Source organism: Mobula birostris, chromosome 19 (assembly GCF_030028105.1).
Source record: "Mobula birostris isolate sMobBir1 chromosome 19, sMobBir1.hap1, whole genome shotgun sequence".
NCBI classification, from domain to species: Eukaryota; Metazoa; Chordata; class Chondrichthyes; order Myliobatiformes; family Myliobatidae; genus Mobula; species Mobula birostris.
The window spans coordinates 52,605,942-52,727,837 of NC_092388.1; the positions used below are offsets into that span (position 1 = coordinate 52,605,942).

The window sequence follows — 121,896 nt, forward strand, 5'->3', positions numbered from 1 at the left end:
AGTTTAAGGAGCACCAGGTCATTGTCTCCCACATCATCACCAACCTTATCAGCTCTGGGGATCTCCCATCCATTGCCACCAACCTCATAGTTCCCACACCCCGCATTTCCCGTTTCTACCTCCTACCTAAGATCCACAAACCTGCCTGTCCAGGTAGACCCATTGTCTCAGCTTGCTCCTGCTCCACCAAACTCATTTCTGCATATCTCGACACTGTTTTATCCCCCCTTGTTCAATCCCTTCCCACCTATGTTCATGACACTTCTCATGCTCTAAATTTTTTCGATGATTTTAAGTTCCCTGGCCCCCACCGCCTTACTTTCACCATGGATGTCCAGTCCCTATATACCTCCATACCCCACCAGGAAGGTCTCAAAGCTCTCCGATCCTTTTTGGATTCCAGACCTAACCAGTTCCCCTCTACCACCACTCTGCTCCATCTAGCGGAATTAGTCCTTACTCTTAATAATTTCTCCTTTGGCTCCTCCCACTTCCTCCAAACTAAAGGTGTAGCCATGGGCACCCATATGGGTTCCAGCTATGCCTGCCTTTTTGTTGGGTTTGTGGAGCAGTCCATGTTCCAAGCCTATACTGGTATCTGTCCCCCACTTTTCCTTCGCTACATTGACGACTGCATTGGCAGTGCTTCCTGCATGCATGCTGAGCTCGTTGACTTCATTAACTTTGCCTTCAACTTTCACCCTGCCCTCAAATTTACCTGGTCCATTTCTGACACCTCCCTCCCCTTTCTAGATCTTTCTGTCTCTATCTCTGGAGACAGCTTATCTATGGATGTCTACTATAAGCCTAGGGACTCTCACAGCTACCTGGACTATTCCTCTTCCCACGCTGTCTCTTGTAAAAATGACATCTCCTTCTCACAATTCCTCCATCTCCACCGCATCTGCTCTCAAGATGAAGCTTTTCATTCCAGGATGAAGGAGATGTCTTCCTTTTTAAAGAAAGGGGCTTCCCTTCCTCCACCATCAACTCTGCTCTCAAACGCATCTCTCCCATTTCACGCACATCTGCTCTCACCCCATCCTCCCGCCACCCCACTAGGGATAGGGTTCCCCTGCTCCTCACCCACCACCCCACCAGCCTCCAGGTCCAACATATTATTCTCCGTAACTTCCGCCACCTCCAACGGGATCCCATCACCAAGCACATCTTTCCCTCCCACCCCCTTTCTGCTTTCCGCAGGGATCGCTCCCTACGCGACTTCCTTGTCAATTTGTCCCCCCCATCCCTTCCGACTGATCTCCCTCCTGGCACTTATCCTTGTAAGCGGAACAAGTGCTACACCTGCCCTTACACTTCCTCCCTCACCACCATTCAGGGCCCCAGACAGTCCTTCCAGGTGAGGCGACACTTCACCTGTGAGTTGGCTGGGGTGATATACTGCGTCCAGTGCTCCCGATGTGGCCTTCTATATATTGGCAAGACCCGACGCAGACTGGGAGACCGTTTTGTTGAACACCTACGCTGTGTCCGCCAGAGAAAGCAGGATCTCCCAGTGCGTTTTAATTCCACATCCCATTCCCATTCCGACATGTCTATCCACAGCCTCCTCTACTGTAATGATGAAGCCACACTCAGGTTGGAGCGACAACACCTTATATTCCATCTGGGTAGCCTTCAACCTGATGGCATGAACATTGATGTCGCTAACTTCTGTTAATACCCCTCCTCCCCTTCACACACCATCCCTTATTTATTTATTATCCCCCCTTTTTTCTCTCTTTTTTTTTCTCTTTTTTTTCTCTCTCTGTTCCTCTCACAATAACTCCTTGCCTGCTCTCCATCATCCTCTGAGCTCCCCTCCCCTTTTCTTTCTCACTAGGCCTCCCGTCCCATGATCCTTTCCCTTCTCCAGCTCTGTATCCCTTTCGCCAATCAACTTTCCAGCTCTTAGCTTCATCCCTCCCCCTCCTGTCTTCTCCTATCATTTTGAATCTCCCCCTCCCTCTCCCACTTTCAAATCTCTTACTATCTCTTCTTTCAGTTAGTCCTGACGAAGGGTCTCGGCCCGAAATGTCGACTGTACCTCTTCCTAGAGATGCTGCCTGGCCTGCTGCGTTCACCAGCATTTTGTGTGTGTTGCTTGAATTTCCAGCATCTGCAGATTTCCTCGTGTTTGCAGAGCTTAGTTATCCATTTAATTACTAATGTGTTTGATTCAGCAAAACACTGTGGGCCAAAGGTCCTGTTCCTGAGCTGTACTGTTCTGTGTTCTACATTCTACACAAAGAGTTGTACAGAACTATCTAAAGTACACTGAGGGCACCATTGGAGTCGAGAAGCAGGGATCTTAAAGGTTTGTCTGGTCTAGAGGACTTTCCAAATTCACACAAGGCAGATCCTTTCAATCACCAATCCGTACGGCATTCCTTCTGATCTCCTTATCATGCAGTCAGACTTTTCTTACTCTGAGAGGTACAGAGAAAGAGGTGGTGAAAGAAGAAAGGGAGAAGGAGGAGGAGAAGGAAGTGGAGTCAAAGAATGAAGGGAGTGTTATTTTTTTATTTATTCATTTACAGGATGTGGGCTTCGCCTGCTAAGCCAGCATTTATTGCTTGTCCCTAGTTGCCCTTGAGAAGATGGTGATGAGCTGCCTTCTTGAACCGCTGCAGCCCCTGAGGTGCAGGTACACCCACAATGCTGTTAGGGAGGGAATTCCATGATTTTGACTCAGCAACAATGAGGGAAAGGAGATATGTTTCCAACTCAGGATGGTAAGTGACTTGGTGGGGGATTTCCAAGTGGTGGTGTTCCCAGGTATCTGCCGTTCTCGTCCTTCTAGATGGTAGTGGTCATGGATCTGGAAGGTGCTGCTTTAGGAACTTTGGTGTGTTTTTGCAGTGCATCTTGGTGATAGTACACACTGCTGCAAATGTTCATTGAAGGTGGAGGGATTGGATGCTTGTGGAAGGGGAACCAATCAAGTGGGCTGCCTTGTACTGGATGGTGTCAAGCTTCTTGAGTGTTGATGGAGCTGCACTCATCCAGGCGAGTGGTGAGTATTCCATTACACTCCTGACCTGAGCCTTGTGGATGGTGGACAGGCTTTGGGGAGTCAGGAGGTGAGGTACACACCACAGGGTTCCTAGCCTTTGACCTGCTCTGGTAGCCATGGTGTTTATATGTCTAGACCAGTTCAGTTTCCTGTCAGTGGTAAACCCCAGGATGTTGATAGTAGGGGATTCAGTGATGGTGAAGCCACTGAATGTCAAGGGACGATGGATAGAGCCTCTCTTGTTGGAGCTGGTCATTGCCTGGCACTTGTCTGGCTCGAATGTTACTTGCCACTTGTCAGCCCCAGCCTGGATATTGTCCAGGTCCTGCTGCATTTGGGTATGAATGTTTCACTACCTGAGGAGTCACGAATGGTGCAAAACATTTTGCAGTCATCTGCGAACATCCCCACTTCTGACATTTTGACAGAAAGATGGTCATCGATGAAGCAGCTGAAGATGGTTAGTCCAAGGACACTTTCCTGAGGAACTTCTGCAGTGATGTCCTGAGGATGAGATGATTGACCTCCAACCACCACAACCATCTTCCTTTGTGTCAGGTATGGTTCCAACCAGCAGAGGGTTTTCCCCCTAATTCCCATTGACTCCATTTTCGCTAGGGCACCTTGATGCCATACTCTGTCAAATGCTGCCCTGATGTTGAGGGCTAACACTCTCACCTCACCTCTGGTATTTAGCTCTTTGGTCCATGTTTGAACCAAGGAGGTGATGAGGTCAGGAACTGAGTGGCTTTGACGGACCCAAACTGGGCATCCGTAAGCAGGTTATTGCTGAGTAGGTGCTGCATGATAGCACTGTTGCTGACCCCTTCCATTGCTTTGCTGATGATTGAGAGTAGGCTGATAGGGCAGTAATTGGCTGGGTGGGACTTGTTCTGTTTCTTGTGTACAGGACATACCTGGGCAATTTTCCACATTGCTGGGTAGATGCCAAGGTTGTAGCTGTACTGGAACAGCTTGGCTAATGACGTGGCAAGTTCTGGAGCACAAGTCTTCAGGACTATTGCCGGGATTTTGTCTGGGCCCATAGCCTTCACAGTATCCAGTGTTTCTAGCCGTCTTCACATGGGGTGAATCGGATTGTCTACATGCTGACATGTGGGATGCTGGGGACTTCTGGAGGAGGCCGAGCCGGATCATCTACTCGGCACCTCTGACTGAATATTGTTGCAAATGCCTCAGCCTTACCTTTTTCACAGGTGTGCTGGGCTCCTCTATCATTGAGAATGGGGATAGTTGTGCAGCCTCCTCCTCCAGTGAGCTGTTTGATTGTCCACCACCATTCACAGCTCGATGTGGCAGGACGACGGAGCTTAGATCTGATCTGTTGGCTGTGGGATCACTTGGCTCTGTCTGTTACTTGCTGCTTATGGTGTTTGGCATGAGAGTAGTCCTGTATTGTAACTTCACCAGGGAGCCACTTCAACACCAGGCATACCTCAATATGTTCTCGGCATACCCTCCAGCACTCTCCATTGAACCAGGGTTGATCCCCTGGCCTGCTGGTAATGTTAGAGTGAGGGATATGCCAGGCCATGAGGTTACAGATTGTCGTTGAGTACAATTCTGCTGCTGATGGTCCACGGCGCCTCATAGATGCCCAGTCTTGGGCTGCTAGATCTGTTCAAAGTCTGTCCCATTTAACACGGTGGCAGTGCCACACAATGTGGCGGAAGGTTTCTTCAATGTGAAGACGGGATTTAGTCTCCACAAATACTGTGCGGTGGTCACTTCTAACAGTGCTGTCATGGACAGATGCTTCCGCGGCAGGCAGGCTGGTGAGAATGAGGTCAAGTGTGTCTGTTCTTCTCTTTGGTTCTCTCACCACCTGCTGTAGTCCCAGTCTAGTAGCTCTGTCCAGTAGGACCCGACCAGCTCAGTCTGTGGTGGTACTACCGAGCCACTCCTGGTGATGAACATTGAAGTCCCCACCCAGAGTACATTCTGTGTCCTTGCCACCCTCAATGCCTCCTCCAAGTGCCTCTCAACGTGAAGGAGTACTGACTCATCAGCTGAGGGAGGACAGCAAGTGGTAATCAGCAAGAAGTGGTAATCAGCATGGGGTCTAGAGTCAACATTGGGAGTAGCCAGGGCAACTCCCTCTCTACTGGATACCACTGTGCCCACCTCTGCTAGGTCTGTTCTTCCAGTGAGACGGTACATACCCAGGAATGGTGATGATGGAGTCCAGAATGTTAACCGTAAGGTTTGATCAGTCAGTACAACCATGTCAGGCTGTGAGACAGCTCTCCCAACATTGGCACAAGTCCCCTGATGTTAGCAAGGAGGACTTTACAGGGTCGACAGGGCTAGTTTTGTTGTTGTCGTTTCTAGTGCCTAAGTTGATGCTGGGTTATCTGTCCAGGTTCATTCCTTATTATTTTCTTTTTAGTGGTTGGATACAACTGAATGGATTGCTAGGCCATTTCAGAAGGCATTTAAGAGTCAACCACATTGCTGTGGGTCTGGAGTCTCACTTAGGCCAGACCAGTTTAGGACGACAGGGTTCTTTCCCTAAAGGACATTAGTGAACCAGATGGGTTTTTTGACAATCAACATGGTTTCATCGTCATCAGATATTTTTATTAAATTCAAATTCACCATCTGCCATGGTGGGAGTTGAACTCATGTCCCCAGTGTATAACTGTGTCTCTGGATTACTGATCCAGTGGTAATTACCGCTATTCCAAATCTCCTCATGTATTTATGTATTTAATATTTCAGTAGTATTTGAGTAATATTGTAAATATATTGTTTGATTAAGCATTCTTTGTTGCTTTTATAATTCTTTATGGTTTTATGTAAAAGTATGTGAATTACATACATTATCATGCCACCACATGATACATGCATGCCTCACTTAAAGTAAAACATAGTTAGACTCACATTTTGGACTCCCGTGTCTTCCTTTGAATTAGTTTAATGTTTTGAAGTTTCAAAACATAACAGTGATGAAGAGGTATTTTTAAAACAAACCCCATACAACTACCAATCTGTTAAAGTGCAGCGAGGATCAGTGAGTAAAAAAAAAGTGCAGCACATGCAGAGACAGTAGAGTTACAACAGTGCTGTGTAGTATGTGTTCTTCAGAAGGGGACATATGATCGGGTTTTTTAAAGAAGTCATAAAATGAAAGAATTTGAGAGTTCATTAACTGTGAGTAGTAATCATAAAAAAATCAGAAATAGCTGGCTACATCAGAAAGATTGACAAGTTTCGTTACACAACAGGTAACTGGCTCATGTATACTGTGCTAATTGAACAGCATTTTGAAGTATATGAAATCACAAATGAGAAATGAGTACCAATTTAGCTGAGTGCATTGGGTTTAAATGCACACAGTATGCTTCAAACAAAACCAGTAGAAATGAGTTTTGCTGATGTTATGAAAGTAATGCAGGAACATATAGAACCAAGGCCATTGTTGATTGCAAAATGCTTCAGGTTCATAAATGGAATCGAAAGGAAGGGGAGTGCATTTCAGCCTACGTAGCTGAATTGAAGAGATTGTCTGAACATTTTCAGTTCAGCAATGGGTTTAATGATGCGCTAAAATTTCATTAGGTTTGTGGAATCTTACAAGAAAGCATTCAAGAATGCCTCCTACCTGAAGCACAACTCACATTTAAAAGAGCAATTGAAATTGCTGTATCAATGGAAACACAGCAGACAGAGACACAATTGAGTTGCAATCAGGAAGGAAATTGAGTGAGAACATAATTGCAACTTTTAAACAGAAACTGGCCTGGTGTTACCGTTGTGGCAGGGGCTCACACACACCGGACCAATGCAGAAAATGCAACAAAGTAAGTTACACACAAAGAGCATGTCAGGCAGACAGAATAAATGGACTGTGCAGAGGAGAGAAAAATATAAAAAATCAAGCTGCAGTTTCAAAAAGAGCGCTCATCTGCACACTGTTGATGAGAAATCTGATAAATGATGAGAATGTCACAGGACTGTGTAGCCTTGAGATTTACAGTGTGAGAACTAACAATAGACAAGTAATATGGCTTACACCAGAAGTGAATGGCGAATTAATTAAAATATAATTGGACACTGGCTCAGCTGTTTCAGTCATTCCACAAAATGAGTTTAGGTGGCACTTCAAAGATACTGAAGCCTGCAGATACCCAACTAAGAACTTATACTGGAGAAAAGATAACTCCTGTGGGAATTACATTTGTAATTGTGAAATACAACAACCAACAAGCCACATTGGGCTTGTATGTGGTAAAAACAGGAGGGCCAGCAATGTGGGATCATGAGTAGCTGAGCCAACTAGAACTTGTTTGGAGATCCATCCACCATTTGCATGCCACATCCCCTATGACAGAGTCAATTGAAAGTGAATTAAGAATGATACTGGATGATGCCACAACTATTTCCATGCTGTACACCATGAACCATTGTCCAACAGAGGGATAACAGACATTGGTGCCAATCTCTGTGCCTCTGGATGGAAAGCATATTGGACCAGGAAAGGACCATACTGCTCAGAGGAATTGTGAAAGTGATGAAAGCAGTGGTCTGACTGCAACAGTTTTCATAGGCAACATATCTGAATAGCTTCTGATATGTTACTCAGACAGCTACTTATGAAATGTAGCTTGGTTTTAATCTGGAAGAGAGTTCAAGGAACTTCAGGAAAGTTGCAAGCATTCAACTTTTGTGAATATAACGAACAAGACTGAACTCTGCGTGCATTAAGGTTATTGCATGAACTTCAAGCAGGAAACAAAAAGTTGCTTGTAAAAGTAGATGCAAAGGCCAAAACCCAGCTGGATGAATGGAAGGCCAAAAAGAAAGGAGTCAATGGAGATACGAACACAGGTGATTTATCAGATGATGTTGTGGTTGAGGAAAATGAAGAGGAGAGATTAAATCATAAAGGGAATAAGAGAATATTCTAGTGAAAACTAAATGGGCTTTTCGAAGATCAAGATGCACAAGTTAGAAGAAGAAAAAGGAAGGAGAAGAAAGTGGCTACCACTTCAGAACCACTCCTGCAGTCTCAGAGACTTCTCCCACAACCACCACAGAGAAGGCCCCAGAATCTGAGGCTTGTGGCTGTTTCACCCGCCAAGCACAGTGATCCTCTTTGTCAGGAAAGACGTTATCTGACAAGAGTAAGAAATCCTCCACAGCGATTAAATCTTTAGGCCTGTATGGGACAATTTAAAATTTATATGCTATGGATGTCTATATAGTAGTTGTATTATATAGTATACTGTGTGTGTAGTTGCGATACATTCTCTATTGAGTTGGAGTTTACAGCTAAGCAAGGAGGAGTGCTTTGCATTTAATATTTAAGTATCATTTGAATAATATTGTAAATATATTGGTGACTGAGCATTCTTGTTTGTTTAAATAATTAATTACAGGTTATGCGTAAAAATATGTGAATTGCATATGTTATCATGCTACCTTGTGATATGCACACACCTTGCTTAAAGTAAACACAAAGTTAGCCTTACTGTTTGGACTCGCATGTCTTTGAATTAGTTTAATGCTTTGAAGTTACAAAACACAACAGGGAGGAGGTGACAATGAGAGGTCCATTCTGGTCAGACCCCTTTGTTTTTGGTTGGGAATATCAGCATGATCAACAGCTCAGAGTACGAGGCAGTCAGAGTCTGGAAGCAGCAAGAATCAGGGAATACCCATGCTTGGACTGGGAAGTGGTAAGCAAGATTTGAGTTTATGCTGATTTCGAATGTACTGAGCCAAAAGCCATAACCCTGTCCCCCCCCATTACCCCCACCACAGGCCCCAGTTCACAGAACAATGGGAGTACCATCACATCAAGTACCACAGTGGACCAGAAAAGCTGGTTCTTTGCCGTATTCTCAAGGGGGATGTTGGGGATAATCATGAAATGCTGATCAGATTTGTCAAATACACATAAACATCAGCTAATCACTCTCCTGTATATCCTTAGTGACCATCTACCTGAGCCCTTAACTGTCTTACTGTTTGTTTGCACGCCTCCCAAGTGGCTTAAGCAGAGTTAAAGGATGACTGTTTACAAGCGTGCAGTGGAGGAGGCTGCGAATGGCCTCAGTAGGGTGGTTCACTTGCAGAGTGCAGTGTGCAATGGTATTTCTGACAAAGAAATTCTGGCGTGAAGGGTTAACTGTTTCTCTTTCCACTGACTGACAAGGTTATAACTGGATCTAGATTGATTAGTAAAGTGGGAAAAATAATGGCAATTGTGAAAGTGACACATTTTAGGACTCTAGACCAGGGCAGGACATACAGTACACAGTGGATGGCAGTCCCCTTTGGAGTGCTGTAGAACAGAGGGACAGAGGGCTTCTAGTACATAGTTCTCTGAACACAGCTAGGCTGGATGGTGAAGAAGGCATATGGCAAGCTTGTTTTCATTGGTCAAGTCACAGAATACAAAAATTGGAATGTCATGTTACAGCTGTACAAGATGTCGACTGCTCTTGGAGTACTCTGGTTGCTGTGTTATAGGAAAGTTGTGATTAGGCTGGAATTGGATTGACTTTATTACTTACATCATATACACGAGGAGTAAAAATCTTTACATTACGTCTCTGTCTAAATGTGAAATTTGTAATAAATAGTATGTACAACAGGACAGTTGATATAACATAGAAATACAGTTGTATCAGCATGAATTAATCAGTCTGTTGGCCTGGTGGAAGAAGCTGTCCTGGAGCCTCTTGGACCAGGCTTTTATGCTGCAGTACCATTTCCCAGATGGTAGCAGCTGGAACAGCTTGTGGTTGGGATGACTCAGATCTCTAATGATCCTTCAGCCCCTTTTTACACACCTGTATTTGTAAATGTTCTGAATAGTGGGAAGTTAACATCTACAGATGCACTGGATATACCAGGACTGGCTTGAGTTATGAGGAGAAACAAGATAGGTTGGAACTATTTACTCAGGACTTGATGGAGGTTTATAAAGTCATTAGGGCTTACTGTGTAGTTACTAATAAATATTATTAGTTAAAACAATACTGGACTCCAAAGTGTTTTCTATTTCTGCTGGTTCTTTATTCCCGTCACGGGGTACATGACAATAGGTGAGAGAGTGACCTGGGAGGAATTGGGAATGGGAGAAACATAAGTTGCAGGGGAAGTTTCGGGGAGGATGTGCTTGCTCAATGAAGTGGCAGAGAGAACTCCTTCTATGACATGAGGAAGAATGCAAAATGGAATACAGAACCAGAGGGAGCTGGCGGCTGACGACTGATGGGGTTTGATCTTTTTATTTCCTCAGCAGGCTGGAGCTCTTGGCTATCTGAAGCAGGGACAGCACAAAGTTATAGTGATGGTGAAAGGAAGCCTAGTGTAAGCGGTGCATGCTCATACCATCTGCAGCTTGTAAAGCAGAAGTGAAGATGGGTGTGGCAGAAGTAGCAATTAAGAAGACAGATCAAATATGAACATACCAATGTCATCAACAATGTCTGTCACAACTGGAAGGGATTCTATAGAGGCTGCTTCATTACTGGTTTGCACTCTTACTCGCTTTCTCCTCTGCCTCACACCTGGTGGACATGGAAATAAATGCTGCCACTGGCAGTAATTATGCTCCACCTACTTCTGCTGAGAGAGATAGGAGTGTCTTGGGGTGTGTGCGTGATGTGACAGCTACAGTTGAAAAGCTGGGTTGCTAATTATGGGTGTGTGCTGGATTAGCAGAAAGTATAAATGTGGTGGACACATCAGTATTAGGCAGGAGTTATAGTTGCTGAGAGCTCGGTGCAAAGTGTAAGGTACTGTATATGGTGCCATGGTTTGTAAGTTTTACCACCCAGGTGATCCCACATACCTTTTCTAACACTGTATCTGTATCCTACGTACTTTACTTCTGGAGCTGACCTCAATGACAATCTGCTTCCATTTGACGGATCTAGATGGATACTTGGGTTCCATGATGAAAAAGGAAATCTCTCCTTCTCTCCACTTTCTGACCGAGGTTTCCAGAAGCTAGTCTGGAGCATGGAATGTCCACTTGCTATATTGCACCATGGCTTTTAGAAAGGCTCCAGATATTTGGAACAACCTACATCAGTACCTCCTTTTTAATTTGTGCAGTCAATGTTTCAACTAGCTCCGGTTAGCTCCAGCTACTCATCAGACTGCTTCCTATGCAGAGCAGTTGTTGATGGCTAGAAGCTACAATCGTAATAAAAAGTGAGCATGAACTTCATGTGAATCCTGTACTGGTTCGTACTAGCACTGGTTAACTCTGTTTCGAAAATCTATGCATGTTTTCCAGTTCTCTCCAGCTTTGATTCAAAAAGGTGGGGTTTCTTTGTGGGATTTTTGGGACTTTTAGTAATCATTCTTGATCATACAGTCACTTCTTATTGTGCACTTTCAGGCTAGCACCTGCTAACTTTTTATCCAGTGAAAAATGGGAAGGATTGAAAGATAGTGCTACCATGTAGCTATGCTCATCTTGAAACAGATACAATAAATGACCACAGAAATACTATACCCAAGCTATGCTAAAACAAAAAAAATTATATATTGCTGCTTATAAAACTCCACCAAAGGGATCCAGATGCAGTAAAAGAGTCACTTGATGTCTCTACCTATAACTGCTCTCTGATGTTGCCCCTGGGCAACATCATCAGAAAACACAGAATCAGTCTGATGTAGGGTTTCAACCCAGTACATTAATAATTCTTACCCCTTCTCCACTGGTGCTGATAGACGCCTTGATTTTCCCCAGCAGACTGTTTGCTGGCACAACAGTAACTTTCATATGTTTGCTGATGACCCAAATCTATCCCTCTGCTTTCATCAAACTATTGGGTGATTTGGATGAGCTGAAATTACTATCAACAGATATCAGAATGACCTGAAGCATCATCTGTTACCAACTTCATCCCTCAGTCGCTGTTGTTATCCTCTTTGACAACTATTTTACATTGATCTGGAGTGTTTACAAACTTGATGTCAGACTTGACTTGGTATAGAGGTTTGGAACACTAGTTATTTCTACCAATTATTTCTTTAAGTACATACCACACAATCCATGCCTTATGTACTGCTGCGATCTTCATCCGTGGCTTTGTTGACCCTAGATTTTTTTATTTATGATATACCTCCAATATCCTGTCCTTGTTCTTAATACCTCACAAGGGGGGCATCCATTCCATATCTTGATAACCTCCTTCAGCACTGTAAAACTCCAAAGTACAGATAGGCAAAAGAAAACCATCAAAATACTGTACAAAGGTGGATATCTTGCATAAATGTTGCCTGTATTAACTATGGAGTCATCTAACCGAGTTGTTTAAAGCAATAAATTAATTTCAGAGAAACTACCTCCTGTGCTGGGGAGAAGTAAGACTCGAGATGGGGCAGGAATTAATTTTAACATTAGAACTGGAACACGTGGAGTGAAATTAGGAATAAATGTTACCACAAGTTGTAATAAGAATCTGAAGCTCCTGAACAGGCTCTGAATTTTGCACATCAAGACCCTCACTAAGCACCTAGATACTGTTATTGAATATAAATGGTCAGAGTTCTATTTCCTTTAGCAAAGTGAATTTATCACCTTTTCATATGTATAAGTTGTGTATCTTCCTGCCACAGCTAGTTACTGTCCATTATTGGTTAAACAGTGATTCAGAGCTCAGCTGAAAGGTTTCGCTGGTCTTTAATGCATGCTGGAGAAGTTCAACTACTCCTTATTATTAATGGAGGAGAAACCAGATAACTTCAGGGCAGCCAGCCGTTAAATATTTACTGTTGTCCTTGTTAAAGACAGTGACTGAGTATTTCGATAAGCACCAGGTGACAAAAAGAATCAGCTTGGATTTAGGAAGGTAAGTCCATGTGCAATTGAGAAGACTAAGTTCATCCTGTATATACCGCATACATACTCTGATAATAAATGTACTTTTGAATTTGAATTTGTATTTGCTTTGGTGCTATGTTGCCACCAGGCCAACAGTGAGTTTTTGACTATCTGACAGAAGGAAGGTACAAGGATAGAGTTATTTTGCTGACTGCAGCTGAAGTCCGAAGTGCCCCTTTCTACCATCTGCTGCTTGTAAATGAGAGGCAGAGGAATAAAAGGCAAATGGGGTGTGAGAAAGATGACTAAATATAAGAAAATATTTACCTGTAGTAGCCTCGATTTCAATGACTGCCAAGGACTCTGCCATCAATGTTGCAACGGTCGGCAGCACACTGTTCATCCGGTATTGAGGTGATGGGCCTGAGCTGACAGCCATTATGGGCTGTCTTAATTGGCAGTCTGTGTAACTAGTTAGAATTGAAAATGAATGGCGACGGGAGCTGATGGTCAGATGTGTGGTTAGGCGTGTGGCTGGATTTGGGAAGGTGGTCAGGTATGCGGTTAGCTCTGTGAACAGAAGATGGGCCAGTCATTTGGCTAAAACTGGGAACATAAAGGACCAAAATTGCACTCATATTTGAGAGCTGGAAAATGAGGGGTCAGTGGGTGAGGGGTCCAGAGATTATATCAATGTATGTACATTAATACTCTGCAGCAGAACCTGGTTTCCTGTTGTCTTTATCCCTCTTGCCACCAGCTCAGGGAAGCCCATGTGCAATGACTAATCATGATAGGGCATCATCTATTCCACCATATGAAGTTCAGGACCTGGAACACCAGGACACTAATGGACAATTCTATTAGTGACACACCGGAATGCATCTCCACTGTCATCCTCATCAAGCAGCTCAGAACGCACAAACCTGGTAATACTGAAGTCAATAGCCAAAAGTAAATTACACCAATGTTGGAGTCATTTTTTGCACACAGGCAAATGGTTGGGGTTGTCAGAGGTCAACAGTTTGCCCCAGGACATTAGGGCTAAACTCAACCACCTTCACCTGCTTCATCAATGAACTTCCTTCCATTGTAAGCTCAGAAGATGGAACTGCTGTTGATGATTGTGCTCCTCAGTAAAGTCCATCTTTACAGGCCACAAGACCTAGATGATATTCAGGCACAGGCAAATAGTTGGGAAATGTCAATGAAGCATTTCAAGAAATGGTCATCTCTGACAAAATAAAGTCCCCACCATCAATATCCTGAGGGTCACTGCTTATTTAAGAACTCAGCTGGACCAGCCGCATAACTACAGTAGCTACAAAAGGAGATCACAGACTGGATATCCTGTGGTGAGTCACTCATCTCCTCAGATACCAAAGCCTTTCCAACATCTAGAAGGCACAAGTCAGAAGTGTGCTGGAACTCTTGCTGGTTGAATGCAACTCCAACAACTTTAAGGAATCTCAATGGCATCCTGGACTAGGTAGTTCCCTTGAATGCATCACATGAGCCACCCTAAATATTCATTCCCTCTGTTAAAAATGGTACACAGTGACTGCAGTATGCATCACCCTTAAAATATACTTTAGTTCCTTGCCTGGGTTATTCCAACAGCATTTCCCAAAATCATAACTTCTTGTACCATGAAGGACAAAGGCAGCCAGCAAATGGGGACACAACTACCTACAAGAGCCCTCCAATGCACACCCCATTCCGTATTAAAATGTTTTGTAGTCCTTCATTATTACTATACAGCCCAGTCCATCATGGGTAAAGCCCTCCTTGCCAATGAGCTTGTTTACACAGAGTGCTGTCGCAGGAAAGCAGCATCTATCATCAAGGACCCCTACCATCTAGCTCATGCACGGTCGTCACTGTGTCCATCGGGAAGAAGGTACAGGAGCTTCAGGACCCACACCACCTGGTTCAGGAACAGTTATTGTCCCTCAACCATCAGGCTCCTGAACTAGAGAACTTCACTCATCTTCACTTGTCCATCACTGAACTGTTCCCACCGAACTAGACTCAGATTCAAGGACTGTTCAACTCATGGTCTTGATATTTGTTGCTTATTTATTTATTACTATTATTGTTTTTCTCTTTCTTTTTGTATTTGCACACAGTTTGTTGTTTTTTTTTTGCACTTTAGTTGTCTATTCTGTTTCATTAATTCTATTGTATTTCTTGTATTTACTGTGATTATCCACAAGAAAATGAATTTCAGAGTTGAATATGGTGACATACAGAATAGGCACTTTGATAATAAACTTACTTTGAACTTTGCTGGTTTAAATCTTGGAAACCTGCCCCTCCCCATACATAAGTCGTGTGAAAATATCTTCAACGCAAGGACTGCAGTATTTCAAAAATGCAACTGACCACCACCTTCTCGGGAGTGGTTATAGATGGGCAAGAAATGTTCATCTTGCCAGGGGCATCCAGATCCTGAGAAATAAATTTAAAATAATGGCTTCCTGTCTGATTCTCAGTGGAAGAGTCCTTGAAATTGAGTCTAGTTCGGTGGGAACAGTTCAGTGATGGACAAGTGAAGTTGAGTGAAGTTATCCGCTCTAGTTCAGGAGCCCTTGTAAAATATTTGTTCAAAAGTTAAATCCTACCTTTCTTGGGCAACCTTTATGTTTAAGCCTGACTATTTAGTCCGCTCTGCCTGGTCAAACAAAACTCTCCATGGTTTGACTTTTCATCCATGAATATGATCTCAACATAGAATATAGAACAATACGGCAAAGAAACAAACTCCAAAGTTTGAAGTAATTTTATTATCAAAGTACATATATGTCACCAAGTCATATCCTGAGACTGATTTTCTTCCAGGCATTCACAGTAGAACAAAGAAATACAATAGAATCAATAAAAAATAACACACAAAGACTGACAAGCGACTAATGTGCAAAAGAAGATAAACTGCAAACATGATCAATCAATAATTATTGGGAACATGAGTTATAGAGTCCTTCAAAGAGAGTCCATGGGTTGTGGAATCAGCTTAGTATTGAGGTGAGTAAACTTCTCCACGTTGCCTGGTGGTTGAAGGGTAGTAACTATTCCTGAACCTGGTGGTGTGGGATCTAAGGCTCCTGTACCTCCTTCCTGATGGCAGCCATGAGAAAAGACCTTAGCCTGGATGTTGGGGCTCTTTAATTATGGGTCCTATTTCCTCGTGGATGTGCTTAATGGTGGGGACAACTTTTCCTGTATTGGACTGAGCTGTATCCACCACTTTTTGTAGATTTTTATGTTCTTGGGCATTGGTCTTTCTACACCAGGGCATGAAGTAACCAGTCAGAATACTCTCTAAGGTCCATCTTCAGAAGTTTTTCAAAGTTTTGGATGACATGCCCAATCTGTGCAAACTTCTAAGAAAATAGATGTACTGTTTGCCTTTCGTGTTAGTCCCAGGATAGATCTTCTTGAATGATAACACCAAGGAATTTGAAGTTACTGACCCGCTCACCTCCAGACCCCTAATGACGATCCCAGTTTCCTCCACCTGTAGTCAATAGCCACTTCTTTGTTTTTACTGATGTTGAGAGAGAGGTCTGGGCCATCTGGCTCATGGTGAATGTGCTGACACGATAGCACGTGGTCTATATCTCTCTAATCCCTGCCTGCTCACGTGCCTTTAAAATACTGCTAAATATTGCTTCCACCACCTTCCCTGGCAGTGGGTGTCAAGCACCTACCACACTCCATATAAAAAAAAAAATCCTGCCTTGTAAAATTCCCTCTCTCACATTAAACCTCTAGTAGTTGATATTTCCATCCTTGGAAAAAAAAACTATCTATTCTGTCTATGCCTCTCATAATTTTATATACTTATATCAGGTCACATTTTGGGCTCTGAACCTCAAAAGAAAAGGTTGCCCAATCTCTCTTATGGTTAATACACCCCAATCCAGGCAACACTGCAGTGAATAGCTAAGGCCTCCAGATGCTTCCTGTAATGCAGCAACCAGAAATGCAAATGTGGCCTAACCAAAGTTTTACACAGATGGTATATGACTTCCTGGCTTTTATACTTACTACCCCAACTGAAGAAGGCAAATATATCTTGCACTTTCTATACCATTCTATCTTCTTGGTTGCTATGCACTTGCATCCTACCTCCCTCTGTGAATGCGTCTAAGGGTCCTACCATTTTTGGTACATTTTCCTTTTACAGTTGATGTCCAAAGTACAGCACTGCATACTTCTCAGGATTAAACCCCACCTGTCATTTCAATGCCTATATTTCTATTCAATCTATACCTGGTGTATCTTTTGATAACCTTCCTCGCTAGCTACAACTTATCAATTTCCATGTCATTTGCCAATTTAATAATCAGTCCACCTACATTTTCATCTAAATCCGTATCAATGCTTCCCCCTCCCCCAGTATCCTACATTTTCGATGGTCAAATTTATTTTGAATCCAATCTACCAAGTCACCATAAATCCCATGTGCCTTAATCCTTAATCTTTTGGATCAAACTACTATGTGCGGCTTTTTCATATGCTTTACTTAAGTATATACGTGTGTGTGTGTGTGTGTGTGTGTGTGTCTATATATATATATATATATATATATATATATATAGACACACACACATACATACACAACACCCACTGCTTAACCCTCATCAGTCATCTTTATCACCTCCCCTAAAACCTGTGTGATGATGCAGAAAAAGCAGTTATTGATCATGTTGAGCACAACATTTTCTACCTTTAAAAACACAAGTTGATTTCACTATTTTTATGTCAAATCTAAATATTCAGATTACATTATGTTCTTAATTCCTGCTTTTCCAATGGAAATATTTAACACCAGCATTTTCCCAGGCTTAGGACATTGTTCATTAAGCCATTTCTAATTCTTTAACATATTAATTGAGATGCTCTGTGCAGATGACACCAATATGCAATAGTTTAATACTCTAGGGAATTCAGTAAAAATGTTTTTAATGATGATATGGATGATGAAAAGAATTTCCTTCAACAAGGTGACTGTTGCAAGATCTCTTCCCAAGCAGTCATCATTGTTCAAGGGCAACATTTTAAATGGCAGGTTGAACAGTTCAGATCTTCCAGCGTGGATGCTTTTCAGAACACCCTGGGTTAGTGTGGCACTCGAAGAGTTTACCAACATTGTGTGGCTACTGCTAGAATGTTAACAGCAGAGTCAAGCCTCATATTATCATATTATGAAATCATGAAATCATATTATTTAACATTTTACTATACAAAAATGCACAATTCCCTTACTGTCTACTTTCATGTAGGCATTAACTAATTTCAAGGATGCCTTTACAAAGCTGGGCTCATGCTCATCAATGGAATTTTCCATTTGAAACAATAAGCTCAAGTAGTTGTAATGTGCCCAATTTGATTTTAGATCATAATCGAGAGGAACTTTAATGAACAACATTCGTTTACAAAATGAACTATCCACAAGAGATTGTACAATGAAGTAAAATTTCATCAGATTGCCAATCTATGCAAAATCTTAGAATCATTTTGACGCCCTCCATTTGCTGGGGTCGACCATGAATGCTGCATCCTAGCTGTCTACGTTTGGTCGATATGCAAGCAGGGACAGTAAGATATGGAGAGCAAGCTGTTGCCCATGCAGCAGACTCCCCCTCTCCACGCAGCTGATGAACAGCAGCGGCTGATACAGTTTGGCACCAAGAAGAGTTGCTAGTCAGCGTTGAACTCAATGTGGGGCTGACGCAAGGATTCCATTTCCCGGGTTTTCTTCGGAGTTTACTTCCACAGCCTTCCTCACAAGGCAGCGGAGCTTTGAGATGGGAGGTTGCCCTGTTCTAGATGAGCTGCCACCCACACTGGATAAGCTCCATCATCTACAAACAATTCAGTACATAACTATTTAGGGACAGTGTTCCTTAACAGAGGGCAACTGAGAGCACTCCACATTACAAACAGAAGAAAATCCACAGATGCTGGAAATCCGAGCACACACACAAAATGCTGGAACTCAGCAGACCAGGCAGCATCTCTGGGGGAAAAGTACAGTTGACATCTCATCGACTGAACTTTTTTTTCTATAGATACTGCCTGGCCTGCTGAGTTCGTCAAGCATTTTGTGTGTGTACTCCACATTAAGCTGGATAGCTGTTGTGTTCCAGAGATCTGGGTACAAGAGGGATTATTACAACAATAATTTTCCTCTTTTCTAATATTAAAAAGAAACAATATATATACACACACATACAGTGCAGATATTAGTGCAAATTGTTTTGAAAATACTCCTTAAAGCTTTTAGAACTGCCCACAACTTTCAAAACATCTTTTTTTCAATACCCAAAAATCTTAACAATTCAAAATATACATTTTTATTTTTAATACAATGACTTTTGCCTAGATTTGGGTTTACTACTGCCTCTTGAGCAGGCTTACTTGGGATTGCACTTTCTCTGGCATCAAAAATGTCTTGAAACAGAGGCCAAATCCTTCCTTACACTTTAGCTTTGGTCATGGCAGCCGAGTAGTTAAGAACCCATGAAACCAAGAGGCGAAATATAATATGGGATTCTTTTCCTTGCAACTTCAACATAACTGAACTCTTTTGCTTTAAGGGTAATCAGTGAAACGAATAAAACAAAGAACTGATGAAAACATATTTGTCCATTGATATTGAGACATGAAAATCTGGTGTAAAATTGAGTGAGTGCTGCATTGTCAAACATGGTAGCTATAGGAGACTCAACTAAGGTCCAGTTTGCCCTGTTGGATATGTGTGTGAGATACTATGATAATACTCTGTTAAAGATATCCTGGTCTGTACTTAGTTTTCTTTGTTTTTTTTTGTGTTGTATTGCTGTGTGGATTGTGAAATAGGAAATGTGACAGCCAATGATGGCTGTATTTAAGGAATAAAGACATTTCACTATCTGTAGGGCTATACAAATACAAGTTGGCTGCTTCTTTGTTGAATTTATAGGTTCAGTTATCAAGGTGTTCAGAGGATTTTGTCCCTTGCCCATACATTGAACTTGGGCTTATGATTTTAGTAGCTTGCTTCTATTTCTGGAATTACTAAATACTAGCTTGATGGTAATTTTAACTGGGTAATCAGGTAAAACTAATGCAGTTATCCATTAACCCCCCCCATTAACTTCCACAGAACCCAGTAGAAATGAAAGATTTAAAATAGCAATTGAATCAAAGCCAGTATTAACCCCTTCACAATTCTCTTGTCTTCCAGAGGTCAGTTTTCACTTTCTACCTCATCCACACAATGATCAAACGAATTGAATATTCAAAACAACAACTGATATAAAAGTTACCAGTAAAACAAATAGAATGTCATTCAACTTTTAATTTTTTTTTTATTTTGAACATATTTAGTAGAGGAGAATATTGATATATTATAAAGCAGTTTACACCGTTACAGAAACATGATAGTAATAGTGTTACGAAGATTAAGATTTGAAGAATACTATAGTTTAGCAACATGAAAAAAGGTCTTCAAAATCCTTGCCTTTTTTCCCCCTTGTATGAAAATCTTAGATTATTTCCCCCCCCTCAAGTATATATATAAAAAAAAATCAAAATTTAGAAAAATGATCCATTTGCAGCACATGTAAGAATAGAAATATTTAAGTCAGCAAAGCAACTGAGAATTAGAAACAGGCAACAGAGGCAGTTAAAACTATCCACAAAGCTAAGTAACAGTTTGAAATACTTCAAAAAGTTAAATGTTTCTATTATCAGAGGTCTGTATGTGTGCAGCTAATAACATTAGAAAGAAACACTTCAGAGTAAATATTAATTTAATATCCTAAAATTGACAACTGTCAAGATAAAACCACCGAATAGTGCGTCATAGAAATATTTTAAATAAACTGGAGTCAACATTTTGAAGGTTGATATAGTTTAACAATATAAACTAATACCTATTTAATAATTTATCTGCAATGAGCTGAATACATACATAGTTTCGCACTTATTTTCCCTTCTATAGTGCGCAGGATTGTAAAAACATTTACAATAAATAATTTTAAAATAGGTTTATAATAATTTTCTAAGGCACAGTTTCAACCAATGACTTCAAATCCACAATTTTCTTTCCTTTTTTTCAATCAATGACCACGGACAGATGCAATAAAATAGAAGGAAGAGACTGTCATTGTCAGGAGCTGATCCAATTTCAGAATCCGATGTGCTGACAGCAGCGGTTAAAGTTTCCCGAGAAGTGTAACAGGACGGGAGAGATTAAAATGTGACAGGTCATCAAACACGCACCAGTGATGTGTATTTCCAGAACTGTCTGCCTTATTGATTGTCCGCACAGCTGCTCTGTGCATTAAATCCAGATCACCTGCTCAGAGTTCCATTCATGCATATCAGGGAACAATGAATAAAAAGAAATAAATAACTTCGGTGCCCGTCGATCACGCCACATGGTCATACACTTTGATTGTTCGATGCCCGAGAGAGACTTCAGATATCCCAAATACGTTGCATAGGTCAGAGTTTTTTTTTAAAAAAGTGAATGACATTCAGTGCTTTAAAATTCAAACTGTAGTCATTACCATAGTGAAGAATTGTCTCTGTATCTCACTAACCCCCTGATGTGCACATTTCATGTTTTTAAATTATTATTATTGCATGTCGCAGTGTTATTGCATGCAGCTCCTGCAATTGGTACAGGCTGAAGTATTGCAGCGATTTCCCTGATGAAGAAACAGTATTCTCAAAGCAATTATACTATGTTATGTCCCATTGTTAATGCATGTTAAGTTGCAGACTGGTTGAAAGCTTTGGACTTGATTCTTAAAAGATTCTCTTGATCGTAAACACAAAAAACATTTTTTTTTTCTGCTGTTCCATCTTCTCTAATATGACAATATATAGCACAATTGTTCACAGTAATCAAAAGCTGGAAAAATATTTTTCTCTTATCAGAAAGTAGAATACTTTGTTAACCCCCATCCCCATGTCCATCATCTCTGTTGCTGTAATTGTAACTGGCTGGGGAGTTATGGAATATATGGTGGCTCTCCAGATTCTAGAAGTAGTGCGCACTTTTAGGTTTTGTTTTTAAAAGTGTCCCATTGTTATTGCATGCGGTCTGTCTGCAGCTGCTGGGGCTGGTACTGGCTGAAGGCTGCAGCGGCAGCAGCCGCCCCGGGAGCCGCACTGGGCATGGGCTGCTGCACCGCGTAGCTGTACCCGGCGGCAGTGACGTAACCGGCGGCCGCCGCTGCAGCAGCGGGGGAGGCGGCGTACGGATACTGCTCATATGCAGCAGCTGCAGCCGCGGCAGCTGTGGCTGCAGAATACTGCGCGTACGCAGTCCCCGTGTAGTCGATGTAAGGAGACGCAGCAGCCGCAGGTTGGACATGTGGGATGACGACTCCAGGTTGCATAAAGGCCTGTGGGTAGACATAGTGAGCAGGAATCCTGTGGGATAAGGAAGAAAAACACCAGTAAGGAAACAGCCAGCACCTCTTACAGCTCAATTTGTCCACACTGCTTTTTTTTTTAAAAAAAGGATTCTAAATGTTATTGTGCATATAGGGTTGCCATAATAAGAGAAGGCATAATTATCCCCTGCTAACCTTTGAATGGTGCAAGAGGTTATGGAAATGTTTGGCCCACTGTTTACAATACAATATGACCAGAAAATTGAAACACTTGCATAAGTGACTAATATTGGTATTTTGTATTTTACTAACAAATGAAATGGGTAATTATAAAGAGAGCGGGAACTAATTCCAGCAGCACAAACGAAGAACAGAAGTTACCACCCTGGAAATTATTAACATTCTGCAGCTTGCATATTCCAACAGGTTTTGGAACAATTTCTGAAAATTCAAAATTCTTTCAAATAATTTCTTTGACAATAGTTCACTGGAACATTAATAAACTTCTCTTGGCATTTTTGGCTTATTAGTTATAAAAATATCATGGCAACCCTATGTGATGCTATGCAGGTCTCAGCACTCATTAATATCATATCATATCACAGATCCACAGCCCCATCACCCTAATTAAAAAAAAACCACAGGCAAAAAGTAAAACAAACAAAAATTAAGAAAAGGTACAAAACAAAAGGCCACAAGGTGATAAACAAATGGTCACACGGCAAGATCACTCTACACAAGAAACCTACTGAGGCTCTCACTTTTTACCAATGAGGCTCCAATAGGGGAGCAACAGACACTACTGGGGGAAAAAAAACACACAGCACTGAACCCCAGTACATGTGCATTACATTCTAGGAAAAGGTCACAGGAAGTCCTTGGGCAAAGCGAAAACTTTTAAGGACATGGACCGCATCAGATGGCTGCAACGATTCACCTAATAACACGCAAAAGAAAAAAAAGACACGAAAAGACAAGAGATTGGGGGATGAGAAGAAAACATGTCATGGTGAGAGAGAGAGAAAGAAAACTTGACTGCAGAGACGACAGGATGATTATACAATTGTTTTCAGAAAGATGATGCCGGCCATCTATCCCTGCAAGTATACTGTATGTGCATCTTCACGTCGCTCTAATCCATGAGGTACTCAGAAAGGAGTTCAACAAATGGCTCTATGAACTCCATACTCCAACACAGTGCAATATGTATATCTTAAGGTCCAGTGCAGAAGGTGATCATAATAGTTCAGCAGTAACCAATCTCTATCATTTAGTTGTGAGTATGAACGACTGAACTTTGAAGTTCACTGATTTGGTCAGCAAACACCTGGATGGCCATGGTTACAAGCTTATTTTACATTAGGTGATATGTTACAAACCCCACGGCAACTTCTTTCAATCGCATTGGCTTACAGCCCTGTTTTATTCATGAGTGGCAAATATATTTTAGTTCTAAATGTGACTATAAAGATCATTAGCAATTGGCTGGCAAGTCCATTTTAGCACAAGTGTTGTCAGAGGCACAAAGGCATTTACTTTTTCACTTTAAAAGGACAATGAAAATTTCTCTTCTGGATATAAATCTTTGTATTATTCCATGTGTAATAAAATTCTGTAAGTTACCTATATGAAAGGAACACAAATACTCAGATGCTTTGTGAATAGAAGATGCTGAGGAGCTACTAGCGGCCAATCATATCAATCACCTTTAGCCTAGAAGTCTAAGGCACTTTCTAATCCTTGACAAATTAAACCATAAGCAGCAAGGAGTTATTATTGAATACCTATTTGTTTTTATTTTTTCCAAAAACACCTTTCCTAACAATGCACAGTGACAGCCAAAAAGCACAATAGCATTCTCATCTTAACATAGGTGGCTATAGTACCTTTGATCGTAGCTTCACTGAAGTGTATTGGTAACTAACACTTAACCACTAAGCCTCTGGAAACTGCATGCCTGTTAACTGCCAAAAATACTGAATGAGACTGGGAAAAAAAAAAATATTTTCCTTAAATTTTCCTTTTTCATCTGATCCACAATTATGATTGAACTGTGTCATGAAGACTTGTATGGAACACTAGAACCCAAATTAGAATCAAAGTCTGATGAACACACTTGAGAGACAGAGAGAGTGAGATCAGAATCATCCTCTTCATACAGTGTACCTAAACTGATGTTACTTTAAAGTTATGTCTTTTGATTCATTTCATGCAAAAAAAAACATTTTGAATAACAATAACAGAGTACAATTTCTTTTAAGTTACCACAAAATAAAAAAGTTCAAGGGTTCATCAGAATCTACTGGATGTAAACAGTTGTTTAAAAAGAAACGCTCTTTGCTGATCACTGCTGCCTTTCCTACCATCCTTGATCCAATAACAGGAAGAGCACTCTAGCCTGACTATATCATAGGCCAATCAAAAAGAGGCTCTGCAACCCAAGACAGCTTTTATCTTCCTCCTTCTTCCATCTTCCAAACAGAATAGTCCAGTAATATGCAATATGCTACTGACACCTCCAAGAGGACCACAACCTTGCCACAGGGTTTGGAGGCTTGCGTGCCTCAAGGACCCAGAGAGCTTTGTTATCCGGAGCCTGGGCCTTGTGCTTTGGCTGTTGGTAGGGTCATCCTTGCCAAACAGGTCAAAAGGTAGAGGCCAGACCAAAAGTGGTCCACCAGGTTTGGGGGTTCAGCTCAGAGCTAACAACCCCTGACTGGTAAAAGAAAATTGTTATGGAACCGACAATGAAGAATCCTTGTAACACACATAAAAGTTGCTGGTGAACGCAGCAGGCCAGGCAGCATCTCTAGGAAGAGGTGCAGTCGACGTTTCAGGCCGAGACTCTTCGTCAGGACCCTTCTACGTTTGAATCCTTCTACGTTTGAGTGCAATGGTATTGTCGAGTCTCTATCTGGAGCTTGCATAACCGACATGGGCTTACTGACAGTGAAGCATGACAACGGGCTCTGAACACTATCAGAGATACAGGACTTCATCGCTGCCCTAAATGCCAGTAGCGTAATGGGCAGTAGAGAGATTGAATGACAGTAGCTGTATTCAAATGATGTCAAGGTTGGAATCAAACTGTCGCTTAAAATCCTTTATAAACACCAATGTCAGATATTACTATGATTATAAAGTTATTATAAAGATTTACTGTCATACATTTAGTGTTTGACTAGAATACAGCTTCAACAACTTACTCTTTCAACCTGGTTCAATAATCTCCCAACAACTATAGATGATGGCAGTTCAACACATGGACAAACTGGAATTCTGCTGGCTCATTAAAGCAATTCTTCACCAACTAACTAAAGCCTGTCAACTACTTTAAGCAACAGCAAGCTCATTACAAGTAAACAAACTGAGGCAGAATGGTTTTCAAAATAAAAGGCATTGTAGATTTCAAAACTTCTCATGTACAAGTTGAAAAGACTCAGAATAGCTAATGTTGTCTTTTAAGGTATCCTGGCCCTACAAAGAGATAACAGGTTCACATTGCAGGTACTATAAGGTGAAAGGGGAAACTGATATCCTATGGAAGAACTTAAACTTGAAGTTCTTAGCTTGGACCAAATAGAGATAAAATTGTCTTCAGCAGAACCCTGATTCTTAATCACCTATGGTGGCTCCTTCCTTTTTAAAAAAAATTACAAGCATACCAACACCTCCAACCTTCTCAAAGTCACATCAGAATTTAATGAATGGTGATATACAGAGCCTTGATTTCCATTGCTTCAACTTTGGTACCTTCAATTCCATAGGCCACAGAGCTTTGCAGATCTCTCCTTAATACCGTCTCCTTCACTATACGTAGTGACAAGTTATAAAAAATACAAAAGAGTTTCATGTTTTAAGTTTAAGTTTATTGCCAACTGACTGTATAACACATACAAAAAATGGTGTACCCACAAAACACATCACACAAACCAAAATATTACTAAAGTTAATAAAATACAATTCAAAATGCAAGTAGTGTGCAGCACAAACAAACGGTAAACAGCTCGCTGTCCTAGTGACGAGACCTCGGTGGTGGCATCAGTCGCACAGTCTGAGGAAAGAGGCTGTTACCCAGTCTGGCAGTTCTAATGCTGATGCTCCTGGACCTCCTTCCTGGTGGTAGTGTGTCAAAGAGATTGTGGGATAGGAGGTAGGGATCAGCAACGATGCTGTAAGCCCTTTGTCTACAATGGTCCAGGTTTTCACCATCCTCTTTAGGGTCTTGCAGCTTCCTCACGACACAATGAGACATGTATACACTCTGATGGTGCTCCTGTAGAAAGTTGTTAGAATGGGGACGGGGTGCCTTGCACCCTCAATCTTCTCATAAAGTGTATAAGCTGCTGTGCCTTCTTAACTAGTGAGGAGGTTTTGTTCTTCCAGGTTAGATTGCCCATTATGTGCACACCAAGGAGCTTTGTGCTGTTCACCCTCTCCACGGCAGAGTGATTGACGTGCAATGGAGAGTGGTCAACCTGTGCATTCCTGAAGTTCACAATCATCTCTTTTGTCTTGTCCACGTTGGGTCTCAGATTGCCGTTCTTGCACCATTTGACAAGCCTCCCTACCTCCTCTCTGTCTGCTGACTCATCCCTGTTGCTGATGTAGTATCATGCAGTTTGAGCTGAACCTGGCAGTGCAGTCGCGAGTCAGCAGCGGGCTAAGCACAGACCTGGGAGGGCACCAGTGCTCAGTGTGATGGAGCTTGAGATGTTGCTGCTGACTTGGATGGGCTGGGGTCTTTTTGTCAAGATTCAGTTATAGAAAGGGGTATTGAGTTCCAATGAGGACAGTTTAGCCACCAGCCTCTGAGGGATAATCTTGTTAAATGCTGAGCTGAGGTGGATGAACAACATTCTGGCATATGAGGCATCATTTTCTTGGTGGGACAGGATGGAGTGAGGGCAGAGGCTATGACATCAGCAGTGGAGCAGTTTGAGCATTAGGTGAACTGGCAAGGGTCCAATGTAGCTGAAAGGTGGGACTTTATACAATGCATTACCAGCCTCTCAAGCACTTCATAGCAAACGTCTACTTTAGCAAACATGACACCTCAAAGAACTGGTAGACATATTAAATGTCTTACTTCAGATACTGTAAAAACACAATTATCGCCACATTAACAATGTACCTTGTTCACATTCCTCTCATCAATGTACTTTATTCACAACAAGCAGTACATCTGGCAATCTCTGAGCACAGGAGGGAGCCCTTTGAGTTGTTCTCTTCAAGTCACAGCAATAGTGGACACCCTCGCTAGAAATTCCAAGGTGAACTTTGAAGTATCTATGGGCAAATGCATTTCGTCATGCAGTCATAGAACAAAAAAGGCATCCACTGCATAAACCTTTTGTCAGTGCTAACATGATTTCTTTCTCCTTATCAGTTTGACTCACTTTCCTTTTAATACCTCTTAAGCTATTCAATTAATCACTTCTTATGGTAGCAAAATCCACATTCTACATGCTGGATAAATCGCTCTGCTTTGAATTCTCCTTCAGATTTATTAGATAATTCATAACTCTCTTCAGATCTAGCCCACAAGTAGAACATAGAATCTATTTAAACCTCTCCTACTTCTAAAGCAAGGTTAACCCTCAAGTCTTCTGGAGAAAACTTTCATCGAAACATTTCTACAGGGTCACCCCCTCATTCTCCCTTATTACATGGAATAAAGGCTTAGCCTAACCAACCTCTCCCTACAACTCTAATCCTAGCAACATCCTTGTAAATATTTTCTGCACCCTTTTCAATTTAATCACATCTTTCCTCTAACAAATGACCAAAACTATACACAGCACTTCAAGTACAGCATCACCGGCAACTTATACAGCTATACTGGTGTTAAATTGCCTTTCCTTTCTGCATTTATTGGTCCTTTCCAATATCCTGTCACCATTCTGCTCTGCATCAACAGCACAAAATCAGCTCCCAAGTTCACATTGTTTATATACGCAGCCAAGAATCGGGGTGTCAGGGCCAACCCTTGTGGATGGCTGTTCTCTACCATTTGTTGGACTCTGCCCAATACGTTATGGGCACATCCCTCCCCACCACCAGTAGTACCTACATGAGACTGCCTCTGGAACATGACATCTAAGTGAAGAACCCCACCACCCGGGCCATGCCATAGTCTTGCTGCTACCATAAGGCAGAAGCTACAGAAGCCCGAAGTCCCACACCACCAAGTTCCTATTCTTCCCTTCAACCACTGGGTTCCCGAAGCAGCCTGCACAACCTTCAATTACTCCAGTTTCGCAATACTATGATATGAGGTAATCAAAGTGAACTTGAACTTTTTTAAAATTCTAATTAAGTTTTTTTTAAATTGCTAAATGGTATATAATTTCTCAAAAATGTTTCTTGTATAACGTGGTACGCATGTGGTACTGCTGCAAGCAAAACTTTCACTGCACTTGTGCATATGACATTAACTTTGAGTAACTAATTAAACCTGTATGCTCCATTTCAGAAAGAGGATGCCGGCCTTCTGTTACTTGCTTCCCAACTCCACTTGGCCTAGCTTCAGTGAAGCAGGTACTATTGAGGCTTAGGTGGAGTTCAACAGTGGCTAGGCTAACTGCCTCTGTTACATGATGCCCTCTTATTGAGGTTTCCTAACTTTAATACAATCTGATTGCTGATCTACGAAATCATCCAACACTGCCAAAGTTAACTGAAAGAGGAGGCTTCCATGAGTTAAAAGAATACCAATCATGAGGTTGAGAATTAAATAACACTACCCCAGATCGTCCCCACACAACAGAAAAGACTTAGTCACCCATCTAATATGCCATCTTGCTAGAGCAGCAAAATATACCATTCATGGAGCACAACAGAAACAAGAGTCAGTGAGTACTTAAGTAAATAAATACTTATTGCAAAAAAAAAGGTAACTTGTTATGAGATGTAGATAAAATGCTGTTCGCATTCCCTAGTGCAAACTGACATTTTAAACATTTTCTGTAGTAATTATAAATGCCCTGTACATCAGCTCAGTCATTACTGCCAGGTTTATATTGTTGTTCTTCTCTGTGCCTTGTGACACATCAAGCTACAACCTTGCCATTTCTTTAGCATTTGCCGGTTTTTTCTTTTAGATGTAAAACAAAAATGAGGCCTAATTGCTAGCTCGAGGCTGAACGGAAAGCATGCAAAGAGCTGACCGGATTCAAAGCTGGGGTCATTTGCCTCAAAGTCCAGAGCAGATGACACTATGCGACCAGCTGGGACAGGGTTTATACTTTTTGGCATTTAATACTCCATGACAGATGAAAATTATAAACTCCCATTTCAGAACTTATGAGAATTTTTTTGGGTTACATTAACCAAGTGGTAATCAAGGCACACTAATAAGAACCCATGATATTTGAGCATAAACATTAAATTTAGACTACAAGCAGATTACTTGGCTCTATTATCCTCCATGCCACTCTCTTTCTAGTCCAAAATCAACATATCCCTATATTCCTGCTTTTTTTTCCCCCCATACTTTTATCTAGATTACCACAAGATTTACCAGTGCCTCATACATTGCAATTGGTGCCAAATTTCAGATTCCCACCATTGAGGGAAATAGTCTCCCTTTAACATCTTATGAACTCATCTGCAACTCTTTATAATAATGGCCCTTAGATTTATACTCTCTACAACAATCTAATGTAAAAAGTAACCATTTAATCTTTATTTGAAAGGAAAATTAAAACCCCCACCACTATCCATTTCTCCTGATACTAACGGTGTCTTATTTCTGGTTTCATCACACTAAACCTGTTTTTTGTTTATTTGTATTCACTATGAACGCCGACAAGAAAATGATTCTCATATGGTGGCATTTATGTACTTGATAATAAATTTACTGTGAACTTTAAATGATACCTACCCCCACCTCTCCCAATTGGATTCACTGTTAGTTTATACTATGTACAAACTAACACTGGACAGAATTTTTGGTACTCATTGCTGTTGTGTTAGATGCATAAATGTCAGCCCTTCATCAGACACTGGTAGGGCAGGGGTGAAAGTTATAGGACTTTTGCTTGAAACCCACTGAAAAGTGAACAGGTGCTGGAATGTGAAACCTGAGCTGCTGAGGGTCATTCTTTTTTAAACTCAAGGGAACTCTTAGCACACTCCCCAGCCTGTGCCATTTCACACTTGCTGACTGACAAGGCAGGCTGCAGTATGACTCCCGACTCTATTTTTAATTTTCTGCTTAAGGGATCTATCAAAACAGGAGGAATATCTGTATAAGGTAAAATGGGAAAACATTCCCCACAAAGTTCACGATCAAAAACTGTCCAATTCGCAAGTCATAGCGAACGTGCAGAATTAACATTTTTAAGCAGACCAACTGCAATACGATGTCAATAATAATAGTCCAATTAGATCTGGTCTCACCAAATTCTGCACAGTTATCATTTGGAAGGGAGGAAAGATTTTGAAGTGAGCTGAATAAATGGACATTGAGTACATTAATCAAATAACTGTTGTAAACTAGATGTATTTGGACAGGTGGACTGATGTAAAAGAGCTTGAGTGTTAAATTGGAGCTCTACTTATAAAAATTAGATGAGACCTTCAGATTACACCATATAATGAAATAACCACACCACCTTTTAAAAGTTAAAGCCACTTGGTATTTTCCACCTGCATCATTGCTTTAGTCATTCATTATTTACTGAACCTATTGTTATACAGCATCATTTATTCATGGGGAGAAAAGCAGATTAGCAGACTCGGGCTGTGTGCGCACTTTTCTTAAGTACACACTTTAGGAATAACTTTTTTAACTATATGGTTTGCAATTATTCATTTCTTATTTTCGGCCATCCCTAAAAACATTTTAGATAAAGTATGGCAGTTAACCAAAAAAAAAAATCACCAGGAAAAAGAAAATATTTCCTCTTGCACAGATTCCATACTCTAAATGTAGTCATTCAAGAGAATATGCAGGGAATGCTTCTACATACTGTTTCAAATACAAATGTAAAGATTTTGGCATTAAAATAATTTATCTTATAACTTTTAAAATAATCAAATACAGTTGGGTAAACTCAGAAGGGCTATGTCCTGCTGAAGGGTCTTGGCCTGAAACATTGACTGTACTCTTTCCCAGAGATGCTGCCGGGCCTGCTGAGTTCCTTCAGCATTTTGTGTGTAGTGCTATGTATGGAGTCACTTATTTTTACTATGATGGGATACGGTACCTGGCCTAGAATTAGATGGACCCAACATACAAAATGTCCTGAGGAAATGTAGCACTTGGAAATCATGCTTAATTATGATGTTGCGAATAATTATCAATTGCTGTGTCCAAGAACATACAATGAAAGCACTTGTGTTAACAAAATAAAACAAAAACAATCAAACCAAGATAAATTAAAAAAAACATTGCAACATGCACGGAAAGAGTGGATTTGGTAATCAAAAAATAAAGTCACACAAGATTTAGCACTCACTACAACCCAGAAACTGAATTGTTAACTGGAAATCAGGCTACAGCAACAAAGCAAAATAAAGTGGGACCTCTTGCTCACAATGGCAAAACAAATCAACACTCTTGAACAAAGAAAACTCCAGAAAAGTCCTCACTACAGCTCTCTTCATTAAAAAAAGCACGCAATTTACTCGTTTAGCTCTAAACACCACTTCATTAAAAGTAAAACAAAGCACACGCAGCTCTATTACACTTTAAGAAATAACATACATGCAACAGTTAATCACCATTTTTAGCTTGTTTGAGTCTACTGGTTACAGTTTAAGATCTGCTCATTCGGTAACTATTCCACCTCATATCATCAAATCCTTCTCTCATCATCATGTTATCTTAATTGTAAACGATCCCTGTCAGATCAGAAAGAAATACATAGAATTGAGTCAAGCCAAAAGGGGGTAAAGTCGACCTGTTAAAAATAAGTACATAAAACCGTTGCACAGCACCAACAAGCTATTGTGTCTCAGTAACTGGCTGGATGAACGGAATCGCTTTCCGAACTTGACTCGTTGAGAGATTGCATAGCACAATAGATCCACAAATTTCACGACATAATCCCAGGGATATTAAACCTGATTCTCGTCCTTTACTCGCTAGAAGTTTAGGCTAGTCATTGGTAAAGGATGTTTAACTATAATCGATCCTATAGTAGCTAGCTAAACAATCACTTTCTAACTGGCTTTCACTTTAAGTACAGAGTTGAGGTGTAGCGTTTAATTAACCACAGTCTGTGGAGCCGAAAGACATTTAAAAAGTGTAAATAAATCTGCATTTAAGTGGAACGGAAAACCGGTTATTAACAGCAGCGGGAGAGGAACGGCACTTACCCATAAGGCCTGGGTACAAAAGCGGGGTGAATCTGTTGTACTCCGAAAGCGAAACCTGTCAAAGCAACCAGATTCAATCGTTACAAATGGAAACAGTGCGAGCACGAAGTTGACATGAAAACACCCCATCATCCATGACAATGCCAAGATTAATTTCCCAACGTGAATTAAAAATGGGGGGGGCGGAATTCCACGTTTGCTAGATGTTTACTTAATTTGATTTAAACTATTCATTTTTGGCGGAGTTTCGAGCTCCTGATTCCAGTCCACTCACCTGGCTGCATGATCCGAGGTTTCGCCCCCAGGTACGCCAGGTTGACATTGGCCTTCCTGCCGTCGATGATGGGATTGGGATCTTTACATGCACGCTCCGCCGCCGCCCGGTCAGCCATGGTCACCTGAATGCAAGGTAAAGGAACCGGGGATACAACCCAGCATCAGTGAAACAAAAAAGCACAACACCCGAGGAATCCTCCGCGACAATAAGACAATGCAGCATCATGTGGACTCTCGCAAGCAAGGCTCGCTTGCTGCCTTATCGTTCATTAACTGTTGCAGTTTAACCTTCAAACCCTTCTCCTGAATTGGGGTACTTACAAAACCGTAGCCGCGAGATTTGCCGGTTTGCCGGTCCGTGATCACCACCGCTTCCTCGATGTCACCGAAGACCTCGAAGTACTTGCGGAGCGACGCGTCGGTGGTGTGGTAGGGCAGCCCGCCGACGAAGATCTTGGTGAAAGTGGTGTCCTTCTGAGTGGTGTGCATCTCGCCCCGGTGCAGGCTGCAAAAATTCAGCGGCTGGCGCGTTTCAAGGCTGCAACAAGCACAGGAGCCGGCAGAGGAAACAAAATGATTTAAATGCACCTCCCCCGTCGGCCTTATATCAGAACTCCTCCCTTCCCCCAATAAATAAATAAACAAGTTTCCAGCGCCCTGTGTGAGGTAGATGAAATACAAAATGCACTTTTGCGGGTGTGCTTATCCCGCTTGTAATCTGCTCTTCCCGCTGCCCGGGCTCTTTAAGTGCCCCGCGGCTGGCCGGCCTTCTCCTGTCACTCACTTGCAATTGGCCACGCCCCCGACCCCTCGGTCTTCGGCGGTCAGCGAGGCCACGCCCACCATCCCCAGGCGCGCAGAACTGTCAATCATCCGGCCGAGGCATGACGAGCGCAATCCAGATCGGATCGCTTGCAGACTGGCTGCAGGGGGATTTGGGTTGTTAGGGGTGGACCTACTTAGTATAATTTAGAGACACCATCACCCAGTATGTTCAGCAAGGAAGTGCTTGAAACAGTGTGATACGATATGCTATTGCGCAAGAATGCAGTTTGGAAATTGTGACGCGAAACGGGGTTTGGAAGTCAAAACGAAACGCAAAATGAGTCAGGTTTCTCCTCGCGTTAATTTAATGAAGTTAGCGGATGAGTCACCACAATGAGCAGTCAATTATTGAAGGCAACCTCGGCTTTATTCCTGGAGTAGGGTTGAGAACCATGTGAATTTTTTTTAAAAAAGCGATATGATGCGTGAGGGAAGAGAGATCAAAAATAATCTAACACTGTCTTCCCCATTATTAAACAAATATGGATTTTCAACAAAAGGTGGCACCATGAAGGAAGGTGATCTTAAGGAGGCCAATCAGCAGGATGGATCCATGTTGGTCCTTGGGTAGTCATCTCATCAGTCTCATTCAACTCTCCCTATTTTGCCTCATCCCTACAATTCATTCTCATACATGCCCATCAACCCTCTCATTCTTTCTGTCAAGAGCCTACAGTAGCAGCTAACAGTACACAGCCATAGGAATCTCCACAAATCCTTGGCACTATGAGACAGCAGCACCAACTGTTGTGCTGCCAGTCTGCACTTTGACCCAGATTAAAGTCATGAGATAGAGACAATTCAGGGCACTTTGTGGATCTGGTGAGTTAGAGATAGCATCACTGAGCAGAAAGAGAACCCAATGATTCGTAAAGGAAAGGGAGAAAATTGGGCAAATTGAAAACAACAGGTCAGCTTGTCTAGACTTGCATAAGTCTACAATGAAAAGCTTTATAATTTGTTGTTTTGACATTATCTTTAAAGAAGGAAATTAACAGTACCGAAACGGAATTGGAATCAGGGTTATTTGAGGGATTGACCGCGTGCATAGCCAGAGGCTTTTTCCCAGGGCTGAAATGGCTAACACGAGAGGGCAGCGGAAGTAGGTACAAGGGGGATGCCAGAGGTAAGTGTTTTTTTTTTACAGAGTGCTGGGTGTGTGGAATGCCAGTGACAGTGGTGGAGGGAATATAATAGGGTCTTTTAAGAGACTTAGATAGGGACATGGAACAAGGGCTACGAAGTAGTGAAATTCTAGGCAGTTTCCAGAGTAGGTTGCATGGTCGGCACGACACTGTGGGCCAAAGGGCCTGTAATGTGTTGTAGATTTCTATGTTCTATTATCACTGACACTTGTCATGAAGTTTGTTGTTTTGCAGCAGCAGCAGCAGTACAGTGCGATACGTAAAATATACAAGTTACAGTAATAAATATGTAAAAATGAATAACTGCTAAACACGAGGTAGTGTTTATGGACCGTTCAGAAGAATGATGGTGGAGGGGAAGAAGCTGTTCCCAAATGCTTTCATACTCCTGTACCTCGTCCTTCTTGGTAGTAATGAGAAGGGGGTATATCTTGGGTGGATGAGGTCCTTAATGATGGATGCCACCTTTGTAAGCTGCCTTGTGAAGGTGTCCTTGAATCTGGGGAGGCCAGTGCCCATGATGGAGCTGGCTGAGTTTACAACTCCCTTCAGGCTTTTCCTGTTCTGTGTTTTGGGGCCTCCACACCAGACGGTGATGCAACCAGTCACAATGCTCTCCGTGGTACGTCTGTAGAAATATGCTACAGTCTTTGGTGATGTACCGAATCTCTTCAAGCTCCTAATGAAATATAGCTGCTGGTGTGCCTTCTTCATAATTGTATCAATGTGTTGGGCCCAACACAGATGTTGACATCTGCTCGCCCTTTCCACTACTGATGCCTCGACGAGGACAGGTATGTGTTCTCCCGACTTCCCTTTCCTGAAGTTCAGAATCAATTCCTTGGACTCAGTGATACTGAGTGCAAGATTGTTGTTGCGACATCACTCAATCAGCTGATTCAAATCACTCCTGTACACTTCCTTGACACCATCTGAGATTCTGCTGACAGCAGTTGGTCATCAGTGCATTTGCAGATGGTGTTTGAGCTATGCCGAGCCAGCGACATGGGTGTAGAGAGTGGGCGAAGCCTGCATCCTTGAGGTGCACCTGCATTGATTGTAGCTAGGAGGAGACTTCATTTCTGATCCACACTGATTGTGGTCACCCGATGAGGAAGTCAAGGATCCGGTTGTGGAGGGAGGTACAGAAGCCCAGGTTTTGATACTTGTTGACTAGAACTGAGAGAATGATGGTATTGAATGCTGAAGGGTAACTAATGAACAGCAGCATGATGTAGGTATTGCTATTGTCTTGACAGTCCAAAGCCAAGTGGAGAGCCGGTGAGATTGCATCCACTGTAGGTCTATTGTGGCGGTAGGCAAAATGCAGTGGGTCCAGGTCCTTGCTTAGACAGAAGTTAATTCTAGTGATGACCAGCCTTTCAAAGCACTTCATCATAGTAAATGCTCACTCTGCTTTTCTTGGGAACTTGTATGACTGATGCCCTTTTGAAGCAGGCAGAATCCTCTGGCTGCAGCAGTGAGAGACGGCAGATGTCCTTGTAAATTCCAGCCAGTTGATTGGCATAGGTTTTCTGTGTCCTAACAGGTACTCCCTGTGTGGCGGGGTGGAGATCCATCTCTACCGAAGGAGGTGTAAGGTGCGCCTTCCCTCTGCTAACCTGCAGGTAACCCTTGGGCAAGGTGTAGCACCAGCTTAGCCCACTGGTCAGTGTCACGTGAAGTCATGGGAGCAGTGGTGGATAGTCGTATGAGCAGCTAGTGCATATCACAAGTCTTGGTTAACCAGGCAGACAATCTCTGAAGAGTAATAATAATGGCTGGGGTCACCTGTCCTGTAAGGATACTGCCCAGAATGAGGCAAAGGCAAACCACTTCTGTAGAAAAATTTGCCAAGAACAATCATGGTTATGACCACGATCGCGCACGTTATATGACACCACACAAATGGTGATGACCAGGTACACCACTGTGGCCTGATGCAGAGTGACAATGAAACTATTGTAATATTGCCCTAAAATTCAAAAAGTTAGCAACAATTAGAAAAGTACAGCCATGCCTAATGTCTAGGTCTATTAAGTCTATTATTAATGAAATGTTTCAAATTATTGATGAAGTCACTTAAGTCATTAAGTATTGAGTACTTACATTAGTAAAATGCAATTAAATTTTGGTCAACCTTGTTTCTTTTGTGTAGCAATCTCATCCACTTCACACCACACACTTGTATCCCTGTTTCATAGTTATTGGTTCTTTCTCAGTCAACAAGTTGGAGGTACAAGTTCTTTTGGACATCAAGTATCAAGAGCTCCTCAAAAATGGCATTGTTGTTGACTAAATGTACCATTAAATGCAATTAGAGCAAGAATAAATATGTCATTTACAAGTGACAAAAAATGGCTGGAGTTTTCAGTTTCTGATTTGCTTCTTCACCAGCCAATTACAGCAGAAATTGGGAATTGGATTCAAGAGTGTGTGTCCTCAGTCTAGAAGAACATCAGTATGTGGTCAGAGTTGAGGGAAATAAGAAATTATCTCACCCAGACATAGTCAGAAGACTCGACAGGCTGGATACAGGGAGGATGCTAAAAGTGTCTAAAAGGTTCGTCTCAAAGTAAGGGATAGGCCATTTTGGACCAAGATAGGAGAAACTGCCACACTCAGACTGTGGTGACTCAGTCATTGAGTTCATTCAAAACACACATTGATCAATTTCTGGATATTAGAATAATGAAAGGATTTAGACACAGGACAGGTAAATGGTGTTGAAGGAGTAGATCAACCATGATCTTACTGAATGGGAGAGTAGGCTTGAGGGACCAAATGGCCTTTTCCTCCCATTTCTTATATTACCACCTTTTCTTTCAGTAAGTAAATGCCAACCAAATGATCTCTGTTCAAGTTGGGTACAGAAGGGACAACTGCATAGTGAAGGACCTACAAAAGTAGTTTATGTGATCTGCATTTGATCTTATTTATCACTGAAAAGTATGTTTTCCAACTTGAGTATTTAGTGAGAAGGCTTGCCAGGTGTGTGGCTGACTCCTCCATCAAGGGACTTCAGTAGATTATCTGCATAACCTCCACAAGGTTTCTTTCCCATTATGGTACAAGTCTAACTTGCAACTTGGCCTTTAATCTGCACACTGTGTTAAATAAAAGAAAGATTTAACCTGTAAGTACAACAAAATATCATCAGGATAAACAGAACATTTGCAATTCCACGCAATTCCATGCATAATTGACAAAAAACACTTCCATCATCTCACTGTCCTAATGAAATGGAGTATTAAACAAAAATAGAATTTTGGGGAACCCTCAACAAAATAAGCTATTGAGCTCCCAGTTATCAATGTTTTGATTGACAAAAAGCAATAGTGAGAAATGCTGCAGAGTGTTCTAAGCTCAACCATCTTCCACTGTTTCATCAGGTTAGAAATGGTAAAGCTTGCACAGTGTTAAGTTCCATTCACAAACTCTCAGCAAATGAAACATTCTAAATGTGCATGAGGAACAACCTACCCAACATTCAAAATTGAGCTGTTCATGACAAACGATGTTATTCCGCACAGGCACCAATTAATGATCACTGTTAACAAAAAGGTATCACCATTGGCTTGACCTTAAGCAGATCAGTCCAAAAATACAACGGCTATAAAGTGGGATGTTTTTGATGGGTGACTTAATTTCTGGTTATCCAAAGAACACTGTTCACCATTGACAGGGCACAGGAATCTTGCCAGACTTGATTAATAAAATCAAAACTGCACCTAACAAAGCTGCTCACTTCATTGCCAAGCTATACATACATCTGTTTGCAGCTAATCTAGTTGCTTGCTTCATTTTTGGTAATGTGGATAAATGTTGGATTTGAATATTATACATCTTCTTATTTTTTTTATTAAAAAGATCTGAATGGCTGTAAGAACTCAGCAGACAAGCAGTATCTGTGGAGGCAAAGGGCTGATAAAATTTTTGGCAGTTTTTTCTGCTCTAGATTTCATCATTTGCAGTGCCTCCTAACTAATCTATACAGTTGTGTAAGGCAATTGTTACAGCAACACATTTGTTCACTGATGTATCTGATAAAGAGAACCACCTGCATATGTGAGAAAAGAAACTACTGCATTAGCTGCAAACAGAATACAGTGTCTTACCTACAAGGCTAAAAGCCAAGTTTCACAATAAAGAAATAGAGGTGGCATTATAGCCTTTGACAAATTATTATTCCTTGTTTTGAATACTGGTATCCTTTCAAATTGAATCAACTTTAAAACACAAAAATTTCTGCCATGTCCTTTGATATTGTTTATTAGAACTAAAAATTATACCCAAAATGTTTACACACTTTCATGTTTATAACAGGCCAACCAGATTACAGAACAAAATTTATATTTGGAAATGTATTTCTTAATCTTTATAAGACTGTAGAGGGAAGTTATTTTCTATTGTTACCTTCTATTGTTTCTTCTTTTCAAAATAATTTATAATTCAAGTTTAATTATAATTCAGTCATACATGAATATAGCCAAACAAAACAGTTCCTCTGGGGCCAAGTTGCAAATTACATTACCAACAGCACATAGCACATATGGTTATGACTTCAGAAAAACATACAACCACAAGGTAGAAAAATAGTGTAGCCTAAGTCCCTGTGTAGCAAACTGCAGAATTGATCGTAAGTTGTTCTGGTCCAACTTTTTCTTCCACCGAGCGAGCACTGGAGGGGCCAACCATAACCCAAGTATGGATTCCAGCATGCCGCACAGAGCTATCACCTACGTATATCGTTTTGGCGTCTCCTCTCCTGGTTGGCAGCAACAGGCAACCCCGTGGGATGGGCCATGGCCCACCAAGTAGAACCAAGCTTTTGGTCATTTTCTTCTGTTCCTCCTTGTGTGGCTTGGTGTCACATTAAGTTTGTCAATACTCCTGTGAACTCTTGGATATTAAAGATACTATATAAATGCAGATTGTTGTTATCCACCATTCTTTCCTCCCATTAGTTAAATTCCAGAAGTCAGAAGTATGTTTTCTTGTAAAGTTTAAAAATTCAAAATAAGTACAGTATTAGTAATAATATATTTAAAACTATTGGTAGAATTATATTTTGTTTCTTTTTATGCCTTATTAATGTTTCTATCTGTAAATCTAATCTTTTCCTTAAAGGCTGGGGTTTTGTCAGTAGATGAATTATGATCTTGTAAATCCTTTATTTGCTGACTACAAATTCAATTGACAAGTTAATGATTGAATAGTGCATGGCGGACTGAAGTGAAGGAAAAAAAGTGAGAGACAGACAGAGTGAGTTTTATAATGTAATTTATAAAAAAGGTGCATTTTAAGCCAAGTGGTTATCTTTCCAGTGATTTGTTGACAGAGAAGGTCAAAATTTCATTTAGATTCTAAAACTAGTGAGGGGCAAAAAGTGTGAGACAGTTGAGCAATCAGAAATAGTGAAAAATATTATTCTAAATTCCATTTTTAAAAGTTCCTTTTATTAGCAATCAAAAATTTACTGGGGAGAGTGTCAGTGGGAGGGATTTGATGAAATTGAGATTTCAACTTCTAAACAGATTAAATGTCATTGTGGGATTGCACAGAACTGCAATACAAAAGGTAAGAGGTGGCCTGAAATGGGAACAACAATGCCTTTGAATGGAAAAGTCTACAAAAAGTAGTGGATACAGCTCAGTCCATCACAGGTAAAGCCTCCCCCACCAGTGAGCATATTTACAAGGAGTATAGTTGCAGGAAAGCAGCATCCACTATCAGGGACCCCAACCATCCATGCTCTTTTCTCGCTGCTGCCATCAGGAAGGAGGTACAGGTGCCTTAGGTCCCACACTACCTGGTTCAGGAGGAGGTACAGGTGCCTCAGGTCCCATACTACCTGGTTCAGGAGGAGGTACAGGTGCCTTAGGTCCCACACTACCTGGTTCAGGAGGAGGTACAGGTGCCTTAGGTCCCATACTACCTGGTTCAGGAGGAGGTACAGGTGCCTTAGGTCCCACACTACCTGGTTCAGGAGGAGGTACAGGTGCCTTAGGTCCCACACTACCTGGTTCAGGAGGAGGTACAGGTGCCTTAGGTCCCACACTACCTGGTTCAGGAGGAGGTACAGGTGCCTTAGGTCCCACACTACCTGGTTCAGGAGGAGGTACAGGTGCCTTAGGTCCCACACTACCTGGTTCAGGAGGAGGTACAGGTGCCTTAGGTCCCACACTACCTGGTTCAGGAGGAGGTACAGGTGCCTTAGGTCCCACACTACCTGGTTCAGGAGGAGGTACAGGTGCCTTAGGTCCCATACTACCTGGTTCAGGAGGAGGTACAGGTGCCTTAGGTCCCACACTACCTGGTTCAGGAGGAGGTACAGGTGCCTTAGGTCCCACACTACCTGGTTCAGGAGGAGGTACAGGTGCCTTAGGTCCCACACTACCTGGTTCAGGAGGAGGTACAGGTGCCTTAGGTCCCATACTACCTGGTTCAGGAGGAGGTACAGGTGCCTTAGGTCCCATACTACCTGGTTCAGGAGGAGGTACAGGTGCCTTAGGTCCCACACTACCTGGTTCAGGAGGAGGTACAGGTGCCTTAGGTCCCACACTACCTGGTTCAGGAGGAGGTACAGGTGCCTTAGGTCCCACACTACCTGGTTCAGGAGGAGGTACAGGTGCCTTAGGTCCCACACTACCTGGTTCAGGAACAGTTACTACACTTCAACCATCAGGCTTCTAAATCAGAGTGGATAACTTCTCTCACCCCAATGCTGAACTGATTCCACACTAATAGACTCACTTTTAAGGACTCCTCATCTTATGTTTGCCATAATTTATTTATTCTTACGTTTTTTTCTCTTTTTTTGTATTTGCGCAGTCTGCTATTTTTTGCACATTGGTCATTTTTCATTGATTCTATTCTGTTTCTTTGTACTTACTATGAATGTCCACAAGAAAATGAATCTCAGGGTACTATATGGTGACATACATGTATTTTGATAATAATTTACTTTGAACTTTGACTGTGTTTAGAATAAGATGAGTGACAGGAAGCGAGGAGGGAATAAAACGGTTGTGTGGAAAATGCTAGCGAAATAATGTTTTGTATCAAGGGGTGATAGGATGAAAAACAGGTAGAGAGTTGAAAAGAAGGGGATAGGTTTAAAACAATGTGGGGGGGGAGGGAATGAATGATTGTGCAAGGGTGCAAAGAAGTCTCCAAATTTCAGATTTTCTAACAAGTTATCCCAAATGTCAACAACAGGAATTCTGAAGATGCTGGAAATTCAAGCAACACACATCAAAGTTGCTGGTGAACGCAGCAGGCCAGGCAGCATCTCTAGGAAGAGGTGCAGTCGACGTTTCAGGCCGAGAGCCTTCGTCAGGACTAAAACAGGAATTCTGCAGATGCTGGAAACTCAAGCAACACACATAAAAGTTGCTGGTGAACGCAGCAGGCCAGGCAGCACCTCTAGGAAGAGGTGCACCTCTTTGGCCTGCTGCATTCACCAGCAACTTTTATGTTTATCCCAAATGTCATCTCTGCATGATGTATATGCACAAGTACGGTGTAGTCAGAGAACAGAATAAACAAGATGCACGTGTTGTAGCAACTCTTGATATCTTAATGATTCCTGTAATCCTGGCAATATATAGTTAGATTAAGAAATGATATGTACATCTAGGATGACAACTAGGATTTAACAGGCCTCACAAAAAGGGTAAAAATAAATTCACATCATGCTCATATTTATTGACTATAACATCACCTTCAATGCTGTAATTCTATACAAATTCATCTCCAAACTGCTAGATCACAGAACTCAGCAGACAACGTGCAACTGGATCCTTGACTTCCCGACCAACAGACTGCAATCGGTAAGGATAGGCAACAGCAACTCCACCATGATTATCCTCAACCTTACTGACCCACAAGGCTTCATCCTCAGTGCTTTACTACACTGTCTGCACACACTGCTGTGTGGCCATATTCTACTCTAATTCCATTGACACCATTGTGGACTGATCTCAAATGATGAGATGGCATGCAGGAAGAAGACAGAGAACCTGGTAGCATGGTGTCAAGCCAACAAGACATTGCAGAGTTGTGAATGCACCCTGTCAACCACGCAAACCAGCCTACCTCCATTGTCTCTGTCTACACTTTCCACAGCCTCGGAAAAGCAGTCATAATGAAAAACCCTTCCTACCCTGGTCATTATCTCTCCTTCCCCCTCCCATTGGGTAGAAGATGCTAAAGTTTGTACCTTTAGGCTCAAGAACAAGTTTCTATCTCACTATCACCAAATTGTTGAATGGACTTCTTACACGGTGAAGGTGAACTCTTTTTCCTCAAACCTACCTCAAGTTACTTGACCTCAGTTTTTCTGTAACTGCAGCACAATATTCTGTATTCGAATTTTCCTTTTTATCTCACTGTACTTACATATGGAATGATCTGTCTGGACAGCACACAAACTAAAGCTTTTTACTGTATCTCGGTGCACGTGACAGTAATAATTTTTAAAAGTTTCAAAATTAGGGTTTATGGCCACAGCAGCAAAGTGAGACATTCGTAAAGTGGCAGGTACCCCATCTAGAAACAGTCAATGTGACCACAGCGTAGACAGAAGAGTACGGCATCAGAAACTCTAAGACAAGTTCTTCTGATTAGGGCCCTCATAATCCTTACAGAGGAGAGTGATATGATGTGGCTAGAGAAACACCATGACACCCTTCTCTAAAGTGCGCATACGCTGGGATAGAAGCATGCCTCGCAAGGTCAACAGTATGAGGATCATGTCAAAGTGCTGCAGTCAAGTTAATCAGTTAGACTAACATTTATTGGGATGCAGAAGTGGCAGGTTATTTCTGTTGTTAGGTTACAAAATCATGAGTTTGGTTGGAACAATGTCAAAGTAAGTATTCAAAATGTCTGCTCAAACTGCAGCCATTTTTCTTGGGGCAAGGCAAGATATAATCAGGTGTGCGAACCTATCAATTTATGCAGGGAACACACACAAAATGCTGGTGGAACGCAGCAGGCCAGGAAGCACCTATAGGAGTTCAACTTGGAAAAGTGTGAGGTCCTGCTTTCTCCCAATGGCTACACATTTTAATTCCACGTCCCATTCCCATTCTGATTCCCATGGCCTCCTCTATTGTCAAGATGAAGCCACACTCAGGTTGGAGGAACAACACCTTATATTTCGTCTGTGTAGCCTCCAACCTGATGGCATAAACATTGATTTCTCTAACTTCCGTTAATGCCCCTCCTCCTCTTCTAATCCCATCCTTTATTTATTTATTTGTTTATTATTTTTTCCCCCTTTTGTTCCTCTTTTTTCCTCTCTCTGTCCCTCTCACAATAACTCCTTGCCTGCTCTCCATCTTCCTCTGGTGCTCTCCTCTCCCTTTCTTTCCCCCTAGGCCTCCCATCCCATGATCCTCTCCCTTCTCCAGCCTTGTATCCCTTTTGCCAATCAACTTTCCAGCTCTTAGCTTTATCCCTCCCCCTCCTGTCTTCTCCTATCATTTCAGATCTCCCCCTCCCCCTTCCCACTTTCAAATCTCTTACTTTCTCTTCTTTCAGTTAGTCCTGACGAAGGGTCTCGGCCCGAAACATCGACTGTACCTCTTCCTATAGATGCTGCCTGGCCTGCTGCGTTCCACCAGCATTTTGTGTGTGTTGCTTGAATTTTCAGCATCTGCAGATTTCCTCGTGTTTGCGAATTTATGCAGGGAAGTGTTTAAACAGGAAATAACAGTATAAACTGATACTGGTAGTGAGAATATGTCTGCACAATTAATGGTTTATGGGCGTATAGGAGCACAAAAAACTATTGTTACAACAATCGGAGCTGGTGCCTCAACGCACCAGTGACCAGATTTCAGTGTTGATGTCTGATGCTGTCTGTGTGGAACTTGCTGATTCTTCTCACCCGTGTTTCCTCTCAAACCCAAAGATGTGTAGTTGGTAGGTTAACTGGCTCCTGCAAATCGTCTGTAATGTACAGTTCAGTGGTAGAATATGGAGTGAGTTGATGGGAATGCGGGAAGAATAAAATGGGATTAGTGTAAATGTGTTGGGGCAGACTTGGTGGTGGTCCAAAAACCTGAAAATAGAGCAAGCCACTTTTGTAACTGAAATGGGGTTTTCAGTGTACAACACCTTAGGAAAATCAAAAACAGAAAACAAAAGATGCATTGTTTATCAAAATAATGCACAAGTTTCAGGGCTATTGCAATCTGGAGACCTCAAAAATTGAAGAGAGCTACAAATTTAGAACTCAGCATTAGTGACTACATTAGGCCTGACGGATTGAATTGGCTGGAGGTCAGATGGGGGCTCCACTGCACTCTTGTTCTAGACTCAACCGTAGGTCCTGGAGACATTCTGCAAGGTCTGAGGTGAAGGGCCGGATACATTTTGTATACCACCCCTCATTAGCACAGCAGCCAGAAGAAGCACATCTAGCATGGCTCCAAACACATTACAACACATTAGAAAAGGTGCGAAGTTTGTTTCATTTTATACTTTTATTAAGATTAATGTTTTGTTATTTTTCACATAGAATTGTATAAGTTTTACATGTTTTCCTGTTATGACAGTGTTCAGTTCTTATGAACTGTGTGTAACCCGGACCGTTCTGTTAGAAGTACGGTTGCAAACTAAGTTCCCTTGCGACAAAAGATGCCTAAAGCCCCGAACAGCTGGCAAATGCATCCTACTGGTCTCCCAAAGGTTGGTCATCAGTCAGGCATCCGTAACTGGGGAAGACCCCAGGCTATTGAAAATAAGTTCATTGAATATGTCAAAATTAATTCATTGAAAACGAGAGCAGGAGCACACCATTCATCCCTTCAGTACTACTAACTTCCAATGCTATCATGGCTTATCGGCAGTTCCAAACCTTTGCTTGCTCTCCCTCTACCTGCTGATGCCGTTTTGTAACTAGGAACCTATCTATCCCCTCCTAAAATCCATGACCTCTGTAGCAGCATATGTCATGGTTTAACCACCCTTTTGGTGTAGAAATGTCTTCTTTTTATTTGCTCCTAATTCACTTGCCCTATAATTTAAGATACTGACTACTTGTTCTAGTTCTCAGCCAGTGGAAACATTCTGCCCACACTTGGTCTGTCCATCCATAGAGTCATACATAACAAATAAAGGCCCTTTGACCCAGTGATGGCTCCCATCTAACTGGACCCACTTGCCCACATTTGGCCCAAATCCCTTCAACCCTTTCCTTTCCATGTACTTGTCCAAACGTCTTTTAAATGTTGTTAACTTACCCGCTTCAACCACTTCCTCCAACTGCTCATTCAGTATACAGACCACTCAATGGGTGAAAAAGTTGCCCCTGAGGTTCCAGTTAAATCCCTGCCCTCTCATCCCAATCAAACATCATCTAGTTCTTGATTCACCAGCTGTTGATTCCTTCATTCAGAATCAGAAATATATCCTAATTAGCTGAGGCTCAAGCATTGAACTGTTGCCATACTGAAAAAGGCCAGTTTATTCCAGCTCTGCTTTCTGTCTTTCTGAATATCTTTGATGGTCATAAGGTTGTCCATGGACATGGGCTTGTGATTTAGACTCTGCTCACAGATGGTTTCACCTTGCAAAGCAGCCACTTTAGTGCATCTGACTAATGGCAGGCATTTAGATGCAAAGGTTAAGTGCACTGATGAACATCCAGCAGAAGGCAGATGTAAATTGTGGGTCCTGATCGCCACGGTTTGACCCACTGTCTCATTAAAGGAGCAGCTTCAACACCATACTTTGGCCCTTTTTTCGACCATGCACTCCTTAACATGTTTGTGGCTTAACTGATAAAAAAATGTTCAGCTGAAGTATTTTTTAAAAACTCACTATTTTACTTTTTACTTTGCCTGCAAAATTGTTACACTAATAGAATTGGCATCAGGGAATGCCAGACAATTCATCCTGGTGTGAGGCACAAATACTACTGCTCTTTACTGAATAGAGGTAGTGATGACCGCAGCTCATGGTTAATACTGGCGTAGATAGCTGCCCAGATGTAATGGAAGCCATTCACTGCACATACACCAATTCAAAACAAGTTCTTCTTTCAGAAAATAGGACATATATTTGTAGTTTGATAGATCGGGGTGATTGTGGGTGAGCGGTAGTAGAATCAGATGGGAGCTAATGGGCATTTGAAAGAGAAGGGAAATGGGTGGGGGAATGAGGTAATGAGATAGCTCAGAATCAGAAGGGACTTAATGTTCTGAATGAATTCTAGCTGTGTTGTGAGGAAATATATGGGCGTATCTTCACTGTGCAAGTCAATAACCAAATAACCTACAGTAGAATGATTTATCTACAAAAAAGAAAATCACATGGGCAAAATCCACTGCAAGAACTGCACGGTACTGAAGAATGAACAACAGAGAAGTGGACCTACAGTCACAGAATTAGGCAGCATGGTAACAGGCCACTTGGCCCAACATTCATGCCGACCAGGGGGTCTACCTGAGCTAGTCCAATTCGCCTGCAATTGGCTCAAATCCCTCTAAACCAGGGGTTCCTAACCTGGGGTTCATGGACCCCTCAGTTAATGGTAAGGCTCATTGGCATTAAAAAAAAAGGTTGGGAACCCCTGCTTTAAACTCTTCCAATCATATCTTTTAAACATTGTCATTGTCCCCACCTCTACAGCTTTCCCTGGCAGTTTGTTCCTTAGGCACCAAGCAGCAATGAAGGGAAGCAGGACAATTTCAAAATATGGTTGCATGGTCAGTGCAAGCCATTCTATTATTTAAGATGAATACATGAACTCAATAGATCTGTACATTGGTGAATCATTTCCCTCAAACAAAAGGGGAAAATTGTGTGGTGAATATATTACATATGTGCACATGCATGGTGCAGTTAAGTGGAGTTAAGCAGATAAGATGCTTGTGTATGAGCAGTTTCCCATGTTTCTTAATAATTCATTACATTTAGCTAAAATGAGAATGTCAGGAAATGTAGCAGAGGCTTGACCCAAACACAGAGCAGCTGTGTACATTTAGCAGTGAGAAATAACTTTAATAATAAACCGCAAAATAACAAGCCAGAAGGGACCACAAAATAAGAGAGAAAACATAACACAACAAGGTAACTGAAGGCTAGGAGCAACTGGTTGAGGCTGGCTGATTTGTATGAACAAAGATTGTGGATGAGAGCTGGGTTTAAATAAGCTGCAGGTGATGTGTTCAAAATGAGTGGCAGGTGACTCCTATTAGCTGGATAGAGAATGGGAGAAGTCTGTATGTACTGGTCTGACAGAGAATCCACACAAACATTGGTCTCTGGCAAGTAAATCACAAATAGGGAACTAGTTTTAAGGTTCATTTCACAAACGGAACGGATCTTGGAATATGAAAGCAAAATAAAACCTTGCATCCCATCAGTTTACGCTAGACTTAAAGCCAGGCCTCAAAGGTGAAGGATCTATGACTAAAGGTGAAAGATTCAATGTGCTATTGAATCACAAACTGATGAATGCTTGTTCTGTTACGTAATGTAAACAAATGGGGAGAGTCATGACAATTGAAAAAGTCCTTGTCAAGTGTGTGACTCATTACTATTTTGGACTAGATTGTGTTGAAGGATAGCCAGTGGCTTCACAGAGAAGTGACAGTGAGTCCGTGATGCATTCTAGAATCCTGCACCTACATCTGACCTCTCACTTTGTCCCTGAATTCGGTGACATGCAATGTACCTTGCACTCCATTAGATCAGGATGTTCTGTAATGACCGGGGATTGATAAGCTTTTAAATGGACCTTCAGCTCTATGTTAAAGACTGCCCTCTGATACAAACTCATTCATCTGAGTGGGGTTCTGATATTCATTAATGAAAGTGAGTGGCTCAACAACAAAATCTGTTGCAAGAACTTGGCAAGTTGAGCAGCGTCTGTGGGACGAACGGAATTACGTGATTCAAACATCTGCAGTCTCTTGAATATCCAAGGTGAGTGGTTTGCCTTATTTTCAAACTATTACATTTTAATTAACTCACATCAGTCATTGTGTTGGTGAGTGAATTTATTAGTTTTAATAGTTTGCCAATGTTTTCAAAATCCTATGCACTTTCCCAAATCTTTCTAAGCCACTGGTTGTTGGAGGTATTTGGAAACGCTGAGACAATCTTCACAAGCTGTGGGCAAGGCCTCAGTTTGCACTGCCTGATGCCAGGCTGATGCTCTGCTTTGCGGAGGGCTTAAGGCCTTTGGGAGCAATGCAGCCACAAAAAGATTAACAAAGATATAGAGTGGAAATTACCTTGGGGAAAGGCTGCAAACCACAGGCCAGGTCCAAAGGGAAACTGTTCTCTCCTAGTATTATTAAAACAGTGATGTGCCTAACAATGCTGCCATTTGTTACCCATCTCAAATTGGCCTGAGGGCAGTTAGAACACAACTACTTTGGAGGGTTTGAGGACACCTACAATATAGGATCCAGGTAAAGAGAGCAGGGACTTTAATGGGATTTTACAACCATCCTGATACAGGGTTTCAAACTGAAACATCAACAGTTCCTTTCCCTCCCACAGATACTGCTTGATCCATTGAGATCTTCCAGCAAATCTTCTGTTCCTGAATTTTTACAACTATGTACATTGTGGGGGGGGGGGGGGAGATCGGTAAAGTCAGCTTCTTTGAACAGTTCTAGATGTATTGGATCACTTAAATTTAATTCCCCAGCTGCTATGGTGGGATTTCAAACTTGGAGCAAGTGGTCTTGCAGGTTACCTTAACATTAATATTAATCTGGGGATGCTGAAAATCCAAGCCACACCAACACACACACACACACACACACACACACACACACACACAGTGCTGGATGACCTCTGCAGGCCAGGCAGAAAAGAATAAACGGTCAACATTTCAGGCTGAGGCCCTTCATCTGTCTGAAAAGAAAGATGAGAAGTCAGAGTAAGAAGGAGGGAGGAGTGGAGGAAGAAGTACAAGGTGGTTGGTGATAGGTGAAATGGGCAGAGGGGTAGGGGTGGTGAAGAGCTGGGAAGTCCATTGGTGGAAAAGATAAAGGGCTGGAGACGGGGATTCTGATAGGAGGGGGCAGAAGGCCATGGAAGAAAGGGAAGGGGAGGTGCACCAAACATTTATGCTTACAACCAATGTTTTAGAACTTATGAGCATAAATCAGATGTCAGTACAATGTCATTATACTTGCAGATTACTAGCAACGTTTCTTGGGTGCAGTGATATTGGAGACTGATGAAATATTACATATTACAGCCCTATTAAACAATCCTGACTTGTATCATTCAGAAAATAGTTTAATTTTAGCCAATGCTTTTATAAAATTAAAAGCTTAGTGGATATTTAATTACAGATTTGTTACAAAGGCCGATTCTCCTCATTAGTAAGCGCCATTACCTTTAACTGAGGTCCTGGCGCAGTTTAAGAGTTGTGTCAAGGTCTTCTGTGAGTGATCTGGGTCATTCAGCGTCCTTGAGACCGATGCTATCAGCCCAGATGTACTTGCGCTGCGGTGCAGCTGGGATATCGTAGGACAGCGTTAGGACCGAGCCTTGCAGCAGCGCACTGCTCCTGGTATCCCAGCGGCAGATATCCGTATCATTCAGCGGCCGCGAACCGCTGTGTGTCAGGAACGGTTTCGGGCCGGCCTGGCGCGATGTTGGGGAGCCGGCAATTTGCCGCCCGCGGACAAACGAGAGGTCGCCCGCGGGATCATCGGCCGCTCTCTGACCCGTTCCCGGGCAATCGTCTCACAAGCAGCGCCAGAAATTAGTAGCAGCGCTGTTGAAGATGACAGTTCCTTAATCGTGTATCCAGGAGCACGCCACTCTCTGGTACTTTTGGCTCTTTAAGGAAAAATATTCCAAAGACTTGTGATGCACTGAGAGTAAACATCTCCCCTCATTTCCATCCTAAATGGGCAACTCCTAGTTCTTTTAAACAGCGACCCCGGTTCTAAATTCGAGGATCTATCAGAAGTGGAAGTGATCGATGCGGTTACAATAACATTAAAAAAAATACTTGGATGAGTGTGGATAGAAAAGGTTTAAGGCGATAAGGGACAAACACAGGCAAATGGGACTAGCTCAGATGGTCAGCCATGGTGGCCAAGACGTCTATGGACCACATGGGCTGACAGACCTGTGGTCTGTTTCCTATGCTATATGACTCTATTTCTCTAACTACAGTAACCTGGAGCAAAACCCACAAAATGTGAGAAACTGACCAGAGACCAAAAATTTGCAGAGAGTATTGGGGTAAAGGCAATTTAAAACATGTTGTGCATAGGAATATGTAATGAGCTCTTCGGACTTGTGCAGGGATCAAGAGAGCATCGGGCTCCGAGGTTTTTAAAGAGTACCTGAATTGGTTAATTGTTTACCGAGAGTCATTAATCATTTAGAATTCATTGTGTTTTCTCTCGAGTGACTCGCTCTGTGTAACACTGTCTCCTGGTGCTTTCTGCTTAATCTTGTTATTTTGATCGGCTCGGAAATTCTGTGTTACTTGCCTTATTTAAGCGGGTTCCTGATTAACACTAATCACAAGGTCCTAGTTTTGTGAATGTTAGGTCTCGTGCTGTCGCTCGGCTGGGCCACCGATGTTCCATTGTGTCATGATCTGGTCCGTGAAGTCCGCATTCCGGTTCACGGTCTGGTCCAACGATCCGTATTCCAGGTTTTCCAGTTTTCCCTTGTCCGGTTGTGTGCCTTATTTGAGGCACATGATTCTGATCTTGGGCTGGCTACATAATCAGCTCTTGGGTTCAGCTTCAGTTGCTGGACTGTTCCCTTTCCTTCCCTTCACCTTCCTCCTGGAGCCCTGCCTGAAGCCTTGCCTCGCCTGTAACCCTTGCCTACACCACTGTCAAGTTCAACCGCCAGAGCAAGATAAGGAAGTATCTATCGTTGTTTTGAATTATCTCTGTGTCCACGCCTTCGCTAGGTAGGTCTGGCTGTTTGCCGCTACCTAGTGTTGGGATCTGTCTCTGTGTCCACTCCTTCATTAGGTAGGTCCGGCCGTTTGCCACTACCTTGAGAGAAGATCTGTCTCTCAGTGTTCTGTGTATGAGTCCTGGCCCTATGTCCTGTTTCCAAGGAGGGGTCCCGGTTCTGTGTTCCATGTTCCTGTCTCTCCCTTGACCAAGGCTCTGAGTTCCTGCCTCTCCCTCGACCAAATCAAGGCTTCGTGTTCTCACCCAGCCCAGGAGTACCTCGTCCAGCCCGGTGCTGGAGTTCCCTCATCCTGTGCCGGAGTCTCTCGTCCTATCCAAGCCACATCCAAGAACCTCGTCCTGTCCAAGCCAAGGCTTTGTACTCTCGTTCTGTCCATGTGCCTCGTCCTGTGCAGGAGTTCCACATCCTGTTCTGTGGCCATGTCCTGTTCTGTAGCCATGTCTTGTCCTTGCCTAGTTCCAGAGTCTGAGCCCGAGTCAAGACCCAAGTTCTGGGTCCTTGTCCAGTCTCTGGCTCGGAGTCTGAACCCAAGCCTTGTCATGTCCTGGCCTCGAGGAACCCAAGCCTCGTCATGTCCTCACCTCGAGGAACCTAAGCCTCGTCATGTCCTCGCCTAGATCCGGGGTCCAAGCCCGACTCAAGACCCAGGTTTCAGGTCCTTGTCCAATCCCTGGCTTGGAGTCCTTGTCCAGGTTCCAAGTTCCAAGTTCCTAGTTCCCCGTCCAGGTCCCGCTTTCCTAGTCAAGTCCTAGCCCAAGTCTGTGTTCTTGTCCCAGCTCCTAGCCTGCATCCAGTCACGTCCCTAACCCAGCTCTCTAGTCAAGTCCTGTTCCTAGTACTTCAGTGTCTATGTCTTGCATTTGGGTCTGCCACCAATGCCCCCTTTATGACACATTGGAATTCTTATGAATAAACCTTGATTGCCGTCTCTACATTGGAGTCTGTCTTTCCTCCGCACCTGGGTTCCGACATTGCCAGTGCACATCATGACAGGAATGCATTGGTTCATGAATCCATGAACACTACCTCACTACTCCTCTTTACCACTATTTTTTATTGTAATTTATGGTAAATTTTTATGACTGCACCGTACTGCTGCCACAAAACAATGAATTTTAGGACTAATGTCAGTGGCAATAAACCTGATTCTGAATTTCTTCTGGCAAAGGATGATGGGGCTGTGGAAAATCTTGTCTGTTATCTCCCAGCCTCTGTTGTCATTTCCACTCTTCCCAGCTCCAACTGCTTTTCACCCCTCCTCACTTGGACCGCTCTTGTCCTTCCCCTTTCCCTCACCTCTTAAGTTGGTCTTTCAGTCCTGATGAAGGGTCTCAAGCCAAAATCTTAGACTGATTAGGAGAATAGCCAAAGAAGAGACAGATGAAATATAGTATAATATGATAGAAGAAATAAAGGTGTAGACTATTTTCTAAATGGGAGAAAATTCAGAAATCAGAGGTGCAATCAAACTTGGGAGTCCTCATGCAGGATTCTCCAAATTTAACTTGCAGGTTGAGAAGATGATAAGGAAATGCATGGATTTGTGAAAGGAAAATCATGTCTGACGAATCTCATAGAATTTTTTGAGGATGCAACTAGTAGAGTGGATAGGGGAGAACCAGTGGATGTGGTATATTTGGATTTTCAGAAGGCTTTTGACAAGGTCCCACACAGGAGATTAGTGTGCAAACTTAAAGCACACGGTATTGCGGGTAAGGTATTGGTGTGGGTGGAGAGTTGGTTAGCAGACAGGAAGCAAAGAGTGGGAATAAACGGGACCTTTTCAGAATGGCAGGCAGTGACTAGTGGGGTACCGCAAGGCTCAGTGCTGGGACCCCAGTTGTTTACAATATATATTAATGACTTGGATGAGGGAATTAAATGCAGCGTCTCCAAGTTTGCGGATGACACGAAGCTGGGTGGCAGTGTTAGCTGTGAGGAGGATGCTAAGAGGATGCAGGGTGACTTGGATAGGTTGGGTGAGTGGGCAAATTCATGGCAGATGCAATTTAATGTGGATAAATGTGAAGTTATCCACTTTGGTGGCAAAAATAGGAAAACAGATTATTATCTGAATGGTGGCCGATTAGGAAAAGAGGAGGTGCAATGAGACCTGGGTGTCATTATACACCAGTCATTGAAAGTGGGCATGCAGGTACAGCAGGCGGTGAAAAAGGCGAATGGTATGCTGGCATTTATAGCGAGAGGATTCGAGTACAGGAGCAGGGAGGTACTACTGCAGTTGTACAAGGCCTTGGTGAGACCACACCTGGAGTATTGTGTGCAGTTTTTTTCCCCTAATCTGAGGAAAGACATCCTTGCCATAGAGGGAGTACAAAGAAGGTTCACCAGATTGATTCCTGGGATGGCAGGACTTTCATATGAAGAAAGACTGGATGAACTGGGCTTGTACTCGTTGGAATTTAGAAGATTGAGGGGGGATCTGATTGAAACGTATAAGATCCTAAAGGGATTGGACAGGCTAGATGCAGGAAGATTGTTCCCGATGTTGGGGAAGTCCAGAACGAGGGGCCACAGTTTGAGGATAGAGGGGAAGCCTTTTAGGACCGAGATTAGGAAAAACTTCTTCACACAGAGAGTGGTGAATCTGTGGAATTCTCTGCCACAGGAAACAGTTGAGGCCAGTTCATTGGCTATATTTAAGAGGGAGTTAGATATGGCCCTTGTGGCTACGGGAGTCAGGGGGTATGGAGGGAAGGCTGGGGCGGGGTTCTGAGTTGGATGATCAGCCATGATCATAATAAATGGCGGTGCAGGCTCAAAGGGCCGAATGGCCTACTCCTGCACCTATTTTCTATGTATGTTTCTATGAAAGCAAATTCAATGTTGGTATTCATTTCGACACAACTAGAATATAAAAGCAAAGGTCTAATGCTGAGGCATTGGTGAGATCTCACTTGGGGTATTGTGGACCCCTTTGTCCAAGAATGGATGTGCTGGCGTTGGAGAGGGTCTAGAGTAGATTTATGAGAAATTATTCCAGGAATGAAAGGGTTAGCTTATGAAGAGCAGTTGATGGGTCTGGACCTGTGCTCACTGGAGTTCAGAAAAATTAGGGGGCTTCTCATTGAATATTGAAAGGCCTAGATAGAATGGATGTGGAGAAGATGTTTCCCATAGTGTGGGGAGTAAGTCCAGAGAGTGCAGCTGCAGAATAGAAGGATGACTCTTTAGAACAGGGATGAGGAGGAATTTCTTCAGCCAGAGGGACAGTCTGCTGTGGTGGCCAAGTCATTGGGTATATTTAAAGAGGAGACTGAGAGGTTCTTGATTAGTCATGGAGTGAAATGTAATGGGGAGAAGGCAGGAGAATGGGGTTGAGAATGATAATAAATCAGCCATGATGGAAAGGTGGAGAAGATTCAATGAGTTGAATGCCCTAATTCTGCTCTCATGTCCTTACACATCCGGAGAAGGATGCTTATGTGAGAATGTTGTTCTTGGACTACAGTTCAGCATTCAACACTTTAGTTGCATCCAGGCTCAACAAGAAGTTCAGAGACCTCGGCCTTGACTCTGCCTTGTGCAGCTGGATCCGAGACTTCCTGTTAGATCGGCAGCACGTGGTAAGAGTGGGTTCCCTCACCTCACACCCTCTGACCCTCAATACACTCAGGGCTGTGTACTGAGGCCCCTCCTTTATTCCCTGTATACCCCATGACTGTATCACCACCCACAGTTCCAATCTGCTAATTAAATTGGCCAATGACACTACATTGATTGACCTTATCTCAAACAATAACGAGGTGGCCTACAGGGAAGAAGTAATCTCTCTGATACAGTGGTGTCAAGAAAACAACCTCTCCCTCAATGTCGCAGAAAGAAAGGAGCTGGTTGTGGATTACAGGAGGAATGGAGACAGGCTAACCCCTACTGACATCAATGGATCTGGGGTTGAGAGGGTAAACAGCTTTAAGTTCCTCAGCATCCACATCACTGAGGATCTCACGTGGTCTGTGCGCACCAGCTGTCTGGTGAAAAAGGCACAACAGCACCCCTTTCACCTCAGACAGTAGAGGAAGTTTGGTATGGGCCCCCAAATCCTAAAAAGTTTTTACAGAGGCACAATTGAGAGCATCCTGACTAGCTGCATCACTGTCTGGTATGGGAACTGTACCTCCCTTAATCGCAGGACTCTGCAGAGAGCGGTGCAGACAGCCCAGCGCATCTGGAGTTGTGAACTTCCCATGATTCAGGACATTTACAAAGACAGGCGTGTAAAAAGGGCCCGAAGGATCATTGGGGACCCGAGTCACCCCAACCATAATCTATTCCAGCTTCTACCATCTGGGAAACAGTACTGCAGCATAAAAGCCAGGACCAACAGGCTCCGGGACAGCTTCTTGCACCAGGCCATCAGACTGATGAACTCACACTGATTTGAGTGTACTCTATGTTACATTGACTGTTCTTTTTATGATAAATTATTATAAGTTACAATGGTTGCACATTGCACATTTAGATGGAGACGTAACATCTAGATTTTTACTCGTGTATGTGAAGGATGTAAGAAATAAAGTCAATTCAATTCAATTCAATATGACTTGTGTCTCAAAATATCGATATCCAATTGCCCACCCCCCCCCCCCCCCATGGATGCTCCCTGAACCACTGAGTTTCTCAAGTTTATTTTGGTCCAGATTCCAACATCAGCAGTCTCCTGCATCTTTCAGAATGTAATACATCAATGGGTTGTTGTGGATGCCAGATCATCAAGGGCATTTAAAGAGCAGGTAGGTGCATTTTGAAACGTTCAGGCAATTGAGGGCAATGGGGAACTGACACAGATGAATCCGCCATGGCCATATTGAATGATGGGGCAGGTTTGAGGGGCCATTAGGTCTAGGTCTGCTCCCACTTTGTGTCTGGATGCACAAGGTTTTAACACGGAGTAATCTCTTTCCCCTCACAAATACTGCTTGACCTACTGATTTCCTCCAGCAGATTGTTTGTTGTTTTAGATTCCAGAATCTGTGGTCTCTTATATCTTTAGTTTCTTATGTTCTTGTGCTTCCTGCTACTTCCAAGCTTATTTGAGGGTTCTCTGGGAAATTGCTGCTGGCTGGTGATTCTAGCCCTCTGGAACTGTTTCAGGTGATGCCTGGTCCAGCCATGGGGGATACTGAGGACAGCAAGATTTCACTAAGGCTGCAGAAAATTCAAAGGTTTTGGGTAAATCAATGTCTGTTACATTTGCCTTGATGTCCACATCTCCTGACCTTTCAAACGTTCCAGCAGGGGAATGGGTCTGTAAGTATTGGAGGAGAGGAAAACCATTCATAAGATAAGTGAGCAACGTTGGCTTTGATAGACCCAATTAGCCCCTGGTTGGTTCCTCAGCTAGTCAAGTGGAAGTACTCAGTTCATTTTGGGTCTCACTCTAAATATATTTCTCTAAATGAGAGCCATTCTACATGATCCTTGCTGGCGATGTTTCTCAGGAATCTAGAACCAGAGAGCACTCTTTAAACTTTAGGGTTGCCCATTTCAAACAAGATTTTTTTTTCCCAGGGGCTCATGAGTCTATGGAACACTCCTTTTAAAAGAGCAGTGGAAACAGAATAATTGAAGGCAAAGGTAGACAGAAAGTCATTAAGGAAGGAAGTGAATGGTTACCTCAGGTAGACAGAAATGCAGAGTCGATGTTGCAATCAGAATCGACGTCATGAAGTGGACTTGTGGGAGTGAGTGACTTGCCCCATCTTGTAATTCCAGTGGTTGCATTGTTATTTTGGTCATTGCCCCATTTAGTATGAAGGAAGTTCAAATGGCCAACATCATGAGAAAATGATACCAAGATGCTCAGTCTCACAGAACCTATTTATCCTGTCACAACAGCATCCTCAATAGAACATCAATATGTTCTTCTGTTTGGTACTTCAATGAGAAGTATTTTAGGGATGCTGAAATGAAATCTGATAGTGTGTCTATTTGAATGTGGATGTATTAACCTTCCTCAGGACTGGAGCAACTTGAAAGCAGTATAAATAATGGAACAGTTTTCATGAACTGAAATCCAGAAAATCTTCAACAACCCACAATGACTGACACATCAAGGAAGCCTCTGTAAGGCTCTGTCATCAAGTCACCATTGCTAACACTGGGGCCTGACAGAAGGTGCATGGCAAAAAGGGAAATACTGTCAACAACGAGGTTTATCACCCATCCTACAAAATACCAGAGATGATATGGACAGTCATCACACAATGCTGGACTACCCAGTGAAGAAGTGACCACTCTCATTGCTGCTGGAAAATCAAATCCATCCTGCATACGAATGTAGACTCCAAAACCACACTGAGCATCATTATATCAATCACAGCCCAAGACAGACTATCCACATCAAAGTTGTATATTCTAAAATCAATAGAAACTGTTTAAGCTTTGCCTAATGAATTCTGCAACTCTCTATGTGAAGAATTTTGATGCTTTGATACCACCTGCCTGGTCTTTGTTTACTAAAATGCAATGTTTCGGGTGCAGTGTTAAACACTGCTATCTTAACGTAATTTGGAAATGATAATTATAGAGCAAAATAAGGAAGCAATTAAAGGAGAAGAAAAAGGCCATTAGACCAGTGGTTTCCAAAGTGGACGTTATCAGCCTGCTGGGGTTGGTGGGAGTTTCTAAGGGGTAATATCAATAAAGAGGATGATGGAGAGGGCATTCTGTAGAAAGGGGGCTGCTGAGGGATTGCAGACTTAATTTGAGAAATTATTATGAGTATTTGATCATCAATACTTCATTGATTACAGTGATCATGTAATCACCTCATCTCTTGCTAATCCACTGTTCTCTTAGACTTTGCTTGAAGCATGTTAGAGTTGTTGAAAAGCAATGTGACACTTCTGTATTTGGCACATCATAAGAAATCTGACTGAAGAAATTGTGATATCTCAGGGCCCAGTGCATGCATTATTGCCATTCATTACTGTGGTACAGTGTTAGCTATCACAATTCCCATACTCTAATCACACTGTGACACAATTCCTGTGAGTTAAGGCACGGCATTCAATGGGGCAAAGGTCAAAATATACCCTTTTGAATGGTTTTGATGGAATTTCTCTGGCCCGTGGCCTAAGATATCGCTGCCCCACTTTATGTACCTTCAGGCAGAGAGTCAGGTTTTACCTGAGCTATGATGGTATCATTACTTTCTCCTTTATTGATTGCAGCACTTGAGGTCGGACTTAAACAATAGGCGATTGACTGTGGTCATTAATCCACAACAAAAATAGCAGAACCAGACCTAATAAAAAAAGTATAGACAGTATAGTGCAGGCTATCTGAAATATGGATTTATACCAGCACCAAGCAACCTACAGCAGCCAACGTGTCTGTTGTGTGAAAATGTTTTTTTTTCAAATGAGGTTCCTTGAACGTTTGAAAAGAATACACTCCAATAAATGAAACAAAAACTTAGATTATTTTTAGTCACCTCATGAAAACATTCAGAAATGGAAAATACTTTAAAAGATGTTTCACAAAGAACAGTGATGGTTTGTATGCTTCACACAACATCCATTGCTCATTGCTAAATCTGGAAAGCTCAATACAATTGGAGAAGAACTAATTCTGCCAGAAGTAAGGGAGGTTCTGAGTACCGTTTTGCCTAAGTCAGCAGACCAAATAATTAAAACGATTCCACTCAACAACAACTCTGTTCAAAGACAAATAGATGAAATGTTGGAGAATGTGGTGACATACTGCGCAACATACTTAGGACAACAGAAACACGAGGAATACTGCAGATGCTGGAAATTCAAGCAACACACATCAAAGTTGCTGCCTGGCCTGCTTCATTCACCAGCAACTTTGATGTGTGTTGCTAGGACAACAGAATTTGCCCTGCAGTTGGATGAGTCAACTATGCCAGGCAAAGACGCTGCCATAGACGCTGCCTGGCCTGCTGAGTTCCTCCATCATTTTGTGTGTGTTGCCTGGATTTCCAGCATCTGCAGATTTTCTCTTGTTTGTGAGATGCCTTTATGCCCTTTTTGAAACTGTGATAGAATTCTATGAAGACTCAAGTGCTTCATTCAGCAATCAACTCAAGAATATTAAGCATGACATTGCTTATTTGTCAGAATTACTTGCAAAGTTTAATGAAATCAATCTGCAAATACAAGGAAATTATGTGAATCTTATCAAAGTCAAATCAGTCGTCTCCACATTTCTGTGGAAGATAACCCCAGGTGCAACATTGGCAGTCAAGACCATTTCCCGATTTCAAAGTCTCTGAGTTGGAAGAGAAATAAAGAATTTTATATAATTGCCAGAAAGGGAGGGAGGCAGTAACCCAAAAAAGTTTGGGAACCTCTGCATTAGATGAAGCTCTCAACCACCAAATATCAGAGCCACAGTAATTGTCTCTTTGCACACTTCATCACACCCCTCCCCCAAACCTAGCCTAATGATTCTCATTCTATTTTTAAATTAATTGCCCTATCTCCAATTGTCTACTATCATTCATATTTAGATTCCATATTCACACAATCTCTAAACTAATTAAGCTAATGCTACATTATTGTGTCATTAATTAGTTGATTAGAGCACTAGGTCAACATCCTGCAAAAATTATGTACATCTGTTCACTCAGCATACATTTTGACTAGATTCAGGCAATTATCTTTATCTATTTGACATGTTAATATGTAATTTTTGTTCATTCTTGTTTGTAATTTAAAAATGTGCCTGGGACTTGCATTTATCCTTCTGTGTATTGGTGAAGATATCAATTGTACAATTAAAAGACACATTTACCCTAATTATAATTGTGGAGGTAATGCTCTTTTTAAATAGCTCACGTAATAGAATTGAGGGAATGATTACTGTAATAAGGACATGTATCCCATAGGTGTTTATAGATCATCTCTTGATTTATAGTTTTTCACTTGTAGGATACAGAAAGGCTCAGAGGAACCATGTGTGTCAAAGTCCCATTTGGAGTTTTCCCAAAGCTTAGAAAATGCTTGCTTTTTGTATGTATATACAGGTTAAACAAACCAATAGTATAATTGTACACAATGGCACATAAATTTTACAGTTATTTGAAAAATTTCCGCAGTTTTCCGCAGTGGTAATCAGATACACTTTCATATTAAATCCTATGGGGATCTAAAATTTCCCAATGAGCAGATGTTTTTAACAAATCATAAGCACAAGAGTTTCTACAGATACTGGAATTCTGAGCAACACACACACACAAAGTACTGGAGGAACTCAGCAAGTCAAGCAGCATCAATGGAGGAGAATAAACAGTTGATGTTTCAGGACTAGGTCCTTCATCAGGACTTGAAAGGAATGGGGGCAGAACCCAGAATGAGAAGGTAGTGAAGAGAACGCAGTACAAACAGCCAGGTGACAGGTGAGACCAGGTGAGGAGTAGGTAGGTGGGTGAGATGAAGCAAGAAGCTGGGAGAGGGTGGGTGGAAGAGTAAAAAACTGAAGAAGAAGGAATCAAATAGGTGAGAATAGTGGACCATGGAAGAAAAGGAAGGAGGAGGGTATCCAGTGAGATGAGAAGGGGTGAGAGGGTGACCAGAATGGGAAATGGAAAAAGAGGGGAAAGGTGGGGGAGAAATTACCATAAATCAGAGAAATCAATGTTCATACTCTCTGGTTGGAGACTATCCAGATGGAATATAAGGTGTTGTTCATCCAACCTGAGTTTGGTCTCATTATAGAAATTGAAGAGGCCATGGGCAGACATGTCAGATTGGGAATGTGATGTTGAATTGAAATGAGTAGTCAGTGGGAGATCCTGCTTTTTGTGGCAGACAGAGCATTTTACCTCTTACTCCTATCCCCTCCCAGCTTCTGACTTTATCCCCTCCCCCTCTCCAACCCAGCTACCTTCCCACCACTTGGTTTCACCTATCACCTGCCAACTTGTATTCCTCTCCTCTCCCACCTTCTTACTCTGGCTTTTTCTCCCCTCCTTTCCAGTCCTGAAGGGTCTTGGCTCAAAGCGCTTATTCCCCTCCATAGGTGCTGCCCAACTTGCTGAGTTCCTCCAATATTTCCTGTGTTTTTAACAAACAAAGGTCTTTATTTACATATGCTCATTATACATCATAATAAGTAAGCTTTTCAGAAGAGTGAGTGAGTGACTATATGCATTTTTAAAGCTGGATTCAAATAACCATCCCAGTACTGCTATGATTTTAAATCATAACCAAAGGAACATTGTTCCATTTGGTGGTATACAGGATATGTTGTCGGTTGAATGACATCAAACTGAACTTGAACATATTTGCCAATTTATTTTGGATATCTGGCATGCAGTGTATTCTAAGGTCAGTCTTGCTTATGTGGCTGTTACATTAAGAGACAGTGACCCATCAGTGAAAATTGTTACACTGAATACATTTTGAGACATGAAGATACTTTAGATCAATTTACAGTGCTCATCTACTGGATCAGTTTATTTTTAGTTTATTTTTTATTGAGATATAGCATGGGATAGGCCCATCTCTCCCTTTGAACCATGCTGCCCAGCAATCCCCCAATTTAAGGGCAATTTACAATGGCCAATTAACCTACCAATCCAGTACATCTTTGGACTGTGGGAGGAAACCAGAGCACCCGGAGGAAACCCACACAGTCATGGGGGGAACATACAAACTCCTTACAGGTAGTAACAAGAATTGAACCTGGATCTCCTGTACTCTAAAGTGTAGTGGTAACCACTACACTATTGTGCAGCCTATTTTAATACTACATGGATTTTATGCCTCCTGATCTAGAACATATCTTAGTTGTGTGGTGTAAAACTGCTTTAAAATCTCATCTAACAAGCTGCTTCAAACTTATTTCAACTAATTGCTCAGAACATAATATTCACAAATGGTTTAAGGTAAAAAGAGAAAAATTAATCTCCAGTCAACGTGAACTTAGATCCTTTAGCATGGGAGAACATCCTAATATGAATATAAGCAATCTAATTTTAATAAAAATTGTCACCAAGTCAAAGAAAGGAACCAATGCTAGCAAAGAGGTAGGCTTTAAGCAATGTCTTAAACTGGAAGAAAAGCAGTGAAGGAAAAGGATAATGTACAAAAGGCAAGATTTTGAAAATGTAGAGATTTTAAAAGATTGTAGGTCTGAAAGAGGTCACATTGGTACATATGTCAATAAAAGCAATGGAAATTTTGTTCAGCATGCATGTTTTATGATTGATCTGTTTAGGACATCTTCAAGGAGCGAAGTCTTAAAAAGGTGACATCCATTACTAATGATCCCCATCACCCAGGTCATGCCCTGTTCTCAATGCTACCATCGGGAAGGAGGTACAGAAGCCTGAAGGCACACACTCAATGATTCAGGAGCAGCTTCTTCCCCTCTGCCTCAGATTTCTGAATGGACATTGAACCCATCAACATTACCTCACTACTTTTATTTTTGCTGTACTTATTTAACTGTTTATTATATAATTGCTGTAATCCATGTTCTTTTTTTCTCTATTATTATGTATTGCATTGTACTGCTGCTGCAAAGACAACAAGTTTCATGACATAAGCCAGTGATATTAAACCTGATTCTGATTATTAAATTTGATAAAAATTTCCTATGAATTGACAGGGAAAGGGAAGACACCGTGTAAGGCAGATGACATGAAAGTTGGTGGAGTTGTGGGTAGCATAGATGGTTGTTGTAGGTTACAACGGGACATTGACAGGGGGCCGAAGTGGGCTGAAAAGTGGCAGATGGAGTTTAATCTGGAAAAGTGTGAAGTGATTCACTTCCCAAAACAAGAGAAAATCTGCGGATGATGGAAATCCAAGCACCACACACAAAATGCTGGAGGAGCTCAGCAGGTCAGACAGCATCTATGGAAAGGAGTACAGACGACATTTCAGGCTGAGACCCTTCATCAGGACTGGAGAAAAAAAGATAAGGTCAGGATAAGAAGGAGGGGGGAGGGGAGGAAGAAACACAAGGTGATAGGTGAAATTGGGAGCGGGGAGGACTGAAGTAAAAAGCCGGGAAGTTGATTGCTGAAAGAGATACAGGGCTGGAGAAGGAGGAATCAGATAGGAGAGGACAAAATGCCATGGTAGAAAGAAAAGGTGGAGGAGCACCAGAGGGAGGTGATGGGCTGGTGAGGAGGTAAGGTGAGAGAGGGAAATGGGAATGGTGAAGGGGATGGGGGGGATTACTGGAAGTTTGAGAAATCAATGTTCATGCCACCAGGTTTGAGGCTATCCAGACAGAACATAAGTTGTTGCTACTCCAATGTGGCCTCATTGCGACAGTAGAGGAAGCCTTGGACTGACATATTGGAATGGAATGGGAAGTGGAATTAAAATGGGAGACAATTAGGAGGTCCCTTTTTTTTCTGGCAGATGGAGCATAGGTGCTCAGTGAAGTGGTTTCCCAATCTGCGATGAGTATCCCTGATATGCAGGAGGCCACATCAGGAGCACTGGATACAGTAAGTGACTCCAACAGCCTCACAGGATTCACTTTGGAAGGTTGAATTTGAAGGCAGAATGCAGAGTTAATGGCAGCATTCTTTGCAATGTGGAGGAACATAGGGATCCTGGGTTCCATGTCTACTGATCCCTCAAAGTTGCCACACAAGTTGATAGAGTTTTTAAGAAGGCATATGGTGTGTTGACCTTCATCAGTTGGGGGACTGAGTTCAAGAGCCATGAGATAATGTTGCAACTTTATAAAACCCCGGTTAGACCACACAGAGTATTGTGTTCAATTCTGGTTGCCTCATTATAGAAAGGATGTGAAAGCTTTAGAGAGGGTGCAGAGGAGATTTACCAGGATGCTGCCTGGACTAGGGGCATGTCTTATGAAGATAGGTTGATTGAGCTAGGGCTTTTCTCTTTGGAGAAAAGTATCTTGATAGAGATGTACAAGGTGGTAAAAGGCATAGATCAAGTGTATAGCCAGAGACTTTCCCAGGGCAAAAATGGCTAATACGAGATGTGTAATGTTAAGGTGATTGGAGGAAAGCATAGTGGGGATATCAGAAGTAAGATTTTATTTTTAAACAGAGAATGATGTGTGGATCACCCTGCCAGGGTGATGGAAGAGGCTGATACATTACGACGTTTAGGATACCTAGCTAGGCAATGGATGTTAGAAAAAGGTAGGGCTAAAGGTTAGATTCATCTTTGAGTAGGTTAAAAGGTCAGCACAATATCGTGGGCCGAAGGGCCTGTACTGTACTGTAATGTTCTAATTTTGTCCTCCAGGCAGTTACAAGGCACTTTTGGCATGAACATGAAATATAGTTGAGGCCAAACTAATTTTTCTTTGAGTTTAATCTATAGGCGTGTAAATAGTTCAAAGAACACCCCTAGGCCTTTTTCAGCTTTGCAGGGGCTGCAGTCAAACTTCGAAGAAGCACGCATTTTAAACTTTACTATGAAGGTTTATTTAACATAGTCTGAGTTGGCCATTAGTTCCTTGCTCCGTTTTAACAGAGCTGAAAACTCGTTTCATCCAAATCTTAAACCAGCAGTTAGCTGAACACTGGCCATTCATTTTTTCTAAGTACAGCAGTTTTTTTTCCCCTTGGATAGAGCTATGTGCAACTGTCGGTTAAACTGGTGCCTTCGTCTTTTAAATAGATACTGCCGTTAAAGTTAGGCTCAATGTAAAGGCAGGGGGCGGAAAGAACTGGAGATTGTACTCTGCAGTGACCGAACTGACCTCGTCGCCATGGAGTTCGCTAAACATTGTGACTTTGCCTAACTAAGTTTGGTTTTGCCGAATAAAAGCGACGAGAAGTTTAAAAACAGAATCAAGTGCAAGCCTAATCAAATCGACACGCGTTGGATCTTGTCACTCAAAAAAAGGTACAAAATAAAAATGAACGAAAACACACACACACACACACACACACACACACACACACACACACACACACACACACACACATTGATTTAACGACCTTTTGGTGAAAGGCTATTTTGTTTGGATCCGCCAAGATTCGCGTTTGATCACGCAGTCAACACCGTGCTCAGGCTGTGTTAAGTCGGCAGCTTGCAATATGTCACACACACGACTACTGAAACAATGTGAGTAACACTCGGCAGTTTCTCTGTTTCAACGCCTAGCTTGCGGCGACAGGAGCGCAGCAAGGAAGTTCGGGGACAACCGACACCTACAGCCCACATTTAAACAGTTCACGATCAAGCTTCAAATAACTCGATTAAACATCTCGGCACGCAACAGTGAAACTTTAAAAGGAAGTAAAATTATTTTATAGTCCAAGTTGCCATTCCCAACAATTACAAAGTTGAAAAAATATATAAATTAATTAATCCATATTTATAAATATTAAATGTATGTAAAATCTATGTAGCAACAAACATTCAAGCATCTTGACTTTATAGTGTATACGTAGATTTATAGCTTATATATGGTATACATATGGTTATATATGATATATATATAGTTTATGAAATTATGAATTTTATTATGTAAAAAGGCTATATACTGTTGAGGATATAGTCAGATTATTTTAGAGCGGCGAGCTATCTCTTTGTGTCTCATGACACCTATTTTCTGTTGTTGTCCCCGTAGAAATGTTGGGGCTAGATACGAACTCACCCAATGCCGAAAGCTGAACAGCGTTACCCGATCGGGCTGTAACCGGACGCCTCTTATTCATTAGCGCCAGATGCGCCTGGCATCTCTTCGGAGCCGCGCTGTCATGTGGCCCGGTGGCCGGGCTGCGAGGGGCGAGTCTGGACGTTGTCTATCAGCTGCGGTTCTGCACTGAAACCTCTTCCTTGAGTGAAGCCGGAGCACAGGGGGATTCGGAGCGCCGCCTATCGACCGCCCGTCTCGCAGCCAGCCTTGTACAGAAAGCAAGCGGCATACCAAAATCCCCAACTAATCTTATTTACACGCGTTTCCCCCTTGCAGGAACCAATCCCGTCCATTGCTGAGTACAAATAATTAACTCTGATTGTTTTTTATGAAAAAAAAACTTCTAAAGCCACCGAGGGAATAGAGCTCCCTCCCTCACATCCTGCATTATCATGACCTTATGGGGTAACGTGTTGGCAAAGGGTTCTTGGAATCAATTTGGTTTGAATTCAGCTTAGATCCTATTCATATGTTCCTGGCACCCCCATCAGCCAGGCGGCTAGAATCTGATTAAGTCGTTATTAGTCAGACAGAATCGCGACTAAAAGGCACGTCCAACACTTGATTTATTTTTAAAGCATTTTGTCCAGCGATTAAAATTATTAGTGATTCCTAATTCCTTCCTCTCCTCCTCTTTCGGCGTTATTTGGAGCAGGGATTCGTTAACCGGTTTTGGCCAATTGGGAGGGAAGTCGACGCAGACTATCAAAATGCTGCAGATATATGGGTGTAATAGTTGATGGCGGTGGACGTAAGGTGATGTAATATGTTGGGTGGTGAAGGATGGTGGTGACTGGGTGCTGCTTGACGGTGATATGACTCCTGAGTTCATTCAGTGCATTGGTGAAAGCTAGAATACGGCACACTGTGTGGAGGAGCAAAGAATCACGGAAAACAAACTACAGGTTTTATATTTTATTGTGCTTACTGGAGAAACTGTTGTTGGTTTCACAGAGTACTGACAGGAAACCACCGATAGACTGGCATGGTCCTCAGAAGGTCTAAGCCTTTATGGTAGTATCGACAGAGACCATTCACGACAGGTATAATCACGGCTAATACCTCAGTGAGAGTGAGGGAATTAAGTCTTTTTCATGGTGGTCATAATTTATCCAATGCCACTAATTCAAAGAAAATCAGGAGAGTCCTACATTCTTGAGAATGCTTTTTGAGCCCAGTTTATACAGATTATTGAGGGATGCTTCCAACTTTTAATAAATTCAGCCCTGACTCATTGTGAAGTACAACAAAGTCGTGTTATTTAAAAAAAGTGCAGAATTTCTAATATAGGTTTATGAACTGAACCCTGCAAGAAGTACATTGTATTAATTTCTGCATTCATTGTTAGCAGAATGGCATGTGGTGTAGCATTAACAATATTTTTATTTCAGGTTGTTAATTGATTAACATCTCCAAGAAGGTAGTAAGGCTGAGTGTGGTGAATGAAATACACAATGACCAGGTTTTATTGGCCCAATGACTTTTAACAGACATACAAAAAGACTAGGCATGATTGCCCTAATAATCTTTAACCATGTAGCAAGAATGCGATTGATAAATGATATGTCTTGACAATGTCTAGTGCGTCAAATGTTTCTTTATTCTAGATTGATAAAGCAATATTTGATAAAGATCATTTACTTAGATGCTGTTTATTGTTATAGTTCTTTATTTCCAGATGGGTCAAGGAGCAGTAAATACAACTTCCAAAAACGGTCACTTAATGGAATGAAGTAGCCAAGTTCCAAAATGATTCCAACCTCCTTTAACTTAATGTTCTGGCTATAATTATCCATTTCAAATTAAATCAGTTAGTAACGTTTACAACACATTATTAATGTAAGAATGAAGCAAATACATTGTTAAATCAAAAACAAATTAATAAATAGCCATTGGTGTTTCTTTAAGTTTTCTTTTTAATTGAAAGAAAGCATGATAAATACTGAGCAGTTTAATATCAGTAACTGATACTTGATATCTTTGGGATTGAAACCAAATACACAGATACAATATCCACTTAAATTAAACACTACTGCAGTTTCCATGGTGCTAATTCTAAAAAAAATGTAATCTTAAACTCAGGACTACTCTATTATTAATTAACAAGGGCATCAAACGATATTAGAAGCTGGCTTGCATTGTATGTGCCTTCAAATATCACTAAGGTTGTGTTGGTCCCTACACCTAACTTCTCTTGAGAAAATAGTAGGCAGCAGTTCCATACATTTCTAGTGAAGATTCTGTCAAGCTGTTATTGGGAAGTGGGTTCTGGGACCTTGACCTGGTGATGATGAAGACACATTAATATATTTTGAAATTTCTTGGTGATACAGGTCCTGAGTTTGGGAAGTAGTTCTGAAGTAACAACAGTACATTTGTAGTTGATATATGCTGTAGTCACCATGATTCAGTGGTGGAGGGGTGCTAACTAAATGGATTGCTTTGTCCTGGATGGTATTCAGAGCTTGTAGAAGCTGCGCTCTTCCAGGCAGGTGAAGAGTTTTCCATCACACAGGGAAAATCTTTTAAAACTAACATGAAAAATCTACAGCAAAATCTGTGAATGCTGTGTTATAGGGAAGCTTAAGCCTTTTTGACGTTTTGAGTGAAGGAAGAGTACTGAATATACTTTAAAAACTTATCATTTTACAGTATTTGGAAGTTAATAACCACACTGGTAGTAATAGAGCAATTTTGGAAAACTGCAAATTAGTTGCAAAGAGAACCCATCACCCAGAAATAATAGCTTTAAGACAAATTAAAGTCCAACGTGACTCTAGATTTCAAAATGAATTGATTGTTATCATATTTAATGGTAGTCCATGCACAATCACAGAATGCTTGAATGAAACTGAGCAAAGCCAGAGATCAACCAAGAATTGGAAAGGCCTTATTTTGTCCAGGTCAAAATCTGCGTACAAAGAAAGGCATGCAAAATATCTCAGCATATGGGCTCAGCGTCTCCCTATGTTCCCGATAGCTAATTACTTACATTTGAGATGTAGTTACTAGGTCACCTAGTGAATATCGGTTGGAACATTGTAAAGTCCCACTAGTCATAGAAATCATATTCAGATGATCTACCTTTAAGTGTTGATTAAGAAATGTGTATTGTTCAGGGCAACAAGCAGTTCTTCCATCATCTTCAAGATGGTGATGTGTGACCTCACCTGCCATCTTTGGTGCACTGCGGCACCACATTGTGCCCCTTGTTTTCTCAGCTGGAATTCTGACTACCATTTCTACACCCTACTTCAACTTAAAGTTAACAACTACCAGCTCTATAATATTGCCAGTCTGCGCCTCACTGTTTTCTATCAGCGTTTGAAACCTTTAGCCTATTTCTGATACTTTCAGGTTTCAATATTCTCCTGATCATCCTCCCTCTACCACACTCCAAAAAGGCAAGCTCGTCCAAATCTTTTCTGAACACACAAATTTTCATTTACCTATCCTGCATTCGTTGAGCCATATTGGTTTGCTGTCCAAAATGCCTGAAATTTATATTTCTCAACTTTTTCTAGTACAGTATTCAGTTGCCCAGCTATGGGACAGATGCCATTAAGATGGAAAGCATGCAGACAAGATTCACAAGGGTATTACGGGGACTGCAGGACTCAGTAGTCTGGAACAAATTTTCCCAGAGTGTAGGAAGCTGATTGGTGACCTTATGGAGAGTACAACAGCAGGAAATTTTTGGTACAACAATATAAGACATTGCTTAAGATACAACCAAAATACTGTGTGTAATATTGCATGCCACATTCTATAATAGTCATAATTATACTGGAGAGGCTGCAGAGGAGATTTACCAGAATCAAAGTCAAAGAATCAGATTGACTGACATATGTCATGAAATTCACACAAAATGGTGGAGGAACTCAGCAGGCCAGGCAGCATCTATGGAAAAAAAGTAGTCGACGTTTCAGGCCGGAAAGTCGACTGTACTTTTTTGTATAGGTGCTGCCTGGGCTGCTGAGTTCCTTCACCATTCTATGTGTGTTGCTCAGATTTCCAGCATCTGCAGGTTTTCTCTTGCTTATGTCATGAAATTTGTTGTTTTGTGGCAGCAGTACAGTGCAATATAAAACAGGCACTATACTGTATGTTACAGTCAGACAGCAGGCATCTTTGATGATAGATGCTGCCTTCTTGGGGCAGTGTCTCATGTAAATACACTCAATGGTGGGGAGGAATGTGCCAATGAAATATTGGCCTGAGTCCACTGCTGTCTGTAGCTGTTCCCGAGCATTCGATTTGCCATACCAGACCATGATGCAACCATAAAGGACATTGGAGAAAAGGTAAGATTTTACAACAATCTATGATCTCTATTACTAGCACTACTTTAATTCCTTGAAGTTACTTATTCTATGAGAGGCCTCATATTCCATGGCAGTGGCCCAAGTAAGGTCAGTTGCTCTGAGCAATTTCAAAGCAGCCTTCAGCCCACTGCTCAGGACTTGCTTTATTATTAGAAGCCGGTAGTTTTCTCATGTCTTGTAGGCACTGTTCACATTCGCGGCTTCTTGCTTATCCATATCAGGTGCTCAGAAGTCCTAGAGAGAATATTTGGAAATAAACAGTGACGACAGAAATCAGGTATAATGCTTACGTTCTTGGTAAGGTTAACTTGGCCTCCATAAAAAAAACCTTGTAATTTCTAGGCTGCAAAGGGAAAGAGTTGTGTGTACTAGAAATCTGGAATAAAAACAGAAAAGCCTGAAACATTTTGTAGGTCAGGCAGCTTCTGTGGAGAGCAGAATAGGGATAATATCTTAGGCCGATGACTAATATCAGAACTGGAAAATCTTTCTTATTTGTTCAGACCTTTTCCTGGTGTTAAGTCACTGACATGAAAAGTTGATTCTGTTTTTCTCTCCTCAGATGCTGCCTGGCCTGCTAGGATTTTCTGCTTTTAGAACATATGGAATTTCAATTTACTATATTCATGTTTCATATTTTAAACTGCCAATGACTTGTAATTTTCTCCACCCCTTATTTATTCCATGTGTTTATTTTCATTTACCTTTATGGTACCTTGAGATATTTTGCATTTCTGATTGCATTTTTACAATAAAAGCCAAATGCTTTATGGTGTGAAAAAGTACAAAGACGATGTAACAACAGAGCCACCTAGCTATCAGAGACAGTACCTCTGTCATCTTCTATATCTTACAAACTGATAACAAACATGGTACTGTTCACAGACAAAAAAGGCGTAAGTGCTTGTACAACAGATATTTCATTTGGTAAGGATATTAAAGGATATGAAGCAAACTAAGATAAATGACAATCTGAGTGAAATGCAGAACAGTATCTAATTGATACTTTTGTGACTATCTTAAAGGACAAGGGTTGATGCAACTGTTGAATTTGCAGGGAATGGGCATAAAATCTATGATATGATAAAAATAGCGAGCAATTATAAGAAACAAACATAGAAAACCTACAGCACAATACAGGCCCTTCGGCCCACAAAGCTGTGCTGAACATGTCCTTACCTTAGAACTGCCTAGGCTTTACCCATAGCCCTCTATTTTTCTAAGCTCCATGTATCCATCCAGGAGTCTCTTAAAAGACCCTATCGTTTCTGCCTCCACCACTGCAGGCCCAGTCCACTCACTCACCACTCTCAGCATAAAAAACTTACCTGAAATCTCTCTGTACCTACTTCCAAGCACCTTAAAGCTATGCCTTCTCATGCTAGCCATTTCAGCCCTGGGAAAAGGTCTCTGACTATCCACACGATCAATGCCTTTCATCATCTCGTACACCTCTATCAGGTCACCTCTCATCCTCCGTTACTCCAACGAGTTCACTCAACCTATTCTCATGAGGCATGCTCCACAATCCAGGCAACATCCTTGTAAATCTCCTCTGCACCCTTTCTTTGGTTTCCATGCCCTTCCTGTAGTGAGGCGACCAGAATTGAGCACAGTACTCCAAGTGGGGTCTGACCAGGCTCCTATATAGCTGTAACATTACCTCTCGGCTCCTATACTCAATCCCACCATTGATGAAGGCCAATGCATCATATGCCTTCTTAACCACAGAGTCAACCTGCGTAGCAGCTTAGTGTCCTATGGACTCGGACCCCAAGATCCCTCTGATCCTCCACACTGCAAAGAGTCTTGCCATTAACGCTATATTCTGCCATCATATTTGACCAACCAAAATGAATCACCTCATACTTATCTGTGTCAAACTCCATCTGCCACTTCTCATCCCAGTTTTGCATCCTATCGATGTCCCACTGTAACCTCTGACAGCCCTCCACACTATCCACAACACCCCCAACCTTTGTGTCATCAGCAAATTTACTAACCCTGGACTCCAACATTTTATAAGGAAGTAAGTTACTAAACTTATATAAAATACATTTCATGCTATTAAGAAAAACGAGGCAGGAAAAAGCAGGAGTACTGATCTTTGGTTCCCAGTTCTCTTTGGCCTTATGTGGTGCTAATAGTGGACTGTTTAAATAAAATAATTACATGTCCAGCCTAAGGACAACAATGGGAAAGTTAATCAGAGGTTAATGTGTAAACTGGAATGGGTACAGGAAAGGCCCACAAGGATGTTTCTGAACTGGATTTCTTGAGTTATAAAGAGAGGCTGTTTAACCTGGGATCCTTTTCTCTGAAAGGGGGCTGAGGGGTGACCTTAAGAAGTTTATAAAATAATGAGGGACATAGATGTGGTTATGAGGGGGGGTGCAGTGCTAAACCAGAGGACACTAAAGTGAGAGATAAAACTTTAAAAGAGGACTGAGGGGAAACTTTCACACAGAGGGAGGTGAGTAGATGGAACAAATTACCAGAGGAAGCTGCAGAGGTGGGTGCAGTTATGATGGTTAAACACCTTTTGGACAGTCACGTGTATAGAAAAGCTTTAGAGGGATATAGGCCAAACACAGGCAAGTTTGGACTGGCAACAACATCTCCCCTACAATCTTCATCAGCACAGCTACATCATAAGGCTGTGTACTTAGCCTTCTGCTCTCCTCACTTTATACTTATGACTTTGAGGCTAAGTACAGCTCCAATACCATATTTCCCATGATGGGGGAGTCTAGTACGAGAGGGCATGACTTAAGGATTGAAGGGCGCCCTTTCAGAACAGAAACGCGAAGAAATTTTTTTAGTCAGAGGGTGGTGAATCTATGGAATTTGTTGCCACGGGCAGCAGTGGAGGCCAAGTCATTGGGTGTATTTAAGGCAGAGATTGACAGGTATCTGAGTAGCCAGGGCATCAAAGGTTATGGTGAGAAGGCGGGAGAGTGGGACTAAATAGGAGAAAATGGATCAGCTCATGATAAAATGGCGGAGCAGACTCGATGGGCTGATTGGCCTACTTCTGCTCCTTTGTCTTATGGTCTTAAGTTTGATGATGACACCATTTTCATCGGTTGAATCAAAGGCGGTGACAAATCAGCATATGGGCGGGAGTTTGGAAATCTGGCTGAGCAGAGCCACAACAACAACCTCTCATTCAATGTCAGCAAGACCAAGGAACTGATTATTGACTTCAAGAGGAGGAAACCAGGGATCCATAAGCCAGTCCTCATTGGAGGATCAGAGCTGGAAAGGATCAGCAACTTTAAATTCCTCTGTGTTATTATTTCAGAGGGTCTGTCCTAGGTCCAGCATGTAAGTACCATTAGGAAGAAAGCACGGCAGTGCCTCTGCTTTCTTAGAGGTTTGTGAAGATTCAACATGTCATCTAAAACGTTAACACTTCTATTTATGCGTGGTGGAAAGTCTATTGCCTGGAATGGAAATGCCAATGCCCGTGAATGCGAAAACCTACAAAGCGTAATAGATACAGCCCAGTCCGTCCACGTGTAAAGGTCTCCCCGCCATTGAGCGTATCTATGAGGAGCACTGTTACAGGACCCCTACGATCCAGGCCTTGCTCTTTTCTTGTTGCTGCAAACAGGAAAGTGCTGGAGCACAGGACCCACACCAACAGGTTCAAGAACAGTTATTATCCATCAACCATCAGGCTCCCGAACCAGAAGGGATAACTTCACTTGCCCCATCACTGAACTGCTCATTTTCAACAATAATTCATCTCATGTTTTTGATATTTATTGTTTGTTTGTTTTATTTATTATTTTTCTTTCCTTTTGTATTTGCACAATTTGTTGTCTTTTGCATGTTAACTGTTTGTCCATCTTGCTGGATGTGATCTTTCACTGATTCTATTGTGTTTCTTGTAATTACTGTGAATGGCCGCAAGAAAATGAATCTAGTGTTATACGTGGTAACATATATGTACTGTACTTTGATATTAAGTTTACTTTGAACTGTTATTTTCATTAGAAAGCACGGAAATTAGTGCTTAATTAGCTAGGGCAGGTAACAATGGCAATACAGACAACAAAAATATTGCACATACGATGAAACCTTGATAACTTAACACTGTTGAGCTGCATTAGCACATTTTCTGGACTATTGGACCTACTAATGAAGTTGGAATAATATGCAACAAGACATCCAAAATCATGGGGTTGAGGAAAGCTAAGTATTTTCCCAGCACTTTTGGCAATGCAAATGAGTACCCAGCACACTTTCATGTATTAATTTACCAATATCATAGAGAAAACCACAAAATAGTGTAAAATAAACAACAGGCTGCAATTCATTTGGCATTCCGCAGCTCAGAAAATGGTGCACTAGACCAGATTATTGGAATGTTTCTGTAATTTGTAGATGACCGAGTCTAGAGTTATACTGTATACTGTATCGGGGATTGATGGGTAAATTTTTTGTTTAGTGGATTGAGAGCTTTGTCCTGCATGGTATCAATAAAGCTCCTTTTTAAGATGAATAAGGAGTATTCCAACACCTCTGGATTAGACCTTGTTCATAGTGAAAAGGCTATGGAGTGTCAATATGTAGCCACTTATAGCAGGATACCCAGCTTCTGACGCCATTTTATAGCCACAATATTTTATGTATTTGATTTCATTCAGTTAATTCTTTGTACAATTGTTCTCACCAGAAAACTGATGGTGGGAGTCATTGAATGGCAAAGAGGCAATGTTGGCGACATATATGTACTTTGATAATAAATTTATCTTGAACTTTTACAACTTGGAACTTCAGACTTCATCTCATTGGAGAATAGTCCAACACATTCTTTCCTTATCATCATCAGCACTTGCCTAAATGTTGAGTAGATTTTGGTGAATGCCAAGCTGGACTACTTCTTTTTCTGAGGAATTTCAAAAGGAATAAAAAAGTGTGCAACAGTGACCATTGCTACTTATGGTGGAAAGAAGGAATCGCTGAAACAATCCAAGACCTTACTCATTCTTCTTTTTCTCTGAGTTTTCTTTGTCACCTTGTCATCTAGTTTTGGTCCTCCCAATAGTTTGGCAGGTCATTGTAAAATTATCCGGAGATCAGGTTGGGGTTAAATCGGGGGACGCTGGGCGGTGTGGCTCAAACAGCCCACTCCACACTGTATCCCAATAAATACATAAAATGTGAAAACAGCAAAATATTCTCCTTGATACCAACTGGATACCTCTCCTTCTAAAGCCTCCTCACCTTACTTCACTCTTGACACTTGTAGGGATCATTCTTATTTTAAATATCACTTCTGAAGCTCACAGAACTTAGTCCATGATAACTTACAGCCACGACCACCCTGCAGCAATGGCCATCTGATCTTTGGCCTTTGTTATCTATGTAAAAGCATGACACAATGAACATAAAAGCAAAATCATCATGGGTAATCTTTATTGACTCAGAATAATTCTTTTCACATTGGCTTTGTAGAATTTGGCAATTCTTAGTTTAAGACTGTGCAAGATCATATTAAAAAGGAACAGAAAAATCCATAGACACAAGCAAGCCATTTAGAAATTGATGAATGATTTGTGAAATTGATTCAGCTTGTGTTCGCAATTACTTTCTTGACTTGTCTTGTCAAATAATGGGCATCATCTAACTCTACTGCCTCCCCTCTCTGTGCAGAATTAACCTTGTTCTCCTGCTCATTTGATGCATCCACTTCATCATTGCTCTCTTCTCCCTTCAACACCTCCTGCATTTCCTGCTGAATTTCTTTCTGTGCGATAGTTACTTCCTCAATATTTTCCTCCATTTTTGCAGAGTCAGGTACTGTCAGCTTTCCAGTAGATTGGTCTTTGATTGTCAACACTGAAGAATTAAACTTATTCAATCCTTCCTTTAGCTTCACTTCTTTCATCTAAAACAAACACCACTTTTTATGTATTACTATTAACTTTGTTCATTGTTCATTCTTAGTTTCACTTGGACTCCTGAAAATACCATCAAAAGCACAATGTTTCAATTACTTGGCAGATTTCACAAAAAAAAACACTTCCAGGGGGAGACTTTGATCTAATTGGAGAACATAACACAATTACTTGTGCAAATTCCAAAAGAAACCATGATAAATACACACCCTAAATTTCATAAAAATATTTTTGGTAGAGCAAAATATCCACTGTTAGCACAACTTTAGGAACCTACCCATTTATTAAATTCCACAATTTAAAACCACATAATTTTGATTCTGCCTTTGGCATAGCATATAAAATGTGAATTTGTCATTCATTTAAGGTCAGGAACATTTAAATGACATTCCCCAAGGCAGAGAACTGACAGGGTAAAGAGCATCTTTCTGTGTTGTATTACGCTACAGTTCTTTGCTTTTTTAGGGAAGTTTCTTTGGTACAATATCGGTGGAATTCTTCTGTCCTGTTTGTCCAGGGATTCAGTCAATCTTATGTCAAATCACAGCAGGAGACTGGAGAATCCCAAGCCATTGTCTATCTATCTAAAATGGCTGTTTTGTAGCAAATAGCTGAAATAGTCAACAGTGATGCAATGGATATGAACATATGTGTGTGTGTGTGTGTGTGTGTGTGTGTGTGTGTGTGTGTGTGTGTGCGCGCGTGCCCTTAACTCCTGGTGGAGTCGTCGGGGCGCCATCATGACAAGCTTTTGGTATGCTCATCGTACGGTGTATCTTGGGCATCTGAAACCTGGCAGAGCCCATCAGTCTCCAGGTTTTTTTATGAGGTTGAGTTGTTAGCTCAACACTCAACCCAAGCACGGATGGAGAGTGTGCAAGGAAGCCAGCCGGATCCGAACTCAGGAGCTCTCACCCTGAAGTCCAGCGCTGATGCTACTACGCCACCAGCCGGTGTGTGTGTGTGTGTATGTGTATATATATATATCATTGAGTCATAGAGCCGTACAACTCAGGCCCTTTGGCCCAACTCATCCATGAATTCTTATTGCTGGCCTACAACAAAAAACAGTTGGACAGATATTTCTTTATCTGTGGGTAGAAATTGATATACTCAGTGACAATCTTTTGAATGTATTCCAATTTAGCAATCAATTAGCTGCAGTATTTAAATAGTCAATTTGTTGTTAAAGATTATTATAAATGCAAATGAATTGTTACCTTTTTTCTTTCATCTTCTGCCATCATTTTGTTTTCAATATCCTCTATTGTTACATTATCTTGTTTAATTGTTTCATTCCTTATCTTAGCGAGTCTGGACGGAAGCTTCTTTAGCACTCCCACAGTTGCCTTCACAACAAGCTAATGTGATAATAAGCAAAATTGTCAGCAGGGATGAATTTCAATAGCCTATAAATTATTTGAGAGAAATCAATGTGCTTAGAACATTATTAACCTACAATTCTGGAGCGAATATTGAAATCATGGAACAGCTCCTAATTAAAACTTTTTCCTTGTAAAGTATACAGTGAAATCAATATGAAAATACTAGTTTAGATAAGGGGTACAAACATTCTTAAGCATTTCTGTTACCGTTTGGGACAAATGGCCAAGTATTCTAGTGTTAGAGCATTGCCCAACTTTAAGTGAAATAACAGTCTGTCAGCTAATGAATTTCAGACCATTCCGTTAGGAATCAGCAGACATTGTGTATATGATAGGACATAAACCTGTGTTATGTTATTCCTCTCCGCAACTTGTGGTGCATCGGGTGGCAACCTTGCTGCTTCCTTAGCATTCTGTCTGTTTTTTACAAGGCTGAGTTGCTAACTTGATGCTCAACCCAGTATGGATGGAAAGCATGCCAGGAGCTGGCTAGATTCAAACCCAGGACCACTCACCTTGAAACATGGGCAAAATGCTGAAGGAACTCAGCAGGCCAGGCAGCGTCTATGGAGAAAAGTACAGTTGACGTTTCGGGCCGAAACCCTTCGGCAGGACTGGAAAAAAAAAGCTGAGGAACAGATTGGAAAGGTGGGGGGAAGGGAGAGAGAAACGCCAAGCGATAGGTGAAAGCTGGAGGGGGAGAGATGAAGCAAAGAGGCGAAAGAGACAGAAGGTCATGGAAGAAAGGAGAAAAGGGAAGGGAGGAGCACCAGAGGGAGGCAATGGGCAGACAAGGAGATAACATGAGAGAGGGACAAGGGGATGGGAAATAGTGAAGGTGGGGTGGGTGGAGGCACTACTGGAAATTTGAGAAATTTATGTTCATGCCGTCAGGTTCCTCCAACCTAAGTGTGGCCTTATCCTGATAGTGGAGGTCATGGATGGTCATATCGGAATGGGAAGTGGAATTAAAATGGGTGGCCACTGGGAGATCTCGCTTGTTCTGGCGGACAGAGCGCAGATGCTTAGCGAAGTGGTCTCCCAATCTACATCGGGTCTCACTGATATACAAGAAGCCACACCGGGAGCACCGAACACAGTATATGACCCCAACAGACTCACAGGTGAAATGTTGCCTCACCTGTTTGGGGCCCTGAATGGTAGTGAGGGAGGAGGTGTAGGGACAGGTGTAGCACTTGTTCTTCTTGCAAGGATAAGTGGCAGGAGGGGAGGGATGAAAGTGGGGAGGGATGAAAGGACAAGGAAGTTGCACAGGGTGTGATCCTTGCAGAAAGCAGAAAGTGGGGTGGGGGAAAGATGTGTTTGGCGATGGAATCGAGTTGGAGGTGGCGGAAGTTTTGGGGAATTATGTGCTGGACGCGGAGGCTGGTGGAGTGGTAAGTGAGGATAAGAGAAACCCTATCCCTGGTAGCATGGCAGGAGGATGGGGTAAGGGCAGGTGATATGTCCATCCATGGCCTCCTCTGCTGTCAGGATAAGGCCACACTTAGGCTGGAGGAACAACACCTTATATTCTGTTTCGGTAGTCTCCACCCTGATGGCGTGAACTTCGATTCGCAAACTTCCAGTAATGCCTCCACCCCCCTTCACCATTTCCTATCCTCTTGTCCCTCTCTCATGTTATTTCCATGCCTGCCCATCACCTCCGTCTAGTACTCCTCCCACCCTCCCTCCCCCTTTGTTCTTTCTTCCATGGCCATCTGTCTCTTTCACCAATCAACTTCCCAGCTCTTTACGTCATCCTTCCTCCTGCAAGTCTCACCTATCGCCTGGCGATTCTCTCTCTCGTCCCCCTACCTTTCAAATCTACTCCTCAGCTTTTTCTCTCCAGTCCTGCTGAAGGGTTTCGGTCCTAAATGTCGACTATACTCTTTAACATAGATGCTGCCTGGCCTGCTGAGTTCCTCCAGCATTTTGTGTGTGCCGCTCAAATTTCCAGCATCTGCAGACTTTCTCTTGTTTGTGATCCACTCAACTTGAAGTCTGGTGCTGATGCCATTACACCACCGGCCAGCATAAACCTATCATAAATCACAACGTGTAGAGGCTTGAAGTACTAAAAACTAAGGTGGTGGAACTGGTGGATATTTATATTAAATGAAAATCAGAAAGGAAGGAAATTGTCAGAAATGTTATAAGTCCAGGGGACAGATGGGTGTGCAACATATAGTCTTCCCACCAGATAGAGTAGGGAAATTAAAAACTGGCGTAAGTCTTATGTTTCCTGTATATCTGCAAAAAAAAAAATGGCAAGGTACAATATGAATTACTGTGTTTAGGCTTCCTCAGAGCAATTAAAGAACAAGTCAACCCAAGGACAGTCCAGAAACTGCCAATTCAGTAAAGGAATTAGGACAGGGTGATCCTTGAACAGTTAGGAAACATTTGTGAGACCGAAAATGAAAAAAAAAATTTAGTGGGCAACTTCAAACACCAAAACTCTAAGCATTTTTGAATGTGAGTTAATATATCAACATTTTGTCACAGAGACCAAGAGAGGAAACATTCACTTGGATAGGAAATGGAAAAGTGATCAGGGATTGGTCATGTGTAACACAATCAGGGAACCCCAGAAATACTCAAAATCAAAATTTTGGTATGTAACTTTAAAAAGCTAAGCTCAAAGTATGATGGGAGATGGGGGGGGGGAACCACCAATCAAGATCACGTTATTACAATTGCTTTTCTCTTGCTCCATGTTATACATTATTAAAAATTTTGCATTAATATGATTTAACACTGACACATAAAATAATAAAAACTTCCATGATTCTACATGCAGTAGATAGAAATTAACGTGTACCACCAGAGGAGTGTGAGCTTCCTGCCATTCTTCATTCTGACTCTGATTTAAGATCCCTTGGACTAAAAGTTCTTGTAGGATTTCAGCAGATCTTGGTCTCTCCCTGATTTCATTTATTGGTCCATTCTTCTTCAGCAAGCTGCTTGCAGTAAGTGCTAAATCTGGTAAAGAAACAAGGAAATAAGTACAATTAGTGCTCAACTGAGTTAATATTGGCAGGTGGAGTGTAACACACATTATTCATTTGCATGTACCAGTATATTTGGAATGGGAATTGAAACTGGATTATAGTTGCATACATTTGCTGAAGGCACAGGTTGTGTAAGATCAATGGTAAAGGTTTCTGCAATTGATGACCCACATTTCATTTCCTGGATGATCAGTGGAACATGTCTACATGAATTCACGGGATACTGTCTGCAATCATTAGACATTATGAAACATTTCATTGACTCAGACACTGTAAATATTATGTAACAAGTTTTAGCTTAGTTATTTCACTGGATACTTACTAAAGCCATTCTTTCTCCTTGCAAAATATGATGGATGGTGGTGCTCTGTTGTGTGAAAGTGCTTGAAATTGTTTAGGTGAATCTGCCTTGGACAAATGATCTAAATTGTGATACTTATCAAATTAAACTAAACTTGCTTGTTCTGAACACTTCAGAAGCTGTACACATATCCAATGAATTAATTCTGAACAGGCAAGATTCTTGGTGACAAAATACAAGAGATTGTTAACACTTATGTTGGAAATGTGCATGGAAATCCAATTCAGATTGAAAGGATTAACTTTCCTCTTTTGGAGCAATAATGTCCAGAAGGGGTAGTCTTTCCACTCTGCCCATATCCACAGGGCAAATCTGGACCAGCTTTTATATTAATAAGGCAACTATATTCAGACAGTCCACTGGTGTAGATGATACAGAAAATGCTAGCACTATTCATAGAAACATAGAAAACCTACAGCACAGTACAGGCCCTTCGGCCCACAAAGCTGTGCTGAACATGTCCTTACCTTAGAACGACCTAGGCTTACCCATAGCCCTCTAGTTTTCCAAGCTCCATGTACCTATCCAGGAGTCTCTTAAAAGACCCTATTGTTTCTGCCACCACCACCATCGCCGGCAGCCCATTCCATGCACTCACCACTCTCTGCATAAAAATCTTACCCCTGACATCTCCTCTGTACCTACTTCCAAGCACCTTAAAAATATGCCTTCTCATGCTAGCCATTTCAGCCCTGGGAAAAAGCCTCTGACTATCTACATGATCAATGCCTCTCATTATCTTGTACACCTCTATCAGGTCACCTCTCATCTTCCATCGCTCCAAGGAGAAAAGGCTGAGTGCTCTCAACCTATTCTCATAAGGCACGCTCCCCAATCCAGTCAACGTCCTTGTAAATCTCCTCTGCACCCTTTCTATGGTTTCCACGTCCTTCCTGTAGTGAGGCGACCAGAATTGAGCACAGTACTTCAAATGGGGTCTGATCAGGGTCCTATATAGCTGCAACATTACCTCTCGGCTCTTAAACTCAATCCCATGGTTGATGAAGGCCAATACACTGTTTGCTTTCTTAATCACAGAGTCAACCTGCGTAGCAGCTTTAAGTGTCCAATGGACTCAGGCCCCAAGATCCCTCTGATCCTCCAGCTGCCAAGACTCTTGCCATTAATGCTATATTCTGCCATCATATTTGACCTACCAGAATGAACCACTTTACACTTATCTGGGTTGAACTCCATCTGCCACTTCTCAGCCAGTTTTGCATCCTATCAATGTCCGGCTGTAATCTCTGACAGCCCTCCACACTATCCACAACACCCCCAACCTTTGTGTCATCAGCAAAGTTACTAACCCATCCCTCCACTTCCTCATCCAGGTCATTTGTTAAACTCACAGAGAGTAGGGCTCCCAGAACAGAACCCTGAGGCACACCACTTATTCAGTTTAGTAGGAAGTGTTCTTCACCAGTTAGAGATCATTTTGATGAGCTGGGGCGTGGTAGTGGGAGAATGAGGGGGTGATACAGATGAAAATAATGTAGATAATGTTGATTTTACATCTTGTACGTCTTTAGAGGTATTTGGCCAAAGCTCTTTTACTCCTTAGTAATGATGGCATTCATACTACAATATTTTATAAAATATAAACAGCAACCACAGAATTGTGGAGAGGTTGCAGTACAGGAGACCACATGGCTTGTTTACATACATAACTGTTCAGTTAATCCCACTCCTCTGCCTTCTTCCCGTAGATGAACAAATTCTTTTCTTTCAGGTATTTATCTAACATTTATTTCATGACTTTCAGCTGTTTAATCAAAGGCTTTTGGAATCACTCAGGAATGAATACTGTAGCTAGATGAGAAAAAAATAAAATAACCTGCATTTTACACACACAGTTTTCTCTGTACCTCCAATATAAATACTGGAAGATGTAAAAGTTCCACAATCCAACATATCTTTTGCAATCTGAAGTGGGAAAAAAGTCATTGGAAAATATTTTCAACCTGACTCTTGGCATTGTGGATCACCTATTCACCTATTGTGTCAATATATTCTGGTCAACAGTTTGTTCCTTGTTTGAGAAACTGTTTTAATGCAAAAAAAGTTATTATAATTGTGCTCAATTCTGGTCATCTCACTACAGGAAGGATGTGGAAACCATAGAAAGGGTGCAGAGGAGATTGACAAGGATGTTGCCTGGATTGGAGAGCATGCCTTATGAAAACAGGTTGAGTGAACTTGGCCTTTTCTCCTTGGAGAGACGGAGGATGAGAGGTGACGTGATAGAGGTGTATAAGATGATGAGAGGCATTGATCATGTGGATAGTCTGAGGCTTTTTCCCAGGGCTGAAATGGTTGCCACAAGAGGACACAGGTTTAAGGTGCTGGGGAGTAGGTACAAAGGCGATGTCAAGGGTAAGTTTTTTATGTAGAGAGTGGTGAGTGCGTGGAATGGGCTGCCGGCAATGGTGGTGGAGGCGGATACGATGGGGTCTTTTAAGAGACTTTTGGATAGGTACATGGAGCTTTGAAAAATAGAGGGCTATGGGTAAGCCTAGTAATTTCTAAGGTAGGAACATGTTCGGCATAACTTTGTGGGCCAAAGGGCCTGTATCGTGCTGTAGGTTTTCTGTGTTTCTATGTTTCTATAACATTCCAACCTTCCTATCATTAGAGATGAATACAGTTCTGAAACTCATTATGCATGGCTGTAGAAAATGGAAGGTATCAAATCAAAGGGAAGAATGTACTTAATATCTTAAATGTTTAATGCATGAGAAAAATGAATATCTACTTGGGGCAGAATTACAATTTGAATTTACACTTCAGTTGTATGCACCTGTAGTTAGTTGCCTTTCAGAATACTATGTTCGGTTTTGGGTACTACATCTCAACAAGGAGATAGAAGCATAGAAACACAGAAAACCTACAGCACAATACAGACGCTTCGGCCCACAATGCTGTGCCGAACACGTACTTACTTTAGAAATTACCTCGGGTTACCCATAGCCCTCTATTTTTCTAAGCTCCATGCACCTATATTACTAGAAATATTGTGATTGGAGTGGGTGCAGCTCAGGTTCACCTGAATGACACTGGGGCTTAAAGGGTTAAAACGTGATGTCAGATTGCATAAATTTGGTTTGCATTCCTCTAAGGTGTTAGGAGTACAATTATGGAATCATCGGGTCTTTACAGCACAGATGGGGATATTCATTCAGCTCATCAAAAACCTGCAGTCTTTTGGCAAGATGAAATCCAGTCCCAATCCTTTTCCTTTCTTAGTGCCTTTGCACTGTATTTTTTTTCTTCAAGTGTCCTTCAAGTACATGTCCAGCACAGCATTGTGGGCTGAAGGGCATGCGTTGTGCTGTAGGTTTTCTATTTTTCTATGTTTCTAAGTTTTTATTCAATTCCTCTTTCACATTCATGGATGAACCTTAATCTACCATCTTTATGAATTTCAGATCCAGATTACTCGCTACATTAAATAAACTTCGTTTCTTTTTGGTTTTTTAATTTTTTTTTTCTGTCTGGACCATCCATGATTATGAACATTTCTATCAGCTGTCTTCTCAAAAAATCAACTCCAGCTTTCCCAATCCATCATTGTCACTGGAAACACTCATCTCGGGGAACATAAGAGTTATTCTTTTCTCCACTGTCTCCTACAGTTTGATGCCTAGAACTGGACATAGCACTCTACTTGTGCAAAATTCCTAAATGCTTATGCATGTTATACATTTATTGTTAAACACGGGATCCTGCAGTCATTCTCAGCCTGCCCAGCCACCTTCAAAAATCTGCACACCAGGTTTCTGTGCCCCTAATCCTACTTCAGCCTACCATCCTTCAGATTTTATTGCCTCCCCTCACCTTTTATGATCAAAATGCGCCCATTCCTGTACCTCTGCATTAAATTTCATCTGTCATGTGCCCAACCATTCTAGTAACCTGCCTTTATCCCCTTAAATTCTGTCACCATCCTTACACTTCTCCGTGTTACTTCTCTATGTTACTTGCAAATGATGAAACTATCCCCTACACATCTAAGTCCAAATGATTATCATATATTATATATAAACAAGTGCAGTGGTCCTTGTACCAATTGCTGAGTCACACCATTATATAGGTATCTCCAGACCAAACAAATGTTCATCACTCATCCTCTATTTCCTGCTGCCAAGCCAACCTTATATACTTCCTGCCACTTCCCTTCATACTATAATTTCAATTTCACACTATAACTGGAGAACCACTTGTTGAGCACCTCCGCATCATCTGCCACAAGCGGGACTTCCCGGTGACAAAACATTTTAATTCTGATTCCCGTTCCCATTCCAACATGTCAATCCATGGCCTCCTCTTGTGCCAAGATGAGGCCACCCTCGGGGTTGAGGAGAAACACCTTATAATCTGTCTGTGTAGCCTCCAACCTGATGGCATGAATATTGATTTCTCCTTCCGGTGGACAAAATTCCCTCCCCCCTCCCCTATTTTCCACTCTGACCTTTTACTTCTCACCTGCCTATTACTTCCTCCTGGGTCCCTTCTCCTTCCCTCTGCTAGTGTCCACTCTCTTCCCCTATCAGATTCCTTCTTCTCCAGCCCCATTTGGCTTCACCTATCACTTTCCATCTTGCCTCTTTCCCCTCTCCCATCCCCACCTTTTATTCAGGCATCTCCCCCTTCCCTCTCAGTCCTGAAGAAAGGTCTCGGCCCAAAACGTTGACTGTTTATTGACTTCCATTTATGCTGTCTGACCTGCTGAGTTCCTCCAGCATTTTGTGTATGTTGCTCTGGATTTCTAGCATCTGCAGATTTTCTTGTGTTTATCATTTTTACGGTATCCTTTTAGAAATTCACCTAGGGAATATAACTCATCATAACACCCAATTACTATTGATTCTCATTTTTCTTTATTAATCCACACTTGTCCAAGTTACTGCTAATTTTGCCCTAGATCATTACTTCTAAGAGTCTCTGCAGCTTTGAAGTACGTACTGTGTAGAATCATCAATAAACATTCTCACTTCTAACCTAACAATGGGAGTGAACAGTGCCAAGTTCATTCTTAGTCCTGCCTTATACTTGCTAGTCAGGGCCTGCCCAGAGAAAGAGTTAGACCTTGCATTCTCACCTAAACAACTTCTGCACTTTGCCCCATATATTCATTTACTCTCCATCTTGTGAGATAAAAAGAACATGAAATAGATATACTTTGTGATGCTAACTAATATCAGTGGGCAAGCAAAATAAGCTATATACTCAAATTAATCTCAATATTTACCTTTCAGCAGATCACTAAATCAATCCAACTAAGAAGGTGTGAGTCCCTTTTCAGTAATCTGATCTGACAATAGCCGACCTTACTAATTGTGAGCATCTTTCCAGTAGATTCTTGCCTGAGCTATTTTTAGCATGAAAATCCCAGTAGAATAGAAGCATTATTTAACTGATGACACAAGTATCCCACAATGTGTTTCAGCTAACATATGCAGTTTAAAGGGTGAAGAGGATTGGCCTGTCTCAGCTATTAACAAACAAATGTCTACTCTGCAGGAGTATTTAACATGGTAAATGCTTCAATTTACTATGTTATAATGAGATAACAACACACCATCGTTAAATCCATTCCGCAGTATTGTCCCGTTTGCTTTCCTTAAAGGTGGCAAGGAACGTTGTGCTGCTCTGGGCAAAGGAATTGATTCATTCTCCGACACTTTGGATCTAGGTAGATCATCAATTATATTTAAATTGTTGTTTTCCCAATTGTTCTTTATCTAAAAAGGGGAAAAAAATCAATTAATGTACTTGTTATTGAAGTATCAGATTTCAAAGTGATGTTATTCTATTTAGCACTATCAACACCTACACCGTACTTACTCGGTTATAATCAATTTCAAAATTCAAAGTAAAATTTATTATCAGAGTACACACATGAACCCACATACAACCCTGATATTCTTATTCTGCAAATCTATAGAATCTATAGCACAGTAACAGTAAACAGATTCTGTAAACTGTAAACATCAGGAACTGTAAACTGTAGCAAACTGTGCAAATACAGATAATAAATAAATAGCAATAAATAACAAGCATGAAATAACAAGATAAAAGAGTCCTTAATTGAGTGTAGTTATCCCCTTTTGTTCAAGAGCCTGATGGCTGAAGGGTAGTAACTGTTCTTGAACCTGGTGGTGCGAGTCCTGAGGCACCTGTACCTTCTGCCTGATGGCAGCAGCGAGAAAAGAACATGGCCTGGGTGGTGAGGATCTTTGATGATGGATGTTGCTTTCCTACAGCAATGTTTCATGTAGATGTGCTCAGTGGTTGGGAAGGTTTTACTCATGATGTAGTGGGCTGAATTGATTACTTTTTGTAGGATTTTCTACTCAAATGCATTGGTGTTCCAATGCCAGGCCATAATGCAGCCTGCTTGCATACTTTCCACCACACATCTATCGAAGTTTGCCAAAGTTTTCGATGACATTATTTGTCTGTCAGTCATATGTCGTAGGTACATCAAAAACTACTTCTATGTTTTCTGATGATAAGAGACCGTACATGCTGATTTTAAGGATGGGGTGGAGAATTTTTACACCCATTCCCCTTTACTGACATAAACACATTATGACATCATGGCAATTTATTTCTCAGTACAGGGGTGTGTGTGTGTGTGTGTGTGTGTGTGTGTGTGTGTGTGTGTGTGTGTGTGCGTGTGTGTGTGTGTGTCACAGAGAGAGACAGAGACTGAAAAACAGTTTCTAAGAATAAAGAAAATCTGGACTTTTTCTGCCTGGGGTTCTAATATGCCCTTGTGAGTTTCTCAAGAGCATCTACAGTATCTGCAAATATGGTTTCCCATAGCAGTGGGTAAAATGCCATTGGGCCACTATACACATCCGGTTACTCTGTTTGCATATATTAAAACAGTGGAAGCATTAAGTGTTGGAAATTAAATTAAACCTGTAGTTTCTCTAATACTTCCACGTCTGGCTGGTTGAGCTTCCAACCACACTCACCTTACACACACCTCACCTGCCTATCACTGGGCGCAAAGAAAAGGCTGGGAATATCAGTAACTGTGGCGCTTCTCTTCCTGACGAACTTAACGTACTCTACGCAAGATTCGAACAGAAGAGGAGTGTCCCGCTCCTTCCAGATGAACCAGACCTGGTGGCATCAAGATTCATCGTCACTGAGGAGGATGTTAGAAGGGCCTTCCTGAAGATAAATCCAAGGAAGGCAATGGGCCCAGATGTTGTCCCGGGATGGGTTCTCCAGGCCTGTGCAAGCGAGCTAGCTGGAGTGTTTGCTGACATCTTCAACTGCTCCTTGCTTCAGTCTAAGATCCCCTTGTGTTTTAAGAAGGCAATGTTAATCCCAGTGCCGAAGAAGAGCAATGTGGCATGCCTGAATGACTATCAACCTGTGGCTCTGACATCAATTGAGATTGGTTATGGCACACATCAACCACAGCCTACTGGTCAATCTCGACGCTTTGCAATTCGCCTACCGGAGCAACGGGTCAACGGCAGATGCCATCTCTCTGGCCCTACATTCCACCTTAGAACACCTGGAGAATAAAGACGCATATGTAAGGGTCCTTTTCATTGACTACAGCTCTGCCTTTAATACCATCATTCCAAATAAACTGATTCCTAAGCTCCGGAACCTGGGCCTTAGCACTCAGATCTGCAGCTGGATCTTCAACTTCCTCACAGACAGGACCCAGGCTGTGAAAATAGGGGACAAGCCCTCCTCTACAATCACTCTGAGCACCGGTGCCCCACAAGGCTGTGTACTCTGCCCCCTGCTGTACTCACTGTACACCCATGATTGTGTAGCCAAGTTTCCATCAAACTCAATATATAAGTTTGCTGATGACACCACAATTGTAGGCTGTATCTCGGGTAATGATGAGTTTGAGTACAGAGAGGAAATTAAGAACCTGGTGGCATGATGCGAAGACAACAACCTATCCCCCAACATCAGCAAGACAAAGGAATTGGTTGTTGACTTCAGAAGGAGTAGCGGACCGCATGACCCCATTTACATCAGTGGTGCGCAAGTGGAACAGGTCAAAAGCTTTAAGTTCCTCGGGGTCAATATCACAAATGACCTGGCTTGGTCCAACCAAGCAGAGTCCACTGCCAAGACCAGTGCCTTTACTTCCTGAAAAAACTAAAGAAATTTGGCCTGTCCCCAAAAACCCTCACTAATTTTTATAGATGCACCGTAGAAAGCATTCTTCTCGGGTGCATCACAACCTGGTATGGAAGTTGTCCTGTCCAAGATCGGAAGAAGCAGCAGAAGATCGTGAACACAGCCCAGCACATCACACATACCAATCTTCTCCTTGGACTCACTTTACACCGCACGCTGTCGGAGCAGTGCTGCCAGGATAATTAAGGACATGACCCACCTAGCCAACACACTTTTCGTCCCTCTTCCTTCCGGGAGAAGGCCCAGGAGCTTGAAGAGTCGTACGGCCAGATTTGGGAACAGCTTCTTTCCAACTGTGATAAGACTGCTGAACGGATCCTGACCCGGATCTGGGCCGTACCCTCCAAATACCCAGACCTGCCTCTCGGTTTTTTTGCACTACCTTACTTTCCCTTTTCTATTTTCTATTTATGATTTATAATTTAAATTTTTAATATTTACTATCGATTTGTACTCCAGGAAGTGCGAAGCGCAGAATCAAATATCACTGTGATGATTATACGCTCTAGTATAAATTGTTTGGCAACAATAAAGTAAGTAAAGTATTAGGTAATGTAACTGTGAGCCACCATCTCCAACAATTATTACTACTAATGCTGTCAGAGGGAAAAGCACAGAAAAAAATGAGAGAAGATCAGAAATTTCAAAGTAAATTTATTATCAAAGTACGTCTATGTTACCACATACCTTGAGATTTATTTTCTTACCAGCATTTACAGGAAAAAAGAAATACAATGGAATTTTACAATAAAAACTACACATAAAGAACAATACACACAAAATGGTGTAACTCAGCAGGCCAGGCAGCATTATGGAAAAGAGTTCGACATCTTGGGCTGAGACCGTTCATGAGGACTGGAGGAAAAAAGATGAGGAGTCAGAGTAAGAAAGTGAAGGGAGGGGAGGGAGAACCACAAGGTGATAGGTGAAACCAGGAGGGGAGGAGGGGTGAAGTAAAGAGCTAGGAAATTGATGGGTGGAAAAGATACGGGGCTGGAGAAGGGGGAATCTGATAGGAAAGGACAAAAGGCCATGGAAGAAAGCAAAGGGGGAGGAGCACCAGAGGGAGGAGACGGACAGGCAAGAGGATAAGGTGAGAGAGGGAAATGGGAATGGGAAAGTTGAAGGATTGGGGTGGGGGGCCATTACCGGAGGTTCGAGAAATTGATGATCATGCCATCATGTTGGAGGCTACCCAGACGGAATATGAGGTGCTGCTCCTCCAACCTGAGTGTGGCCTCATCATGACAGTAGAGGAAGCCATGGACTGACATGTCAGAATGGGAAGTGGAATTAAAATAGGTGCCCACTGGGAGATCCCACTTTTTCTGGTGGACGGAGCATAGGTGCATCGGCAAAGCGGTCTCCCAATCTGCGTCGGGTCTCACCAATATACAAGAGGCCAGACCGGGAGCACCGGATACAGTAGATGACCCCAACAGACTCACAGGTGAAGTGTCACCTCACCTGGAAGGACTGTTTGGGGCCCTGAATGGTAGTGAGGGAGGAGGTGTAGGGGCAGGTCTAGCATTTGTTTTGCTTGCAAGGATAAGTGCCAGGAGGGAGATCAGTGGGGAGGGACAACTGGACAAGGAAGTCGTGTAGAAAGCGATCCCTGTGGAAAGCAGAAAGTGAGGGTGGATGGAACAGGAAAAGACGTGCTTGGTGGTGGGTGGGAGTCCGCTGGAGACAGTGGAAGTTAAGGAGAATTATGTGCTGGATGTGGAAACAGAAACAAAGACTGACAAACAACCAATAAACTAAAGCAGACAAGTTGTAGAAATAAAAGTAATACTGAGATGAAGAATTATAAAGATCTCTTGAAAGTGAGTATGCAGTTTGTAGAATCAGTTCAGAAGAGCGATGTTTGACGTAATCCATGACGGTTCAAGAACCTGATTATTACAGGATAATAACTGTTCCTGAAATTGGTTATGTAGGTTCTAAGGCTTCTGTACTTCCTGCCCGATGTAGAGAGAAGAGGGCATGGCCTGAAAGCTGGAGGTCTTTGAGGATGAATGCACATGGTGGGGAGGGCTTTGCCTGTCACGGGCCACCATGAGACAACTCCTACCGGGACTGTGAGTTAACTCTGATCTCTATTCTCTGACAATTAAGGGGCTCCAGGATATTAACATAGCAGTGACTGCCCAGTCATCTGTCTTAATAGGTATCCTTCATCACACTCACAAAGGCCACTAGGGTAAATGCATCTTCCCTTTGCTATCCGCCAATGAATGAAGTACGACAAGTTTTATTGTACTAAACCATTACACTTCAAACTCCCAAACCCTCACTCAATCAGAGCATTATTTGTCCTTGGTCGTATTGATTTTATCATTATTTTGTTAACATCTTGTAACTCCATAGCTAATGCCAGTCCAAGAACACCAATATTAAAATTACTGCCGGATTGCAAGGAACAGGCTTATTTTTACCTTAACTTGTGGTGGATAACAAATGTGATCTTCCTTGTGTGTTACACAATCCTGTGGGATATCATTTGAAAGTGGTTAGACTCCTGCTTGCTGTAAGTGGATATTGCCTGGCATTTTTGGGGTGAATGTTACTTGCTACTTATCAGTCCAAACCTAAACATTGTCTTTTTGTATGTAGAATGAGGCTATCCATTGAGCATTTAGGGATAGCATTCTCAGCTTTTTGCTCAGTGAAATCAAAATATTATCAATTTATCTCTTATGGTGGATCCAGGAAGGCATTTCCAATGTCTCCTACTCTTTCTTTTCCCTTCCTTCTCTTCCCCCTTCTCCTCCTGTTTCACAACCTTCTTATACGCTAATTACTATGGAGTTGGAAACCGTCAGTTTAAACACTCCGTCAGCATAACCATTTTAAAACTGAAACATCCAGAATAGTAACTGAAGCAAATAAAAAGACTATGTCAAGTGTTCGGAAAAACCTGCAAAGTTCTGGTTAAAATAAATGAAAGTTTGAATAACCCCTGATTTAAAATTATAAGGACATGAAAAATTCGTCAACAACACACATCCATTTACACTTCACGCATGCCACCCTACTGAGCACACCCAGTCATAAACACTGGTGACACAACTATTGAAGAGTACGGGGATATTAGTGTGTATGTTTTTGTGCACATTTCAGTTATCTACCAATGCAAGGCAACTGACTGGACTTAAGGCATCAAGAACACAAGAAAATCTGCAGATGCTGGAGATCCAAAACAACATACACAAAATGCTGGAGGAACTCAGCAGGTCAGGGTGGGGAGAAGTCAGAGTAAGAATGTGGGGGAAGAGGAGGAAGAAGTCCTTTCTAGTCCTGATGAAGGGTCTCGGTCCAAAACGTCCTGTTGACTCTTTTCCATAGATGTTGCCTGGCCTGCTGAGTTCCTCCAGCATTTTGTGTGTGTTGATTTGAAGCTTCAGGCTTATTTCAATGTAAATCTGATAGAGTATGTCATCTGGAGATGTTAGCCTGGAAATTATTACAATTTGACCAATTGGTAGTGTGATGAAAAACCAAGTTATCAGAAGATTGATGCTGATGAGAGAGATAAGAGAGACAAATGGAGAAATGTTCAAAATGTTAATGAGAGAGGAGAGAGATTAACGAAAAGAGACACAGTTCCGAGTATTGACAGACCAGTTGCTTTGAACCCGAACTGTTTGAAGTTTGATGGACAGGCGATACCCCAGCAGGGGGATAAAAGGAACAGGTTTGCTAAGGCAAGAGACACACCACAAGATCACGAGATAACGAGACCCTGGAAAAGCGGTGTGCCCCCACAAGTTGGTGTGAGTTTCGAGGTCGGGTCGCGGGACCGACCATAGACGCACAGGGTGAAAAGGTACGATCAGCGGGAACCTGGCGTGTGTGTCCGCCCTTGCCTGGGTGCCGGGTTCACCGCGGAAGGACGGTCATATCCGGAACGGAGGGGTCACAGTCGGTGAACACAGAAGACATAAAAGGGTTCGCCCGAAAGCTAACTGCGAAGAACGAAGGTCTGTGTGAATCAGAATTTGCATATTATCTCTCTCTCTCTCTCTCTCTCTCTCTCCAATGGCACAACAGCGACTACTGCGAACTGTCCTAAGCTGAACTGAACTCTGCGTCACTTGAGACTGATCATTTTACCCCTAGACTGCGATAGACCTTGTTTGATTCCTATTACTCTAGTTCTGTGTACATGTGTGTTTTATCATTGCTAATCTGTTGCATTCATATCCTTACGATTAGAGTACTGTGTTACTTATTTCTTTAATAAAACTTTCTTAGTTCCAGTAATCCAGACTCCAACTAAGTGGTCCATTTCTGCTGGTTTGGCAACCCAGTTACGGGGTACGTAACATAAGTGGGGGCTTGTCCAGGATTTTGAATGCCAAATTTGGGACTGGGTAAATTGATTGGGTTAAAATTCCCAAAAGAAAGAAAGGGCAAACAGCAGAAATGGAGATTGAGGAATTTCTAAAGGCGCCAACCTTGGAGGCATTAGAGGATGCCAGGAAATCAGAATTGGCAACTGTGGCCAAACAGTTGAATCTTTTTAAGGGGAAGTCGACAATGAGGAGAGCGGAGATGCACAGAGCGATCATAGAGCATTATCTATCTAAAGGTGTGTTTCCCCATGGGGAGCTGGAGGGGGTATCTATTGGCAAACCTGGTGGAGAAGCAGTACAGCTGCAGATGGAAAAATTGAGACTCGAGCACAAGTTCCGGGTAAAACAGCTGGAGCGAGAAGAGAGGGACAGGTAGTTAGAACGGGAAGAGAGAGAGAAGGAAAGGGAATTTGAGCTGGAGAAGTTAAGGATGACGCTAGCGCAGGGGCCCATGCCAAACCAAGGTGGAGGGTTTAGGACGACCCAGGAGGTTAGGCTGGTTCCCCCATTTGAGGAGGCTGATGTTGATCGGTACTTTCTCCATTTTGATAAATTCGCTGCAAGTCAGGACTGGCCGAGGGATAAGTGGGCTGTTTTGCTTCGGGGTTTACTTAAAGGGAAGGCTCAACAAGCTTACTCGGCCTTGTTCGCAGAAGATGCCCAGAGATATGATGTGGTGAAAGAGGCCATACTCAGGATTTTTGAGTTGGTCCCAGAGGCATACCGGCAAAGGTTCCGGAATGTGAGGAAGCAGTGGGGCCGCACGTATTTAGAGTTTGCCCGTGAGATGCAGATGTTACGGAACTGGAGCTGCAGCTCGATGACCTTTGTCTGGTCAGGGAGAGTGAGGAGTTGATAGAGAGGAGTTGCAGGCAGGTGGTCACGCCGGGGCCACGGGAGGCAGACAAGTGGGTCACGGTTAGGAGGGGGAAGGGGAAGAGTCAGGTAATAGGGAGTACCCCGGTGGCTGTGCCCCTTAACAATAGGTACTCCTGTTTGAGTACTGTTGGGGGGGACAGCTTACCCGGGGGAAGCGACAGTGGCCGTGCCTCCGGCACAGATTCTGGCCCTGTAGCTCAGAAGGGTAGGGCAAGGAAGAGGAGGGCAGTTGTGATAGGTGACTCGATAGTAAGGGGGTCAGATAGGCGATTCTGTGGATGCAGTCCAGAGACCCGGATGGTAGTTTGCCTCCTTGGTGCCAGGGTCCGGGATATTTCTGATCGTGTCCAAGATATCCTGAAGTGGGAGGCTGAGGAGCCAGAGGTCGTGGTTCATATAGTTACCAATGACATGGGTAGGAAAAGGGATGAGGTCGTGAAAGAAGAATATAGGGAGCTAGGAAGGGAGTTGAGAAAAAGGACCGCAAAGGTAGTAATCTCGGGATTACTGCCTGTGCCACGCGACAGTGAGAGTAGGAATGCGATGAGGTGGAGGATAAATGCGTGGCTGAGGGATTGGAGCAGGGGGCAGGGATTTAAGTTTTTGGAACATTGGGACCTCTTTTGGCGCAGGCATGACCTGTACAAAGGACAGGTTACACTTGAATCCTAGGGGGACCAATATCCTGGCAGGGAGATTAGCGAGGGCTACTGAGGTGACTTTAAACTAGAATGGTTGGGGGGTGGGAATCAAATTAAAGAGGTTAGGCGTGAGGAGGTTAGTTCACAACAGGGGGATGGGAAGCAGTGCAGAGAGACAGAGGTGTGTAAAGTGAGGGTAGAAGCAAAAAGTACTAAGGAGAAAAGTAAAAGTGGCAGGCCGACAAATCCAGGGCAAGCATTAAAAAGGGCCACTTTTCAACATAATTGTATAAGGGCTAAGAGAGTTGTAAAAGAGCGCCTGAAGGCTTTGTGTGTCAATGCAAGGAGCATTCATAATAAGGTGGATGAATTTAAAGTGCAGATTGTTATTAGTGATTATGATATAGTTGGGATCACAGAGACATGGCTCCAGGGTGACCAAGGATGGGAGCTCAACGTTCAGGGATATTCAATATTCAGGAGGGATAGACATGAAGGAAGGGGAGGTGGGGTGGCGTTGCTGGTTAAAGAAGAGATTAACGCAATAGAAAGGAAGGACATAAGCCGGGAAGATGTGGAATCGATATGGGTAGAGCTGCGTAACACTAAGGGGCAGAAGACGCTGGTGGGAGTTGTGTACAGGCCACCTAACAGTAGTAGTGAGGTCAGAGATGGTATTAAACAGGAAATTAGAAATGTGTGCAATAAAGGAACAGCAGTTATAATGGGTGACTTCAATCTACATGTAGATTGGGTGAACCAAATTGGTAAAGGTGCTGAGGAAGAGGGTTTCTTGGAATGTATGTGGGATGGTTTTTGAACCAACATGTCGAGGAACCAACTAGAGAGCAGGCTATTCTGGACTGGGTTTTGAGCAATGAGGAAGGGTTAATTAGCAATCTTGTCGTGAGAGGCCCCTTGGGTAAGAGTGACCATAATATGGTGGAATTCTTCATCAAGATGGAGAGTGACATAGTTAATTCAGAAACAAAGGTTCTGAACTTAAAGAAGGGTAACTTTGAAGGTATGAGACGTGAATTAGCTAAGATAGACTGGCAAATGGCACTTAAGGGATTGACGGTGGATATGCAATGGCAAGCGTTTAAAGGTTGCATGGATGAACTACAACAATTGTTCATCCCAGTTTGGCAAAAGAATAAATCAAGGAAGGTAGTGCACCCGTGGCTGACAAGAGAAGTTAGGGATAGTATCAATTCTAAAGAAGAAGCATACAAATTAGCCAGAGAAAGTGGCTCACCTGAGGACTGGGAGAAATTCAGAGTTCAGCAGAGGAGGACAAAGGGCTTAATTAGGAAGGGGAAAAAAGATTATGAGAGAAAACTGGCAGGGAACATAAAAACTGACTGTAAAAGCTTTTATAGATATGTAAAAAGGAAAAGACTGGTAAAGACAAATGTAGGTCCCCTACAGACAGAAACAGGAGAATTGATTATGGGGAGCAAGGACATGGCAGACAAATTGAATAATTACTTTGGTTCTTTCTTCACTAAGGAGGACATAAATAATCTTCCAGAAATAGTAGGGGACAGAGGGTCCAGTGAGATGGAGGAACTGAGCAAAATACATGTTAGTATGGAAGTGGTGTTAGGTAAATTGAAGGGATTGAAGGCAGATAAATCCCCAGGGCCAGATGGTCTGCATCCTAGAGTGCTTAAGGAAGTAGCCCAAGAAACAGTGGATGCATTAGTGATAATTTTTCAAAACTCGTTAGATTCTGGACTAGTTCCTGAGGATTGGAGGGTGGCTAATGTAACCCCACTTTTTAAAAAAGGAGGGAGAGATAAACCGGGGAATTATAGACTGGTTAGCCTAACGTCGGTGGTGGGGAAACTGCTGGAGTCAGTTATCAAAGATGTGATAACAGCACATTTGGAAAGCGGTGAAATCATCGGACAAAGTCAGCATGGATTTGTGAAAGGAAAATCATGCCTGACGAATCTCATAGAATTTTTTAAGGATGTAACTAGTAGTGTGGATAGGGGAGAACCAGTGGATGTGGTATATTTGGATTTTCAGAAGGTTTTTGACAAGGTCCCACACAGGAGATTAGTGTGCAAACTTAAAGCACACGGTATTGGGGGTAAGGTATTGATGTGGATAGAGAATTGGTTAGCAGACAGGAAGCAAAGAGTGGGAATAAACGGGACCTTTTCAGAATGGCAGGCGGTGACTAGTCGGGTACCACAAGGCTCAGTGCTGGGACCCCAGTTGTTTACAATATATATTAATGACTTGGATGAGGGAATTAAATGCAGCATCTCCAAGTTTGTGGATGACACGAAGCTGGGTGGCAGTGTTAGCTGTGAGGAGGATGCTAAGAGGATGCAGAGTGACTTGGATAGGTTGGGTGAGTGGGCAAATTCATGGCAGATGCAATCTAATGTGGATAAATGTGAAGTTATCCACTTTGGTGGCAAAAATAGGAAAACAGATTATTATCTGAATGGTGGCCAATTAGGAAAAGGGGAGGTGCAACGAGACCTGGGTGTCATTATACACCAGTCATTGAAAGTGGGCATGCAGGTACAGCAGGCAGTGAAAAAGGCAAATGGTATGCTGGCATTTATAGCGAGAGGATTCGAGTACAGGAGCAGGGAGGTACTACTGCAGTTGTACAAGGCCTTGGTGAGACCACACCTGGAGTATTGTGTGCAGTTTTGGTCCCCTAATCTGAGGAAAGACATCCTTGCCATAGAGGGAGTACAAAGAAGGTTCACCAGATTGATTCCTGGGATGGCAGGACTTTCATATGAAGAAGGACTGGATGAACTGGGCTTGTACTCGTTGGAATTTAGAAGATGAGGGGGGATCTGATGGAAACGTATAAAATCCTAAAGGGATTGGACAGGCTAGATGCAGGAAGATTGTTCCCGATGTTGGGGAAGTCCAGAACAAGGGGTCACAGTTTGAGGATAAAGGGGAAGCCTTTTAGGACCAAGATTAGGAAAAACTTCTTCACACAGAGAGTGGTGAATCTGTGGAATTCTCTGCCATAGGAAACAGTTGAGGCCAGTTCATTGGCTATATTTAAGAGGGAGTTAGATATAGCCCTTGTGGCTACGGGGATCAGGGGGTATGGAGGGAAGGCTGGGGCGGGGTTCTGAGTTGGATGATCAGCCATGATCATAATAAATGGCGGTGCAGGCTCGAAGGGCCGAATGGCCTACTCCTGCACCTATTTTCTATGTTTCTATGTTTCTACGTTTCTATGTATTGTGAGCGTTGGTGCACCTCGAAAGGGGTCAATGGAGATTATGACAGACTGCTACAGCTAATACTGATTGAGCAGTTTGAAGGTTGTGTCCCTGAAGGTATGAGACCCTACCTAGATGAGAAAGAGGAAGACACCTTAGCTGCAACTGCTGAGTTAGCGGATGAGTACGTGTTGACGCACAAAGCGAAGTTTACCCTGAGTAAAAGCTACCACAAGGGTAGTCAAGAGGGCGGGGAGAGTCTGCCAGAAAAGTCAGAAAGTAAGCCAGGGACTAGTGAGAAGGATAAGGAAGACCGGGAGCAGTTTGGTAGGAAGTCTCCTGGGTGCTTTGCCCCAAAGGAGACAGGGAAAGGGAAAACGACGGTTCCGACTGGCTGTATTGAGCTGGTAAACAAACCGCTAGGGGAGAAGGGGTCTGATAAAGTTCAGGAAGGGTGCGAGAGGTTTATCTCAGCCGGATTGGTGTCAGTGAAGGAGGGGTTAAACCCAGTTCCAGTATGGATCTGGAGAGACACTGGAGCTTGTCAGTCACTGATCTTAAAGAGTGTTTTAGACTTTAGTTCAGAGACCCAGACTGGGGAGGTCAGGCTGATAAAAGGCATTGGGAAAGGGACTGAAGCAGTACCTTTGCATCAGATACACCTAAAAAGTGACTTGGTCTCCGGACCAGTCACAATCGGGGTGAGGCCCGAACTACCGATGGAAGATGTGGAGGTCTTACTCGGTAATGACCTCGCCGGCGGAGAGGTGTACCCAGCAGTAAGATTGACAAGCCAACCTGCCAGGATTGAGGCCCCGTCCATGGACTCACAGGTTTATCCCATTTGCGCAGTGACTCGGCGCATGTCCAGAAAGGCTGCCGAAATGAATATAGATTTAGCTGAGACGATTTTACCAGCCTTGTACCAGGAGGGGTTAGAAAGTGAGAAGCAGCGTAGTGAAACGGAAGTTAAGGTAGACTTATCATTAGCAAGGAAGGAATTTATACAGGCACAGGAGCGAGACGAGGAGCTGATGGTTTTGACGGAGACAGTTCTCTCCGAAGCAGAATTAAAAAGGGAGCCAGTGGGCTATTATGTGAAGGAGGGAGTACCAAGGAGGAAATGAAGATCAAGTACCGTGCCCGCAGATGAGGAATGGGGGGTGGTGCCGAAAATTTATGGGGGTGAGATTTTTAACCTGGCCCACGAGATACCCCTCGGTGGACATTTTGGGGTGAGGAAGACAGTCAATAGAATCATAAAAGAGTTTTACTGGCTGCACAGGAGAAAGGATACTATTGACTATTGTAGACATGAGCGAACACAATTACAGGCTATTGATATGCTAACAGCTTGCCACGATAGGCAAACAGACCTAGTCAGCGTTATCACGAAAATTAATGAGGCTAGGGTGCCACCTGATAAGGGGAAAACCCATTTTGAAAAGATAAGTACGGTGCCGACCAGATGGGAGAACTCCATTGTTTTGGCCAACTTTGCTGATGAGTTCTCTCACTTAACCCCCAACAGAGCGACCCGCTAAGAAAGCTAATTAACCGGCACGCATACATATGTCCGGATGTCCCGAGGCAATGCAAAGAGCTGGGACATGGTGTTGTTGTCACATCAGGTCAGCCTAGTGAGCAACACCCCTATAGGATGATTAATTCAGTGACAAAAGGGCTAAAGAACGCAGAAGCGTATATTGGCGATTTAGTGGTCTGGAGTGACACGTGGGAGGAGCTGTTTAAAAAGCTGTTTGAAGGCAGCCTGACAGTGAACCTCGCAAAAAGTGAATTTGGCCACGGAAAGATCACTTATCTGGGATTTGTGGTAAGACAGGGGCAGCTGGCACCGATGCAGGCTAAGGTGCGGGCTATCGCTGAAGTCCCCACCCCGACAGACAAGAGAAGGTTCTTGGGGATGGTGGAGTACTATCAGAAGTTTTGCAAAAACTTTGTGGATATTACCCTCCCTCTTACTAAGCTCTTGCCAAAGAATGCTAAGTTTGTGTGGGACGACCCTTATCATCTTTGTCCAGGACGGAAACCACTGAGAATTTACACTGATCACAACCCATTAGTGTTTTTGGCCACTGTGAAGTTTGCTAGGTTGGAACCTGGTCTTAGAGGATTATTAAAATAACACATATAAAAGGAATGGAAAGGTGATTGCTGACTGTCTGTCAAGGTGTTGACTACTTAAGGTTCTCTGTATTAGCTGAATAGCTGATGACCCTGTATATTAGTGTGTATCTAATAATGTATTCATGCCTATAATTTTTACCCCGGTAAAAATCCTTTGAAGGGTAGGGGTGTGACGAAAAACCAAGTTATCAGAAGATTGACGCTGATGAGAGAGATAAGAGAGACAAATGGAGAAACGTTCAAAATGTTAATGAGAGAGGAGAGAGATAATGAAAAGAGACACAGTTCCGAGTATTGACAGACCGGTTGCTTTGAACCCGAACTGTTTGAAGTTTGATGGACAGGCAATACCCCAGCAGGGGGATAAAAGGAACAGGTTCGCTAAGGCAAGAGACACACCACAAGATCACGAGATAACGAGACCCTGGAAAAGAGGTGTGCCCCCACAAGTTGGTGTGAGTTTCGAGGTCGGGTCGCGGGACCGACCATAGACGCACAGGGTGAAAAGGTACGATCGGCAAGAACCTGGTGTGTGTGTCCGCCCTTGCCTGGGTGCCGGGTTCACCGCAGAAGAACAGTCGTATCCGGAACGGAGGGGTCACAGTCGGTGAACACAGAAGACATAAAAGGGTTCGCCCGAAAGCTAACTGCGAAGAACGAAGGTCTGTGTGAATCAGAATTTGCATATTATCTCTCTCTCTCCAACGGCACAACAGCGATTACTGCGAACTGTACTAAGCTGAACTGAACTCTGCGTCACTTGAGACTGATCATTTTACCACTAGACTGCGATAGAGCTTGTTTGATTCCTATTACCCTAGTTCTGTGTACATGTGTGTTTTATCATTGCTAATCTGTTGCATTCATATCCTTACGATGAGAGTACTGTGTTACTTATTTCTTTAATAAAACTTTCTTAGTTCCAGTAATCCAGACTCCAACTAAGTGGTCCATTTCTGCTGGTTTGGCAACCCAGTTACGGGGTACGTAACAGTAGATAGCCCTTTTTTCTGGGTGAGAAAGTAGTGACTTCAAGACCTATTCCAGTGATGTGACTATAAAAACACAGTGCAATAGTGAGATAATGAAACTGTGCCTTTTGGATGAGGTAGATAACCAAGGATGTAGCAAATCAGGCAGATAAAAGATATCTAGGGAGTTCTTACATATCTTAGTCAAAGCTCAAGCACAACTGGAGTTCATACTGTCTACATTATGACAATGACTGCACTCCAAAAACATTTCATTGGCAGTAATATGCGTGAGTCATGTATATACGATTTAATCCTGGCTTTGTTAGATAGAGATTCCTGTCTGACTAATGTGATTGAACGTTGCACAGTAATAAGGCATATTGACGAGGACAATGCAGTTGATGGACTTCAGTAAGGCCTTTGACAAGGGAAGACTGGTTAAAGTTTAAGAGGCCGCAGGATTCATGAAAAGTAGGCAAATTTGATCTAAGATTGGCCTAATACTACTAGGAGGCTTACGTGATATTTTAGCTAATGGAAGTCTCTAACCAGTGGTATGCCAAGGGGATCAGTGTTGTTAGATTCTTTGACAATTTTGATGTGAATGCAGTTAAGTATGCAGATGGTCTGAAAATCAATAGCACTTTAACAGTAAAGAGGACAATCTTAAATTGAAGATAATATTAAAAGTTGATGAGACGGGCAGAGTAATGGCAAATGGAAGTTAATTCTGAAAATGTGAGATAATGCACTTTGGGAATGTAATTAGGCTAAGATATACAGAATGGATGGTAGAAGAGTCCAGGGGAGTATGGTCAAACAGAAGGACCTTGGTGTACACAGCATATCAAAGGAATTCTGAAGGCAGACAATGTGGGGAAGTTTGCCATCATTAGCCAGGGCATAGAATATAAGAGCAGGGAGAAACTGGTACAACTATATAAAACAGTGGTTTGGCTTCAGCTAGAGTATTCTGTGCAATGCAGTTCACTGCAGTATATGAAGGGTGTGATTACACTGGGAAATTGGTGGAATGTTATATTTGTGAGCAAAAACTATTTAGACTGGGTTTGATTCCCTTGGAGCGGAGAACAGGCTGAGGAGTGAACAAAATTATGAAGGCCATAGTTAAGGTAGATAATGAGCAACTTTTTCCCTGAGCTGAGATATCAAAAACCAGAGAGCACAGGTTTACATTAAATGGTAAGAGATTAAGAGAAGAGTTGAGGAAGAATTATTTCAGTCAGAGTGGGCATGAAATCTCAAAGGCACTGCCTGAGGGAATGTTAGAGGCAGGTAGTGTCACTACATTTAATACGGATTTAGCTATGCATTTAAAATCGCATGGCTTAGAAAGACCACAAGCGAAGTGCTAGAAGATAGCTAGATTATTGATGGCCAGCTCAGAAATGGTAAACTGGAGGGCTGTCTCTGTGTAGTATGATCCCATCTATACATCTAAATCTTTTTCTATTGTTTCAATCCAAACAACACTTGGTGTCATGACATAATCCTTAAAAAGGAAAAGTGATAAAGCAAAAATCATTGTTTACAACCAATATTACATGCAATACACTGATTCCTGTGGAAATTGCAGGTTTTGTACCCAGCCTGTAGATTGTAACTAGTGTGCATGTTCTCCCTGCAAGAATTGCTGACATTTTTTGGCTCTTAAATATAATCCAGAAAGATTTATTGACAATTTATACCTATTTCTTCACTTTTAGTCAGCATGCTGTATGCATAGGATTTGCAGCCCCCACCCATGGTATTGTTAAACTATGCATCATCCTTGATAACTGAAACATTGCAAATCAGATCAAACACAAATATGATGTTGTGATGTACTAAAAATGACTGATAACAGAGGCTTTCTTGCATAAGGTGGCCTTTTGCTGATCCTAACTCCATCACCATGCCTCATCGTTCTTAATAATTGATGAAAGGGTGTCACTACTGTAACAAGATTAGCTTGTATGTGAGCTTGACGCCCCTTAATGCTTGTGTATGAATACTGAAGCATACATACATGGTGTACAAGTTCAATTGAATGCCCAGTTCTTTCAACCAGTGCCTTACTAACAGGGTCATTCTATAAAGGTAATTAGCATTGTCAGTATTACTCATGTGGCAAGTGGAGCTGTATATAACTGGTTAGGCTGCACTTAGAGAATTGTGTGCAGTTCTGGTCACCAGATTATAGGATATGGAGGCTTTGCAAAGGGTGCAGAAGTGGTTTATCAGGGAGCTGTCTGGATGAGAGCATATGAACTATAATAAGTTGGACAAACTTGGGTTGTTTTCACTGGAGGCTCAGAGGAAACCTGATAAAAATTTTTACGGTTGAGAGCCATGGTGGGTGGGGGGGGGGGGGGCGGATGTCCTTGATGGGACGGTGATTATGTCAGTACTTATACAATATCATTATTAACCTGTATTTTATTTTTGAGATCACTGTGGTTTTTGGTTTCTTCTAGGAATACATATAGTCACAAATGGTGGTCCTTTCAATGCTCATCCTTCCTTAATGTTGTATAGTAAACAGCCTCACACGAGGAAATCTGCAGATGCTGGAATTTCAAGCAACACACATAAAAGTTGCTGGTGAACGCAAGCAGGCCAGGCAGCATCTCTAGAATGAGGTACAGTCGACGTTTCGGGCCGAATCCTGACGAAGGTCTCGGCCCAAAACGTCGACTGTACCTCTTTCTAGAGATGCTGCCTGGCCTGCTGCGTTCACCAGCAACTTTGATGTGTGTTGCTTGATAGTAAACAGCCTTCTGGTTTTGTGCTGTAATCGGTTGCCTCTTATTGAGTCCTTGCTGAACTGCCCCTATTCAGGTTTGCTGTACTCTCTTTAGCCTTGGATACAGAGGCTATGATCCTTGCTTACAACACAGCATATTTTGCAGTTTCACACTAATGGGCTTGATCTGAATGGTTTTGTAGCTCATAACAAGGTGTTTCCTCTTTCGTGAGGGACTCCCCAGAGAATGCATCTCTTCAGCTTCCTATAAATAGTGTGGTGCCCCAGCCAATAGTTAGTCATAGGATACACTCTGTAAAGAAGTTGTTTTTGTTCACAAAAAAACAGAGTTACCACATTAGTTACTGGCAATAATTGCCAGAAAGAAAATGGGTAGCAAAGGAAATTGTCTGGTTGGATACACTGCATTTCAATCATTTGCTTTCCAATTCACTTTACACTAATTTGAAAAAAAAATAGAAACCTGGAATTTTCTCTAGTCCAAGCAGAAAGTCAAGAGAATGTTCATTGTAAGCATTTAAAATTATAAAGGTTTTTTTTGAGCAAATAACAAAACGTTTCCACTGACATAAGGGCCAGTAACCAGAGGACACGTCTTAAAATAACTGCTAAAACAACTTCAGAGCAGACGAGAAAACCTACTTTCACAAAGCAAGTTACAATGATTTGAGATGCACTGCTAGGAAAGGAGTTAAAAGCAAATTCACAAAAAATTGAACAAGTGTTTTAAGAGAAAAAGCAAATTCCAGGGCTGTGGGGAAAGAAAGTGGATGTAGTACAAATTGATAGATGCAACACACACAACATGCTGGTGAACGCAGCAGGCCAGGCAGCATCTCTAGGAAGAAGTACAGTCGACGTTTTGGGCCGAGACCCTTCGTCAGGACTAACTGAAAGAAGAGATAGTAAGAGATTTGAAAGTGGGAGGGGGAGGGGGAGATCCAAAATGATAGAAGACAGGAGGGGGAGGGATGAAACTAAGAGCTGGAAAGCTGATTGGCAAAAGGGATACAGAGCTGGAGAAGGGAGAGGATCATGGAATGGGAGGCCTGCGGAGGAAAAAAGGGGGAGGGGAGCACCAGAGGAAGATGGAGAGCAGCAAGGAATTATTGTGAGAGGGACTGAGAGAGAAGAGAGAAAGAGAGAAAGAGAGAAAGAGAGAAAGAGAGAAGAGAGAAAGAGAGAGAGAGAGAGAGAGAGAGAGAGAGAGAGAGAGAGAGGAGAGAGAGAGAGAGAGAGAGAGAGAGAGAGAGAGAGAGAGAGAGAGAGAGAGAGAGAGAGAGAGAGAGAGAGAGGAGAGAGAGAGAGAGAGAGAGGAGAGAGAGAGAAGAGAGAGAGAGAGAGAGAGAGAGAGAGAGAGAGAGAGAGAGAGAGAGAGAGAGAGAGAGAGAGAGAGAGAGAGAGAGAGAGAGAGAGAGAGAGAGAGAGAAATAAATAGATAGATAGATAAGGGATTGGTAAGCGGGGAGGAGGGGCACTAACGGAAGTTAAAGAAATCAATGTTCATGCCATCAGGTTGGAGGCTCACCCAGACAGAATATAGGGTATTGTTCCTCCAATCTGAGTGTGGCTTCATCTTGACAGTAGAGGAGGCCGTGGATAGACATGTCCAGAATGGGAATGGGATGTGGAATTAAAATGTGTGGCCGCTGGGAGATCCTGCTTTCTCTGGCGGACAGAGCGTAGGTGTTCAGCGAACGGACTCCCAGCCTGCGTCAGGTCTCACCAATATATAGAAGGCCACACCGGGCCCACCGGACGCAGTACATCACCCCAGTCGACTCACAGATGAAGTGTCACCTCACCTGGAAGGACTGTCTGGGGCCCTAAATGGTGGTGAGGGAGGAAGTGTAAGGGCAGGTGTAGCACTTGTTCCGCTTACAAGGATAAGTGCCGGGAGGGAGATCGGTGGGAAGGGATGGGGGCGACGAATGGAAAAGGGAGTTGCATAGGGAGCGATCCCTGTGGAAAGCAGAGAGAGGGGGGAGGGAATGATGTGCTTGGTGGTGGGATCCCGTCAGAGGTGACGGAAGTTACGTTGAATTATATGTTGGACCCGGATGCTGGTTGGGGTGGTAGGTGAGGACAAGGGGAACCCTATCCCTAGTGGGGTGGTGGGAGGATGGGGTGAGAGCAGATGTGCTTGAAATGGGAGAGATGCATTTGAGAGCAGAGTTGATGGTGGAAGAAGGGAAGCTCCTTTCTTTAAAAAGGAAGACATCTCCTTTTGTCCTGGAATGAAAAGCTTCATCTTGAGAGCAGATGCAGCGGAGATGGAGGAATTGCGAGAAGGCGATGGCATTTTTACAAGAGAGGGTGGGAAGAGCAATAGTCCAGGTAGCTGTGAGAATCCATAGGCTTATAGTAGACATCAGTAGATAAACTGTCTCCAGAGATAGAGGCAGAAAGATCAAGAAAGGGGAGGGAGGTGTCGGAAATGGACCCGGTAAATTTGAGGGCAGGGTGAAAGTTGGAGGCAAAGATAATGAAGTCAACGAGCTCAGCATGTGTGCAGGAAGCAGCGCCAATGCAGTCGTCAATGTAGCGAAGGAAAAGTGGGGGACAGATACCAGTACAGGCTTAGAACATGGACTGCTCCACACAGCCAATAAAAAGGCAGGCATAGCTGGGAACCATACAGGTGTCCATGGCTACACCTTTAGTATGGAGGAAGTGGGAGGAGCCAAAGGAGAAATTATTAAGAGTAAGGACTAATTCTGCTAGACAGAGGACAGTGGTGGTAGAGGGAACTGGTTAGGTCTGGAATCCAAAAGGAAGCAGAGAGCTTTGAGACCTTTGAGACCAAATTGATAGACGTTTTATACAGCCAGCACAGTCAAGACAGCTTCAGAGCCACAAGATTCGTGTTTACACAAACCACATAATTACTCATTTTCTCTTGGCTACTTTTACCTTGCCTGGCTGGTGGCATAGTGGCATCAGCGTTGGACTTTGGAGTGAGAGGTCCTGAGTTCGAATCCAGCCGGCTCCCTTACACGCTCTCCATCCATGCTGGGTTAAGAGCTGGTGATCTCTTAAAAAAATACTCACCTGGCAGAAGGCAAAGGCAAACTGTTGTAACTTGCCACGTACATGATTTCCCAATATGTCAGAGTGGCGTGAAAGGAAATCGTCCGCCAACTGGAAAATCCAGATGCAACATACCGAGGACTCTTATCTTATAACCCAGCATTTTCCTCATTCTACCATTATCGTCAAATCTTGTCCAATAGAGAACAGTAAAGGACACACCTAGAACTTTACCCAGTGTAACTAAATATGAGGAGCCACATGATGTGCTAAACATTGCCCTTCATTCTTCTACATCGATTGAATGAACTGAATCCTGTAAATGCTGTTCCTGAAATAAGAGGATGCGCTGTCAGACCAGCTGGAAACAATGTGGAGACGTGGTTGAGTGGCTTCATAGGCATAGCTCCAAGGGATAGGGCTACAACAGAATTACTGGACATGATCTGAATCTCACCATGGCACTTTGGGAATCTAAATATAACTTATTAAATAATCTGCGATAAAAAACATGGTGCCAATAAGGCAATAGTGAAGCTACTGGATTGTGGTAAAAACCTGCCTGGTTTTGTAATAACTCCCAGGGAAATATTTCTCCTATGCTAGCTCTGCATGACCTGGATGTGATTCCTAACTTCATTCTCCAGTAAAATGGGTCAGACAAGTCTCTCAGCTATACCAAACCAATGCAAGGAAAATAGTAAGAACATTTTGCATCAGCCTAGATACAAAGGCACACATCAACTCAGTTCATTTTGTAAAATCCTCCTTGGGAACATCAGGGGACATGCCTAAAGTGTGAGAACTGTGTCATAACCTGAACAAGTAACAGCCAGACATCGCCATCCTTGTAAAATCTTCACATTCAGGAAACCTCTTAAGCTGCTCCATCACAGCCCCTGTATTATGTCCTGCATCACTGATGAGATGTGCAGACACAGTTCTACAGTCGAGAGATGGTAGTCATGGCATTTTCATAAAAGGCTTATGAAACCCATGAAACCTCTTTGGATTAAATCACCTCATACTGTTTACCAACTCATGCCTCCATATAGAACATCTGAAAGAAGCCCCGATAGTTACAGGGGCACAGAATGTACACTTATGGGGACTTCAACATCAAGCACCATCATGATAACATGGTTTAAGTGTTGAATAGCTGAATTGTCAGTCTGGAATTGCTGGGGGATGGGAACCGAACTGAAGTGACGGAGGAAAGGGAGGTTGACTTACAAATAGACAAAGCTTGGAGACAGTGCGAAAGGGAGGATAGGCAGGTAATAGAGAAGGGACGCACTCAGACCGATGGTTTGAGATGTGTCTATTTTAATGCGAGGGGTATTATGAATAAAGTGGATGAGCTTAGAGTGTGGATCAGCACTTGGAGCTATGATGTTGTGGCCATTACAGAGACTTGGATGGTGCAGGGGCAGGAATGGCTGCTTCAAGTGCCAGGCTTTACAGAAAGGACAGGAACGGAGGCAAAAGAGGTGGGGGTGTGGCACTGTTGATCAGAGATAATGTCATGGCTGCAGAAAAGCAGGAAGTTGAAGGGGTTGTCTACGGAGTCTCTGTGGGTGGAAGTTAGGAATAAGAAGGGTCAATAACTCTACTGGGTATTTTTTTATAGACCACCCAATAGTAACTGGGACATTGAGGAGCAGATAGGGAGACAGATTCCGGAAAGGAGTAACAATAACAGGATTGCTGTGGTGGGAGGTTTTAAGTTCCCAAATGTTGATTGGCATTTCCCTTGAGCGAGGGATTTAGATGGTGTGGCGTTTGTTAGGTGTGTTCAGGAAGGTTTCTTAACACAATATATAGATAAGCCTACAAGAGGAGAGGCTGTACTTGATCTGGTATTGGGAAATGAACCTGGTCAGGTGTCAGGTCTCTCAGTGGGAGAGCATTTTGAAGATAGTGATCCCAATTCTCTCTCCTTTTTTTTTAGATTATGAGGACACGCAGTCCTCTTTTATTGTCATTTAGTAATGCATGCATTAAGAAATGATACAATATTCCTCCGGTGTGATATCACAGAAACACAGGACAGACCAAGACTGAAAAACTAACAAAAACCGCGTAATTATAACATATAGTTACAACAGTGCAACAATACCATAATTTGATGAAGGACAGGCCATGGTCACAGTAAAAAAGTTCAAAGTCTCTCGAAAGTCCCACATCTCACGCAGATGGGAGAAGGAAGAAAACTCTCCCTGCCATGCCCGACCACAGTCCAACTCTGAGTCGTCTGAAAACTTCAAGCCTCTGATCAGCCATCCGACACCGAGTACCGAGCACCATCTCTGCCGAACCCTTCAACCCCAGCCTCGGTCACCAGCAGCAGGCAAAACCAAGGATTTTGGGGCCTTCCCTCCGGAGATTCTTGATCGCACAGTAGCAGCGGCAGCGAACCAGGCATTTCAGAAGTTTTCTCCAGATGTTCCTCTGTGCTTTTCACGTCTGTCTCCATCAAATCAGAATTGTGCACGGCCTCCTACTTACGAATACGATATCATAGCATTGGAGAGGGATAGGAACAGACAAGTTAGGGAAAAATTTAATTGGAGTAAGGGGATATATGAGGCTATCAGGCAGGAACTTGGAAGCATAAATTGGAAACAGATGTTCTCAGGGAAATATACAGAAGAAATGTGGCATATGTTCAGGGGATATTTGCATGGGGTTCTGAGTAGGTACATTCCAATGAGACAGGGACAGGATGGAAGGGTACAGGAACCATGGTGTACAAAGGCTGTTGTAAATCTAGTCAAGAAGAAAAGAAGAGCTTATGAAAAGCTCAAAAAACTAGGTAATGATAGAGATCTAGAAGATTATAAGGTGAGTAGGAAGGAGTTTAAGAATGAAATTAGAAGAGCCAGAAGGGGCCATGAGAAGGCCTTGGTGGACAGGATTAAGCAAAACCCCAAGGCATTCTACAAGTATGTGAAAAGTAAGAGGATAAGACGAGAATATGACCAATCAAGTGTTACACTGGAAAAGTGTGTATAGAACCGGAGGAGATGGCAGGGGTACTTAATGAATACTTTGCTTCAGTATTCACTATGGAAAAGGATTTTGGTGATTGTAGGGATGACTTGCAGCGGACTGAAAAGCTTGAGCATGTAGATATTAAGGAAGAGGATGTGCTGGAGCTTTTGGAAAGAATCAAGTTGGATAAGTCACCGGGACTGGATGGGATGTACCCCAGGCTACTGTGGGAAGCAAGGGAGGAGATTGCTGATGATCTTTACATCATCACTGAGGATGCAAGAGATTCCGGAGAATTGGAGGGTTGCAGATGTTGTTCTCTTATTCAAGAAAGGGAGTAGGGATAGCCCAGAAAATTATAGGCCAGTGAGTCTTACTTCAGTGGTTGGTAGGTTGATGGAGAAGATCCTGAGAAGCAGGATTTATGAACATTTGGAGAGGCATAATATGATTAGGAATAGTCAGCATGGTTTTGTTAAGGGCAGGTTGTGCCTTACGAGCCTGATTGAACTTTTTGAGGATGTGACTAAACACATTGATGAAGGTAGAACAGTAGATGTAGTGTATATTGATTTTAGCAAGGCATTTGATAAGGTACCCCATGCAAGGCTTATTGAGAAAGTAAGGAGGCATAAAATCCAAGGGGACATTGCTTTGTGGATTCAGAACTGGCTTGCCCACAGAAGGCAAAGAGTGGTTGTAGACGGGTCTTATTCTGCATGGAGGCTGGTGACCAGTGGTGTACCTCAGGGATCTGTTCTGGGACTCCTACTCATTGTGAATTTTTTAAATGACCTGGATGAGGAAGTGGAGGGATGGGTTAGTAAATTTGATGATGACACAAAGGTTGTGGGTTTTGTGGATAGCGTGGAGGGTTGTCAGAGGTTACAACGGGACATTGATAGGAAACTGGGCTGAGAAGTGGCAGATGGTGTTCAACCCAGGTAAGTGTGAGGTGGTTCATTCTGGTAGGTCAAATATGATGGCAGAATACAGCATTAATAGCAAGAGTCTTGGCAGTTGGAGGATCAGAAGGATCTTGGGGTCTGAGTCCATTTGACACTCAAAGCTGCTATGCAGGTTGACTGTGCATTGGCCTTCATCAATTGTGGGATTGACTTTAAGAGCTGAGAGGTAATGTTGCAGCTATATAGGACTGTGGTCAGAGGTCACTTGGAGTACTGTGCTCAATTCTGGTTGCCTCACTACAGGAAGGACGTGGAAACCATAGAAAGGGTGCAGAGGAGATTTACAAGGATATTGCCTGGATTGGGGAGCATACCTTATGAGAATAGGTTGAGTGAACTTGGCCTTTTCTCCTTGGAGCAACGGAGGATGAGAGGTGGCCTGATTAAGGTGTACAAGATAATGAGAGGCATTGATCGTGTGGATAGTCAGAGGCTTTTTCCTAGGGTTGAAATGGCTAGCATGAGAGGGCATATTTTTAAGGTGCTTGGAAGTAGGTACAGAGGAGATATCAGGGGTAGGTTTTTTTACGCAGAGAGTGGTGAGTGTGTGGAATGGGCTGCCGGCGGCAGTGGTGGAGGCAGAAACGATAGGGTCTTTTAAGACACTCCTGGATGGATACATGGAGCTTCGAAAAATAGAGGGCTATGGGTAAGCCTAGGTAAGGATATGTTCAGCATAGCTTTGTGGGCCAAAGGGCCTGTATTGTGCTGTATGTTTCTATGGATCTGTTACAAATGGTGAAAGAGTTGTCCTCACCAAACCTTCTGAGCACGTGCATCAACTCATGATTGCATTGGCAAGAGTAACCACAGTCCAGTCCTAGTGAAGATAACACTTCCATCATGTTTTGTTTGAGCTCCACATTAAAAAGAAGATCCAACATGAAGTACTGTGGACCTGGAGCACAGGCAAAATTGTCAAACACGATAGTCTGCAATCTTGTGGCATGGTATTACCATTTTATGGTTTTGGTAGTGGTTTATTATTGTCACATGTACCAAACTACAGTGCAATGCCATCCAGCCAGGCAGATCATTCCATACCGTACATCAAGGTAGAACAAAGAAAGCAGAATGTTGAATACAATGTTACAGTTACAGAGAAAGTGCAGGGCAGGTTGATATATAAAGTCCAAGGGCCACAATGAGGTAGAATGAAGAATTCATCTTTAGAATAGGAAAGATCTGTTCAAGAGTCTGATAACAATGGGATAAATGTTTGAGCCTGATGGTATAGGCTCTCAAACCTTTGTATCTTCTGCTCAATGGGGGAGCAGAGAATCCTTCCTCAATAAAGGGGCTAGTGTGGAGCAACACCAGTTGTAACTAAAAGTGAGATGGAATCTAATGAAAATTCCAGGTGCATTTTAAACACTGGGATAAGTATGCTGAGTAATGTGATATAACTAACAAGGCCGCCTCCATTTTAAACACTGCGATCAGTATGCTGAGTTATATGATATAACTAACAAGGCCACGTGCAAGCCTGACATGGAAAAATGTTTCTTTATCATTAAAATACAGACCTCCTTTGCTAAAAGCACACTGGGAGTATCTTCACTGCAAATACAATAGTTGTCCATGAAGGCTGTCTCCTTAAGGGCAATAACATTTAACATTAGTTATTAATCTTGCCATGGAGCCAGGTGAGAACATAACAACACTAGGTGTAGTGTACAAAAATATAAATATTTTACCAGAATTTTGAAGAGAATCTTTCGATTACTTTTTATTATATTCCATAATCTTTAGTCCTTTGTTGTCTCCACATCACCTCCCTGCCTCTGTAGCTATCTCTACCCACTCCCACCTGACTCCATCTGCCAATCAATCCCTCCTCAGCCTCGATCCATCTATCAGTCGTTAGCTCCTATATAACCATATAACAATTACAGCACAGAAACAGGCCATCTCGGCCCTTCTAGTCCATACTGAACTCTTACTCTCACCTAGTCCCACCGACTTGCACTCAACCCATAACCCTCCATTCCTTTCCTGTCCATATATCTATCCAATTTAACTTTAAATGACAACATTGAACCTGCCTCAACCACTTCTGTTGGAAGCTCATTCCACACAGCTACCACTCTCTGAGTAAAGAAGTTCCCCCTCAAGTTACCCCTGAACTTTTGCCCTTTAACTCTCAACTCATGTCCTCTTGTTTGAATCTCCCCCACTCTCAATGGAAAAAGCCATCCACGTCAACTCTATCTATCCCCCTCATAATTTTAAATACCTCTATCAAGTCCCCCCTCAACCTTCTACACTCCAAAGAATAAAGACCCAACTTGTTCAACCTTTCTGTAACTTAGGTGATGAAACCCAGGTAACATTCTAGTAAATCTTCTCTGTACTCTCTCTATTTTGTTGACATCTTTCCTATAATTCGGTGACCAAAACTGTACACAATACTCCAAATTTGGCCTCACCAATGCCTTGTACAATTTCAACATTACATCCCAACTCCCATACTCAATGCTCTGATTTATAAAGGCCAGCATACCAAAAGCTTTCTTCATCACCCTATCCACATGAGATTCCACCTTCAGGGAACTATTCACCATTATTCCTAAATCCCTCTGTTTCACTGCATTCTTCAATGCCCTACCATTTACCATGTATGTCCTATTTTGATTAGTCCTACCAAATGTAGCACCTCACATCTATCAGCATTAAACTCCATCTGCCATCTTCCAGCCCACTCTTCTAACTGGCCTAAATCTCTGCATGCTTTGAAAACCTACTTCATTATCCACAACTTCACCTATCTTAGTATCATCTGCATACTTACTCATCCAATTTACCACCCCATCATCCAGGTCATTAATGTATATGACAAATAACATTGGACACAGTACAGATCCCTGAGGCGCACCACTAGTCACCGGCCCCCAATCTGACAAACAGTTATCCACCACTACTCTCTGGCATCTTCCATCCAGCCACTGTTGAATCCATTTTACTACCTCAGTATTAATACCTAACGATTGAACCTTCCTAACCAACCTTCCGTGTGGGACCTTGTCAAAGGCCTTACTGAAGTCCATATAGACAACATCCACCGCTTTACCATCGTCAACATTCCTAGTAATCTCTTCAAAAAATTCAATAAGATTTGTCAAACACGACTTCCCCGCACAAATCAATGTTGACTGTTCCTAATCAGACCCTGTCTATCCAGATAATTATATATGCCGTCTCTAAGAATAATTTCCATCAACTTACCCACCACTGATGTCAAACTCACAGGCTCCTGTCCCATCTCATCCCCTCAGCTTCACATACTGGGTATCTCCCATCTATCTTTCAATCCAGACAAAGGGTTTCATCCTGAAATATCAACTGTCTGTGAACCTTCACAGATGCTGCCTGACTGGGTGATTTCCTGCCCCTGCTCATTTTTTGTATGGATTCTTGTCACCGTTTTACCAATGTACATCCTGGTACTAGAATCCTAATGGCCCGGGATAGTTATCTATTTACAACAGTCTGCAGTTGGACACTGCCCTGCCCAGATTCCCTAATCAAACCACAGCAGCCTCTTATCAATTACACTGAAGCCTCAAGGAAGTAATTTGTAGACACAGGAAAAGTGATAAAATAGCATTCAATATAGGCTCAAGAAGGAGTATGTAAAAATGTAAAACAATAAACATTTTTAAAACTGTTTAGTGCAGGGTATTTATGTATCAATTGATTATTTTACATGAATAACCTATATAATAATTTCATTTGATTATTTATACTGCTTTTGAGTACATGTAGTTTATTTGAGGAGAAATACTGACTCAGTTGCTGAGCTGTTGTTGACAGAGGGGGTAAGGGAGTTTTGTACTAAATTGCTCTTCAATGGACAACTCTTGTAAACAGGGCTGGAGCCTTCCATTTTCTCATCATCCCCCATGTCAAGTGCTGGTCTTCCCTTTTATGCTGAAGCTCTTCACCTAATGGCTGTTTCACATGTTATCCCTATTTGTCAAACAAAGTTTTTGAAGAATTTAAGAACATCAATCATAGAGTACAATCTACACGGGTTATACATTAAAAGAAATAAGCACAATTCCAATGCCATATTCTAGTTTGCTGATGATACCGCTGTCGAAGGCTGAATTAAAGATGGTGATGAATCACCATATTGGAGGGAGATTGAAAATCTGGCTTGAGTGGTGCAACAACAACAACTTCTCACTCAATGTCAGCAAGACCGGGGAGCTGATTGTAGACTTCAGGTGAGGGTAACCAGAGGTCCATGAGCCAGTCCTCATCCGAGGATTAGAAGTGGAGAGGGTCAGTAACTTTAAATTCCAAGGTGTTATTATTACGGATTGCCTGCCCTGCACCCAGCATGTAAGTGCAATTATGAAGGAAGCATGGCAGCTAATACAACTTCCTTCGGAGTTTGTGGAGATTCAGCAGGACATCTAAAATTTTGACAAACTTCTATTGATGTGTAGTGGAAAGTATATTGACTGGCTGAATCACCAGCCTAGTCTGGAAACGCCAATGCCCTTGAATGGAGAATCCTACAAAAGGTAGTGGATACATCCTAATCCATCACAAATAAAGCCCTCCCAGCCATTGAACACAACTACATGAAATGTTGTCACAGGAAAGCAGCATCCATCATCAGGGACCCCCACCATCTAGGACATGCTCTCTTTCCACTGTTACCATCAGGAAGAAGGTTCAAGAGCCTCAGGACTCATACCACCACCATGTTCACAAACAGTTACTTCCCCTCAACGATTAGGCTCCTAAACCAAAGGGGATAACTTCACTCATCTTCATTTGCCCCATCATTGAAATATTCCCACAATCAATGGACTCACTTTCAAGGACTCTTCATCTCATGTTCTTGATATTTATTGCTTATGTATTTATTATTATTATTTCTTCTTTTTGTATTTGCAGTTTGTTGTCTTCCGCACTCTAGTTGAATGTCCTAGTTGGGTGGTCTTTCATTGATTCTGTTATGGTTATTATCTTGTAGACAAGGGGTTCTTACCCTGTGGTCCATGAACCCGTTGATTGATGAAATTGGTCCATGGTTTAATAAAGGTTGGGAACCCCTGCTATAGACTTATTGAGTATGACCACAAGAAAATGAATTTCAGGATTGTGTATGGTGACATATATGTACTTTGATAATAAAATTCACTTTGAACTTTGAACGAATGCACAGCAGTTAGTTCTGGATTCTAGCATCTGTAGTCTCATGTCTCCATTGCAGTGGCCAGTTCTTGCCTTCACATGGTGTTAGCACAGTTTTCACATTACACTGTAACATTAGTAGAGTCAAAGAATTTTACAGTAAACAGGCCTTTCATATTTAGATGTAAAACTAAGATAGTCTCATTTGCCTCATATCCCTCTAAACTTTTCCTACCCACGTACCTGTGCAAGTGCCCCTAAAATGTCATTCCAAACTACATCACACCATCTCTTACATCTATTCCTGTCTCATCAATTCTCTTTGGATTGTTCATTTACAATCTTAAGAAATTAAAGATTAAAAACATACTTATAGAAGAACATATAAACATAAGTATGCAAAATACATGCCCTTTATACATATGTATAAAGGGCATCTGTCATATATGGCACAGGTACAGCTAATTGTAAACCAGTATACTGTATGTCTATGCACACACAAACACACAGAGAGACTAGCAGGTTTATTATCTATACTTGACCAAGTACCAAAGATAACTTGGTTGCTCTACTTTTATAGATAAGTCCCAGACCAGCAGAGTGACATACTCTTGGGGCTTTATCTGTGTGTTTTTAATTACTCCAAATCGCCATAACTAAATTCACAAATTGAACTTAACGTTATCCTCTTTTCATGTGGATTTACATAATAATGTACTGAATATGCCAATTCGTGAAGTCAGTTATGGTGATTTTAGGATAATTTATAAATAACATCGATAGAAGTCCAGGACTTAGCCTAAAAGGTGGACCTATCCCAGAGACTTTGAGGTAGAAGAGATGGGAGTTTGTGAATTTGCTGACAAACCAGAGGCACACTCAAAAATCCTGGAGAAGCTAAGCAGGTAGAATGGAAATGTGGGCTAGGAGAGATAACTACTCTTTTCCAGTAATATTTTAATATTCCAGTGTTGGTATTTGTCCTTAGGTTGGAGAGAGTGTGTTTTGTGGGCTCTCAGTACCTGTCTAAGCAGGCCAGACGCTAGGTGGCTGCCGCACCGGTTACCTGGCGTTTTCTTTCTAGACTGTCCTCTGCGTCGACCTCCGATTGTGCGGAAACCGCTCTGAACGTGCCACATCCCATTGCGACCGGTTCACGGCTTGTCTCTCCCCTCTGCACGCCGGTTACACACTCCCCGCCCGGCCCAGCACTGTGGTTGCCGTGGACTCCGCCGTTACCATGGCGTGTTACTACAATACCGGACGTCAGCCAAGCCTGCCTGCGCGCACACTGCCCCGGGAACTGCGGCAACACTTCATTCCCAGCCGCAACCCTCGCTTTTAAATATCCCAATTAAAACGGGGGAAGGACACCCCTGTCAGCTGGTCGTTGCCTCTTTACCTGTCCTTCGTAGAAAAATTCTTCAAGGCCAACGCATTTGACCACAAGGCCATTAGACAGTCCTACAGGCACTGCAGGAGAAGGACGTGATGGACACAGTGGGGTGGTTCCCTGAGCAGACCGTCCAGTTCACCTGGCAAAATGCCTCATCGCCAGATCTCACCAACAGGCACCAAGACCTCGCCTGGCTTTCGGTGAGAGGGGTCCTCCCAGTCAGATCCCTCCTGTATGTCCGGAATGTCTCCGCACCCCACTGCCCACGGGAGGACTGTAATGGGGTGGAGTCGGGGGCTCACCTCTTTGCACACTGTGGGTTCGCGAAGAAGGTGTGGAGGAGAATGGAAGGGACAGTGCTAAGATTCATGCCCAGCAGCTGCGTTACCGAGGACTCCGTGATCTACGGGCTGTTCCCGGGGACACACACGGAGACAAACATCCGGTGCTGCTGGCAGATCATCAATTCGGTGAAAGACGCGCTTTGGTCTGCCCGAAACTTGGTGGTCTACCAGCACATGGAGATGTCTGTGACTGAATGCTGCCGACTGGCTCACTCTCGCCTGCAGGAGTACGTGCTGAGGGATGAGGGATGCACTCAAGCTTGGTGCGGTCACCGCGAAGGCCCGGTGGGGAAGGACCACAGTTTAAGGTTCATCACCCGTGGGAGTGTGAGGGGGTGGTGGGGAGGAAAATAACCCTGATCAGCGGTGTGGACAGATCATCAACATGGTGCCCCAGGAGTGGGTGGAATTGTTAATTTGGGAAATGAATTAGAGCCAACGCCTGCCTTTATTGTTGATAATTTTATTGTTAATAAGTCTTAACTCTTGACCAAGGGTTGAGAGTAAATGAACAGTTTATTGTAAACCTTTCATTTGTATATGAACAGAGAGTCAACGCATAATTTTATTGTAAATAACTTCATTGAATAAGGACTCAGAGTCAACGAATGTTTTTTCTTATATGTAAATAACTTTATTTTGTAATAATTCTGAATAAAGTATTTTTGGAGAAAAAAATTAAAACGGGTGAACGCCTGCCTGATCAGCTTGGACCAGGTGTAGGCCTTCGACCGGATATCGCACACGTACATGGCGGACGTACTCTGGGTAATCCGGAATTGGATCAGACTGCTCTACACAGACATCCGTAGTGCAGTCCAGGTCAAGGGGTGGGAAACAGACAGCTTCCCCATCAGGTCTGGAGTCAGGCAGGGCTGTCCCCTCTTCCCTGTCTTGTTTGTCTGCTGCATAGAGCCCTTTGTGGAAGCCATCAGGAGGGATGAGGGCATAAAAGGGGTGACGCTGCCCGGCAGTGGAGGGACCCAAGTGAAAACCTCCCTGTACATGGACGACGTCACCGTCTTCTGCTCTGATCCGAGGTCAGTTCGCAGGTTGATTGGCACCTGCGAACAGTTCAAGCTAGCGTCGGGGGCCAGGGTCAACCGCACGAAGAGCGAAGCCATGCTCTTCGGCAACTGGCCCGACCGTTCCAGCGACCCCTTCACCATCAGGTCTGACCACGTGAAGGTGTTGGAGATCTGGTTCGGAGGGGCTGAGGCATGCAACAAGAACTGGCAGGAGCGGACTGCCAAGGCGAAACAGAAAGTGGGACTGTGGGGAGGGCGCTCCCTGTCGATAACGGGCAAGAACCTGGTCATCAGGTGTGAGGTGCTCTCAGGGCTGCTGTACTTGGCGCAGGTGTGGCCCGTCCCCTACTCCTACAGCTCGGAAATCACCCAAGTTGTCTTAAGATTAGTCTGGGGATCCAAGATGGAGCGGGTGAGACGGACCGTCATGTACCTGAACAATGGGGGCAAAAAAGTCCCCAATGTCGCCCTCACCCTGATGGCCAGCTTCGTGTGTGGCTGCATCAGGTTGTGCGTAGAACCCAGGTACGTGGGCACCAAGTACCACTATGTGCCCAGGTTCTACCTATCGCCCTGGCTACGAAGGATGGGTCTGGCCCCTTTCCCGCGCAACACCCCTGTCAGCTGGTCGTTGCCTCCATACCTGTCCTTCGTAGAAAAATTCTTCAAGGCCAACGCAGTGGTCGGCACTTGTCCTGCAGGCACTGCAGGGGAAGGACGAGATGGACACAATGGGGTGGTTCCCTGAGCAGACCGTCCAGTTCATCTGGCAAAATGCCTCATCGCCAGATCTCACCAACAGGCACCAAGACCTCGCCTGGCTGGCGGTGAGAGGGGTCCTCCCAGTCAGAGCCCTCCTGTACGCCCGGAATGTCGTCTCCGCAGCCCACTGCCCACGGGAGGACTGTAATGGGGTGGAGTCGGTGGCTCACTTCTTTGCACACTGTGGGTTCGCGAAGAAGGTGTGGAGGAGAATGGAAGGGACAGTGCTAAGATTCATGCCCAGCAGCTGCGTTACTTCTGTAATAATTCTGAATAAAGTATTTTTGGAGGAAAAAAATCAAAACGGAGGCGCAAAAAGAAAGAACGTTGTCGTCTGGTATTAGCCCAACCGTTTATCAATCTCTTAAAATAAATGGCTCTTCACCCCTTAATGGGTTCGCCTGGGGGCTCAATAGTTCATCAACATGGTTGGTGCCGGATTCCAAGAGGGGTGACTGGTGGATGCTGTGGGAGAGTTGAACTGCTGGCTGAGTTGGGGTTGGGCTAGATTGGCAGTTGGGGCTGTTGGTTGAGTGGGTGGGGACTTCGGCGTGGAGGAGCCTAGTAGTTTGGGTAGCCAAAAACGGGGTGCATCAAGTGAAAGACCTGAAGTAATGGGGGACAACAAATTGAGGAAAATGGGTAAATTGGAGGAATTTATAGTTCTGTATAAAATTAAAGGTCAGAAGGAAGAGGAAGGAGGATTTAGAGCCCTTAATCCTTTGGAAGTGGCAGCAGCATTAGAGAATCAAATAGGTAAAGGATTCCAGGCCAAGATTTTGTCTAATGGATTGCTGAAAATTTGTTGCAAAGATATTGACCGATATAACAGTGCTAAAATGGTGGGAAAATTGGTTATGAAAGTGGAGTGTATTACTCTGAAAGAAAGGAAGGGAGTTAAGGGGGTAGTGTATGGAATTTGGTCTGGCGCGACTGAAAAGGAAATTTTGTACAAAATTAAAGGTGGTTGAGTGATTGAAGCCAAACAATTAAAATCGAGAGAAGGTGGTAATTGGGATTCTCCTGTTCTTCTGGTTTTTGCAGGTGATGTTCTTCCAACTAGAGTCTATCTTGGGTGCATGTCTTACCAAGTTAGAGAATACATTAGGCCTCCCTTACGCTGTTATAATTGCCAGAGATTTGGACATGTTGCTGGTTCATGTCGAGGTAAAAGAAGATGTTTGACATGTGGAGAGGATCATGATATTAAAGCATGTAAGGAAATGGTGTCTAAATGCAGTAACTGTGGAGGGGACCATATAGCGGCGTTCAGAGGATGTGAGTATTTTAGTAAGGCAAAGCAGATTCAGGATGTTAGTATCCAACAAAAAATATCATATACTGAGGCAGTAAAGAAAGTTGATAGAGAGTAAAGGATAAGTAAAGAAAAGACTGGAATGATGGGGAGTCAGTTTATTCCGAGTTCTCCAACTATGGTTCCTTCAGGCATGTTGTTGATGACTAAAGAGTTTTTTGGCGTTTGTTGTTGATGTACTGGTCGGGGCTAGAACTACAGCCAATAGGTCAGATGTGATAAAAGTAGTTGTTGGAACTGCAGAGAGATTCCTTGATATAAAACAGACTTTGCTGGAAAAATTACATGAGTATATGACAGACAAACAATCACTGAATACTTCCCAGTTGTCGGGATCAGAGAGTACGGAGGAGCTTTATGTGGACGA

At 42.6% G+C, this 121,896-nt stretch overlaps 2 protein-coding genes and 2 long non-coding RNA genes across 8 annotated transcripts; 1 reads left to right on the top strand and 3 right to left on the bottom strand.

Moving 5' to 3' along the window:
* Positions 1 to 20,168: 20,168 nt before the first annotated feature.
* Positions 20,169 to 34,000, bottom strand: rbm24a (RNA binding motif protein 24a). The gene is made up of 5 exons (XM_072283600.1): positions 33,615 to 34,000; positions 33,152 to 33,368; positions 32,829 to 32,952; positions 32,555 to 32,609; positions 20,169 to 22,265 (listed from the first exon to the last, which is right to left on the bottom strand). The coding sequence occupies exons 1-5, from the start codon at positions 33,701 to 33,703 to the stop codon at positions 21,920 to 21,922; spliced, it is 831 nt and encodes a 276-aa protein (XP_072139701.1). The 5' UTR covers positions 33,704 to 34,000; the 3' UTR covers positions 20,169 to 21,919.
* Positions 34,001 to 48,481: 14,481 nt separating this feature from the next.
* Positions 48,482 to 68,267, top strand: LOC140212602 (uncharacterized). The gene is made up of 3 exons (XR_011889757.1): positions 48,482 to 48,744; positions 65,349 to 65,576; positions 66,307 to 68,267. It is a non-coding gene; the product is annotated as an uncharacterized lncRNA (long non-coding RNA).
* stmnd1 (stathmin domain containing 1) lies at positions 68,032 to 118,075 on the bottom strand. Of its 5 annotated transcripts, none has more exons than XM_072283599.1 (6): positions 117,751 to 118,075; positions 107,455 to 107,592; positions 86,951 to 87,113; positions 80,819 to 80,979; positions 77,830 to 77,970; positions 68,032 to 70,934 (listed from the first exon to the last, which is right to left on the bottom strand). In XM_072283599.1, the coding sequence occupies exons 1-6, from the start codon at positions 117,826 to 117,828 to the stop codon at positions 70,926 to 70,928; spliced, it is 690 nt and encodes a 229-aa protein (XP_072139700.1). In that variant the 5' UTR covers positions 117,829 to 118,075; the 3' UTR covers positions 68,032 to 70,925. The 5 variants fall into 5 exon arrangements, with proteins under 5 accessions (XP_072139700.1, XP_072139697.1, XP_072139696.1 ...); XM_072283596.1 differs by lacking the exon at positions 68,032 to 70,934 and adding an exon at positions 76,119 to 76,599 and having other exon boundaries at positions 80,822 to 80,979; positions 117,751 to 118,071; XM_072283595.1 differs by lacking the exon at positions 68,032 to 70,934 and adding an exon at positions 76,119 to 76,599 and having other exon boundaries at positions 117,751 to 118,071.
* LOC140212603 (uncharacterized) lies at positions 109,556 to 114,906 on the bottom strand. The gene is made up of 3 exons (XR_011889758.1): positions 114,759 to 114,906; positions 113,060 to 113,128; positions 109,556 to 110,071 (listed from the first exon to the last, which is right to left on the bottom strand). It is a non-coding gene; the product is annotated as an uncharacterized lncRNA (long non-coding RNA).
* Positions 118,076 to 121,896: the final 3,821 nt, after the last annotated feature.

Coding starts and splice junctions, on each gene's coding strand:
- rbm24a (XM_072283600.1), bottom strand. CDS start 33,703: ATGATTGACAGTTCTGCGCGCCTGGGGATGGTGGGCGTGGCCTCGCTG. Junction 32,610..32,828: donor ACCTCGGATCATGCAGCCAG/GTGAGTGGACTG, acceptor TTGCTTTGACAG/GTTTCGCTTTCGGAGTACAA. Junction 22,266..32,554: donor TTTGTACCCAGGCCTTATGG/GTAAGTGCCGTT, acceptor CTTATCCCACAG/GATTCCTGCTCACTATGTCT.
- stmnd1 (XM_072283595.1), bottom strand. CDS start 117,828: ATGGGATGTGGCACGTTCAGAGCGGTTTCCGCACAATCGGAGGTCGAC. Junction 77,971..80,818: donor AAGCTCACACTCCTCTGGTG/GTACACGTTAAT, acceptor TTATCACATTAG/CTTGTTGTGAAGGCAACTGT. Junction 76,600..77,829: donor CAGAAGATGAAAGAAAAAAG/GTAACAATTCAT, acceptor TGTTTGTTTTAG/ATGAAAGAAGTGAAGCTAAA.